This window comes from Vidua macroura, chromosome Z, assembly GCF_024509145.1.
Source record: "Vidua macroura isolate BioBank_ID:100142 chromosome Z, ASM2450914v1, whole genome shotgun sequence".
In the NCBI taxonomy this organism is placed as follows: domain Eukaryota; kingdom Metazoa; phylum Chordata; class Aves; order Passeriformes; family Viduidae; genus Vidua; species Vidua macroura.
This window is the reverse complement of record NC_071611.1, coordinates 27,792,473-27,931,315: the sequence shown is the minus strand read 5'-3', so window position 1 is coordinate 27,931,315 and position 138,843 is coordinate 27,792,473. Positions and strand designations below refer to the sequence as shown.

General features: G+C 37.4%; 2 protein-coding genes across 3 annotated transcripts in view; one reads left to right on the top strand and one right to left on the bottom strand.

The window, feature by feature from the left end:
- Nucleotides 1-28,887, bottom strand: part of TENT2 (terminal nucleotidyltransferase 2) — a 37,904-nt gene extending 9,017 nt beyond the window's left edge. The window contains exons 1-12 of one of the 2 annotated variants that reach the window (XM_054002949.1): nt 28,720-28,886; nt 26,988-27,179; nt 26,228-26,365; nt 24,729-24,984; nt 23,536-23,650; nt 23,322-23,413; nt 22,479-22,545; nt 17,117-17,186; nt 13,515-13,591; nt 10,836-10,964; nt 8,658-8,701; nt 2,618-2,754 (exon numbers count right to left, since the gene is read on the bottom strand). In XM_054002949.1, the coding sequence (XP_053858924.1) occupies nt 2,618-2,754; nt 8,658-8,701; nt 10,836-10,964; nt 13,515-13,591; nt 17,117-17,186; nt 22,479-22,545; nt 23,322-23,413; nt 23,536-23,650; nt 24,729-24,984; nt 26,228-26,365; nt 26,988-27,142 (1,280 nt within the window). In that variant the 5' untranslated portion in view covers nt 27,143-27,179; nt 28,720-28,886. Of the gene's footprint in view, nt 1-2,617; nt 2,755-4,462; nt 6,835-8,657; nt 8,702-10,835; nt 10,965-13,514; nt 13,592-17,116; nt 17,187-22,478; nt 22,546-23,321; nt 23,414-23,535; nt 23,651-24,728; nt 24,985-26,227; nt 26,366-26,987; nt 27,180-28,719 lie in introns of those variants that run through there. The other variant, XM_054002950.1, reaches the window with a different exon arrangement.
- Nucleotides 28,888-42,202: 13,315 nt separating this feature from the next.
- On the top strand, nt 42,203-131,156 carry HOMER1 (homer scaffold protein 1). The gene is made up of 9 exons (XM_054003557.1): nt 42,203-42,639; nt 66,413-66,569; nt 72,839-72,970; nt 77,435-77,527; nt 83,671-83,813; nt 107,330-107,486; nt 120,046-120,156; nt 121,822-121,902; nt 127,600-131,156. Exons 1-9 carry the CDS (start codon nt 42,635-42,637, stop codon nt 127,786-127,788), a joined length of 1,068 nt encoding a protein of 355 aa, XP_053859532.1. The 5' UTR covers nt 42,203-42,634; the 3' UTR covers nt 127,789-131,156.
- The last annotated feature ends 7,687 nt before the right edge of the window (nt 131,157-138,843 follow it).

The window sequence follows — 138,843 nt, the reverse complement described above, 5'->3', positions numbered from 1 at the left end:
GGCCTTGAGGAGAAGCTGTATGAGGAGTGGCTGTGGTCACTTGGTCTGCTCAGCCTGGAGAAAAGGAGACAGGGGAGACCTCATTGCAGTCTGCAACTTCCTCATGAGGGGAAGAGGAGGGGCAGACACTGATCTCTTCACTCTCATGACAGGACTTAAGGTCATGAAGCTGAGTCAGGGGAGGTTTAGTTTGGATATTAGGAAAGTATTTTTCACCCAGAGGATGGTTGGGCAGTGGAACGGGCTCCCCAGGGAAGTGGTCACAGCACCATCCTGACAGAGTTCAAGAAGTGTTTGGATAATGCTCTCAGGCAAAGGGTCTTAGGGAATGAATCTTAGGATGATCCTGTGCAGGGCCAGGAGCTGGATTTCAATTATCCTGATGGGGTCCCTTCCAGTCAGCATATTTGTTACTCTGTGATCCTGTGTATTTAATTTTTACCCTCATTCTCATTTGCACTGTTGTTTCCATCAGCAACTTCAAACCAAAGATAACAGATCCTGTGGCTAGCATGAGACTACTTTTACTTTTGCTGGCTGGCTATCATACACACAAAACCTTTTAAGCTCCATGTTCATGTTCCTCCCTATGGTGCACTAATTTGCCTTCTCCAGTGACTGAAACTACATGGAATTTTACTATCAATCCTATTCCTTTCAAAGAGGATTTAGAGTTGACAGTATAAATCCTGTCACTATACATATAGTGTACTCTTTATTGTACAGATAAAGAGTACACTTGACTAAATTTTATTTCCATAGCAGAAAGAGTTAAAAATAATACAGGCTGCTGCATTAAGTGCATAATTTCCTCAAATTACTTCTCAGCTATGTAGTAGCATTTTCAACACAGGAATTCTAATGGCTGTTTTTACTGGTTTTTTTTTTTTGTTTTTTTTTAATAAACAGAATATCACAAGTGGAATGTTTAAATACTTAACAGATACTGAACACTAGAAGAACACATCAGGTATTCTTTTTATTCAGCTGCTTTTTGAAACATTTTCTTCCTTTGACATCAGGACTATCCTATCTTCACTATCTACTTTTTCAAGTTTTCTTTTACCCAGAAGCTCCTCTGTGTGTCTATGAATAAATTTACACAGTATTTTTTCCTGATTTATAATCATCACAAAAATAGTATTTAGGGATTGCCATCAGCTCAAACATTGATACTGCAGAATTTTTGGTCTGCATATGTCTTAGCATATCCTTTCTAATAGCAGACAAAAATGAAGTCATTCTTGACCAGCCAACAACTTAGGCAGAAATCTGGTCTTGACTATGTTCACAAGCACCCAAACGCAGAAGAGTCAGACTAGGCATTTTCCCTGTAATTAGATGAGATCATCTCTGCTACTTCACACAGGCAAACCAGAAAATTCCTTAGTGGATACAATATCTACTTTTATATATAAGAAGATTAATAGCTTGTACAGTCAAGTAGTAAAAAATTAATGTAATATCCTACACAAATTAAGAATCTAAGGTTATCCTTCAGCACTGTCTTCTCATTTGCCTCTTCAGCAAACATGACCTTGTCAGCTGAAAGGGCAGGTACTCAGGAGAAATATTTAAGACAAAAGACCATTCTCTAATCTGCAGAGATCATTGAAAGAAAATAACTTACATGCAAATCTCTCTGTCAGGCTTAAGCATGCACAAAATGCAGTTGGATCATGCATTACTCCAGGCCATAGGGATTTAGCTTACATATTTCACATGTGATGCACACCCCAGAAATGCTTTAATGGTTTTATGGTCTTTCATTCTTATATTGAATAAATTATAAACACTTCCAAAATTATGAGTATCCAATTGTATGTTTTGTTCTCCTTCCAAGAAATGGAGATGATGCACATACACAGGACAGCAACATGCATGAAACAACTGCCTCAGAAGTGATTTAGAAGATCTTTAAGCTGATTGAGACACAACCATTTGATATTTTATAAGAATAAGCATTTTTTTCTAAGAAATTCAGAAATACACAAGTAACAATTTGGCAAAACAGTTGTAACTTAAGGCTTTCTCAGATGTCCTCGCAACTTAAGCTTCTCCTGTTATATAAGGAACTCCAGATGCCAAAATTAAATTCAGATTCTAGTAAATCAATAATGTGAGTGAAACAACTATACATGAGAGAATTCTTCACTAGGCGAGGCCTATACAGGAGTATATTCTGGTTGAAGTAAGGAGCCACCTGGCCAGTTACTCCCATTGACTCATTGTGACAAAAGACAAGCATAGCCCTTAAGGTCCAAATAATTAATATCACAGTTGAAACCATAAATGATAGCTAAGAACAGATCTCACACATGAATAGGCAGTTACAGAATAGTGTAATTGTATAACAAACCCCAGGAATTTTTAAAGGACAAAGCTCTCTAACTTTTGGAAACTATTTTACAAGAAAGAATGCCTAGCTAAGAAGAAACCAGACAATTTACTGACATTCCTGTTGTCATTTAGCCTTTCCACTCATTTCCTCTCTCTCAGTTACCACTCCTGCATTGCTGCTTTTCTTTCTTTCAAGGGTTATAAACTGTCGCTACATTGAATAGAAGGAATCAAAGTTTCATATCTTCTAAACCACTAAAATGAATTTATTACTTACTCAAATTCTGTGGCATAATATTTGAAGAAGCCTATTAGCAAATCTCCAAGGCTTGATCCATTTTTTGAGACGTAAGGAGGAATGGTACGTGGAGCTTGATGAACAAAATGCAACTGCATAGTAGGATCAAAACATTCCTGTCAAAATAAAATCAGAGTGTATATATATATATATACACACAGAGAGAGAGCCTTAACCCAGATGCATGTATTTTCCACAATAAGAAAGCTGCCTATTGCTTGCTTATTGTAAGTTCAAAGACAACTTACAAGCCAAGGACTTGTACTTCTCTTCTGCCCCACTGGATACTAGTTACTCCCCCTGAACTCAGGTAGAATCATCTTACACAGGAGCATACAAGACCATCTCTTAACTTCTGTTTAGTAAAGAATTTTAACATGGCAGAATCTTTGAACTAGATTTGCATTTAAAACCACAAGAGCAAAAGTTGAGTAAGGTAGCCTGCACTGAGCTGAATGCAGTTCAGCTGAGAAATATGTAGGTGAAGTTGCACCTATTGTCAATTTCCCATAGCTGAACCAAAGTACAGAATTAATCCAGAGGGAAGGCCTAACATTGCTTCCAAGCACCAAGTTAAAAACTGCATAGGAATGAACCTGCATCCACCCACAAAATAAGCAAAAAAGACTGCAGGTATGACTTCCTCTAGCCAAGAATGAAAGCCCCCCCCCCCCCAAAAAAAAAAACCAAAAAACAAAAAAACACCAAACCAAACCCAAAAAAAACCTCCAAAACCAACCAGCAGTGAAGTTATACAAAACATGTGAATACACAGAATGCTGAATTTCAGCTGAAGTATGCTTTTCTGTAGGGGGAAGAGGGTGAGTATGATCGAGTAAGAAAAAAATCAGGTTTGCTATGAAAAGAAGGCACTATTGCCAACCTAAAAAGGAATATATACAAGACTAAATACATATGGTTTTAGAACTGCCCTGCTGTTTCAGTGTCCATTGCATCCTTTAAGTTCTTCTGACAGACTGGGGTACATAGAAGTAAACATACCTTCTCTTGCTACAGAAACAATATTTATGACTCGCTAATACCTGGTTTTAACATCTTTTTACAGCAATTTTGTGTATTTTGCTGAAAATGAACTCAAGATACACAGAAGCAAACATTACATTCACATAAAGACACACTTTTATGTAAATTTAGGAACCTGTTCACTCATTACTGTATCTTCTTTCTCCTCCTCACCCATTCATTTTTTGTTTTTAAGAGTAGTATCAGGCGTGATTCAAACTTCATAGTACTAGAATAGCACTAGAAGCACTACATAGTGTAGTATTATTTTCATGTCCACAGCTGACACTGCTTTGTCTGAGAAAAGTACTGTTAAGTGACAAAACCAGTAGGACTGGAAAGTTTGAGGGTCCCATCTTCTTTCTGTCAGCTCCAGCAAAACTTCCTGGAACCTTGTGCAACACCTTTTGGGGAAAAAAAGCCATTCTTCTAGAGATCTAAAAATTTCAATGGTTGATCTCGTATGATATAATGCTATATATAAAACATTATTTTAGTTTGCAAAGCTCAGAATTTAACAGCTTATAGTTCATCAGAAGACACCAAAACAATGGAAACACAGACATAAAAAGCAGATATGCAGTACACAAAGATGTAGAAAGGAACAGTTATTCCAATGCCATATAGTAAATACAATTTTAACCCTAAAGTTGATCAGAAATGTACTATATTGAAAGTCACTTCTGACTCTTCCTTAGCTTTCTGTGGGGATGGACAAGAACAATTGAATTTAGAATTAGTAATACACCAGCTGATGAAGAAACATACAAGGGATGGGGGGGAAAGGAAGAAGAAAATGGGGCCACTGACCTACAAAAATACAAAACAAAAGTGCAATGGAATTACAACAGATGACTACTATGAATAGTAAGTGTTTGGAGGCAGTAGAAAAGGAAGACAAGATTAATTTTTTTACACTTTGAATATTTAATTGCCTGAGAACTTCTCAACTGCAAGAGAATTCTGCCATCACAGTGAGGTTGATATCCTCAGCAGCTAAAGAGTTAGGCTTTATTTTATTATTTTTCATATTAAAAAAAGCTATTTTTTTATTGGCAGACAATAAGATCTCAGACAAATCAAAAGTTTTCTTACTCAGAAAGGCTTTTGCTTTCAAGAAAATACACGCATATTATTCTAGACACATGCATTAGTAAAAACACAGGTTACAGGCTATAGCTTGTACAACCCCCAACCACCTAGTTTAAGAGACACATGTAAGTAATTCTCATTTCCACTTGGTTTACTGGTTATGTCACTAAAAAATTGCTCTTAAAAAGACAACTGAGTATTGCAAAATAGAAGGCATAACTTTTATTACTTTTCTGGAAGAAAATAAGACTTATTAACGGTAACTAAAGCAATATAGTAATTATTTTTGTGATACTGTTAATATATTTATTTTTTATGCACTGTGGGCAGTTGATTACCCCACAGAGAAGGCAAAACCAAGTGTTTAATCTTTCTGAAATACAAAAAATTTGTTATGTAAGAAGTTGCTATTACCATATTAGAAAGTTCTACACATAAAACCAAATTAATTGCCACTTAAAATTGGCAAGATTTAGTGAAGACTTCTGTCAAGATATACCAATATTCAGTAATTCAATTACCAATGTAATTTAAGGTCATTTCTTAACAAAAGAATCACTCAGTGTCCAGTGAACAAGACGTCAGACCAGCTAAGGGATACCTAGATACTTTTTTCTGCTTTGCCACAGGCAACCCATGATAATCCCCTAGCTTCAACTCATCTCCATTCACCTGTTGTAAAACAAGAATAACAGTATTTTCCTTTCCACTAGAGGGTCTCAGGGAGTAACTAGACAAACAAAACAAGGTACAGCTTACAGATTCTGCACATAGGTAAGGTTGCTAAAAGAACAGAATTACAAAGCACCCTTTGAAGTACGTTTTCTTTTCTTAACTTGCTCTAGAAGGCAAAAGATAAATTAGATTCAGGATCTGATTGAGCAACAAATATAAATGAGCTCTCCATAATTTTAAGATATCCCATAAAGAGATCTGAAAGTATTTTCTCCTTTTTTGCTGGATCTCTAATTTTTACCTTGATTGGCTGATTTCTCAAGAAACACCAGTATTCAGCAACATGCTTCATGTTCAAGCTACATAATGCTTTTAAGTATGCTCATTCCACCTTACACACTGGAAAGGAACACAAGTGTACATCAAAATAGAGTTTGTATTTGAGTATTTTGATGTATAGTGAGTTTAACTCTGAATGTACAAGATCCTTCATTCAAAATAATTTAGTAGTAACATCAGCATAATGTCTTGACACACCTAAAGTATCCTTTTCCCCAGTCCTGTAAATGAGTATTTACTCATGTTTATATTTTAAAAAAGTGCAACTCAGTGTGAAGCAAACTGTGTCTTTCCAAGGGCTGACTCCCATTGAAGACCATCCCACCTTCTGCCCCACCCTTTGCAAGACGTGACATGAAGCTGAGGCAGCAGAAACAAAGATGTGCTCATCGTAGAGTCCTTGAAGTTCACCATCCAGAGCACTCATGGAAACTCAATTTCATCTTGACTTCAGTTAAAACACCAGACTTCTTGAACAGTGGTGAGTCAGGCACAAGTTTCCTTCTGAGTGTCAATGACAGCAATGTTCACCGGCCACCATGGTTTAATCCACCACAGATTCTCTAGAGCTTATCTGTGAAGTCCTGACATGGAAGCACGTACTATATAGACTTCAATGATGAACTGATGAACACACTTGGTGGGCTATTGCCATCTACCTTACCTGGCTAGGAGGAAAGGGAAGCCCCAGAACACAACCCTGCATTTGATGTGATTTGTATTCCCTCTAAACTAGTGGCTGCAAAACACATCAGCTTGGTGCCAGCTGGAAACTCCCCCACCACAATAGAATGCAGAAGTGGGCTAATCTGGTGGCTTTCCAGGACTTCTCACCCTTCACATTTGTAGTAGGGATTCACTGAGATACAGAATCTGTCTTTCGTTTCCTCCTCAATGTAAGCGTGTCTCTCCTATATAGCACCAACAATTTCAGATAAGCAGTTTCCTCCAGATCATGGAAGTATTTTCAGGCTGCAGATTTGATTTTGAAAAACTGTGGGTAGGTGTATATAGAGAAGATGCAGTATGTTTGTAGAGTTTTTGTACAGAGACACAACTCTGACCACCTACAATCATAAGAAAAAGATATGGTTTCTTTTGATACTGAAATTTGCCTATGCTTTTTAATTATTACTGCAAGCCACAAGACTAAAATTGTTTTGCTGTATTTCCCATTTTAAATTCCTTTGAAATATTAGTATTCAGAACTTTCAAATTTCATAATTTTTAAACATTTAATTAAATTCTTAATGGAGACAATAGATCAAAAACATACTTGCAATTTGGTTTGTAGTAAGCATGCATAAAATATTCTTCAAATTTTGTCAGCAATTCTAGAATATTTTGTCCGTTCCCAAATATAAGAAAGAACGACAAAACAAAGTATAATCTATATCAGAACAGGGTAAAAATGCAGTTCTTACAGCAGTGCTCACCTGCAAGTGATCTACCATTTTCACACAACACATTTAGATTAATTAGATTTTTCAGCTTAAGGCACTGGATACTTTTACTTTAATGATTGAAGGCATTAATATTTTTATAGTATTCTGGACGTCTCTACAAAGTTTGAACACGACAAATATAAATGTCTGCATTATAAATACAGAAGAGTCAGAAGTTGTCAGTTCTAAACACTTTAAGTAACATGCTACACAAAACTTAGAACACTACAGCAGACAAGCTTTAAGGAAAAGTAATTAGCAAATCTAGCAATTCAAAAACCTATCAGATAAAGCTAAGTGTACAAGAAATGAAAGATAGTTTCAAAGGCTTTTCAGTGCTCCCAATGAAGAAACTAGAAGGTATAGAGTACCATAAAAAAAAAAATCAAAGGAAAAGATAAAGACCATAAAAATATAGCACAGGTATCCCTAAGCACATTTACAATATAAATAAAACTGCAGTGAATTATTGCTCAATGCTTTCTTCTGCATCTCAATTATCTTAATTAACCAAAATGGCTGACACCACAGTATTTTCTCCCTGATGCTGAGCACCGGTAAATATTCCCATTTCAGCATTATGGGAAATACAGGCAAAAGACAGAATGGCTTTCTGATACTAGCTTGGCACAATTGTCAGCAACCAATTAAAAACCTCCCATATGTAGACAGGAACACCAAATTATGTCAACTATGAATAAAGAAAAATTTCAAGTGACACATATGAGACAGGTAAAGAGGAAGGAACCAAGGAATTTTTGTAAATAAATTACAGCATAGAACTATTCTGCAATAGCACTTCTGTGCACAGACAAATATTTAGGAGGGCAGTTCTTACTTTTAGATATTTTTTCTTAGATTAAATCTCACTAAAAACACTCCTACTTCTGGAGGCACCAAAGCATACTGATTCTCCAGAAATGAACAGAGTATGATCTAACTACAATAACAAAGTTCCAAATAGGTGTTTACTTTTAGGACTGAAGTCAAGTTTTGTGAGGTCTCAAGTTTCCTTAGTAAAGCATGTATCATTCATTTTCTGCACATGGAAATATCAGGCAATTCAACAGGGAAGGTATGGAATTCTGAAGCACCAGAGCTGAATGAAAAAGCACTACTTAACACATTAAGATGCAAGAAAATTAGAGAAAGTTACAGCTGACACAGGGATATTTCCAGGCCAGCATAAAGAGAATTAGGTTAGTGGTTTTCATTAGCACTTTCTTCTAACTGTGTGTCAAATCTTCCCATACATAACAGAATTCTCATTAAAGAAATTATCAAAAGCAGCAAATAATATTTTTCACACTTAGGTCTAGCATATCAATGACGCGACTGACAGACTGTTAATTCAACTTAATCCATTAGAGATAGTTAAGAATTCATATATTTAGATAAGCAGGGTCAAACACAAATGACATAGTAAATCCATAAGAAACACTTACTGGGTAATTTTTTTGGAGGGATGGAAGGATGGGTTCAGGTAATGCTATAAAAAAAAAGTTCAAAGTTTCTGTGATTCATTTAATTCACAGGAAGCAATATCATATCAACTACATCAAAGACTTGCATTGAAATTCTATCTTAAAAACATTTATCAAGAACTTCACTTTCATGCATTTTGTAAAATAAGTTATTCAGCAAACATTTCTATTACTGTATTTTGTACTATACAGTACTATAGGAATTTTATTCAGCTAATGAAAGGTCTTGCCAAGATACTACTATATGTAAAAGGCATGAAAAATTCTATAGCAGCTGGGTACAGCTTTATGTCTGAAATTCATATTCAGAATTCATGGCTATATGAAAATCATCTAGATTACCTTAATGAAAAATTAGAGCTTCACTCATCTTTTTTTCCTTACATCTAATACAATTCTATGAAAGAGTCTACAGTTACTGCAAAAGAACACGTTTTTTCAGCTGCCAAGGATTACATACTGAGTCTCCAAATGTAACCTATTAAAAATACACTGAGTAGGCATTGCTAGCAAAATCCCCATAAAATACACAAATGCAGTCTACTAGTGTTAGCTGGTCTGCTAAGTGGCAAACACGTTATGAAGATCATGCAGTCATTAACAATACTAACAAACATAAAATTATCTAAATATTGGTCACTTTTATGGAAACCATGGATTGGGAGTGCATCTGTTGAACTGTATAAATTAGAGATGAAAAAAAAAAAATCACCCAGATTAGGTGGTCCTATAGATGGATCAAAATCCCTAAGTTTTTACATCCTACTTAAGCAGCTATAGAACTGTCAGAGTACTCCTCAAACTAAGGCTTTAACATCATGTCTTCAGCATGGTCAAAGAAATTGGTCTGCATCATTCACTAGGGAAAATAATAAATAAATTCAGTACATTGGTCTTGGACTCGGGACTTAATTCACTCTTCAATAAGGTCTTACAGGTGAAGAGATGTCATAGAATCCTTTTTCCATAGGAACTAAGAATCAGAACAGCAGAATTCTTAGACTGTGCTTGGAGTACCTTCAAAGAGTAGAATATACATTCAGGACTGCTAAGAAAATTACCACAGCTGCGTCAATAACATTTTTGTTTGTGGGTGTTCACATTTCTGCAACATCTGGAATACTTTCCAGTTCTCCACCACACTAACTTAAAAGGCAACAAAATCTGAGCAGCAAATCAAGGTTTTATCTGGGTGTGTATGCTTTAGTGAGCTTTACTAAGAGGATGGATGGGAGGGGAAAAATTACCACTTACCACTAGCATTTGCCCTATGAATTTCCCTTTCTTACTGTTCAAGTTATTTAGACCTATTATCTGGAAGAAAATTCACATACAAGATACTGATGTATCTACAAATGAACTCAAGCCAGACTAAACCTGGATCAAAAGACATCCACACTAGTATAAGAATATGGAAATAATATAAGTATACAAAAGAAATTTGCCTAGTGAAGGCAGGGACACTAGTGCAAAAGAAAGGTGTTTTTTTTTCCCTACACAGTATCAACAAAAACACTATTAGAAATTCTAGGACAGAGGCTATTTTCAGAAACATCACATGCATATAGCAGGGGAAAAAAGCATAAAATCTGAATGAATAAAACATCAGAAGCTAAATATCCGGTGCTTAGATAATGTACAGTGTACAGGGCCACACCTCACATGATTTTTTTTTCATGCCTTTTTTTTTTCCTCCACAGAAAAGGCTGAGGAAGCACAGGTAGATAGCTCCTCTTTGGTTTCTGGACTGCTGATCTTGCCAAGACAGCTGACTGATCACAGTTTTGCATGAAAAGGATTATTTGAACCCTCTTTTCCTCTTTCCTAGACAGCTGTGGCAGCTGCCAGAGATGACTACAGTAAATGTCCTTATACATTTCTATGAAGTAGTACGTAAGTTTATTTTATAGCTACACAGTGTCCTTCAGGTAATTTTTTTTTTCCCAAACCTTTTTAAAGGTGGTAACTCTGCCTCCAAAGAGCAGGTCCACTTGTTAAAGACAAATGCAACACTAAGGAAATGGAGCAAAACTCTCTTTAAATATTTCTGTGTAGGATATGACTACTGCTTAGTTAAAGATGAAAATTACACAAATATGAACTTAAAAGGGACAGTTTCAACATCTAAAAAATACTTACTCTGTAAATAGTGCAAAACCATCAACACAAGACTATAGCTGTTTAAAGTACCACGACTGGCATCATTTATCTCGTGAAAACTTGCCCACTTCTTAACAACAAGTACTAATGGACGAACTCGATTCTCAACTGCAAATAAAATAAACACATCTTTAAAAAGTACATTTAACTAGATAGCAATTAATCAACATTTGCTCTTACTTGATCAACGTAGTAGTTTTGTATTCTAAGGTTATCTTCTGCAGGTATTTTACAGAATTTACTTATAGAATTCTACAATTACTATCCATCCTATAAAAATCAAAATAAGGTACTTGCATTTGCAAACAGGCTTTTGAGTAGTAAAATCCACAGACACATTACAGAAGGTATACTAGGAAATTTGCAAAGCATCGTTCTACTTCTCAGGTCTCTCCAGTTAATTGTACTAATTTTCCATGAATAAACTTGCTGCCAGGACAGACCCTATGTTATTTTTTTATTTAGGCTATACAAACTTTGAAGGCAGGGAAAAGAATTATTGTGGCTGGAGGACACAGCTAATTCTAAAATTTACATCAGGATACATGACAGCAGTAATCCCTGCATACAAACATAAATTTTAAATTTGCCTTGTCCTCAATAGCTTTTTATGCAGGTGACATGTTAGATACAATATCTCATTAATACACATGCATTTCATGAGGAAAAACATAAATACAGCCATATGCCAGGTATGATCTTCACATAGCTATTTTGTGTCACAGTAGAAAAGATCTTTTTTTAGTTGACCTCATTTTGAGATATTAAATTCTGTCTGCTGGTGCCTGTAATTAGTATATAACAAAGTTAGTGTGCAATATGGCCAGTAAACTTTGTCTGATACTTTGAAACATGCATTTTCTCAAGAAAATGCCCAGTAATGTTATTTGCACAAAGCTAAAAAGTCCATCCTCCACTAACTGAAAAATATCTAGCAAAAACTGCTGATTAATCACAGACATGCCCCCCTCAACCAACCGCTGGTAACATAACAGCACAGATTTCGACTTCTAGCTCTGCCTAATCTACCTACTTTTTCTGTGGACATTTGTGTCAGCTTGCCTCATCATCCTCAATGTTTTCTAGAGCACTCATGCACCAACACAGAAGAGTTAACTTCAAAACAGAACAGCATCCACAGAAATCTTTTGAGTTTTAGCTTTTTTACCATGTTCACTAAGATAGATAGTACCTTGTTTGTCTAAGCATCTAATTTGTTCCAATGGAAAACAGACCAATACATCTTCCACATTAGAGGTAATTTGATAATTTTTTTCCCCCATGCAGGTTGAAGACCTTCAATTACACATTTAGGTGAGCAGGACAATACATATAAGGCTATCCACCCTTGTTCATATGACTTATAATAAGTATGGAGACAGTCTGATAAAAGCTTTCATTTAGTTTTGTGTGCCTTATATAACCTAAGTTTTCTGGTCCAAGGAAGACAAGACAGACAAGCTGTAAGCTATACGATACAGTTTTGACTATTTAGGAAGGTCCAGAACATTGAGAAGATGGTATTTTCTATCACAGGTCTCCCTTTGCTATTAACTCACTCCTTGACCTCAAGAAAATATTATTTAGCCTTCACCAGAAAACATGAAGTTAATTTTGCTGGCCTTATAATAGTGATCACCACAGCAGAACAGAAGAGAAGGTCTAGACAAGTCACATTTAGACTTGTCTGCCCTACAGTGATTTTCTGAGAAAAGAAAGAAGCTACAAACAAGTATATCAACATTAGACTATAGTGACTATTCAATGATTACTTCCTAATATTTTTAAACTTGGGAGCAAATCCTTTTCCAGTCATACACTTTCTTGAATGTATGAAGAAATCACAGTTAACCAACTGATCCAGGACAAGCTGTAGACTCTCCTAGTAACACAAATATGGAACACAAACTACTTTGACTGAAATATTAGTAAAAATTAACTAATGAAGGTAGTTTCTATTGGTAGCTGCCTAACATAATTAGAAAGAAATTCCTTTATGCAAGAACTGAAGAAGGGGATAAATGAATAAATGCAAATGCCCTAGAAGAAAAAGGCTGAGGCACACTCCTTTATGTACTTATCTGACAAATGACATTGCAATGCTAAGAAAGAAACCCTTAGTTTACCACTAAGAGTGTTATTACCTTCTTTTCACAAGGCTGTTTCACAATCTCTCTCTAAAATGCAAACTTCTGAGCAGACACAAACCAATTTTGATTTGGGATTAGTATAAATACATAAGTAGTATTTTGGATTTTCCAAGGAAAGACTCTGCAACAGCGTAAAGACATAGCTGGCTATCAGCCATCCATACTGTCATTGGCTGTAAGGAAATAAAATAAGCTGGAGACTATACCACTAGATAACCATCATTATATTACTATCTGCAGAATAGCTGAAGTAGCCCTTGTAGTATATATATGGACCTGAATATGAGGAATCTTTTTTATCTTCTGAATATTATAATATTCAATTAAAAACATACAGCTGTTTTCTCTGTGTATTTAAAATGAGCAACAAGAACTTAAAGCTACTTAATGTAGCTAAATAGGTAATTATATATATAGTAATCTATTAAATTTTCATAGCATATCAATACCAAAACACAAACTCTATAAGCAAAGTTTCAAGAAATAAGAAAATACAATAAAAACTTACTGAATGCATAGCTTCTCAGAAGGAATGTATTTCTTATACCTATCACATTGTTTACATTCAAGTCGAAATCCACATTGCTATTAGGGAGGAAAAAAAAATGAAGCATCATGGTATTTAATTTCTGAATGCTTACTACCTACTTTAAGACAGATACAGAAAAAGGTAATTTTAATATAAAGCCCTAGAAACTTTCTTCAGAGTTTTAAATGCCGTGATTTAGTTTTGTTTATAGCTCCTGAGCCATTTATAGACTTGGAATTCCTTTGTTATAAAAATGTAATTGTTGTGAAGAATACATGAAGATGCAAATTTAGACTTTAGGACAACTTAGGATATCTTTTTTAATTTTTACCAAATCTTTCTCCTAATTACACTTGCACTACATGATTTACTGCAGATAACTTTTGATACCAGGAATGATTCTCTGAGGTATTAGTTTAGGAAATTATGCCAATGAACTGAGAAAGAGAACTGGAAGAAGTCAGAAGGTAAGAGCCATTTCTGCAATGACAGTAAGAGAGAATCAGTATGCAGGAATAAAGCCAATTCTGAGTAAACACTACATGTTTTGCAATAAAACAGTTTTGATACTTTTCATTCTGTTAAGATTAAATAAGGCAAACAAGCACTAACTGCTGTATTCATAACACAACCTGCCCAAAGTTTCAATTTCCTACTGCACATAGAGCCTAACTACTCACAGAACTCAAGAAATGACATTGCATTCATGGTCAACTTGCAACAGGAAGAGCCTATTATTAGACAAAGAAGTAAGTGTATATGTGATATACAGCTCTTTCCATTTTACATGCACAAGTTTCATTCACATAGCATTTGTTCACCCAAACACTTTGGATTTTCTTGATTATATAAGGGGAACATGGACCTGAAATTCATTAAATTTGTAAAAGACAGTAATTTGAGGCTTACAAGAAATTTTTTATGTATTTTGAACATTTTACATTTTTTACATCTTTTATTTACTTTTTACAGCAAAACATTCTTTGCATCAAAACTACTGCATAATTTTTAACCTGAGTTAGTATCAAGCATAAACTTTTATATGTTTTAAGAATATAGTGCATAACAGTACAGGAAATAAACAAGCTTCAGCTACCACATCACAGTTGTAAATACAAGCATGAACACCCATAAGAACATTAACTGCATGTGCAAATATAATAAAAAATGTCAGATTGCATGTGTAATTCCAATTAATCCAAATTGACAACAAGACTATTTACCAGATGCTGATTGAAGCAAGTTCTATTGCATGTTTACTATGCATGTTTAATAGCTGTTGCAGTGGTGGCAAGTGAAAAAGGTTTTGTACCGCTTGGACTCAAGTTCTACTAAAAAGCACCAAAGGAGAGGAAAAGAGTCAACTGCACATCAACTGTAGCAGAAGAGGAAGATTTTTTGTATCTTCTGTAGTATAAAGATCTTGATAACTGATCAAAGGCTGTTGGGAAGCAGAACCAGCATTAGAATAATTTCCTGGGAAAGACTACCAAAAAAAAGATGGTAAGCCTTTAAGTGCAGTTGATCTTCTCTTATTTTTACAGCACTATAAACCCCCAAGTTTAAAGGTTATAAAAGAACAAATACAAACTGAATGCTTTCTCATTCACTGAATCAAAGTAAGGGAAAACAGCTATTTTCAGTTATATATGAAATATATATATATTTCAGTTATTTGTAACATATTAGAAGGTTCATCTCCAGATACAGAGATAACACCCACTGAATTCAACCACCTTCTCCCAGCAGCTGGGCATCAAAAAACTAGCTCTCACAGGAAGCTGGTAATGTTTAGTTTCAATTTTGGCAAATACAGGCTTAGTACCCTGGGTACAAGATATCCAATCCATTTTGCAAGACCTCTGGGAAAAAATGCATGCATATGCATTTTTTGTACATCTGAGTCTACAAAAGATACGAGGCCAGTAAGAGACTGGAAAGAGACAAATGCTTAAATAATAATACAAAACATGGAGGTGACAGGTTATGTAAAAGTAAGATAACTGTAAAGACAGAAAACAAAATAAAAACAAACTACAATAAAAAAAAATCCCAGCCCAAAATGATGACATTCACCACCACTCCTCTCTTCCACAAAAGCAATGTGGAAGATGGAAAACCAGATGGCGAACAACACTGCATTTTACTCTGCAAAAATATAATGTGCTGCTTCTATTCTTAGAAGATCATACTTTGATTTAGTGGGAAATAAAGAGTTCTTTAAATCCTATCTGTAAGGTATACAATTATCATGACTTATTTTTTGAAAGCGACTGTACTATGGACTATAAATGCTTACAAAAAGACTTCAATCTTCTCACACAATGACTTCCATCTGTTCCATACTAAAGGTCTCTTTTTAAAGTTTATTTTCTCGTTTTAAATTGGGGGAAGGATATTCTTGCTAGAATCCCATAATTCATTCAATATTTGCACCAGGAACGTATAATTTCATTTATATATGAAAAGATTAGCATTGCTATATGTAGCTAATCCAAATAACCCAAATTTTAGCTTGACAAGTACCATACTTTCAGGAAGCATGGAAGAAACAACCTTCTGTACTGTTAAAATAGAAAGTAAAAAACATCCCAATTTTTAAAAGAAGGTTGGCAATTATACTCAAGTAAATATGGGACTGGGTGTAAATGAAGAAAAAAGTGTAAAGCAAAAACCCCAACAAGTGTGTATATAATCTCAGATGAAACAAAAGGTTAAACTGATCATATAGATTAGTTCAAACTGTAGACGTGACAGATTTAGTTTTATCAGGGCAGGAACCTTGCCATGATAAAGGAATATCATGATAAAAACATGTTGTGATATGCTTTCATAGGGAGAGGCCAGAAAAGTATGCTTATTTTTTAAAAGACAGAGACAGAGTTTAAAAATGTTAGAACTGCATAGACAGGTTAAGAGAGCTACATTAAAGTTGTTCAAAGTCCAATTTACAAAGGATGAAACAATGTTACTACAGGAAACTGATACATATCAGTGTTACAAAACTAAGCCAATGAGCACAATGAACATTACTCAGACTGTCAACACATTTCAGTGTTTGTATGACTTTTTCCTATCAGATACTTTTCTCACACACAGTAAGAAAGACATCATTATCTCTCCTAGTGCATCCCTCTAAATTATTCTCATAATGAATATACAATGAATACAAGAAAATATCACCACAAACTAGCTTGTTTCACAGTTGCTTGTATAGCTCAACAGTCAGGTCTGCACAGCAAGCAAAATTATATTTTACAACAGTTTTCTTCCTACCACTGTTTTTCCATCAAACCATTTATTAACTTGGAGTCCACTATGTACAAATAACCCACAGAAATATGTGATGTACTGCTTCTAAATCGCATCACAGGAACCGAATAGCATCTCAATCACAAGAGGTGCTTCAGACCATCACGGCAATGAGCTGCCACTGCATGCTAACTCTACAAATTTGTGATACAACTACAGCACCACACAAATAAACACACAAAACAGTGGGACTACTCATAAGGGCAGTACACATATAGAATACTTTCCCATGACAAAGTCTAAAAGATTAGGCTGAACAGAATACTTGCCTGACTTTATCCCTGAATTTCACTATTGGCACTTTTGCTCTGATCAGCTGAGGTCGCTCAATGTAGCTTGCTGAAAGAGAGAAAGATATGCAATTAAGTTTCATGCAAGATGCAGATCTTAAAAAAGATCCAATATTAGAATCTAACAGAGTGATTTATAGCAAATAGCAGCTTATTAAATTTAGCAGGGTTGTGCTAAACTAAATAACCTTTAGCAACTGTAGCAAAAAAACAACCTACAAAAGCAGGTGGAAAACCCCCCACAACTAAACATTAAAGAAAAAGTAAGTAGAACATCAAGTAGAAGACTTTTCTGAGGGAAATATATTCCAGAAATTTTAACATAAGGACTACAATCCTTTCATGGAACAGTACTTGTATTACAAATCCTGATTAGTTATAATTAAGGTACAAAAATAAAGGAGCAAGAACATATCCAACCAGGATGGGGGAATAATAGGCTTAAAACTTGTTTTAAAAACTGTTCATTTGAATTATAATGTACATATAATATAGCATATAAATGCTACTGAAAACATGATAATGCTTTCTATCAAAAATAGGATAAGCTTTATTTGCCTTTTGTTTTAATAGTGATAGGACATGCAATAAACTGCATTGATGATGATTATCAGATGATTATCTACAGAGGATAGACAAACAGGCTCAATGCCAGACCATCCAAACTCACACATACTAAGTTCAGCCACTCACAGAGCTACCAAATGCACCCTCCACACTCAGCTCCCCAAAGCTGTTGCATCAGCCATATTGTTGTGAATTCCCTAGACTTCATACCTCAGCCTAGCTTCCCATAATCCTGAATGAATTGTGCCCAAGAAAGTAATAGAAAAGAAAGAAAAGTAGAGTCTGTAGGTTATGTGATATGAATTCGGACAAAAGGTGCGATTTTAGTAATTACTTCTTTTGCCAAATCTAGGACCACTTGAATTTGTCCATATCCAACATCATACATTTTCTCATTGTTTTTATAAATTAACCTCAGATTAGCATAAATAAGCATGCACAGTACATGTAATACAGACTAAAAACAACCTTGAATAAAATTATTTTTTCTTTCCCTCCAGAAAATGCAACAAGGTACTTCTATTAGCTGAACAGCCAGCTTGATTAAACAGCATAATCTCCATTGCTTTTGGATGACAAATTCAGATTTGATGGAACAAAATCTGTGCAATACTCAATTAAAACAAATTTTTTTGAGACTTTCTGAAACTGTTTTGTGGATATGCATATTCAGATAGATTGACTGAGGCAATCTTTTATCTGGATTTTAATGCATTGCAGAAGCCTAAGCAACACACAGATTGGCACTCAAAAAAAGACAGTCTTACTAATTTACTGATATTAAAGGGAGAATCTTAAATGAACAACTTCAATTCATGTTCACTCTCTGCTAAATTAACACAAGCATCCCCTCCTTCTAGTTGCACCTTCCGACACATCCAGGCCTCTCTCCTCCAATATCCCAGAATATTTTTAAAGTGAGAGTCTAAAGCATGCAGACCTCTCTACCTCCTCTCTATTCACTAACAAATTTAAGACAAAGATTCCCAATGCACTAACACATGGCAGGCAACAGTGGATCTCTATCTGTATGCCATAGCAATTCAATTTTCCTCACTATGACCCTTCCTAATGCTCTTCAGAGGTTAACTGAACTTATTCTAGTGACAATCCACTTCCAAACACATCCTTGTCTGTAAATGGCTCCCTAGCCTTGATGGATGCTTGTGTCAAATTAGCTGGTTAAGAAAAAAAGATACAGCCCAAAGCATAATCCCAATCTGTTTCACAGGATGGTAAAAAGCAAGGAAGAAGATAGAAGAGGTAAGAAGAAGTTAGAAGGCAGTAACTTCCTGCTGGTATCTTCTTTCATGGCTCAGACCAATGATGCTGTTAGCAGAATCTTTTTTATACCTTACATATACATACAGGGGAAGAAACAGTCACAAATATAGGGTGTGGAACTCTTGAGGTTTGAGTAAGTGCCTTAGTAAACTGACTACGTGACCATGAAAGCTATGACCAGAGAGGCTACACCAAAATACATGAAAAGAAATCTATACAGCTGCTCCACAGTTTCAGGCACATCTACAGAAAGGTCATGAAGACCACTTCAGCTTAGCAGAAAGCAGTATAAACGGCTTCAAAGATGACTAAGCACTGCTTCATATATAAATTATTCATGCAGAATTTCACACTGAAGAGCTTAATTCCTTCTCTTCTTTTACAGAATGAAAGATTAAGCAATTGTGCAGAATATTCATCCCAAACATGGTATATGCCAAAAAGATCCTTGACATCCTGGGCGCGTAGCCTGCTCTTCCTTATTGATTTGGTTATACTATAGAAGGAGAAACTGGACAACACAGAAGTCTGAATTCACATTCATGAAGAATCCAGGAAGGTACAACCCACCAGAGGATGAAATAACTGATTTTTTGGAATTCCTTCAATGATCTGCACAATCCTTCAAAGTCATTCAACTCAGTTCAACTTCTCTTCTGCTTGTCCCAGCTGTTACACATTTCCCACTAGATCATTACCATGCAGATACCACTCTGATACCCTAGTCTCAATGCTACTGCACCTTTTTGTAAATCTAAGGGAAAATGAGCTCTTTGCTATTTATGCAGACAGTAAATACCTGCCAACCTAATACTATCAAGGTGTTTTTAAAATGAATCCCACACAGATGATTCTGAAGTGAGGAATCAGTCTGACATTTACTCTCAGTGGTTTAGATATACATAAAAACAACTAATAAAATATCAGAAGCTTTTCCCCACCTTTCTCTGTTATTAGACTATTCAAAAACAGAATACATTTTCATTTCAGTTGGTATTCTAGATGCAGAATGACAACACAGAAAAGCCTCAGCTATAAGACTTAGAATCTGATGAACTAAAACTCCTTGCTCAGATTTGTTACCTTTTACAAACCTAAAACAAGCTAGAGTTTATACAAATTTTGAACCCACTTCCCAAACCTCCCAATCTAACAATCACATTCAACTCTATACGAAGGATAAAAGAGATGGCACTTAAAGTTCTGTAAACAAAACAAATTGTGAAAGGGACTGATCTAATTTGCCCTTGGAATGCTTCTTCATTTATCCATCATAGAATTAAGGCAAAATAAGCAGGGAATCACACTTTTACTGTCCTTATATTGGAATGCATAGGAACACTGCAGAGTGCAAGAACAAAGCCAGAGATGTTGTAAGAGGCACAGACAGAAAAAACTTCTCCCAGGTTTCTGAACCAAAGTGATATGGAAAAGAGTTAAAAAATCTCTAAAACTTTACCTATGCCACAAATATCCTCCTTATTTCTTTTTGTCCTTTTAACTCTCTCAAAAAAACAGAGCAAGAACTTATTTAAATAGCATCTTATATTTTCTCCCTGTTGTTGTTTCTCTTACATCTTGGCACACACTTTGGTAGCTTTCACGTTTGGCCCAAACTATGTTTATTTCCATTCTCTCCTGTGAAGTAACAGTAAGTTTTATGAGTGCTCACACACTTGTTAAGAGCATACTGCAATCTCTCTTCTACAGAAGAAAGAAATACTTAACTAATATTGTCAGAGAAGTATCACCTTAAAATTATAGGATACTATCATACATGCTAACAGGGCAGCACAAAACTTGAAAATAATTACCAGAAGCAGCTTCATACATTTCAGGTAGACAGGCTCTCCTTGATGTATAGTAAGCACTACTGAGAACAACTAAAACTTCAGTGTGTTACCAACATTATTCTCATATTAAATCCAAACCACAGCACTGTATCAGATACTAAGAAGAAAATTAACTATCTCACCTGAAACCGGGACACCTCCTGTTCCAGAAGTACTAAACCTTAGCATAACTGAGCTACAGCTAGTAAATTAGCTAAATCTATATGTAAAGACCCATGTGCCAAAGCCTTTTGGTTTTGAATATTTTTAACCAACTTCTGTCTGCTAGTTCTATTCACAAAATATCCACACACAAACACAGGACAATTGCTACAAATAGGAATTAATGCCACAGTGATGTTAAGATTCTGAAGAGATGATGTAAGAGGACTACATACCACAACAAAGGGAACCTGACAGGAGTGGTAATCTCAGCAGTGCTTTGTCCTGCCTTACCTTCCATAGAATGTTGTGATTAAACCAAGCTGACCACATGCACTTGCAAGATATCAGAGAATTACAAAATTAAAAATGGGCAAAGGCACAAATCACTTGCACATGACTATCATATCTTTCTGATACTGGTAAACAAACCTGATTTTGTCTAAGACTTTGTCACATAACAAGAGCTCTTGAAAAAAACTGCTAATTTAGAAGCTTCTTGAACCCTGGAAACACATCTGTGTTATCACTGTGCTATCAGAAAGCACTGAAGAGAGCTGTACCACAGACAAACCCATATTAATTTTCAGACTTATGCAAATGTCCATAATCAGTAGTAATAACCATTAAATATGAGATGCCTATTCAGCAATAGATGTATCAAGTGTTTCTTCCACATGAGCTGTTACAATCTGTGCATGCATACTTGCCAACAAAGAAATTTTGAAGTCTACATTTAAATTTATAGTTTGTTCCTTTTAGCACTGCAGGACTGTTCAGAACATCACTATAAGGAGTAGCATCAAAGAATCTACCACAAGTCTGGGAAGTAGGGTAATAAAGTCATTGATATCAGTAAATGTTAAGAGTATTTCATAATTCAAAGGAAGATACAAAAGCCTCTTTGAAGTACAAGGCTTTCACATTTAAGTCAAGAACTACACATGTGAATTCTTAATCTGAAGGGAGTCTAAACAATAAGCTGAAGAAACTATGAATGGACACGTTTTATCTGTATGTGCTAGTATGTGCTTGTCAACATTTATTACTTTCTTCATTAGGCACCTAAGTTAGTTACTTCTCAAAAGAAAAAAAATCAATTCTACACAGTCTACTGTGAGTGACATCTTATTTTACAAATACTTAAGAGTATTTTTCCCAGGAAGACACTGCAATCTAAGGTATTAGCAAGAGTTCACTAAAAGAGGTTTCCCAAAAAGAAAGCTACTCCCTTCTCATTGTGTTTCACAACTCAAAAGTCATCTGAGATATTACCCACTATTGAAGTCCCCTAGTTTTCAAGAAACACTGTTGTTTTTCTAATTATCATTCATCAGCATAAAGTAACATTACTAAATATTTATAGCTTTTCTTCAAAGAGTACTGTGATTAGAACCTAGACAAGACGCAATTACATCCATTAGTTGCAATTGAGCATCAACACTTCTTCCAGAACTGCCAATAATCCTACCACCTCACTTTAGATGGTAACTTACAAAGTTTAGTACTGAAGAGTTTTTGGACTAAGCTAAGTATACGTCTTGCTTCAGTCTTCTGATTCACCTGAAATGTGGAATTAAAATTCATTAAAAAAATTGGTATCTCTCATTTAAATACTCAAAGTAAGCACACTTTGCTTTTAAAATGAAATTAGTTCTCAGAACAATGCATAAACATGTACACCAACACATTCTACAGCCTACATACACATTTATCACAGTAAATGCCAGACAGAAAAATCCATACTTAATATTCAAAGTGATTATCTGACATTCAAAAATCAGATCTAGATGAAAACCTAGCCCCATTTATACAAAAATGCCCTCTTTTTCCCTTTAAATTATGCTTCAATTCTTTCAAGATTATAGTCTATTTAAATTTCTTTCAGATATCCTTTCTGTTTATCTAATTTCTACAGTAATATTTTTTCCTCACTAAAAATGTTTAAGATACTAAATACATTTTTATTCCTGATCACCAGAATTGGTAGCTATGCATCTAAATAATACAAAATTTTATTTATTAGAACTTGTTTCAGCATCTAAAAGAGTTCTCTAAACAGTTTTCTTCATCATTCTAGGCATCTGCTTCCCTTTTGCTGTATTTTTGCACTTATGAATTGAAGGTAAAGCTTTAAAAATAAGTTTTGTTAAGTTGATATGGTTGAATTCTTATCTGCACATTATTGGGCTCATAGTTTGTAGCTATTTTGAGTGCAAAACTATGTTATTAAATCAAAAAGACTTAAGAATTTTTTTATCATTTCAGGATCCAACCTTTTAACAGTACATACATAAAACCAGACTTTGTTTTAACTACATATGTTTTAAATTACTTACTGGTTCTTCTTTAACCACCAGGCACAAATCACCATCACTAGTACGAGTGCCAAATCCATTCAGTGAGGACCCAACCAAAAAAAGTCTGCTCTCTGTAAAAGAAGAGTAACAAAAAATAAACATGACATGACATATTACAGTTTGAGAGGAAGGATGAATCACAAACTTGGAAGAACATGCAAACTGATATTAAGTAATTAGATTCAAAACATACGTGGAAAAATCAGCTGAATTTCTCTCTGGAGTTCTGTTCTGCAAAGCTCTTTTCTGTCCAAATCAGAGACCTGTTGCCGACATGCTTGAAACCATTCCAAAACCTGTTTACTTAACTGGACACACACATACAAAAAGTAAAGACACAGCAAAGTGAACATTCTTTCTTGTATGGATGCAATTACATGAAACACAGAAGGCTGGGTTTTTTAAATGCAAAACCCAGCACCATTTCACATGACCTACTCCACTGTCTAGAGTTTTACTGCACTTAAAATTCACAATTAATAGTTCTTTAAAGAAATTTCTGCTAAGTTTTTAACTTTAAATTTGTTCCATTTGTTATAAAATGGCAAACCAGAGAAAATAATTTTTGCATCATCAATACATGCAGTATTTCAGGGAATAAGTAGTGAATGACCAGAGATATCTTCTGCTGACTTTACTGTCATCACTTTGCCTACCAGTAATAGGGAGAAAAATATCATTAAAAAAACTGATTTAAATTAGCTTTCTTTTTTATCCCACATAAACTAATTAAAAACTCAGATCTCTGTTGGAAGGAGGTATTGACTGTTTTCCTTTCCCAACACTGCAGGATAAACACATTCTATAATCAACAGGCATATTTACACTAAAAAACCCAAACCCCTTCTGTCATGTGGGTGCAGAATAAGAAACAGCTCTAAACTCCACGCCATTCTCTTCTATATTCCAGAACAGCTATGACAATAACTTTTATGCTGTCTTGAAAAGAGGTAGTGAACATCTTTACAGGCCAAATACTGCTTTTATTCAGAATGGGCTTAACTCATATTATTACAGTGGGTTTTTTTTAGTCAGGATTTTCCCCACCTCACATCATGTGAGAAATGGACTATTCTCCAAATTTTACTTCCTAGAGCAGACATGTAGGTTTCCTGACATTAGGATGTAAATTAACAACACAAGGAAACAATACCCTGAATTCCCTTGCCACCATAAAAATGCTTCAAACCCAAGCACAGACAAGGAGGTGATATAGAACCACATGGCAGCTACGGTTACTGATACTACTTCTAATGGCAGCTTACCAATAGATATCCCATGATACTGTCAAAAACCTTGGCAGAAATGTTTGTGGTCTCCTACAGTACCTCTACATTCTGCCTGCTCGGAAGACAGAAGTAAAGCACAGGCACAGAAAGCCATTACCTCATCCTTGGCAACAGGGAGCCTGGTTTCTGTAGGATCTGGAAACAAAGTATCTTGCAAAGGAGGGACACATCCAATTGAGGCTGGTGAGCCATGTGCATGCAACACTGGAGACAGAACTGAAACTGATGCTGGGAAGGAGCGTCTACTTTCTTCTGGCAAAGGCACTGCTTGGTTAACTACAGCTGTATCAGAATCATGTGAATGAATCCGCTGCCGTTTGGCATCATCTGGAACACTCTGTTGACTTTGTCTCCTAGAGAGAGACACTGTGTAATTCCTCCAGTTCACAAGCTCCAGTTTATGATAAAAGACAGTTTCTACAAAGTTCAAATACTAACACTTAATGACATAACTACTTCACTAAGCCCAAGTATGCTATAGAACAGGTGTGTCCATCCTAGGTACTATGTGAAACAAACCTGGAATGGGAAAAGAGAACATAAAATCGCAGAAATGAAGCTACTTGAGAACTGGATTGATGCAATTCTTCAAGGCAAGTGTCTGCACTTAACCAACTGAAATCCAAATGACAGATTTGTTTAAGCTGACTACAAATCTCCCAGCATAGCATAATTGTCATAGAACAGACTGCTCAAGAGGAAAAGATGCATGCAGCATGAAACCAGGAGCTTCCTTAGTCCATGGGATAATTACACACTCAGCTATAACTTAATAGCATGTATTTGATTGTGCTTATTTTTTCATGTTAGATTTGTTAGAGAAATAGCATTCAGGAGATAGTACTGAAGATATATAGAACCTCCTTCCAATCAGTTGATTCCCACAATTACTAGAAACATATATCAGCTAGTATATCTGAACTAATAAAGATAATGGGATTTTTTCTAAAGCATTAAAAGAAAATTAAACCCTACATTTACGCAAAATTTCCCTTTCTGTGGTAACTAAAATAACAAAGGTAGTAATGTAAATTCAAGTTAATTAAAAAAAAAAACCTACAAAAACTAGGTTTCCATAAAATCCTCTTTAAAAAAAAAAGAACTTACACATGCTTGAATTTAATATCTTGTATTTGAAAAATAATACATCACATAGTTAAGAAAATTAGGAAAAACACCTAATGTGTCATGAGGAAAACATGACAATTCCCAAAACATCTTGAGGCTCCACTCTTTATTTTTAACATGACAAATTAACAGGAAAAGAACATTCATTGACACAAACCAGCTTAAAGTAAAGCCCACACAGACCATAATTCACTGCAGTATTACAATACATCACTTAATCACTTCTGCAAGGCTACAGATGCCAGAAGAGAAAAACTAGGTACAGAAAGTCACTTCTGAGTACTAAGATTCTCAGACAGGTACAATGCTTTAAAGAGCCAATACATGGCTGTTTCCATCAAAAAGAAAAAAGTATTCAGTATTGCAATTTCTAACATAACTGAAATTGCATAAGAAATTGATATCAAAGGGTACATTACAATGGGTATATTACAACCAGTATTAGTCACACACATTCAATGAACTTACTTTCTTCCTTGAAATGATGTCAGGGCATCTGACGTAGACACTGGACTGACACTTCCATAATTCACTGGCTGCAGTGTAACAACCGGAGTAACAGCTGGAGTAGCTTCAATGTTGCCACTCAAAAGAGTTCTAGAAAGACTACAGTCCACAACAATCATTCATAAGACAACCAAGATACTTTTCATGGGTTGGTAGTTGTAGTTAACTGAATATTAAATTCTACAAGTCCTATAATTTGAGTTGTTTTTAGAAGGACTACATCTTTCTTTCAGTTTATATTTCATTTTATAATATGTATTTCATTAAAAACAGAAGATGCTAATTCTTGACAGCACATGTATAAGAAGGGGTTAGCAAACAAATTCACTTGAGGAACTTTTAAATTCAAAAGCCTAAACAATACTACAATGTCTTCAAATATAAAACCAAGAATAAACATTTCTTCCCCTTCTCATCTCCTCCCTGTTCTCCCCAGTAAACAAATACAATTGAAGATCTTTAAAACTGAGTTGTGGATTAACAGCTCTAATTAGTGCAATTAGATCTCATGCATTATTCATCGCAGGTGAGCATTTAGATTTGCAGGTCCGTAAGAGAAATGATATAGCTTTTTTTTATTTGCTCTTATTTATTTTATATGACATCTTCGCGTTTTGTAAGTTCAGTGCAGTTCAATGTTATAAACAATGAAAACCATCCCGCATAAAGAGAAATATTTCTTTCAGACCCAACCCCTACTACCAAATCTTACTCTACTTACAGTGCACTGCGAAAATGAAATGGAGGAACAACAATTTGCTGGTGAGAAAGAAGAGTAGGAGGTATATTTAGAGGAAGTTTAGTGAAGAAAGTACTCTGTTGTTGATATTTTGGAGGGAAGGGTGGACGACCCAAGTTGGAAGAATTTGGGAACATGCTCCTTTCTACTTGAAGTGAACATGTATCCTTTTATCTAAAAAAAAAAAAAAAAAAAAAAAAAAAAAAAAAAAAAAAAAAAAAAATTTGAAATCAGGCAAAAAGAAATACCGGTTACCTTTCAAGCTCTTGGTTTAAAAATTCAACTAAGATTTGATCACAGGACTTTCAGTATTAGACACTGAATAAAAATACTGCATACTCTGAAATTTCATAATTACTGCTTACTTTATTTATGTTTAAAAGTGAATTTTTATATGACCCACTCAATTTTAAGTTTAAAAAAAATTACATGTGACAAGATATAAGAGTTTTCATCTCAGGGAAAAGTACCATGTAACAGTGGAATTTGTTTCGTATTTGAAACATTCCACAATGAGGTTCACAATATATGGAAAGAAACCCTTGAGTACATCATAAGAGCACGAAGATGCAGCTAATCATGAACTACAAGTTATATCATGAAGTTAGTATTTTTTCACAACATGACATGTAAAAAAGCAGACAAATGACTACACCAATTGCAACTAATCTCATCATGCTTTATCATAAATATATAGCATTATTTTACTGAACAGACTCTGTCATAGAAAAATATAGGTTTAGTATCTTTTTGACTAAAAATTGATTTTAGTACAACTAGCCAGATAGCGCCAACTATCACTGCAGACAGCATTAGGACAGAGCATAAGAAAATTAATAATAAGGAGTTTATATGGTTTGGTTTGGCTTTGCTCCTTATTTCCTGTGATAACAATCCACACTAGTGAATAGCAAATAGGTGCACATTGCTGCACTAGCTCTAAGAGAAAGCTATTAGAGTTCTTAATTCTTTTTTTTTTCCCCATTTGATGAGGTAGGTGAGGGGAAGCATTATGCATTACTAAAGTTACTATTTGGATTTTCACTTTCAGTTCTGCCGAAGAAATGACATCATGTTGAATAACAAGTCACTTGACATTTAGTCTGGATGAGCATTTATGTGCTGTCCAAACTTTTCCATTTCTAGTAAACAGAACAACTGTTAACATGCCTCGTTCCCCTCTGAGCAGACCAGGCACTCTCCACAGCACACCGTACACATAAGCAGTTTATGGCTACACTTAGCTAATAACAGAACGATGAGTGAGAATTCAAGAGTTAGGCGCAGAAGAAACACATGCTCGGTTTAGACTTTGAAGCTGTAAACACCAAGAAGACAAGCAATGGAAGAGTTACCTTTCCCAACACAAAACAATGCAGCAACACTGTTGTCTCACAAGAGCAACAACGACCCTTTACCGTGACTTTCAGCACTGGTTACCTCGCCAGGAATTGCCAGAATCTCCTAAACAAGCTTCGTCACTTACAGTTCAGGTACCTTTGTCCCTTTGGGCACTATTTCCAAACAAGCAGTTATCTCCCACACAGCCACATGAGTGAACCGCGCAGATAAGCCCGTGCGCACGGAAGCTCGCCAGCCCCCCGCCCCCACGCTGGGAGAAGCGTCCGGGCCCACTGCCACCCCTGGGGCCAGAGCCCGGCCCCACGACGCCTCTCCCTGCCACGTCCACGCGGGACCCCCAGAGGACACTCACGCGGGGCCTGAGCGGAGGCAGGCGGGACGAGCCTGCGGGCAGCACTGCGCGGGGCGGGCAGCGGAGACCAGTTTCTGCAGCTGAGCCCTGCTCCGTCCCCCGGATGCAGAGACGCCGCAGGAAGAGGCCGGCATGCGGCAGGAAGCGGCCGGACCGCCGCAGGAAGCGCTCGTCCGTCAGCTCCTGCGCCAGTTCGCGGCCGCCTCCCGCCGCGCACGCCCCCTAGCGGCGCGGCGGGACGCATGGGCGGGACGCATGCGCGGGGCGGCTCCGGGCGCGGGGCGGGCGCTTTCGTGGCGTCCGTGGCTTTCGTGATTTCCGTGAGGGGCGGGTGCGAGGCGCCGGTGGGAGTTGCAGCGCTGCGCTGGCAGCCCGTCCTGGCAGGGCCCGAGAATGCAGCTGGTTTGCTTTCTATAATTACTGGCAGACTGTTATTGAGCTACTGTTCAGAAGTGTGTCCAAGTATTTGGCTAAATACTAGGATTTGGCCGACATGGATTATAGGCATGCTAGGATTAATCTGGGGTCACAAACATATTGAAATGTTTGCCCCTGAAGGATGTCAGAAGCAAAATCATAGAATCATAGAATCACCAATGTTGGAAGAGACTTTTAAGATACATGCAGTCAGTCCATCAACTGTCCATCCAGCAGTACCACTGTAGTCCCTAAACTACTAAACTATCACCCAGATCCAAACACCTCAAGGACATCTCAAGGTGACTCAATTACTTCCTTAGGCAATTTATTCCAATGCTTAACCACCCTAATAATAGAGAAAAAAAAAAATTAATGCGTAATCTGAATGTTCCCTGTCTCAAGGCTATTTCCTGTAGTACTGCAGGCACTGTAGGAGAGACCAGCTCCCACCTGGTGCCTTCCTTTCAGGGAGCTGTAAGAGTGATAAGGTGCCCCCTGAGCCTCCTCTTCTTGAGACTAAACCCAGCTCCCTTGTCTGTTCCTCATATGACATATTTTCTAGTGCTTTCACCAGCCTTGTTGCCCATCCCTTGACACACTCCATCACCTCAATGTCCTCTTTAATGTGATTCCTTCTTGAAGAGTACACTTACCATAAATGAGCTCTTGGCACGAGCAGGTACTGAAACAGTGAGTTTGTGTATGCATAGATACACTGTTGAAGCTCCCATGTTTGAGAGGAAGGGGGTAAGTTGAAAGCTTGCTCTGCTTCAAAATTCTTACCTGAGTGCTTGCTCAGCGGAGATCAAGCCACAGCTGGAGTTGTTGCGGTTTAAGGTTCTGGCTACTCAGAGATAGACTTAACAGATAAGAAAACGACAAAACACAAGGGCCTAGTGAAGTGGGACTGCAAATGGACTGGCAAGGGAAAATTTGGGCTGTGAAAGGACTTTATTGTCTTGGTTATGACATGGAATCTTCATATAAGGGTCTGTTTGTGGTTAGCATTACATTTATGAGAGAAAAATCCTAGTGGCATACTTGGAATGAATATGTAAAGCAAAGTTCAACCACATTTCCCATAAGAACTTTTTATTCTGGTGAGCAGACTGGGGCTGTTTGGGAGGTTGGGATGAGACACAGCTGGACAGTGATGGAAATTAACCAAAGGGATATTCCAGACCATGTGACATGATGACCAGGATATAAACTGGGAGGAAGGAGGAAGAACATGGGGCATTTGGAATTATACTGTTTGTTTTCCTGAGTAACCGTGACTTGTGATGGAGTCCAGCTCTCCTGGCTGAACACCTGCCTGTCCATGGGAAGCAGCAGATAAACTCCTTCCTTTGTTTTGCTTGCATGCACAGTTTTGCTTTTTCTATTAAACTGTCTGTATCTCAAGCTATGTTTTCTAACTTTTACCCTTCTGATTCTGTCACAGATCTTGATAGTGGAGAAGTGAGGAAGTGGCTGTGTAGCGCTGGTTGCAAGATAGGATTAAACAATGACAATCTCTCTGTGCTGTTTGTTTGGAATCAAGACTTAACTTTCTACCTCCTGCTAAAGACTGAAACTTTGGGTCTTAACTGTTAGAAGTCTGTGATACAACTCCTTATAGCTGCAGTGCCCCACCTGCTGCATCCAAATGGTGTTCTCCAGAACTTTTGACTGCTTTTCTCGGCATAATCTATCCATTAACCAAAACATGTGCTACTTCTAGGTTTCTCACATTAGCCATGGGGTCTATGATAAATCTAACCTAACAACATCAATATACTTGGCAGCAGGCAGTGTTTAGAGCAGGTTATTAAAAATCAACATCTTTTTATACAGCAAAAATGAAAAAAATAAAGGAAAGAAAAAAAATATTTAGAAATGCCTTTACTGATTGAACTAACTTGTGTTGCTATGTATTTTCCTGGTTTCCTTTCCTCTGCTCCTTGGCACAAGGCACCCTGATTTTGTGTTTGCATCAATCGAGATACTGAATAAATCTTTTTGTTTTGGCACAGACTGTTAACTCTTAAACATTTTTTCCTCATGTCTTGCCTGCATTCACTTGTCAACCTAGCTGTACATTTCAGTGAGGCACCTGAAATAACCTGACATTTTACAAATTGCCAACAGCCTTCTGAGACAAATCTCTGTGCTTTGATGTGCTGAGAGCTGTTCTATTTTTTCAATGTGTGCTGTCTTTCTTCCTGACCCTGACTGTGATCTCAGACAGTTTACAGATACTCTTCTGTTAGAAAAGACATACAAAACCTTACTTCTAGTTTTAGTGTAGGAATTGGACTGTTGGTCAACAGATACTCAATTGAACAACTATACAACAAAGAATTGGAGAACTTGCACTAGTGATTCCAACAGATTCCCCCAAACAGAATGGTGTTAGGAAAAGTCTTCTGTTTCTGCCTCAAAATATGCTTGCATTAGAATAAAAGTGGTATATTTGTTGTAAAATAACTATTTGTAAAACTAATTTATTTGAACAATCATGAAACTGAGTGATCAATGAAGGAAATTTATGATCTGTAATAGAGGCAGAGTCTAAAGTCAGCTCTATAAACTACAAACTATACTTAGTTCTGATATGCAGGAAAGAGAGTGGTTTCCAAAAGTAATTGACAAAGAGATCTTTGATGAGCCATCTGCAATCTCTCTCATAGAATGAAAACCATTATGCAACATAAAAGTCCCTATTTAGTGCTATTTGCAATTTTCTGAAGCTTTTGGAGCTAAAGTGCTCTAGCTAGTTAGTCTCTGAATGTAAATAGTGATGGAAAGTTTGCTCAAAGCATCTCAATTGTCAGTAGTTCAAGAAGGAACAAATTAAGAATAAAAGTCAATTCCTCCATGGAAACCTTTGTTTAATCTTTGAAAAGTCTACAGACTTTTCTTTGCCTCCTGGTACCATGGGAGGCCTATGGGAGTTCAGACAGGTATGTGGTTAGAATGTGCTTTACCATAGCAAACGGCCTTATTAAAGGACACCTGTACTACTGCACTCATTAAGAGTGATGAAAAACATGTATTTGTACACTCTGTCCCTACTCATTTATTTAACTTACTTGAATTTTTTTTTGTTTTGTTTTGGTTTGTTTTTGTTTTTGTTTTTGTTTTTGTTTTTGTTTTTGTTTTTGTTTTTTGTTTTTGTTTTTGTTTTTGTTTTTGTTTTTTGTTTCAAAACCACCTGTAATATATGATCATTTATGATGTTATTAGTCTCCGGGACCAGGTCTGAAATAATGAAACTTGTGTCAACACAGAGCTTCATTCTAAGTATCCCTTTTTCATATTTGGTACCGAGACCAAACATAGCACAAATATTAAAATACAAAATGTATCTACAATGAAATAAATGGTATAACAGGGATTAATTCTTTGCAGGATCCACTGTGCAGATTGAAGCTTCTTAGTCATGATACCCATATGAAATGCTTTGAATTTCATTTAGAAATCAGGATATTCTGGGATTGAAGCCAAACCAAAGACTTAGGTTTAAAATAAATTTGATGTACCTGGAAAAAAACAGCTTTCCACAGGAAAACAATACAAGTTTTTAATAATAATACAAAGAACATACATTAAATGTCCATTAGAAAACAATATTAAAAAGGTATAAAGGCATTAAAAGTAAGAGTCAAAGGTTTAGCAAGAAAATACTGAATGAAAAATTAATAATTAATGCACAAATGCAGTCTTTTTTCCCCACTGTGCAGCATTCTTGTACTGATGTTCAACCTTCAGCCAGATTCAGTGATGCTCATGTATGCCCTTATATGATTTCTTCAGTGCTTTTAAAGTATTTATTACATACACTACACTAATTTTATATGCATATAGATATCACATAATATACAGTACAGAATTTATTAAATGTAATTAATATCATAGGTCCTCAATAAAAATGTGATGTAACTCTGCAAACAGGTCAGTCAAATCTGTGAATTCCAACTTTAAATTTTAAAATCCAGATAAAATAGAGATTTAATAATTCTATAATAATTATTTATAGCAAAATATGTACTTACAGTTATCTTCATTTAGGATGTCTACGTATGGATTATCCCTGTATCTTCTTCAGATGAGTATTTTGTAGTGCACCATTAGATTACTGTTTAAAAGGTACTATATGCATTTGATGAGAGTTAATGGTTATACATGGTTAATGCTCTGCTCTGGTTAGATTAATGAGTAATTGCTAGTAATTTTATTACTTCAGTCTTTGTTTCTGTAAATTTAGTACTTACACTCCTTTAAATACAAGAGTTTTAAAGGAAGGTCTAAGTTTTCCTAAATTTTAATCTTTTCTCTCTTGCATGAGGAGAGACATGTCTTAAAACACAGGGTCATGAATTTTGATTGAAAACAGTGGATAAAGCAAATTTATTCTGCACAACTCTACAAATCTGGGTTTTTTTCCAGTTTTGTATTAGGACATTGTACCCTTATGATGATATTCATGTTCTTCATGCCCTAAACTAGTCAGTTAAGTTTTTGAAAGGCGTGCCTGATATGTCCGTTTCTGAGGGTTAAGATTTTAATAAGAATTTTATTGTTGCTACAAAGGTCTAGTAGATAATCCACTGTTGCCCAGTTTTTATAAGTAGTTGAGAGAAATTGATTTAAGGTTAATGGATCTGGAGGCAATATGCATCAACTTATCTTCATGCGTACAGTAACATCCCCAAACTGCCAGACAGACAGATACAATTTTTTTTTCTCTACTGAATTACGCATTTAATAAAGTCAATATTATCTATATTTTATATTTGTTTAAAAATTGATACGTTTAAGCATGCTCTGAGAATTTATGAGTTCTCAATGAGCATACTGGGATTTGAACAACTTGGGAAGGTCCTGCTGTGGATTAATAAATAAAATATAACTTCCTACTTGGGTTCTGTTTTCCTAAGATCTTCTGAATGTAATGCCAGAGGCTGAGTACGGTGAAAGAGCTATCTGTTGGTGGCCAACATAAATTCTCATGTATTATATTTCTTTACTGTGTCTTTTGGGTTTTTACCTCTGGTTTTGGTTGCTTACTTGTTTGTGGAAAATGCACCTGAATGCCCAGTTTTATTTGATTCATGAGCTTGTTCATGTTTAAGAACTAAATTTCATCATTTGGGTGTAAATGATGACAGCATTTTATAGGGAAAAAAAACCCTTACATAATGGCTTTGTTGTCAAAGATATGTACCTATCAACTAAGATATTCCTTAATTTTAATCTTACCCCCACGGAGCAGATTGTTAATGATATTTATATTTTGCGTATTACATGTTTACTTACACAAAAGCTATTCTAAAATTTGCCAAATGTCAAATACATTTGGCAGAATTACAGAATGGGTCAGGTTGGGAGGGACCACAGTGGGTCCACAGATGTCCAACCTCCCTGCTCCAGCCGGGCTGTCCCACAGCACATTTCACAGGATTGTGTCTGGACAGTTCTTGAATATCTCCAGTGAGGGAGACTCCACATCCTCTCTGGGCAATTTGTTCCAGTGCTCAGTCACTGCACAGTTAAGAAGTTCTTCCTCATATCCTAGTGGAACTTCCTGTGCATCAGTGTCTGCTCGTTGGCTCTTGTTCTATTGCTTAGCACCACTGAGAAAAGCCTGAATCAATGGTCTTGACATCCTTCAGATAATTATAGACATAGATGAATGAGTAACATTTTCCTGTACCATAAAAGCTTTGAAATAAAATGTACTTGTGTTTAGGAGTTTTACTCAAGAAATCAGAACATTTTTGTTAACAAGAACAAGGATTACCTTAAACTTTGCAATATGATGCAAATAGATGTTTTCTTCAAAAGTTTTCTATTAAGCCTTATAATAGGAATAACTGAAGACACAATTTTTAATAAGCATTTAAGTAAAGCATCCTATAAAGAGCTGGTCCTATGTACTTTGGCTCTGAAAACAAAGTGCCTATCTCTCAAGCCAATAGCATTTATGTTACTAGTAAGGCCTAAAAGTTGACACTCATGTCAAAATGCAGGTAGCCAAGAGATGGACACATATATCTATGCCATACACACATCCTGAAACAAGTTACAGAACTCTAAGCAAAAGTTCAAAATTGGAACAATTTTAAACAGTAATCCACACTCATATTCATTGCTCATATTCATTACCATCACCACCAATTTTTCCAGGCATACTTGCTAATGTTTTTTCATGATTTGTAATTAAAATAAAATATTTTTCTAATTTTATGTTTGCAGGCATATTCCTTCTCATCTTCAGTTTTAATATGGTGTTTTTCAGGCCAGATAGTTCTTCAGCCAGTGTCACAGAGGCAGTGAAACAGAGATCCAAAGGGGAGCTGCCAGCACCTTATAGCTGAAGAGGCTACCACATATCAATAATACATTACACAAGCTTAAGGCAAGTTCAGTCTTTGTTGTGCACTTTGTATTAGTGCAGTTTCTTCTGAATAATTTATAGTTGTTGCTGTGCAAACTGGGTTAGTATTAGGAGTCCTAGAAATGTCAGGTTTCAGAATAACCTTTCTATTGGTGAAAATATTCAGTATTAAATACTATATTAAAGGAAGAGTGAAGCTGAGCTTTTGAAATCACTAAAGACAGGCAATGCAGAGTTAAAGTTGCCATGGAAGCCTTAACTCTACACCTTTAGGTATGTAGTATACTATGGTTTTAATTACTTCCTCTTTATCCAACTCTATGTAAGTGTCTTTTTTAATGTGAATTCTAATTATATTGAGTGCTACTTACAATGCATATTAATGGCACTGGCTACTCAGCCAACATTAGAAATCAGATGTTAACTGTGGCTGACTCTTATCTGTCACTGTCAAAGTGACTGTATGATGTGTATCTAGAAAATAATATTATGGCTAACTTTTGGCCAAGGAATTAAAATGCACATATTCTGAGTTAGAATTGCACAGTATGGCCATCACATTTCAAAGTATTATCACATGAAGAGCAAAATCTCAGAAAACACAAGTAATCTATAAGAGGTAAACTGAAAACAATAACTTTAGTATAGTTCAATTTAACCAGTATAATGGTACACTTATTAAACAAGGTGTATAAATAAAATAAAAAAGTCTATGTTTTGCAAATGTCTCTTCTTCCCTGCAGCAGTTCACATTGTACTTCACAGGACAAAGCTCTTGCTTCTCCAGTTTCCTTCCCAATGATTTGGTGAGCAGTATCAAGCCTCTGCAAAGCTTGCATTGGGCTATAAGCCTGAATATTCTCTTGCCCAGTTCAGAATTCCTGCATCTGCCAGATAAAGGGGCAGATTTATGTGAAGTTGTGTCTTCTTTTAATTGGCTATTTTCAAATGATATGCAAGGAATGCAACAATGTTGAACATTAGGAACCTCAAGGCTTTCCCCCTAAAAGCACTTTCCCCCACTTCTCCCTCCTTTTCATACATACTCTCTCATTACTCACACATAAAAACCACAGTGATTATTTTACAATATTTTAATAATTTTCAGATGAAACTGCAAAAACAAAACTGAGTGATGTCTCTAGGTAAACTTGGTGTAATAAGACAGAAATGACAAGTTGACCTAATCAGTCTAGCGGCATAAACTCTGCTTTTTGTATGGTCAGAAAAAGCACTGGAGGAAATAACAGCCACTGATAAACCTAAGTAAGAAATAAAAGCATTAGTCAGGGATCAGTATATTTTAAAAATTCTAGTAGGGGTGTACTGCCACAGAGCTGTGTAGGAGATGTGCAATACATTTCTGGTGGCAAGACAATGAAATGTTGGAAGTGGGTGCTGGAAGATTAGCATTCACTGGCAACAGCACAGAGTTAGAAATATTGGACCATAAGGCATCTCAGGGAATTATGTCATACAGTTGCATTCAAAATCAAATCTAGTCTTAGTTTGAGAGTACCGTATTTACTTGAATATCAGGCAACACTTATGTTTCTTCATCTATTCCATGAGAAAAAACAGTGGCTGTAAAATTGGTCCAGAATCTCTCCAAGCCCACCTGATGTAACAGTGAAGTTTATTCTAGACTGATGAAAATGCAGACAAAAATCCTGGGCTCAGGGAAGAGGATGACATTTACTCCCCTCCCCTTTTTTCTCCACTTATATATTAAATGCAGATCCTGCAAGGAAAAATGATGGAGAAGTGATCCCACTCACTGAAAGTATCATGTGTGTGGTGAGAGAAATTTGTGATTAGACAGGAGAAAAGAGGACAAGAAGATATAAAGGAGTAGGAGAAGGAAAGAGACACTAAATAACAGCAATGGATGAGAAGTGAGGCAAGTGTGAGGTGCTGGCTCCCTCACCATCAACGGGAATAAACATCCTTGGTTTCCTTAGGGATTGTATAATTTAAACTCACCTGGTATTTTACAAACAGTACAAACAAACAGAAATAAATAGCTGATGTAAGGAGCAGTAATACCCCAGCCCTGAGCCAAGGAGAAAGTAGTACCTGCAGGCTGTGAGCTGCCGTAGCAAAGATGTCTGTGTCCTTAGTTACCTCTTCCTTTTCCGAGATGGAGTCAGAGATGGCTGCCATCTGTGATTACTTTTCAGTCATTGCTTCTTTTGCACCCAATCCTTGTTTAGGAAGGCTACTCCTGTTGCTCTTGAAGAGCAACAACCTTTGGCGTACCAGAAAAAAACATTTATAGAAGGCTTACACTTGTTAATTCTTTTGCTATTTAATAGCTCTTTTTGCTCCTTTGCTTGTATTAACCTCACTCAAAATATTTGGAGAACATAATAATATGTCATATTGGATTTTACTTTCATAAACCAAACAAGCCAATTTTTAGTTTTCTATTCTCACATAATTGCTCCAAGGTTCCCTAAACAACCCTTTAACAGTTTCTTTCTGGTTTTGCTGCCACTAGAATTCCTTTGTTTTGAGCGTGTCAACTAGACCTGAACAAACAATTGCAGTTCAAATATTTTCACTGCTTAATATCGTTTAATGGGATTTCCCTGTCTTTTCCATAAGAATGGTAGCTCCTAGCCAGTGTGCAATCAAGTGGTATAGATCTGGTTTTGCATGGAGAAAAAACAGGTACCATGCAAAGTTATGCAAAATGCAGACCTTCCTAGTGCTTCTTGATGTTCTGCTCTTCCAGGACTTTGAGCAGTGGCCATGCTGATACATAGCAAGCTTGAGATTCAGACAGCACAGCCATCTGGGTTTTTTTCCCTTCTACAGGTATCCCACTGAGAGACTCAAAGTAGCATTCCTTTCAGAAATACCAGTAACTGCTGCCAAGTTTACAGGTGTTGCCCCATCTGGTTGGCCATCCCAGGCAAGGGTGTCAGAACAGGGTTTGACAGCTCAATAGCTGGCTACAAATATACACGCCGGGAGTATGCTACTTCAACTCTGCAAAATAACACTCTTTCTCCTGCACCACCCTGTGCTTTGCCTTGCCTGAAGGCATCTGTCTCTTATTTGATTGTGGCATTACCTGGTATTTTTGTGAAGGAACAGCCACTGAGCTGCTGATGATTTCCAGGCATGCTCAAGACTGCCTCCATCAAAGTGCTCTAGACAAAGAAGTGTTCTAAAATACCAGGGGAAAAACCCCAAAGCAACTAACTTAGAGATAAAAGTCTTGTCTTCACTGTTAAAATTCTTTATTTTATATCACTTCAGTCTTCAAGATGAGGTGATTGTGTATTTCTCCTGTTAATATCTATGATTAATCACCCAGCTTGCTTACTTTGTATCTGTATGTACAGCTCTGCCTTAGCTGACATAGATCACCATGCTTTTATATCATATATTAATTTGGGGAATGGCAAGACAGAAAAGGGATTTCAGTAAGGTTGGCAAGTATAAAGAGAGGCTTTTTCTACAAGACGAATAATGTTAACTCGACAAAATCAACCTGAATCAAGATTGTAAAAGGGTGTAATTGAGACAAAGCTTAAATCTTAGAGAAACCTGTCAGAACTGGATGCAATATAACAATAAATATGGAAGAGAAGTAATCAATTAGGTGGACTTTCTGCACTTAAATGTAATAATAAATAAAAATTGTTTAAATGAAGAATTAAGAATGAAAAAAAATCAGATTTACTTGAAGTAAAGCTTTGTCTCTACAGTTCTGTTCCCCTACCCAAGATCTTATCCATCCCAGTACTCATATTTTATTACTTATAGAAGGGCATGAAATATACAGCCCATTTATTTCACAAGTCAATAACGACATTATTGATATTCCATGTTTCTTTGTCCACAATTCTGTTCACACCTCTGATTCTCAAGTGAACACACTATTCTTCACCCCAGGGTTCAGTGTGTATTTGTCTATTTTTATATTTTTCTCTTTTATCTTAATTCTTGGGGATTTCTGGGTTTGTACCCTTTTTGTAGAAAAGCATACTTCATGCACGAAAAATATGAGAACAAGTTGAAAGGCAGAGACAGATGGAATAATCTTTGTGATATCTAAACAAAATAAGCATTTGCATTAGTGTGTGAGCTTGAGCTGAAAGAACAAAACTGATGCAACAGCTACTCATATATGAAATTAAAGCCTTAGTTTCCTTGCTGTTGACCTGCCATTACTACATGCAGAGTATCATTTCAGACTTTTAAATGCTAATGAATATAGACTCCTAGCTACTTGACATCAGTGAATACATACATAAAAGCTATTTGTTGTTTATGCTTGCCTAGTTGGCATTAATTTTGATCTTTTTCACTCTAATCATATAGAAAAATGAATAGTTGAGGATCTACATCTTCCCCCACCCCAACAGCAGAGTACCTCCTTTTTATGATAGAAGCCTGCACACATAGTTTGATTTTTAGTGGAAAATACATAGAACTTCATATTTCAGAGCTAGTAGGTGAAGCCCAACCACAGCAATTGCAGTCCAGTGAAGTAACGCAGCCTTATCATAACTATGAAGGTTCTGAGCATTGCACACCAAACTTTAGACAGTTGTCACTCAGACTAAAGTTTTTTTAGCTCAATACCTTTACTGTAGCTTATGAGGTGGTGTGTGGGAAATGAGAAATGGGCAACTGAGGAAGCTGTTCTTTTCTGCCTCGTGAGGCAGTATGCCTTGATGCTACTCCCATAGTAATGATTCATGCTGGGTTTCCTATGATTGTTTGTGATTAGAGGAGGTTTGCTTTGATATTTACTTTATCATGCTTGCTTTTCTCCGCAGCTGATTACTTTTAGAGGTAAAAATGTTGAAATGAGTCTGTAAAACATGCATCTATAAATTAAAATAAGTTTTGGAAATGTGCACCCTGACTCTAGGAAGATTAGATTGTTAGGTGAATGCTTTAGCTGTCTTTTGTTCGATCCTCTTAATGGGATACACTTGGTCACAAGTAATAGAGGTTCTATGAGAGGACAAGTAACCCTTCATTAAAGCAACAGTTTTAACATGTTTGGTTTAATCATGCTTTACAATTCTGTAACACACACTGGTTATACTCTAGGCTTCTTCAATTTTTATGTGGAGATTAATATCTAATATAGTATCAATATCTTCCTTTTATGCTCATTGTAGTTTAATATGCCTCTGGTAGCTACAACCTCACTTAAGCAGAAAATACCATGAAAATACTGAAAGACAGCCTAGCAAGGAGCATGTTCCACCTGGGGCATCCCAAAGCCATTGGCAGTGTACTGAAGTAGTTAAATCTAATGTTTACAAATTGAGGGAGTTAATGGATGTATTTGCAGAACTTTAGATGAGGTATATCCCTGCAAGACAGTACATAGTGCTGGAACTTGGACAGCTGTGATGGATTAGAAGCTTGCTGTTTGCATGGCACAACTGAAGAACTCAGCCAAATATTGTAGGTCCTACCCAGCTTACAGTGCTGGCTCTTTCTTTTCGATAGTACTAGCGTGGATGTGCGGGAATGTACGTTTATCGGGAGGACAATTTTAAAACGGCTGCTGTGTTTCTTCCCCGTTCTTCCGGTAACGCTGTCTGTGTTAAGTGTCTGCAGAGCATGGGGACGCGGGCCTGTGTTTTGGCAAGGCGGAGGGCTGGGAAGTTGCAGTAGCCACGTTCCGGAGATGGCTCCGCTCCGCACCGCCTTCGCCCGTGACTCCGTGACACCAGCTCTCCCCGCCGAGCCGCTGGGCGCGGCGTTGCCGTGGAGACAGCGCTGCAGGGGCCGGGGGTGGGAGGAGGCGGCCCGAGTGCCGCCAGCACCCCGAACCCTCCCCGCTCCGCTCTCCCCCCTCCGCCGTTCCCTTTTATAGAAGAGCTTCCGGCGGCGTGGACCACTCTGACATCATCCTCCGCACCCCGATGACGTCAGCGCCGGGAGAGGAGCGTGACGTCGGTGCGTAGGGGAGCGCGGTGACGTGTTCTATTTAAAGCTCCCCGGGCGGAGGATGGAGGCAGAGCGGGCAGGTGCTGCCGCGGGCAGGAGCGCGCTGACTGCGTGCGGCGCGGGGCTGTAGGGCAGGGCGCGGCTCCACTCCGCTCTTCTCGTCCCTTCCTTTCCCTTCCCGTTCCCCGGGAAGAAGGAGCGGGTCGGAGGTGCGCGCTCCGCGCGGCGGCTGCGCCTGCCCGCCGCGAGGGGACGAGCGGGTGGTGGCGGAGGTGTGAGGCGGAGGCGGGGGATGCGAGCAGGCACAGGCAGCGGCACGGTGGCGCCGGAGCAGCTGGGCACCGCCTGAGGCGGCCATCTCTCCCTCCCTCCGTCCCACCGGCGGGGCTGAGCCCGCGGCCCCGCCGCAGAACAGCGCGGGCTCGACGGCGGCAGCCCCTCCCGCCGCCCGCTGTCAGTGACCGATCCGCCGCGCCCCAGGACGATGCCCGCCCGCTCGCTGCAGAAGAAGGCGTGACGGCGAGGAGCGGGCCCGCCGCCGCGGGAAGGAGGAGCGGTGCCCGCATCTCCGCAGCCGGGGGTGGGCGGGCAGGCAGATCGGGGGAACGCGGCGCCCCGGTGCCCGCGGGCGACGCGCGGCCGCAGCTCGTCGGTAGCGGCCTCTCGCCGGGAGTCCGATGCCAGCGCCGGTGCCACGGCTCGCTCTGCCTTCTCGGGAAAATGCATCCGTGCCCGCCACGCTGCTGGCGGCGGTGCTAGGGGGAGCGTCGGCGTGGGGCTCTGTGCGCACCGCGTGCCCCATCCCGCTCCGCCTCTAAGGCACACGGAGCCCTCCGCGGCCGCGCACGTCCCGGCGAGAAGCGCCGCAGCCGCCGCCAGTCCCTCGCGAAGAAGGCGAGCGCCTCTCCGTTCGCCTGCAGGAGGGGACTCGTCCGCCCCCGAAGCCATCGCTGCCGCCCGCCCGGGGGCCGGAGCCGCTGCCTGCGGGCGCCCGGCGGGGCCGGTGGCCATGGGAGCCCGGCCCGCGGGGGGCGCTCCCTAGGGCGCGGGCGGCCCCGCTCGGCCCCCGGCAGCTGCGGCGAGTTCAGAGCAGCGGCCTCGCTGCCACGGGGCTGCGGAGCTGCCAGCGCGGCGAGGAGCGCCCCGGGGACGCGGCACCACCGGTGCCAGGCGCTGCCGGCCGCCATGGGGTAAGGATGTCGCGGGGGCCGCCGGGCTGGTGCCGGGGCTGGGGGTGGGAGCGGCCGCCCGCGGAGCTGTGGGCGCTGCTGGATGCGCACGGAGTCGAGGGGTCTCACTGTCGGGGTGCGCCAGCAGCAGGAATCTTACTGCAGTCGGTGCCGTGCATCAGCCCGGTGAGGGGCGAGCCGTGCGATCCGTGAGGGGCGTACCTCGATCTGCAGAGGTTTGTCTCCGGCGTAGCCACATCGGAATTCTGGAAGAGCCGTCTCGGCTCCCAGTTCCTCACCGTGAGAACCTTTCCTGGGTTATTAGGCGGTGTTCAGTCCTGGAAACGAGTGCTTTAAACTCAGTGCGCTAGGGTGAAATTCCAGAGCAGGGAAGGCTGGCTTTCACTCTTCTGGAGTCTTCAGAGAATATCGAACTACGTGGGAATTTCTTAATAAATTGAAGGCTCTGAGGAAGTCGACTTCACAGCAGGTTCCCTAGTAAACTAGGGAATCCACTTGAGAGTTTAAGGAAATTAGAAGGAATAAAATCTATAAAATTAGTCAGATCTCATACAAATTGGTAGATAAAAATGTGACATAGATACCCATGAAAACTTTCCACAGTCATATCCTTAGGAATTTGTATAGTGATATTAAAAAATAATCCATACTACCAGGCTTGTCTGATAGTGGAATGGAAACTCATCCATGTTCCAAAGCAACAGAAACATGGTATGATCTGGCAAACTGCAAGGTGGAGGCAGTCTACAAAAGTTACAAATCATGTCCTTTGTATTTTGGTCACTTAAGAATTCAGATGTGAAATTGGCATATTACTATGGGAATTACAGATGTCTCTTCAAGCTGTTTAGGACATTTGAATTCTTCAACTTATTATCTTTCTTGCATGTGTGGTGATAACTGCATCCTTGTCTAAGTGCTATCACTGGGGGTCACAGGTCAAGATGTAGGAAGGAATGACTCCTTGCTCCTTAGGCTTGTTTTTATTTTTCTGTTGTCTTCCCTTCCATTAAAAAAATTCAAAGAGAATAAACCCAGACTTGCAGCTGTCTACATATCCAAGAAAGTGATGTTTCTGCCAAAAGTCTAAATGATACGTTAATTGTTTTGGAATATATACTTAAAATTGCTAATCGCACACAGGATTATATAAAATTAAAATAATGGAAACCTTCTAATTGATTTAAAATCAATACTAATGTTTGTAGATATTTGGGTGAAGCATATCATATTACAAATCCACTGAACTGTTGAAGAGGAGCAAACATTTTGTCTCCAGAACTCCAGCTCTCCTAGTTTCTTAATAAACACTACAAATCCCTATTTGTAGGGTGTTGAAAAATCTTAAAAAACACAGTTGTTGGTGCAATGACTTGAGTAGTATCTTGCACATTAAGGTCAAGAACACTAAATTTGCTAGCAAATATTTTAAAGACATTTTAGACAGTATGCTTTGGTGTATTGCAATATAGAATTCCTTTGCAGACCATCTTCTAACAAGGAGGACAAACCCTGAAATGTAGGAATGAGTTACTGATAAGCCCGTATCTCTCTAAATCTGAGTGAGCACACCCAGGCCAGGGCCAGCACCTACTTAGTGCAGTTATGGTTAAGTATCAGACATCTGTTACTGTTCAGAGCAGAGGTCTTGATTTGGTAGTTGTTTTGAATTAATTTCTAAATGCAAGTACCCATGGACTTCAGAGTATTTCTACACCAAGATGCACCGGGCTTTTAATTCAACAGTTGATACTCTATATTCTACTAAGGTCTAAAAATTGAGCGTTCTAGAAGCAAGTTGCAAAATCACTGGTAATTCAATGTACCTGGGTCACATGATGGTTTGTGTATTATATTCAGTATTTAATGACTACTGGTATGCTGTGTGAGCTTGTAAACTGATCTTGTAGTACCTGGCTGGTGGAGAGCTCACCTATTTCAATGGTTAGAACACAGAAAACTTGGGGGAGGGAAGTTGGCTTGCCAAACCAGCAGGGGCTTTCTTAGTCTAATTACATATAATGAAGAATTCACTGTTCTGCTGGTGTAGTTCAGACTGTTTGGCATGTGCAATACCATCAGGCAAGCCAGGTAATTTTGCTTTGGGTGTGTGGTGGAAACCAACCGGTGAGTGACTGGGCTTTGGGCCAGTGCTGCTATTAAACATTTTTTTTGGGAAACTTGAAACTAGAGAAATGTAAAGTAGTTCAGGACACTTTCTTATTGCTGTATCCTGTATGTCTGTGCATGTCTTTTGTCTCACAGAAGGTAAGTGTATCGAGCCCTGTGGATTATATAGGCCAGACAAACAGGATGTCCTTTCTTGTTTCTCTATCTGCCAGTCTGTCTCACTTCTCCCAATTCCCCATTCCTGTTGCATAAAACCAAATTCTTATCAATAAGAGTGATATAACCATTGTGGACAACCTTTTGTTGCATTGGCCACATACAATATAGTATTATTTAATAGAGAAACATGGATTTTGTGTTCTATCCTAGTTGATAACATGTATTCATATGTTCATTGCCGGTATTGCACAATCAGTCTTCTTTGAGCAGAAATCTGATTGCATTAAAAATTCTCAAATAGCAGCTCTGAAGCATAGTCAGGATTTATATTGGCAGCTTAGGCTGTTGTATGCATTGACCAGGTAAGTATTGTGTTTCAATTGGGAACCATTGCTATACTTTTCTTGTTATTGGTACTGCTTATACTTTGATCTGTGAGCCGGGGAAGTAGAGACAGTGATGGAGTTGTTGTTTAGGCTGGAATGAATACATTTCTTTACAGACCCAATGGGGAAGCTGCACAGCTGTGAATTCTGGTAGGGATGCAGAAATTGATGTCCTGTCAAACAGAATATCTAGTATTAATTCCTGATTTATTGATGCGTAGTCTCTCCATAACTACTTTACATGATGGCTGTGGACAAATATCTAAATTTGCTACTTGCTTTTCTCATCATTCGTGCTGAATTTTAAGGAATTACAAGGTAAAAGCTTCTGGAAGATGTTCTCATCTCTGTCATGTCATGTTAATCAAGGTGACTTTATAAAGGCTTCATCTTCCATTTTGTTGGACTATATTTAGTATGTTATCCTCATAAAGGTTGTTATGATATGTGTCAGTTTGAGATAGCAGAATTAGAATACTAGGGTTCTTAAATTTGCTGGAGAATATTGAGAAAGATTAGTATTTTAGGGTATACTTGTTAGTGCTGCACTTGCCTAGAAATAAGTATTTTAATTTTTGGTAGTCTGCAACTGACTGATCCACTCCTAGATCTTACACAATTTGAAGTACTTGCAGTTAGTAAAACACATTTCTTTAAACAGGACAAACTACAGTCTTCTCCTGAAATGTTTCAGTTTGCTTTCTGTATCTGGGTAACAAGACATGAACACTGTAAAGCTGTTGGGACCCAGAAGTAGTATTGATCACTGAATTTGTCCAGACTCAAATTCTTTAACCTGTTTTCCTCCCACAAGACTTAATGGTAGCTTTCCCCAGACTTTGTTTTAGCAACACTTGTATCAGCTGTGCTCCACAGAAATACTTCAGATAATAGAGCAGAAGGTGAGCTTCTTGGCAGTAGTTCAGTGGTACTGCAATTCTTGGCCATCTTGCTGTCTCAGGGGTAAAATGAGATGCTTATTGTGTGAAAGCAATGGCAGCAAAGTAGTTTATGCTGTCTTCTGTAGCAGAATGGAGAGTATAACAAGGTCTACAGATAACAAAACTTGATTAAGATTTAGTAACGTATAAATACCAAAACAGACTGCATGTAAGTCAGCCTGAAATGGTTAATAAACTACTTTTAAGAGAACAGTATGTGTAGACCTCTACCATGCTTGAATTATATTCTGTCACAGTCACTTTATGACTTCAAAACAAGCATGAGAAATCTGAACCAGATCTTCTGGCCTGGTAAAACATAAATGGGTGTCCTGAGCATCATGAGAGGATGATTGCTGCTCTAGTCAAGGTATTTGTAATGAATTAAGGTTGCAATTGATCTGTTTTGGTACTTCCATGCATTATTAAGATTTTATAGGCCACCCTTTTTGGAAAAATCCTACTTCTGCTGAAAATAAACATTTAAGTCCTTCTGATTCATCATGTTGAGATTATTTTTAGTCTCAGTATTAGTCTCATTTTTATTCTTAGTATTTATTTTCATTATTTTTACTCTCAAGGCAAGCATCAGATGTGTGTGTGTTATGTGTGTTCTTGTGATTCCTTTTTCCAAAACAGCATTTGCTCTACCACAGTTACCATTATCTTTGTAGGACTCAACTAGATGTTGAGCCAGTATCTAAGGAAATACACAGTCTTGGAGCCACAGAGATTGCAATGGCTTATAATTCTATAACAGGTCAGCACTTCTTATCAGGGAAGGCAATGACACTTAACTAGAACTGAGCAGAGTATTTTTGTCTGCTAGTTAGTAAAAGTTTTAAGTTGAATTTAGATATCACTTTTATGGGAATTTTTGTTGCAAAACATTCTTTATGATTGTGTCATAAAACTATAATTTGATTAAAGGCTCTTAGCTAATCACCCTTTAAATCATTGCCTTTCATATCTCTGTCTATGCACTGGTATACTTCAGAGAAGCGCATTGTCATATGATGTAACACTAATTAACTGGTAGCTTCTCATTAGTATAGGTGCCTCAGACATTGTTTTAGTCGAAGCTATGGTTTTCTAAGGTATTCCAAACCATATAAACAATGCAGATACTTCAACCAGACTACAACTTAGTTTTTCTTCTCCTTTAGATGTCTGTAATTTGGAAGCTGTCGAGGCCTAAAATAATTACCAAGGACCAAGGTCTCTGCTAGTCCAGAGGTTAAAAGTTAAGAGGTGCTTAGCAAGGAAACTAGTGTGGGTATGTTCATACCCAGGCAGGCTGTGACTAGGTCTGGAACAGACCTTGCATGAGTATTTGTATATGTGCCTGTGTTTTACCAATGTGCACTTCCCATCTGAGACAGTTTTGCACTGGAGAAGACTCTCAGGCTTCCCCATGTGTGTGGTTATAGTGTTAGTAACAGTTAACTTTGACAGTGAGCAAAGAAACTAAGTATTCTGTGCTATTTAAAGTGAAAAAACCCCAGAACCCACCTCTTCTTTTTTTTTTTTTTTTTCCTTCTATTTTAAAGATACCATGAAACATGTATTTAAATGCCCTATTTAAAAGTCCTACGTAGGTGAAAGCTTTCTATGAAAAAAAAAATTTCAAAGAGCATGCTTTCTAGTTTAGGGTTTTGTTCTGTTTGTCCTGCAAGGCTTTTTCAGATATATTCAGTCTTAAAGGTAAGGTGTAATGCATGCTGAAAGCATTGCGTTATGAAAGATCTCATTTTATATCCAGTTTTGATAGTAGACTTTTCTCCATTCTGTTTCAAATTTTTTATATTTCCCAAGGCTCAGCCGTGAGAGATCCACCAAAACTAATATTGTGTTCAGGACAGAAATACTAGGGGGGCGAAGAGGCTAGAGGGAGCTGTGAGTTGATTCTACCTGGTCCTTGCACTATGCAGTGTTGAGCTCTGTTTTATCTACAGAGTCCTGGTAGTGGCATTACTCCATTTGGTGAAGTAATGGAACTGTGTTTCAATACTATATTGATTTTCTGGAACTGCATCACAATCATGCTTCTGGCAACAAACTGCACTCTGATACACTTCTTTGGTGGCAACTAGTGATGAACGCCAGTCATCGTTAAAAAATTAGTCTAGGAAAATACTGTTTAAAGATGCAATAGATGATGCTGAATTGCCAGATACAATCTATCTCTGTCAATTAGATTGACATTTCCAGTAACTAGTCATAATTTATGTTTTTTTAGTTATGATTATCAAGTTAGGTAACTTTAGCAGACTGCATCACTCGTTTTCTGTAATGGGAGGGGAGAACTTGAAATACATAGCTCCTCTCAGGTTCTTCTTCTTCCTCCACATACATGCAAATGATTCACAGGCACTGTTTTGTTGATGTTTGTTGTTGTGCTCTTCTTGCCACCAAATGGTGGGAACGACAAAAAGGCAAGCACTGCTTCTTCCACTTGCCTGCTACAGCACCAATGTTTGTGCAGTGAGCTATGTCAGTACTGTAACCTAGCTGACTAGAAATACAGGTGTGTGCAGAAGGGAAGGGTGACTGCAGGTGGGATAGACCTACCTTTTACTACAGCAGTGTCTGTTTACTCTGGTGGGAAGAAAAGGTCTGAACTCAGACCTACCCCTGTTGAACTTTGCTCCTCAGTTTTGAAACTCAGGTCTGGAAATGTTTTTTGTGACTGTCCACTAGGTTGAATCTCAGCTTACTGAGAAATGCTATTTTTTTCTCCTTTGAATAGTGTATTTTGTAGTAAAACAAAACAACACCACAGCCAAACCCAAACAAACAAACTCAATAAGCCCAAACGATAATAGGTTATATTGCTGGGTATAGAATTTGGTTTTTTAAAGTGCTTTTAAATTACTAATTGTGTAAATAGTATGCTATAGTCTTGGATCCATGGTTAATCTTGAAGCTCTTCTTGTAATAGGGCATATGATGAGATCTTCCCTGAGTTTTGAAAACTGGAGAGTAGGCTTTAAATGGTCAACACTTTACAGTGAAGTGTTGATGAAACAAATCATCTTTGACATGTATTCTCACAATTCTTAGGCCTGTTCATTTCCAACAGACTGCTAGTCCTGGCTTGTCTGTACAAAATTCTGAAAGAATGTACTGTGTGATATTGGAGAAAACAGTGTTTTCTCCACTGTGACTTACATGTAAGTCCACATGGACTTACACAGCCATGGCAGGTATCTTAGGGTGCTTCTCATGCTAACAAAAATAAGCATATGCAATAATATGTGCTGTGTATCTCTGTTGTCAAATGGTTGTATGCAGTAAACTGCGGTCCTAAGCAGACATTCAGATAATTTGCTTTAACCCTTGCTTTTGCACTGCTTGGGTTTTTCACTGACTTGTGTGTGACTAAAAGAGTTAACCTGCAATTAGACAGGAGCACTTCTGTTGGATCTAACTTAATTTCAGCTTCTGGATACTGATCTCCAAGTGTTTGAGTGTAAGTCCCTTTTATACATCTAGACATGTGGAGGAACTGATTTTTACCAGGAAACAATTAGCAGTGCTTGGGAATAGATGTTGTCCTGCTGGTTGGAGTCCTAGGTTCTCAGAAGTACTGCAGAGTCTACATAGTATGTCTGGCTACGTATGATAGTAACACTCAAAGGATTTTTGGGAAGTTTTAATAAAAAACACTAGTGCTGAAATAAAGAATGGTCTATTTTGGCTGAAATGAGCACTGAACACTAGATCCCCTAAGATAACCTCATATCTGAATGTAAATGCTGCCCATGTCTCTTACAAAAGATCTTAATGGGCCACTCAATATCTGAAGTAGTTTTTACTGAGACTTATGTATTTGGTGAGCTTAAATGTGACATAGAAATTTAAAAAAAAAAAAAAACAACAAAACTTCCTCTTTTGTCCACATTAATTATAGTTTTTAAAATAAGACTGTAACAAAAGCTAGAGTAGTTCTTTTACTGGGATGGAATGATGACGAGTATTATAGTGTCCTTTTCAATATGGCACTTTTATTGTTAGCAGAACTGGAGAATTAATATTATTCTGGGGTGAAGTTCTTAGACAAAGAAAGACAATCTTCTTGTTCTCTAATTGTTCTTACAAAGAACAATTTTACATGGCATTAAAATATATTTAAGGAGTCCTTTTCTTCTCAGTAGCAACGGCAAATCCAGCATTCAAAGGATACTGCTGGTTTTGAGTGCTCAGAGATGGACATGGTACTCCTCAAATCACTTGCAGTAAGTCAGCATTTACAGATAGAATTCACATCTAAATTTTGCAAAGGTTACCTTCTGCTCCACCATCATGTTTGTCTTTTTGTCTTTGTACTTCTGCCACTGGCTAATGTTTTTGTAAAACCCAAGACTTTGCTTATTCAGGGAACCCTAGATTATTTTTTTTAATATCTATGCTGTTCGTCTTCCTGAAGAGCTGTTACTCCTCATTTGCTTGTAACACTGGAAAAATTCTTGCAATTAACTATGGTATGAGTACTTCCTGCTCATGGCATTCTATTTACTATATTAACCAGTCTCTTTGTAAACTCAAAACTTGTTAGTGAGTGGGAAATGGCAGTTTCTGCTACATGGACTAGTATTTGATGCTTCAGTTAAGCCTCTTTGGGATATAACCATGGGAGCACCTAAGTGCTCCAGTTTGGGAAGACTACACCATATTTAGCATACAGCTATAAAATATTTTTAAGTGCAGCTTTCTTTAAAACTGACTTTGCAATGCAAGCATTCTGTAAGTAGCTAATGAACTTGCTCGGTTTTGGCTAGTTTATTTCATGGGTACAGAAACACTGGGGCTTGGTTTCTTACATTTAATATCTGTTCTGATACTTACGCACAGGAGGGGGTGAGGGAGGCTTTTCTAGTTCTTGTTTCACACATAGGTTTTGAAGGCATGGAACCCTACCAGTTCATTCAGGTACCATGTAAGGAAAATTGTTCATTAAAAAAAAAAAGTCATGCTAAAATAACCAGCTCTTAACAAACACTGTTCTTGCTCTTTGATTAGATGCTTCTTAACTGTAGTGGCATGCATTTATTGCTGAATATTTTTATTGAGCTGGTAAATATAGGCCTCTAAAGTAGGCAATTGGAGCCAAAACTTTTACACTAACTGTATGGTATCTTTTTTTTTTTTTTTTTGCTCAGTTTGTCAAAATGCTAAGCAGTGTTCTGAGACATGATTTTTAAAAATTATTTTCATCTGAGTGAAGCCCTGACACCCACCTGCTATCTTGGGGTTAGAACTAAGGTCATCGTAAGTGCCTTTCAGAAGTATAAGCTAAATTTTGAAGTGTTGTTTGCAAAGTGGTTGCTAATCTAGTTCCAGTACAACACATAACACTTTGTCTTTACCAGCCTCCACCAGCACTATCAAAAAAAGTGCATGAGCTGTCAGTGAGAAAATGTTTCTTTACATTATTTCAGTAGCAATACCTGTGACTAGTACTGATGCCATTTTGTGTTTCCAGAACTGTCATCTTCACAGAATGACAGAATGGGTAAAAGAGGAAGAGACCACAGTGGGTCCACAGGTGTCCAACCTCCCTGCTGGAGCAGGGCACATTTCACAGGATTGTGTCTGGATAGTTCTTGAATATCTCCAGTGAGGGAGACTCCACATCCTCTCTGGGCAATCTGTTCCAGTGCTCAGTCACTGCACAGTAAAGTCCTTCCTCGTGTCCAGGTGGAATTTCCTGTGCATCAGTGTCTGCCCATTGCCTCTTGTTGAATTGCTTGGCATCTCTGAGAAGATGGTCTACCATTGGTCCGTCATCTTGACACCCTTCCTTCCAATACTTGTATACACTGATGAGATTGCCTCTCAGTTGTTTCTTGATGTTGAACAGCCCTAGCTCCCTCAGCCTTTCATCATAAGAGAGATGCTCCAGACCCCTCATCATCACTGTGGCCTCTGCTGAGCTCACCCCAGGAGCTCCATGTTTCTGTTGCCATGAGGAGCCCAGAACTGGACACAACACTCCAGGTGAGGCATCACCAAGGCTGAGTATAAGGGCAGGATTACCTTCCATGACCTGCTCTTCCACTGCATGGCAATTCTCTTCGTAATGCCCCCCAGGATACCATTGGCCTTCTCAGCCACCAGGACACGCTGCTGGCTCAAGGACAGCTTGTTTTCCACCAGGACCCCCAGGTCCTTCTCCACAGAGCTGCTTCCCAGCAGGTCAGCCCCAGGCTGTGCTGGTGCCTGGGGTTGTTCCTCCCCAAGTGCACTTGCCCTTGCTGAATTTCAGATGGTTCTTCTCTACCTGTCTTTCTGTCCTCTCAAGGTCCTTCTGAAGGGTTTCACAGAACTTGGAGGTGTCAGTCATTCCTCCCAGCATAGTATCTTAACTGAATTTGATGAGGAGAAATCTGCCCCTTTTTACAGGTCAAAGATGAACAAGTTAAACATTTGGGGCCTAGTATTGAACCTTGGGGAGCACCACTAGGGACAGGCCTCCAACTTTGCCACTGATTTTGACCCTCTGATATCTGCTATTCAGCCACTTTTCAATCAACCTCACTGTCCACTCATTCAGTCCACACTTCCTGATTTTGTGAATGAGGATGTTGTGAGCGATGATGTCAAAAGCCTTGCTCAAGTAGAGTAGATAGTATTGACAATATCTGAGCTGCTTATCAGTGGAATGACCAGCCTAGTCGACATGTGGCTGTCCTTCTTGGCCTGTTGGGGTTCATCCCCATGGTACAGTACTTGGCATAAGTGCTTCCTTGACTGATGCTTACTATGTAGACCTGTCTAACTTTTCCCTTGTCAGCTGCTCTAGTGGGCTGTGCACAGCACTCTTTGCTCCATGCAGAATGTGTGTTCATACTAGTATATTTAAAAATGGATTTTGCCCTTTATCATTGTTTTGCATCTCACTATAGTGGGAGGTTGCCTGACAGTGCGAAGCATGTCATTGGGAGAGACAGGATTTGAGGCCATCTTAGGAATATCAGTGATCCAGTGAGCAAACTGCATTACCTGTCAGGAATGATATTTGGGTGTCTCAGAATGTTTGGCATAAGTGTCCTGTGAACAATCAGGGAAACAAACCTGGGACTCCCAGTTACAGGTCAACACAGGTTCAACCACTGCATCCAAAATTCAATAGTGTTTACTTGGCTGTAAGTTATCAGAAGGGAGAAACTTGCTGGCATGGTAATAATATGCTCAAAGTGAATTAAAGAGTCTTTATAGTTCCTGTAGTGCTCAATGGGTGATTCAAATTGATTTGTTATTTATGAATATAAAATTATTTTGTTTACCTTTCTAGGAGTCTAATTTAGTTCCTTAATACAAATAAAATGATCCAGTTCTCATCTTTAATGTGGAACAGTGATTTTTCATTTTCCTTTGAAAATTAACATGCAGCTGTAGCACTCTGGTTGGGATTGCAAATTGTTTGAAGATCAGGTGCTGGTGATGTAATGCATGTCTATTCTGTCTATTCCCTTCTTATGTCAATTCTGATACTTCCACTGGTGCTGGTGGAAACATGAGTTCAGCTTTGAGGTGTCTGCACTCAGCATGCTAGTGGTTTACTTTAGGGTGTTCATTTCTGAGGGTTAAGTGAAGAAGCTCTTAAAACTGACCGTTAACTGACAAATTCTTAATGCCAAATATGTTGTTTGTGGGTTTTTAGCTGGAAATGAAAGGCATGACAAGTGCCAGGCCCACTTAAAGGAAAAGCTTTTTCACATGGAGAAAGCATGCCAAAATTAATAACCTAGAGATGTGGAAAAAGATGGAGTGGAAGTGGTTGATTGGGTGAGAAGTGGTGAGGAGTGTGATTGTTTCTGTATGAAGGTCTACAAGGAAGCAAAATGGAAGTTTGGAGCCAATAAGGAGATGAATTAAAGCTATTAAGAAGCAAAGAGAAGTTGGTAAAGACTGTGGTGCCAAATGAGGAAACCTCATTTTAGTACAGACATATCTTTGAGACAAATTCCAAATGTGGAGTAATAAACAAGAAGGATATGTATTCCTTCAGTTTTCTGCTGTTAACAAATTGCCAAGACATCTAGTCTTAATAATAACATAATTATGACTACTATTATTTTAGCGTTGTCTCTCAAAGTCAAAGATGATTAGAAAAACAGCAGTTAGACTAATTTTTAAATAGTATCACTGTTTACCATATAATTGCCATTTTTCTCAATGGAAACACATGATGACTTGATTCTATGATTTTGTATTTCTTCTATAATTTTCTAGGTTCCAGAATTCTCATCAGTCTATTGTCAAAAGCCCCAGCTTTGCCACTTTGCTCCATAGCTGTGAAATACAGCCATCAGAACAGAAATTCTTGTCTAGGCAATGATGAGACTTGATGGAGCATGCAAAATCACACTGAATGTCAAATCAGAAAATACTGTGTTTACATTCTTTATTGAACTCTGCTGTATTTTATGGAATCTAAGATAATACAGGATTGCCACTCTTATTATTTCAATGATTTACATAGCTTCATGTCCTAGTGCCATCAGTCTATTCTCAGTTCCTTCATACTGCACTACATGTGCATGATGACACTTGTCTGTGCTGCTGAAGGATTTTATTACAGCCACTAAATTGATCTAACCAAACTTTAGAACAGAGGGTGTTGATTTACAGACAGTCCTATGCTTTCATGTCAGGACAAAGCAAGGAGTTTCAGTCTGTCAATTTTCTGAATCTGCTGCTCTGGGTGGCATTTCTACCAGTGTTGTCATATGACCCTTAAATCCCACTGACCACTATGATTAACATCAAAGACCTTGAAAGGTGCTGTTTCTACCTATCGGTGCCTCAGCAAGAGCGCCTAAGTGGCGCTCCCCATGCAATTTGTCTTAATTCTCACCTTGTTTAGTCTAATTAGTTACTTGTGAGTGGCATAAACAGCCCTTATTACAAGCTGAAAATTGTTTTGCAAAGGAAACTACTGAACTTCAGATCCTCAAAAATCCATAAATTAATTTGAGGGTGTTTGTGGAATGTGAAAAGGAAAACATGCAGGTCATGAATAGACTTGCATTCTGGAGATTGCAGAGATTGAAAATGATGTCCCATCTGGAGCCTTCCTCCTCGTTTTCCTCATCCTTCTCCATGCCCCTGGAAAGGAGACTGCTGCTGTGCCTGCTTGTAAAACAGTACACAATCTCCTGCCTCACTAGCAATGTCTCTGGATCCCAAAGCAGCTTTGTGCTCTTGCTCCCTCTGCTTCTGTTATTTGGAGAGATGTGCTTGTGCTGCTGGTCTAAGGGGTTTCTTCATTTTTTTTCTCTTCTGTTTTTTCCCCTCCTTTAAATTGTAGCTCTTGTAATGGTTCTGAGGACTATAGATATTGTTCCTGAGGACCATGTATAGAAAATATCTATTCATTTAAACTCAAGAAAACTGGTGGTGCAGGAAGACAGGAAACTATAACTTAATTGTCACATGACTTTGTAATAAAGTACTGTATGAAATAACAGTAGAAATCCAAGCTAAGCTTGAATTAAACTACTTAATATTCTCCCTTAATATATTTACATAATATTTACATAAGTTCTTTAACAGTAGTCTGACTGTTAAAGAACTCCATTGCAGGGACCTTTTAGATAAAGACTGCAAAGGAAAAATTTTTTCTGTACAGAGTATCAAGGCACTAGGGGAACTAACTAGAAAGCCTGGTTATGGATTGCTTTCGGGCCTTTCTAAACCTATTTTACTAACAAGCATGAATAATGGTATTTCTTCCTTTCTGTTTTCTTCTCTTTTCTGCTTGTGTTGCAAGTGTAGCTAAGTTGGATTTCCTTGCTGTAGAATGGAGAAAAACAAATGTTTTTAGACCATTCTTATTCTAGATGCAGCATAGCTTAGCTTACTGCATATAACGGCTGTTGTAGGAATGCTAATATCTAGACTTCTTTCAGAAATATCTCATTACATTGTTATTTCAGGATTCTTTGTTCATAGTCTAGAACCTGACATTAAGTTGGTGGGATTTTTTTTTGTTTACTTCTGATAAATACTTTTAGTGACTAGATGTGGAAAATAGCTGTACATCTTAAAATGAATTGTCTAGTTCTAAAGAGAGAAGAACCCCTCTCTTGGCTTCCTGACAAGAATTTTCAAACAGAGCAAAATTTAAGAAGAAACTACAATTTTTTAGTGTCATAGATTTCTTATTATTTTCACTATAGATAAATATCTATCCTAAAATTCAACCTAACATAGTTTAGTTGCTCTTAAGTCATTAAAAGCTAATGGTTAGTTCTATCCAGTTTTGCAATTAAAACAAATTTAAGGTAAAGGTTTATTCAGAGAAACCTTTGTCTACTTACTTGCACAATTTAGAGGAATAATCACTTAGCAACCTAGAAAAATTCTGAAGATACCTATATTCCTGGAATAAGTTACTAAACTGAAGTGAGAGCTCTTGGAAAATAAAGCTGAGTACTTGATAATACACTTTTTGTTACCTCATTTGATTCCCCAAACTCTCGCTTGATTTGTGCTATGAAAATGAGTTTTTCAAGGTTGTGTGGAAGGACAAAAAAATGAAAACCTTAGAGAGATGGACCATCATTCAGCTGTGGGAGTAACTTTCACAGTCAGTGATAAATTATTGGTGTGAATGTTTCCTGCAACACTTCAGCTGGTTGCCTACCTGCTGAACTTGAGCAGCATGCTGTAACAGCATATGGGGGCAATTGGAGAACAGGCATTTAAAATAAATCCAGATGATTGCAGAAGTGAAAGCAAATCCAGTGTTTATTTTCCTTCTTTAAAAAAAAAAAACCAGTTTAACACTGCCCTATACATAACCTACAAGTAGCTTTATTAGTCTTTAGTGTAAACAGCTCCATGTTCACTGTCATTATACCAAAAATTTAAGAATTTTGTTGGGATTTTTCTTTGTTCTACTGTATAAGCCTTAATTTTAAGTACTGGACACTGATTTGTCCTCAGCTTTACAACTCTGCCACCTTCCATGCTGTTGATGTTACTAAATTTGCGAGACTGTAATGTTTGTGCTGTCCTACAGCTCAGTGTAAATCTGTGCTGTGGAAAAATCTCTTTACTCTTCTAAAGTTTACTAAGATTCTTTATGAGACCCTTTTGAATGGTAAGCTCAAATGGAAGAGGAATGAGGTTAGATAAACTTTCTTATTTATGTTTGTTCAATAGCAAGAGCTTTATTTCCCAGGATATAGTAATCCTAACTTTTGGGATTTCATGTGATGGCAATAAATTTTAAATGCTGTCAGTGGTTGTGTTACGCTGCCTGTTTGTATTAAACTCTCCTACCTCTTTTCTTTCCCTTCCTTCTCTGGAAGGTTCCATGTGTGGGCTTCCTGAGCATTTGGTTGAGATTCACACCTACAGTGTCATCCATTTGTTCCCCAGACTGTTTTATAGGATTGCATACCTGTGAATCGTAGAATTGTTAAGGTTGGAAAAGACCTGTAAGATTACCAAGTCAAACAATCAGCCTAGAACCAGCACCATGGTCACCACTAAAACATGTTCTCAAGAGCCATATCCACTTCCAGGAATGATGACTCCACCACTTCCCTGGGCACCCTGCTTGATAACCCTTACCATAAATATTTTTTTTTCTTAGTGCATACTCTAAACCTCCCCTGGTGCAAATTAAGGCTATTTCCTCTCATCCCATCACTTTTTACCTAGGAGAAGAGACTGACCCCCACCTGGCTACAACCTCCTTTGAGATAGTGCTAGACAGAGACAAGGTCTCCCCTCAGCCTCTTTTTTTTCTTCAGGCTATATCCCCCCATCTGCCGCAGCTGCTTCTCATATGACTTGTGCTCCAGTCCCTTCACCAGCTCTGTTACCCTTCTGAAGATGCCATCCACCTTAGTGGATGTGCCAAAATGTTACCAAAAGGAATTGATTTCAGAAATGTTTGAAGTTATGTGCTTTCCTGACTTGTCTGCTGTGTAATATAAAACTTATATTAATTGATGCAATAATTACAAGTGAACAGTTTTTCTGCTAATGGAAGTCCACAATTGCTGACTTAAGTAGAGTTCTGTCTGCTCATAGGCATCGAATTTAACCTGTATTTAGCTGTATACATACATGTTTTGTATATATTTCTTAGTCCACAGTAAAATGTTGCAAGGTTGTTGTTTGGGTTTTTTTCCTTTTTTTCCTTTTCCTTTTCCTTTTTTTCCATTCAAAAATGTGGGTATGCAAGTAGAGTGCAACTTTCCCTTCTGTTGTCCACATAGCTCATAGATTTTCAATAGTCTTTATAGAGGCAGTAACATTTCAAAGATAATAGATTTCTGGTAGTCACTAAATTATTTTCTACTGACTTCCTATACCTTATGTCTTTTAAAGTACTGTACAATATTCTACTTCAAGCTGAAACAAATTGGTTAAAACTTCAGGTCCTTGAAAATGTAATGTGTAGGAGTGAGAGTGGGTAGGACGGTCGGGACGGACGGGAGATCTCTGAAACCAGGTCTTGGAACTAGCAGTTAATTGTAGAGGACGTGGGTGCAGAGGCCCTGTTTGGAGCTGCCAGCCGCAGCTCTAAGCAGGCCCGAAAGAGAGAGCTGAAAAAGTAAGAGGGTAAGAGAGAGAACTTCCTGTTATAATCAAATAAATCTTCTTCAGTGTCGAATATTCTAATTTTTACTAACCAATCTGGTATAAGATACAAATCCTATAGCATTTATATACAGCCTATGAGAATCATTATATTACCATACTGTGTTACATTTTCAACCTTAAAAACTACTGTTTGGACCCCTTTTGCCAAGCTAGTAGGGTCTGCTCTGACCCTTGGACCTGTCTGCAAGCAGAGGGTACTGTTTAATCAAAAGGGGATTACCTTCAGCTGGCCATACTGTTGTTTTCTATTTGTTTAGTAACTAAAGCTTGGTATCCCAAAGTTCGCTTTTATTTCAATCTCACATATAGTTTCCATACTCTCAAAATCTTTTGCCAAGCAATCATATTTATAAGGCTTTCCTCTTTCATCTTCCCCAACAGTAATGGACAGTATATAATTATGTTTCTAGATAAGGTAGATGTATTTTTTACTTAACCTAACAGGTTTAGTGAAAGTCTCTACATAATTTTTCTCCCCTCAAATCCTGAAAAATGGCAGTTGTTACTTGTAATGTGATGCTAACTCCTAAGTGCTTAAAAATCTAATACTAAAGCTCTTAAATGGAAACAAAACAGCTTAGAAAATGCTTGAAGGCACTGCCTGTGCAGTATTACATAGCTACAGACCACATTCTGTAAAGCTTATATTTTGAACTTTATAGGTAAAAAAACGTGTATTAACTGATAACTGTATACAGAAAACAAGGTTTTTAGTAGCAACTTTCTAAACATTTGCTGACTTCAAATAAACCAAAATATAACAGCAAAAACAGGTCTAAGAATGTAGGTGTAGAACTACATAAACCATTGGTGGGATTGGAGAGATTTTGATTTGGCTACATGGTTGTAACTTCCACTTTTTTACTATCTCAAAGCTTGTTTTGAGATATGAAAGTTGTTAATGTTTATGTACATTGTACATGAAAGTTGTGTGTAAGACAAAAAGCAAAATCTGAAATCGTAGTCATTACACAAGTCCACTGAGTGTGTTTGTTCAACTTTGTAATTTTAACTTCAAGATGGTATTGTCAGTTATTTCCTGTCCAGAAAAAGATTACACTTCAGAACAGTTTCCATACTTTGGAAACCAGTGTTATGCAATACTTTTCCCCAAATGTATACAATTTTTATCAGACCTCAGAGCATTTTTATGAACATGGTTCTGTGGTTCTGTGGTTTCCTGTTGCTTTGAACGGTTTGCAGAGCTTGTTGTCTCAGACTCCTTAAACAACACCGACTGTGCTTGGAGGCTCTAGTTTATGAATTATTATTCTAGTTTTGACTAGAACTGCGCTTTTAATCACTCATTTCTTTTAAGGAATCTCTTCTCAAGCTGCTTAGAATAACAAAAGCTTGCTACAGCTTCAGAAAAAAGGGGAGAATATTTTTAAGACTAACAGGACACTGGGAAAAAGCTGTGGGATTAGTATGCTGACATTTGGAAAAAGCAAAAAGGTTTTATCCTGACCTAAATCTGAGGATAAATCAGCAAATGCCTGAAATACCATGTGCAGTGTTCATGTTGTCTGATGTGGGGAGAAATTTCCTTGGATGACAGCTATTATAGAGGCTCAGAGTTCAGTGTATGCAAAATAACCACCTGCAAACCATGCCTACTGTGAGGGTTTGCAGTCCTCAGGACTGCTAGAGACTGTATGCTGAGCATGCTGTCTGTCATGTGGCAGGGTCTGCTCTGCCCAGGGCTGTAATGGCATTAAGATAGCACACTTTTTGTCCAGTCTCCACCACTCCAATCAGCTTGGAGTGTGGTTGCACTCCCATTTTGAGCACAGGGGTATTGTCCTGTTATTGTCTGCATGTGACATCATCTTCCTCTGAAACTCTTTGTATGAAACCTGATGGATGAAATCTTGTGCTGTTTGCAACAAGAAAAAAAATCTCCAAGGCACATTTTGTTGGACTTGTTTTGAAAGCAGTCTTGTATGTGGACTCCGTGTGCACCAAAGACAGGAAGTCTGGATAATGCACTGGAGTTCGTAAGATCCATGTTGGAGAAATAGACATTGACATGATCTCATGGAATTTTCACTATCAAAACTGAGCTGAGTAAGAACACTCCATCACATATACTTATTCATTCCCTTTTTGTCTTTCTGTTTGGGGAAAATATCTCTGCTGAGAAATTTAAAACTTCCAGGTGGCAGACACTGCCTGTGGTGTTTCCTTTTCTTTTAAAACTCAGTTCCCCCATGGATCAGAGTCACTCAGTGTTAGCCTATTTTGGTGTCTGCTTCTGCCTGGGCAGCTCTTTGCTCCAGCTCTTGCTTAAGAGTCATCGCCCACGTCTCTTTTGTCTTTATCTGCAATCTTGGCCTGATCTTCTGTCCATACAGGGAAGTTCATTACCTCATTCTGGATAGTGCAGCAACTTCTCTGCCAAAACACTCTCAATTTAGCCCAGTATGGAGGAGGAAGGGAGGGTTGTATCTAATTTTTAACATGCTTTTTAGCATCATTAACACTCCATAAGGGGAGGCAAGTAGGACATCAAGTAATGTTGCAGAGGTTAATACTTTCTGTTCAGTGGCCTTATTGTTTTGAGAGGAACTAAGACAATGGAATCCCATTTCTTGAGAAATTATAGGTTTTATAGCATTCAAGGTAATTTTGGAGTCATGGTAAGCAATAGTGTGAGGGAAGAAATAAGCAAAAAGAGGTCTTCACTACTAGTGCTTTAGAAGTACTAGACATCAAAGGATAGTTTTTTTAAAAAATTAAGCATATATTAATTATGAATTAGCAAGGAAAGTACTTTCTAACCTTCTATACTAACTTAAGCTTCCTTAACACAATCTTTGATTAGTGTATATTGACATTGAAGTAGTCTGCATATTTTTTGTAAAGGCTGTGTTAAGATGTCAAAATGGAAAGGGTGGTTGGAAACTATTCATTCAACTGTTAGTAAACAGACTTATCTCCCAAGTTTAGTTTAGGATTGATCACGTATCAATGAATGAATTTCTGTATTGATTATGGAAAAGCCTGTTATGACTCTGCCTGCTAAAGTGATACTTCTTATGATTCTTTACTCATCACATTGCTTCTTGGGTCCAGGAGGACTTGGCACTTCCTTCTTGTTAGTCTTTGTCTGACCACCATAATGTTGCAGACTAAGGCAATTAAGAACAGCAGGATACAAGCCTTAATGTTTTTACCATGCCTGAGGAGACATTCCTAACAGTCAAACTGTGTCACTATGGCATTCTTGTTAGTTTGTTTTCTTTTTATTCAGCATCAGTATATTTCTGGAAAAATGAATTACTTTGCTTTGTAATTAGTGAGGAGTTCTTGTCTTAGCTCCTATTAATGTCTTTAATGAGTACTGAATACCTTCTGATAATGAAAGAAAAAGAAGAGAAAGCTGAAAGGGGAAGAGTAAGAAACTGTTAGGGTGGTTTAGTTTTTTTACAGGATTGATTTTTCTTTAAAGATGTTCTTCCTTTCTCAACTTCATATGGAGGGGATGGTGCTATGCAGGGCCAACAGTTGGACTTAATGATCCTTGGGGATCCCTTGTGACTCTGTGATCCTTTGAAAAATAGGAGACTAATTTTTTATATATAGAAATAGATATTATAATTTTTAAGAAAACATATGACATTTAAGAAAACATTTGACCACCTTGGAAGGCAAAGAGGAAGCTATCTTCCTTTTTAATTAATATTCCTAAAATTAGTATTATTTCAGCTGAATTGATTGAAACTTCCAGAGGAAAGGCATCGTGTCCTTATGTGGATAATGGAAGAGCAAAACTTTTATATGAAGGTGTATTGGCCGAAATTACAAATATTTTTATATGTTTTATACATTATGTGTTGCATGTTCACAGGTGTTTTAGGATATCTAAAATTTAAGTAGCTATATAATATGTTGCTACAGAAAAGTACAGATGATGTATTTGTATAGCAGCTTTGAAGGACTTCAGTGGTGCATCAGTGTCTGATTCTATTACACATTTAATCCTGTAGATATATAGTGCATAACTTCCATTAGCTTGCAGGAATAATCTTGATAAATGTTCATTGTTAAGTGTCAAAACAGTGGTCTAATTCTAGAGTCATCTGAAGTTTAGTGTCTTTGTCAGAAAAAAATCCTAATTACCCCAGTAATCTGGCAAAACAATGATTTATCCAACTTGTTTAACAAAAGGGAGCTATGCTTTTTCCACAGAGTGAAGACAGCTTGTCATTCAGTAAAGCTGTACTTTAAGCATGGAAAGAAAAGACTAATTCTAGTTTTATCAAAAGTGATTAAAGAAGTATAGGTAAGCTTCATTTATAGTGTTCCATACCTAACTGTGCTGTCTATGCCAGACCCACATTCTGCCCTGCAAAGTGCTCTGCTTTGTCTTGAGCAGCACTGTTGAGCAATCAGCAGGAACATGCAGGCCACCTGATCAAACAAATTGACGATGTTTTGGTGGGGCTGTGGAAGATTTTTGTGATGACAGTGCTGGAGAGCAGCATCTCAGGGCTGAACAGTTGACTTTCACTGACACTCACTTCAGCCATATAGTACTCACCTACCTTTTACATATTAAAATCCTAACCTGTGGTGTGTTAAATGTCCCAATTATGTGATATACTGTACTGGGAATGAATGAGCATCAGTGCTAGTCAGATGGATATTCATTAACCACACATCTATGTCTTGGATTCAGTTCTTCTTTGATCTTTCATTAACATGGTCAGAGCTTTTATAGTTTCCTTTCAATGTCAATATTCATCAAAACAGTTGGCAGGCTTCTGAGATAGTTTTCCATTTTTTAATGGGCTCTTTAATTTTCCAGGGTTAAAGAGCTGGTGCATTGTATTAATATGCATCCCTTGATATTGACATATGCTTAACTGGGAGGTAAATTATAAAATAGATCTAATATTGAAGACAACTAAAGTTTAAGTATGATTGAAGAAGTAATTGTAGATATACAAAAGAACAGAAAGAAGTAGTTTGTTCTATTAAACAAAAGGCCTATAAATGCCATTCATCTTTGCATAACATTTGTGTGCAAGAGATTTGGATCAGGAAAACAGCTATGCAAGCTATTACAGCTTGTTAATTTACAAGGAAAAGATGAATTGGTGCTGAGGGTACATTTCTGTGGAGAAGTACCATGTACATTGATCCCATTGGCCTCCCTTCATTCTTTATCTTTCACTGAAACTCTGTTTTACTGTCTCTGATTTGTTCACCATCCTTCTGTCATTTCATCCAGCATCCAGCATAGGAGAACACCACATCTGTCATCCGGTGAACTTCAAGGAATCTTGACTCCCAGCTGTGTAATGCAATTCTACTACTGAAAGCTGCTCTTCCTGCTGAGTAATAGAGATATTTCATAGAGTTCACATGTACCCCTTTGTAGTGAGGTCAAATTAAAACCCTTTAACTACAAGTACCCAAAATTCTGAGGGAATTTATTTTGGGGAAAAAAAAATGTTAAAAACATACCTCTGAAAATAAAATGAGGGCAGGTCAAAGGGTATGTTTTTTCACACCCTGAAAATAAGAGTCAAAATACTTAAAAAGTTAAATTAACCTAAATTCCTGGGACTTAATATCTTTGGAATTTGATGACAGCATTCCTTTAAAAATATAGCAATCAATTTGTCATTAAAATGTAGTTAAATTTAAACTGACAGCTACAGTATCATAGAATAGTTTGAATTGGAAGGGACATTAAAGATAATCTAATTCCAACCTGCCTACATGGGCAGGGACACCTTCCACTAGACCAGGATGCTCAGTGCCCAATCCAGCCTGGCCCCGAACACTTCCAGGGATGAAACAGCCACATCTTTTCTGGGCAACCTGTTCCAGTGTCTCACCATAGTCACAGCAGAAAAGTTCCTCCTAATGTCTTATCTAAACCTGCCCTCTTTCTGTCTGAAGCCATCACCCCATGTCCTATCACTACATGCTCTGGTAAAAAAAGACCCTCTTCCTCTGCTCTTGTAGCCCCACATTAGGTACTGAGAAACTGCTATAAGGTCTCCCCAGAGCCTCCTCTTCTCCAGGCTGACCAATTCCAACTTTCTCAGCCTTTCCTCATAGGAGAGGTGTTCTATCCCTCTGATCATCTCTGTGGCCTCCTCTGGACTCCCTCCAGCAGGTCCATGTCCTTCCTGTGCTGGGACCCCAGAGCTGATGCAGCACTGCAGGTGGGGTCTCAGCAGAGCAGAGCAGAGGGGCAGAATCCCCTCCCTGGCCCTGCTGCCCACACTGCTCTGGATGCAGCCCAGGACACGTGTGGCTTTCTGGGCTGTGAGTGCCCATGGCTGGGTCAGGTCCAGCCTCTCATCCCCCAGCACCCCCAAGTCCTTCTGGGCAGGGCTGCTGTGATCTGCCCATCCCCAGCCTGTGCTGGTACCAGGGTTGTTCTGACCCAGGTGTAGCACCTTGCACATGACCTTGTTAAACCTCATGAGATTCCCATGGGCCCTCTCCTAGAGCTTGTCCAGGTCCCTCTGGATGGCATGCCATCCTTCAGGTGCATCAGCTGTGCCACTCTGCTTGGGATCAGGTGTAAACTTGTGGAGGGTGAAATCGGTTCCATTCTCTGATGAACACCGGGACTCTGAGCCATTAGTCACTGCCCTCTAGATGCAACGGTCCAACCCATTCCTTATCCACCAAACTGTCCATCCATTGAATCCATCTCTTCCAGTCTAGAGAGAAGTATGTTGTAGGGCATGTGTCAAAGGCTTTACATAAGTGCAGATAACTGACATCCACAGCCATCCCCTTATCTACTGATACAGTCACTCTATTGTAGAAGGCCATCTTATCACCATCTTAGTGATATTAAAATGTGTTTAGATTAATGTGCAATGCTGTATGTCCTGCTAGTGGTCATGGGGAAAAATACTGAAAATTCTAAATTACAGTAAGGTTTCTTTTGCCTCATGTAATTTCATTTGCTAAGCAATTTACAATTTAAAATGTATTTTATACTTTATTTAATGTTGGCATAAGTACCTTCGGGTGTAAAGCTCCAAAGAATGAGGGATTCACAACATATGTTCCTGGCCTTAATTAATGTTAGTTTTAGAGTAATTGCAGTGAATCAACCAGTTCAGATCCAGATTGATGAGAATAATCAGAGTATTAGGAGATTTTGGAGAAGAAGTGGACTTGAAGTTATGCACATTCTGCAGTGTGAGTGTAATGAGAGAAGTTACACGTGCATTAATACCATTTAGTTGGTGGTGTCGGTGGGCAGTGAAGAGCCGAGAAGATGATGGGATAGTGCTGAATCTATAGTAGAAATGTCTGTTTTTATCTGACTCCACAACTGGATTTTTGCCTTAGAAGACTTGAGTTTTGCTTGCATATATGTATTAACAAACTTACCTGCTCTATGCAGCAACATATACAGAAGTTGTCAGGCAAAGTTTATTGTGCAGAGTAACTTGTGTACATCCAAATGAGCACACTGGCAGATAGCTTATGTGCAATGATAGTATGTACAGATTAAATTCATTACTTTTTCTCTCTCTCCTTCAGGGAACAACCCATCTTCAGCACCCGAGCTCATGTCTTCCAGATTGACCCAAACACTAAGAAGAACTGGGTTCCCACCAGCAAGCATGCTGTTACTGTGTCCTACTTCTATGACAGCACAAGAAATGTCTACAGGATAATCAGTTTGGATGGCTCAAAGGTAAACTAGAAAACCTAGTTGTCTGAAACATTTTTGCTACTATTTTCTAGTTTGATGTTCTTCATGTTTTTTCTCAGATGCTTGTATCATTATCTGATGAACAGATTACTGATGTTTTAAAATGGTAACATTGCCTCATCATATGTTTTAAGCGTTTATTTGTAAATTCTGTTTCCTGTGTAGTTGTGCTGACTTCAATAATTATTGCTGAATTGGAGTACTGACCTGTACCTTGGTTAATGCTATGAGAAGGCTAAAAAGACAAAAAATCATACAAAAAGTACTCATAGGGTTACAATAACTTGTTTTCATTTCTGTACTCAGTCATTTATCAATATAATTAGCTTCAGCGTTATGAAGGACATCTGTTCAGTGGCCATAATCACTTAGTAAATCCTTTGTTATGTAATCTTCCAATTTTTGCTGTAGAGAATACGAGGATTGCCTCCTAATAAAGCCTACCTAATAAATGGTAAGCTTTTATCTAGACTCAGTTGCTTTGGTTTTAGTAGGGTTTTTTTTGTGTTTTTTTTTTTTTTTTGTTTGTTTTTTTTTTTTGTTTTTTTTTTTTTTTTTTTGTTTTTTTTTGTTTGTTTTTTTTTTTGTTTTTTTTTTTTGTTTTTTTTTTTTTTGTTTGTTTGGTTTGGTTTGTTTTTTTCCTCTCTTTTAACTAGAAAAGATATTCTGCTGAGCTGCTCCTCTTGTAAAATATGTCTAAGAAATTAATTTGATGTGCAGAAAATCCTTGACTGTTTCTACCCACATAACTATAATAACAGTAACTTTACAAACACTGTAGCAGAAAACTCTACACTAAGGGCATTAAAGATATACAGACTGTAATCAAAAGTTGTGATCCTTTCCAGAGACTTTCATTTGAAACTTTTGGAAATGCATCAGTTCACAATGATTGGAAATTAAATACTCCATTAAAAGCATGGTGGTATCCACAGAGATCTTATGACTACTTATTGAAAGCTGAAAATTATTACCCTGCATTTTTTAAAATATCCAGATTATTGCTATTTTAAATGTAAAGGGAGATTTTCTATCACAAAGAAGTATATAGAAATTGATCTCATAGTCAAAAATCTCTGCTTGAAGTGGCTAAGACTGGTATCAGAGCCTACCAGATTTTTTCAGCTTTAAGTCTTACTTAGTTTTTTCCCTTCTCAACCTTCCTTCAAATGATCCAATTAGTTCTGTCAAAGAATTAAAATACCTTTTGAGTCAGTATTAATGATAAAGACACTGGGATTGGAACTAGATGAAGTATAAAATCAAGAGTACCAGTTATAAAATGTAGTGTTTTAACTGATCTGGAGAATATACAAAATCCTTATTCTGACATCCACTGGGGTTCCTCTGTCTTCATCCTGGTGCTGTAACTCCTGCTGAGTGCCTGCTGAATTAAATTGTCAAGTAGTTGTTCACCTATTTAGTTGTTCTTTTGTCTGCTACAACATTCCCTCTACATCCAGTACTAATAGCAAGGTACATTGATAATTCAGTTCAACACTTTTATTTACACTGTGAGTGCTGCAATCCTAATAATGTTTTCATCTAAGTCTTAGATGAAGATCTAGAATCCCAGTCATGGCAAAGAGTTCCATTCTTTCAAGCATTCACCACACTGCTCTGAAATATACACAGGTGAATAACAGAGGGACACATGGAAGAATTTTAAGTGGGTTTCCAGCATAATTTCCAGTGAGTTCGTTCATTTTTACTTAAAACTCCATCCTTTTTTTTAGCATGTCTCTTTATAGACAATATGGTATGGTATGTGCAAAGAGTTAAATGTAAATATAAAGGATTTTTAAGTTTGAGTGCACCCAGATAGAGTCTTTGCTGTATGGCATATAGCTGGGTGTCAGTAACACTGCTGACAATGCACATGTTACCAGTGGCTAAAACCACTTGTCAAACCCTACTGGTTTTGAAGCTGTCATGCCCCTTCCTCAGAGGAAATAGATCCAGCCAGGTTTATTGTACACCTGGGTGCTGGTGGGGTTTACAGCATCATTTGGGTTGAGAGGTAATCCTATTTCTGTCCCACACCCTTCTCTCTCTTCAGGTTGGTGCATTTCAAAAGTATTCCTGAATATAATTTAACTTCTCTACTGATTATCATCAGTCATCATCAGTCGTTAAAACTTTCTTCTTGAAAACAAAAGGACACTTCAAGACATGATTCACTCCCCTATTGTGCATTGCAGTTTCCAACCTGAATTTGCTTATGGGGTTAATTTTGCTTTGGTTAATTTTGAAAGAGAGGGTTTTTTTTTTCCTTATTTGAGCTAGGTTTAGCCAAGACAGGTCCTACAAACACAACTTCCTTACTTTTAATGCTTTTTGTATGATGTTTTCTGAAGCTACAGTCTCCTCTTGAATATCTTGCACCAGAAATGATGTATGTCCCTCTATCTTGACTACAAAAAGTGTTCTAGGACCATAAGGTGTTCAGTGTACAGGCTACCTATTTTATAATCATGCACAATATTTGAAGCCCTGTTGCCCATTGCAGAGAAAACTTGATGCAAGTACTCTGATAGAACTTGAATCTGGTTTCTCTGACCTCTTGAGTAAATATCTTTTATGTGACTTTTTTCTCCTACCAGTCCTGGAATCAAAAGAAAGCCTGAAAAATAATACTTCTTATGCAGTATGGCATGACAACATTGAGCAGTTGTTGCTAAGGCTTTCAGTTCTCATTAATTAACTACTCATTTCAGAGTTCCTTGGAAAAATGTGTTTAGTACTTCTTTCTCCTGGGTGATTGAACAAAGCTTCCGTTGTTTCTCCAGTAACAGTACAGGTAGACATTAAGATTATTCTGAGTCCCATTGTCTTTTGCATTTTGTCTCTCGCCATCTCTGAGAAAAGGAAGGAGACCAAGTATAGTGTGGTTCTTGCTATACTAGTTAACTCTCTGATAAATTTTTTCACAGATACAAGGTAGGAAAACAAATTTTATATTAATCTAGAACAAGAGAAGATTCTGGAAAAGAGTGGTTTCCCAGTCTGCAGGTTCCATGAACCTTGCATATATTATTACTCAGTCAAGTCTGTCATTGGTGTTACTGCAGATGATCTTGTTATTTTAATCACTGTCTCACTTTAAAGTGATAATTTTTAAAATGCTCAATAAATGTTTTAAGTAAGACCTGTACACACAAGTGTTCAGTGATTTTCCTTTGAAGAAGTTAGAAAGTTCTGTGTCTTAAATTATTATTGCCATTAGTTTAAGCACAAGATAGACCACTACTATATATCTTGCAGCTGTTAGGTTTGCAGCTCGTAAAATGAACAGCTCAGACACATGCCCTATTTTCTTATTGCTAAAATAATATGAAAGGGAAACATGAAAGTTATTTTATAATTGCAAAAGAGCCTGAAGATAACTAAATCAGTTTTCTTCAAAAGCTAAATGTCTTCCTGTCAGATTGACTCTGTTCTGTTTTTAAGATCTTCTTGTTCATTTATGGAAACAACATTCTTAACAGTTGATGAAATATTTGACATTTGTTATACTGATAACTCTGCAGTGAAATCTGCATTAGAGGAGAGCAGTTAAAGCAGAATGGCAAGCAATGGACAAGACAGGCTTAATTATAAATTCTGATTTTAAAAATAAATGTTTTTTAAAGCTAAATATACGAAGGCATGGTATCTAGTTTTTTCCAGAGGTAGCTGACACTGGACAGTATTTGTAGGATGCTCTAGCATTACACTTTTAAAAGCATAGTTTTGGATGTGAGAGACCTAGCATACCAAGGCTTTTAATTTAGAGAAGATGGAAATCCCTGATTTCCTTTTAAAATTGGTAAATTCGGTGAAAGGGCTTTTTTTTTTTTAAATCACTGGGATCTGAATGTAGTCTTCCCAGTCTTTGGAGTAATGCTGTCTACTGAAGTGAAGCCTCTTTACTTTTCTTTTTTGGAAAATAAGAGGAAGAATCACAGCAACTCTCTCTCCACACTATTATTTTTGAAGCTTTCTTCCTGCCTTTCTCTCTTGGAAGAAAGCAATTTGACAGTCAACATAACCCAGCCTAAATGCAGACTGCTGACAAAAAAGCTATCCCATTCTGGACCCAGTGGAGAACCCTATTCAGGTTCTCCATGGTGGATGGAGCCTGTCATGTGGTCAACAGAAAGCATTTCTCTCAGGTTTTGACTAGGGTTAAGCTGCTGCCAGCTATGCTGCTGTCACTGCCAGAAATGGCAGCTGTGAAGGCCTTAAACCTGTGTTTTGCTTGGAGGTCTTAGCTCTCTGGCATTGGAGTCCTTTTCTGAATTGAGGAAGTTATGTCCATGACATAATACTCACTCTCTCAAATATGTGATGCAAGTTACAATTAATCAAGCAATGGATGGGCCTGAGCTTATGCAGACTAGACAACATAGCTACAGCTTGAGCTGGGGAGAAGAGTCGGTCCTACACAGTCCCCAGGATATTTAATTTCAAGCATGTTACTGTTGACAGCTTCCACAGGAAGTGAGATTGAGCATTAAATGAGTTTGCACATCTCTGTTTCTGGGCTTCCATCTTGTTAGTTCAAATGTGGGCTTCCAACCACTAACAGTGCAAAAGAAGACAAGAAGCATATAAGTAAAAAAAGAGTTCCAGAGCACTTCTTTTATGAGAAGTCCTATCTCATGTGCTCTCTTTTGTCCTGTGTGCTATAGACAGCAGTTTTCTAGGTGGTCATTTGGAGGTGATGGTGCAAGTAGAAGTCTGATGGCTTTATGTGAGCTCTGAACCTTATGCCTAAACAAAGGAGAATAATGTTTTGTGTACCAGTGACTTCACTAAGCACCTTCTATTTGAAAATCTGAGGGGTGTCTTTCAGACAATGTTGGAGATAGTTCTCCATTTTCTGGTCACACAGTAAATCCTAACTTTGAACTGATGAGGGTCCTTGGCTCAAATGTAAGCTTTCAGGCATTCCAGAATTTTCAAGGAGTTGTTCATAGTGGTAGGCAAAATTTGTATTTAGAGACAAAGATTACCAGAAAGAATTGGCTATGTTCAGATTTGCTCATCTTCATTAATGTGAGAAGCTGCCAAAGTCACCAAGAAAAAGTTTTGTTAAATTTATCTATGCTGCAGTAGCTTTGCAGTAGCTTTTGCCTTTCTACATGTTGCAATACAATGTATTCTTTTGAACTTTCTTGCAATACTCCTCTCCACTACTTCATCTGAGAATCACTGTATGAACATGGGTGCTGTTTGTGAGCTTGGCTAGCCAGGCTTGGCCTGTAGAATTCATAGAAAATTTTAATTTAGTAGTAGCTGTGCTCCAGTGGTACCCAAATCTCTCAGCAAAAACAAAGGGTGCAAAGTAAACTCCTTTAAATAACTACTTATTTCAATACCCATCCAGAAGTCCATATCACTCAAGTAGTATAGATTGATTTTGACTTTAGAGGATCTTGGTCTTAGGAGAGCAGTACTTGGTCTCTGTGATGTTAAAGTTTCTCAGTCACCATCCTGAGAAAACAGTGTTACGTTCTTCACATCTGTACAGTCTGCACTTCACATATGTACTCTTTAATGTGATGGAAATACTGTTGAAATCCACAGTGAAACTTAGTTGCTTTTAGTAGAACCAGCATATCACCTAGTAATTTCATTTTGTGTTTGTATTATCAGAACTTACATGCTGGAAGATGATATTTTTTGCATCCTGTAGATGCAAGAACAAGAACTAGAGAAGAAAAATTGAAACAAGAGTAGCTCCACTTCTGTAATTGGTGTATGACCCTGCCATTGTTAGCCTTGCTTGTATGTGTGTAAAGGAAACAGATTCTTGTAAAACTGAGATTTAAAAAGAAAATGTGCTCCTTTGTATTACTGAGTGTTTTTCAGCGAGAATCTCATATGCTCATATGAGTGGGGGAAGAGCAGCAGTGGGGTTGACAGGCAACTTGAGAAGCACTGCTTTAAGGGATAAAGAAATACAGGTGTGAGACAAAAAAGGACTTTGATAGTCCTTATATGTAGAAACTTTAAAGGACTGCTTGCAATTGTGAATTGATGCCTACTCTCCTCCCCAGCTTTTTCCTCCTTACAATGTATGCAAAAATATGCCTTTGCAATTCTAGATGGCATTGAATTAGAAAACTGTTTCCTAGTTCCCAAAGTGTGTCTCATTCAGTGTATTCAGATAATTGCCTACAATATTGGAATTTTCAATTATGAGTTGTCTTTAGAAAAAAATAAAAACCATGAAGCCCATTTTTTACAGTTATTACCTTTTTCAGGCAATAATAAACAGCACCATCACCCCCAACATGACATTTACTAAAACATCCCAGAAGTTTGGCCAGTGGGCAGACAGCAGAGCGAATACAGTCTATGGCTTGGGATTTTCATCGGAACATCACCTTTCAAAAGTAAGTATGACCAGTGGGAGCTCTTCAGCCAGTGAAGCTACTTAAGTGTATTTTATTCCTGCTCACAATATCTTGGCTCAGTACTCACTACTGTTGTTATTTAAAAATAATTTACAAAAAATTGTTCTGTATAAGTCCTTATAATATGAAAGCACAAGAATAAGTGTGATATCTGCAAATTTTCTTTAAACTGATGAAGAAAAGGAGGGAGATTAAAGCCTATTACACTTTATGTTGCTAATGCTTTCTAATTACTAATTTGCTAGGTTTTTCTTTTTTAAAAATTGTTCTTCCATTACAGTTTTTCCATGATATAATTTAAAGAAGTAAACAATTTGGTGTTTCATGTGTATTTAGATCTCCTAGAAAAAAACTGTTTGTAGTCTTCAGATGCATTTTTATCTTTTAGGCTACATTCACTTTCACTTTTCTACTATGTAGTACATCAAATTACTGTTATTTCAAAGTTTGCAGCCTTAAAGTAAAGCTAGTGGGAAATATATTCAGTGTAAAAGAAAAATACATTTTCTGCTGGAATGCAAAAGTTGAAATGTTTGTTGAAGCAGTATGTGCCATACATGAGTTTCTTTTCTAGTCTACTTCTGCAACAAGGACATAGACTTCATTCCAAGGAAAGAAGAAATCCCTGTTTCTTAAACTGATGGCATAGGTCCTCTGAGCATCCTTTCTACATTACTTGTTTTTGCTACTGCCCTGGTAGATGAGTCCAAGAACCTGTACAAGTGTGGTTTTTCTTCAGATGAGGAATTTCAGTGCAGTTTAAGAGCTTGTGTTTATATTAAGCAGAAAATTTTCATATTTGAAATAAAAAAAAAGATTTGGACACCCAAGTGCAGTAAGAGAAATACATGTTCAGGAAGGAATAATGCTGGCTAGCTGTTTGAAGGAAGAGTAATCATAGCAGCCCTGTTGAGAAAGTATTTGTCACTATCCAAGGATATGCACAGCCTGCTAGAAAAATATTAAAACGAGACCCAGTATGGTTAGTTTATTTGGGCAAGCATCAAACTTGTAATATTTCTTCTTCCTTTCATAATCACTTGGTTTTCCTTTCCACAAAGCAGCACAACCCCAGGACATTCTGAGTGATTCTGGTATTGCATGTGCATTTGCACACCTATCATTGCTTCAATGAACTTGGAAACCTCGTCAGTTAATTTGGTGTGTATGTTCTAGAAGCACTTGCTTACCAACATGGTAATAACTTCTCTTAATATTTCAATGACTTTAGCACAAATGCCAATCTAGTTTACTACTTTTGTAGACTAGCTTGTTTTTATTATTCACAGATGATTCTTTTGAAGGCAAAGCACCATGCTGTAGTCGTGAACACTCTGTTTGCCTGACTTCAAGCTCTAGGTTATCCTTGCCAGTGAAAATACATTGGGTTTTTTTAATCTTTGCCCTCAACTCTTCTCTTGCCCTCAATCACCTTCTTAATTACAGTTCTTACAATCTCATTCTTTTCACTGCCACCAAACAGATGCCTAGGACTTTTAAATATTCCTTTGACATAAAGCTCTATATTGCTGTTGAAAATTTAATCTGAAAGACTACAGTAGACATTTTTTCTTAATTTCTTTATTTATGAGTAGTTACTCAGATTGCTGTTTTATGGACAATAAGCAAATTTATTAAGAAAAATACAGAGTCACAGACCTCTTATGAAGTTTATGGTGAATCGATGAGCCCTTTTCAGCATACTGTTCCTGTTGTATTATATCTGAACTATTAAACTGATATTCATATGAGTTGCAATTGCCAATTGTTGCTACTAGAATTCCTAAAGATTTAACTTTTTTGTTATTTAAAAAATTATAAACATATTGATGGGGGAAGAAAACTTTTCTTTAGATTAGAAGCTGTTCAGCCACTGGAGCTGGTAGGTGTTTGGTTGGGAATCAGAAGAGCTGGATTAGATCTGCCCTGTAACTTTAGAGAAATTGTGTCTATATTCTCTTTCTTGTTTTGTCTCTCCCTCAGATTACTTACCCTTGCTTCTGTACATCATAACCAGGTTCACCAGAGCACTTTGATACAGCTAGTGCTTTAGGATTGTAAGTGTTTCAAGTTCTAGAGAGCAAAAGGCAGCCTGCAACCACAAAAAAAATTGGTCTGGTCTGTGACCAATTTCCACAATTTAATGATGCAAAGAATTCCAGCAGATAAAGTAAACTGTTTATTCTCACATTACTGTCTGCATATCTTATAGTACATGTTTGACTTCTGTACTATTTGTTTTTTGTTCATGTGCCCCTGACCTTCTGAACTAATTGCTAGGGTAGAGTGCAACAATGGCAACCTCTTTTCTGTACAATTATTGTGAATAGAAATTAGTGGAGTGAGACTATTTGATGGAAAAGTAATGGCACTCTAATCAACTTCACATACAAATAGTATAGAGGAAAATTAATTAAATATTTATTTTTGTTCACTAGGCTGTTCTCAATGTTAGACCACAAATTCATCTCAAGACTGCTCCATCAGATGTCAGTGATACTTGAAAGATACCTATATTGAAGAATATTCACAGGACCACAATTTGTTAGCAGAGTCTTGCTGCTGCAGTAGGAGAAACAGAATGTCCTCTCATTTTCAGGAAAAATTGAGACTACTTTCTCATTAAGAATATGTCTATGCTTTTGACAGTATCCTGATGTATAAGAAATACTCCTTTTAGGGTACCCTGTCTTACCCTCTTGAGTTAGCTGACCTGATTTATTCCATAAAACTTAAAGAATATGCTAAATGGAAAGTGCCACCATGGATACTGGCAGCAGCTGTATGTAGTCTCCATGCACAATTTTTCGTCTTTTCATTAAAAATGTGATCTTCCAGAAAACTTCTCCTTTCCTACCATGAGGCTCATCTTTGTTATTCAGGAATTTTATCAAGAGATAGCTATTATTCATCACCTGGCTGTCTCAAAGAATTCTAGAAAATTTTTGAAAATCTCAACAAATTGGGCTTTTTGGCTCTTTCTTAGAATGCTGTCTAGTGATCTATGTTTTTTTTTTTAAAAAAAAACATTTTGGTGGCTGTCATATTTACTGCCTTTATCTTCAGCCATTTATTCCATACCTCAGAATCATATTTGCCATTTAATAATTCTCTGGTCTTAAGACTGATTTAACTAATAGGTTACCCATGAGACTTTGAGGTTTAGGCACAAGTCTTAAAAAGTATTATCTGGTTCTGGTGACCTGTTGCTGATTTCATCATGTGTTCTGAGACTTTTTTTGATGCTGGATTAAACTTTCAGGAAAAATAAGCTTTCAAATTAACATAACAAATGAAATACAGGATACAAGTGGAGAGAAATTAAAAGTCCTCAGATACTAGTAGCCTACCAGAAAAAGGTTTTTTTCACTTACTTGCGTAGTAAGTGAAGTTCTGATTGAAAGTAATGGGTGAGGTTGTGCCACACAGAAGGTAGCCTTTGTACCTTGTATATATACATTGAGTGCAAAATTTCTTCATACGCTGCTGCCAAAGAGATTTAGAAGCTGCTGGAGAAGCTTCTGATATTTTTGCAGAATCATTTCACTCTTAAGCTGATCATATTAAGATAACGGTCTGTATAAAAGCAATAGGACACAAAAACAAATTTGTGGCCACTCTAGCAATTAGTGTAGTGTCAAGATGAGAAATGTGAAGCCATTTTTTTTTCCAGCCAGAGAAACCAGGCCCTATCCTTAACAAATTATTTTAATCTTTCAGGTTTAAGAGGGCATATATTTCTAAATTGCTGCTTTAGCTATTTTCTGGAAGAGGTGCATGTAGCATAGAAATAAAGCCTCATATGGCAGTTCCATGTGCAATTTCATGATTTAGTGTTCAGTATAGGCAGTTCTAATTCAATGAATTTGTTCTTTAACTTGACTGATGTCAATGAACATTCTAGAGATGAACACAGTATTTCCACTGTTTCTTTTCTAATTAACTATTGAAATTATAAATGCAATTAACATTTGGGAAGATGTCAGTATGATTTCAGTCATGAAAGAAAAAAGTACATTGAAAGCTTTCCCAGCTCATGGTGACCACATTAGGCTTCAGAAGCAGATTATTTTTTGTTTGAGGAGGGTAAAACTGAATTTGAAAGCAGCTATGCAAGGCAGTTTGTCCCTATTATTAGCTGTCTCTGAGATGAGTTTCTTAGAACTACCAGCAACAGATCATGCTTCATTGCGTTTTCATTTTCCTGACATATAAAGAGTGTGTATTAAGATATGTATTAAGATTAAGTGCTTGAAAGGTATGTCACTGTGTAACTCATTTAAATGAATATCTAATAAGGAGAATTTTTTTTTAAATTACTGACAGAATTTGACATTGTGAAATGCAAAGTACAGCATTCTGTTCTGCATCTAATGTATTATTTCACGCCTACTCTTTCTCTCTCTTTTCTTTTTTTTATTCTATAAACGTATGTACCTTCAGTTTGCTGAAAAATTTCAGGAGTTCAAAGAAGCTGCGCGAATAGCAAAGGAAAAATCCCATGAAAAGATGGAGCTAACAAGTACACCCTCTCAAGTAAGTCTTATTGCCTGATTCAAACATCATACTTCTTGTCTGTGCTACTTACTGTTATTGTTCCTTACATACATAGGTATTAAAAATTAAGGGGCAATTTCTCAGTTACTGTGAATCCTCTCATTGGTCAGCAAGAGTGTCAAGAAGTCTTAAAAATACATTTAACATATACTGCAAGCAAGTCAATGGAACTTGCTCTAAAATAAAATTGTGTTGTTTTTAAATTCCTGTTCCTTTATTTCACATTTCCCAAGAAAATGAATAAACATATTTATGTAAATGAACTGTACTAAATACTTTTTGTATTATTTCCTATTGTATCCACAAAACTTCTGGTGGTGCACTGTAAATAACATTTATAAAACAATCATTGCACCAAAAATAAAGGTGGAAACAGCAAACCATTTTTACTTATTTCCTACTGTGTAGTTTTCTCTTGTGAGATGCATTGAAGGAAGATGATAGATTCACAGGCTGGTTTTGGTGTTTTATTACAGTTAGCTGTGATGTACAGTAAGAGTTTATAAAAGATATCTCAAAACACGAACTGAGGTAATCTAGGCACAATTGGAGAGTCACTTACTATACTCACATTTACATTAGTTATGGCTAAAATTAATTATGAATATTTAGAATCTGCATTGGAAAAAGAGAGTCCTTGAGGCTTTTATGCCCCATCACTCCTGTATCCCCCCTGCCCACGATTTTTGACTCAGTTAGCTATTTGCTTTGTTTTAAGCAGTAGTGAAGACAAATGCAATTCCTTCTCTCAGGGAATGCAACAACTTTAAAACTACAGCAGGGATTCCTGAGTTGAGTAGACTGAACCTTTTTTCTGGGGAGTCTTTTCATTGAATTAGTCTATCTTCAGTGCTTTTTACTGTAATAGGCTCCTGCTCTTTGATGGAGTAAGGATGGCAGGCAGTTTGCAGCATGGTGCACAAATTATTTTGTTGGTACCAGAAAGCTGCATCTGATGTCTTACCAAGACAAGTCAGTGGAAATCAGAACATACACAATGAACAAGTCTCATGTTGTTTTTCCAGTAAGCATTTTGCCCAAACACTAGGCTGGCTTTTGCTATTAATGGGAAACTGTTTACTCCACTGAAATTGAAAAAAAAATAAGGCAGGGAAAGTAAGTTTACTTTACTGTCTCTAAATTTTTGATAAATTCTACAGAGACAATGGAAGTATGTATTTCAATATTATACACTTGTCAGTAATACACACGACTTTAGAAAGAGTGAAGTGCTTCACCCAGGCCTCTAGTTACTTGATGTTATAGGCAAAAAAATTATTATGCTTCTCTTTGATACGTTGATTAATATTTTGGACTCAGAAGTTAAATCTGACACTGTCACGTGGAGTGACTTATTGCATGGTTTGGATGTAAATTTGAGCTATTCACTCAGAGACAAGATGCTTTTGTCTTGCAGCTCATCAGGGTTAAAGCTTTCTCTGAAACTGTGTGAGCTATTAATGTTGTTCATTTTCCTGTACAGAGGTCTTTTTACATTTGAAACCTAACATTTTATGCTGTAAGCAGTTACAGAAATGTTACTCTGAGTGATTCTATAATGCCAATTGAGGGCTGCAACTTCATTATGGCACACTTAAGAATAATTTTCTATTCAGGCCTTAATTTTCTTCTATTGGCTTTTCACTGTGTTGGTAAGCTAGTGTATTATTCTGAGTAATACAGTTAGTGGAAGTGCTGACACATGAGCATAGTAGTTTTCACATCCTAGTTCCCTAGAGGGAAGGGAATCAAAACAAGAACTTCAGAGTTTAGAACAGATTAGAAGCAATGGCATCATGACAAACTCCAGTAGTTCTGTGGTACTGGGCTCATTCAGTTGGATTTATGACTGGGAGGAGGATGGGTGCTTGGTACTAGGGAGGGAAGTTGGGACCATAGAGACATATGAAAGAGCACCTGCTCTCATTTTCATCATCTGCTAAAAGGTGGCTGCAAAACAAACAGTTCAATTGTTGTCTGTCTGAATAGTTTTATAGCTCTTCTTTCCTTTTGCATAATGATCTATTGCAGAGGGGGAGAGGGAAAGAGAAAGGATATTTTTAATGGTCAGTAAACGCCTTGCAGGAACCTGTCTTTTTCAGTAGAGCTTTGGTGGCATTGACAGAAAGAACATGGGGAGGTTTATGAACTCTGTAATGACAACTCAGTTATCTAAAAGGATCAGTCCCTCTGCAGTCTTGGACGTGCAGATATCTTTCCGTATTAAGTTAGTAATAAGTAGGAAAATATGCATATCAAAGCTGGAAAATATAAACATCAAACTTAATTTGAATGTTTTCTTTCTCTTGGTACAGCTTTAAAAAATGTCCTTATTATTTGCCAGTTAATTCAAGTACTAGATATGGTACATTTCCCACCCTCTCTACTACAGAATTCTAGAAGAGTAAAAGTACACATTTCTGCCTCAGTATGCCCTTACAGATTGAATCTTTATGAAATATCTCTACAACTAATGTAACAAAACACTGCACAAGACATTTGCTGTCCACAATTGTTTGATGCAAGCCTGAGTATACCTCTGCTACATGTGAGTTTCAACTCTGAATGCCATGCAATAACTTGGGAATCTGCAGAGAAATAGAAATCAAGAGATAACAGCAAAAATATCTCAGAAAATTGGTATGTATTTGTAGTTCAAATATTAAGCAGACTCTATCCATGTTAAAACTTCAGAGCAATTTTGCCTTAAGTCCACTGAAATAGGTTGATTGTGTCAGGTGTTATGTGCTTTAGTAAAGTGCTGCTCCTATAAAGCTCCTCAATAGCCAGGAAGTAGAAGTTCCGTGAGTTTTTTGATATTTTGTTTCATTTGATGGAATATATTCTTCGGATTTTTTTTTTTTTTTTTAGTGTGGGAAACACATGGCAGAAAGAAAACCATACATAGCCTAATTTGCAGTTACTTTATAGCAGGAGTGCCTTGTCCCCTAAGCAATGCTGCTGCTAATTTTAAACTCTTCATTCTCCCTGTTTCTTTAATACTCTCTGTTCTCCGCCTGCCTACCAGCAGGCTTTACTTTAATTTTCCACAATATTAGATAATAGATAAAATCACCATTTACCTTAACTATAAAGAGAACTTAACTTGCTCAGAGAAAGACAGTGGCCTAGACCACCAAATTAGAAGAGAGATGCTGGTTTTTTTTATGTAAGTCCCATTGAGTGCCCTGGGCTTTCTCGAGATGAAGAGTAACATACTGTTTCTGTGTCAGAGAACCTGTACTTTAAAGCCATCTGTATGAAGACAGATTCATATAATAGTACACAATTTATCTATATCTGGTATGTCTGGAGGCTTTGGTCTAAAAAGAAGTTTTCTATTTTGGGACTTCTAAGACCACCTATGCACATAGCTGTACCATCTAGTGTCCATTTATCTGAGCCTTAGGTAATAAAAACTTGCAGTCCTCTTACTATGTTTACATAAAACTGAAATACTGGATCGCCTGCTTTGCCACCTATTTCCCAAATCCATCTTGTAATATAGAAAATCATTTTACTTTTGTCATAAAACTCATGGATCTTGCAGTGGCAAACCACCCATTTCTCAGTTACTAGCTTCACCATGCAGTTACACTTAGATCTGGAATTCACTGAGCTGCATGAAGCAATAGCCTGACAATTGTGTCCACCTACCTGCACCCCTTTCTTTTAATTTAAAGTAACCTTAATTAGGTTTAAGTGCAGAACCAAATAGAGCAGTTTGTACAGTTTGCAGTTGCACCCCCTCTGTCTTGAGAGATCTCACCCCAATCAGTTGGCATCTGAACCTCAGTTCTTTTTTTCTAAAGATGATTGTGCTCTGATAGTTATTTTTTTGACCCTGGCCATTTCAGATTAAGACCTTTTTTGGTTTCTGAAATTGTGGGTGGGTAAATTATTTAAAATAGTCTTGTCTGTGATTCTGAGCCTTTCCTATGCAAGCTATTAGGAATAACTATTGCCTGAAAAATTTTCCAATCACACGATTTTTAGTGAAAGAAATGGTTTGTTTTGGCAAAATTATCCTGGTTTATAATTTTTTTGTCTTTTTCTCTGTAGAAGTACAAAATTCACTTAAAGCTTGTGAAAAAGGTCACTTTCTGGGATGTTATATGAATTTTTGCGACAAATACTGCAACAAATGTTTCATACATGTTAGGGTGGCAGTAGCCAGCAGACTTATGCCACTGCCAGGCAGTGCAGGGAAGCACTATGAAGAATAGCTGTGCCAGGGAGGTGTATGGAATTCTTACTGAGACAACAGTATAATACTCAATATCTAAACATACTGGATTTTTTTTGTTTGTTTGTTCATTATTTTAGAACCACTAACTTCTATTTTTCTGCTCCTTATTGTTATCACTAAAAAGTGGTTTGATACGTGCTGTAATGTCTACTTGTTTTACTTTAAGGACTCTTCTGTAAGTGCATGTGGGGTTTTTTTTAAGATGTTGAAATATAAGATGTCTTTTGATGAATACCCCACTATTATGTTTAGTTTAAATAGTAAATATCACAATGTCATGCCCAATTTTGTAAAATCTGGAGTGGATATGTGAAGTTATAATGGAATGCAATTAAAACTTAATTACAGATGCACAACTCACAAAATGTTTCTAAAATACTTTTACTCTTCTAATTAATGTAAAATGGGAACATATTATTTGTAAACATTTGTGAAAAATCTTTTCACTGTAAGTGGCTTTTTCTATTATATTTGGTGCTTTGTTTGTAGTCAGGTCCATTAAAGTTGTCTGCAAATAAATTACTTATCAGGCAGCGATAGTTGTGAATATGTGAAAGCACTGATTAACCTGTACTTTTTGTGGAGGAGAAACACATTAAAAACTGATATTTCTTTTGTTCGTGAATTTGCAGGCCAGAATCATTTACCTATTACATAGAATGGGATGTGTTTCTGCCTTAATTTTTGTTACTTGAATTTCATTCGTATTAGAAATCTGTGTAAGTACTTTAATGAAAAAATAGGCCTAGATGGAACTTGTAATTTTTTTTTCCTTCTATTGAAATAATTCTTTTGCATTCACATTTAAAACATTTTAATAAGTAGACTCTGATTTTATGTATCTAGTAGTAGTGTTGCAGGAAATTTTACCTTAAAGATACAAACTATACAGATTTTTTAGACTGTGGTGTGTACTTTTCTTATTATACATAATGTAGTTTGAGAAAAAGAAAAAACAGAAGAAAATCTTTTAGATCCAGAAAGTTTCACTTATTTTCAATAGAAACTGTCTATCCTGTTGGATGATGATAATAAAAACAATAATAATAGTAGTAGTAGTAGTAGTAGAAGACAAATCCATGCCATTTGTATAGAATAATTTATTTGCCTCTTTATATTATCTACTCTCTTCTTTTTCATACATAAATGTACACACAAACGTACATGCTGGTGTTATGAAAGGTAATGAAAAGCACAGCAGTGCCTTCTTCTCAGAGGCAACCATGAAGTCCTTGAGGTGTCCAATTGCGTAGCCATAGCTATGTGTACACCTGACTGTAGTTGGAGTATTCTCCTTCCCAGGTAATACCATGACCAGCAAGAGCTAGGCCAGGTTAACATGCCTATGAAAATTTTTTGCCTGTACTTTGCTGAACAAGTGTTCTTTACAGATAGCTCATAGGTGAAACTGGGAACACACCACAAATGCCCCTCCCACTTTCACTTTGGTTAATAAACAGCACAAAAGCTAGATTTTGAAACAAATACCAGAATTGTTTGTTCCACTGCATTAGAATGTAAAGTATGAGACAAGAATTCCAAGTGTCAAGAGTCACCCGCTGTGTATCAGAATGAGGGTGGAATGTAATTCAATGTAAGAGAGAGGTCTGTAATAAGTGGAAGGTTGGATCTTGCAAAGAATTCATAGGCCACTTGTGTTTTGTGTAAGATAAAGTGAACCTTTTGGTAATATACTTCTCTATTAAATACACATGATGAAATGTGACCATGAGAGATGCTGGAAATCTGAACACTATATTAATACTAACTAAAATTTGTGTATTGTTTAAGAATGAATGTTAGTGCTTTTTTGTACATAACCTTTCTGTGCAGGTCAGTTTCTAATTTCAATATGTTGTTTGTTTCATTTAAGGAATCAGCTGGAGGGGATATTCAGTCTCCTTTAACTCCGGAGAGCATTAACGGGACAGATGACGAGCGAGCGATGCCAGAAGTGACGCAGAACTCAGAACCAAGGGCTGAACCAACACAGAACGCATTGCCATTTACCCATAGGTACAGATTCCATTCCCACATCCTGATTAAGTGATACCTATCTCCTTCCTTGTTAAAGGGACCTTCTCCCATCTTGTTTGGGGAAACAAAGCAAACCCACCTCTCACCCCAAAAATGGACTCACTTTTGGATTTGTAATATTTTTTCTAATTAAAAAAAATACGAGAAAATGTCTTGGAATAAGATTTGGGGGAACATTATAGTTTAATCAGCCCTTGAACACTGGTTAGTGTAGGTGTCCCTTTAACAGGAATCTATATTTCAATTCTGAGCTCAATTCTGAGTAGTAAAATTACCTGCTTCATATATTCCAATTAAATTATTTTTGTACACATTCTTTAAATGGCTGATGGAACTGGATGTCAACTTTTCATTGGCAAGTTCTTGGAAGAAAAAGGACTCTTACAGCATTTTTGGATTATGAAGTTTAAAGCAGGCTTTAATTGCACAGTTCTCTGACAGTTGTAAAATTTTTCAACTTTTTTTCAAAATACAAGAGAAGTGCAGCTCTGCTTCAGACTGAATTCTTGGTTTTTGCATTAGGAATGCTGTGCTCTGTTCTTTGAGAAAGGTAGGACTTTTTATTTAATTATACAAGTGACAAGTTACAATGGATATGTCTTGCCTATTAGAAGTAATTGTAAAGGAGTCGCTCTCAATAAAATACATACTTTATTGGGAGCATGGAGAGTAAGTGAAACATTTAATAAAGTTAGAACACATCTAGAAATACTAGATTTAATTTTAAGCATTGTGTAATTCAGCCTAAGTAGAGTTTAAGAGCTCTTAATCAAAGTTTGGGGAATATTAACACTTCAGATATGTAATGCAATTCAAAGCAAGCACAAGTGAAGCCAAAATTGTGCAGAACATCTCAGTTTTTGTAAGAGTATAATTTAAGCATCTGTAAAAAATTATATGCATTTTTCAAATGAGAAAAACCCTCTTACCCTATTTTTTTTAACAGAGTGATTCTGTTTATTTTTATACTGTCACCAGTGCATGTATTATATGTTTCAGAAGAAATGGTGCATTGTGAGAATGTTATGTGCATGGTGAAGGAGTATTACAAATGTTGCAGATCTATCAGTGCTCTGTAACAAGTTTGTTTAAACTGTTTGAGTATCAAAATTTTCTATCAATATTTTTGTGAAAGGGAGTTGTGATAAAGCCCGCACATGAATAGTGTGGTTTGTTCTTTTAAAAAAATGATAGTCTGAAGATGTCCCCTCTGGTTCTGCATATGTAAATATGTTTTCTGGTATGCCAATGTAGTAAATAAGTTTGCTCTCCATTGAGCATTACTGAAGACACTTTTGAAACCCTGTTGTCATTTTTAATGATATAGAGTAGAGTTTACATAACTTTTACATGCATTGCATTTTTCTATCTACTTAATGTATGCAGTGTGAGTGCCTAGTTTTAGGTTTTTGTCCTGTTGATATCAGTAGCTGGAATTAATCTTCCAACAGTAACTCTGCATTTTGAGATTTACTTCTTGTTCATTCTCAAAAGACCAGTGTTTTGTCTTGCTAATGGTAGCTTAAAGTTTGTTAGTGAACTATTACTGAACAAAACCCAAGTTTATATACCTCTTTGAAATAAATTCAATTTTTTAAATACGTAAGGATTTTATTATAAATAAATAAGTTTATTTATTTATTATAAACAAATAAATATGCATGAAGCATATGCACAAAGGAGATGGAAAGTGAAGCCTCCAGGACTGTGTTAATCCTGGTTAAATGGGCATGTTTTTGTAGAGGGCTTTTATAATAATAAATTGGCAACTCTTTACACACACCTAACCGCTTGTGCTGTCTAAAAGGGTGCTCTCTGCAGGCAGTCTTCTTGCCCTGACTTACAAGGAAAAAAAATTAAAACCTTACGTCCCAATTATTGAAGACTCCCTGGGCTTCTCATGTGTCAGGAGTACAGGAAAGAACTGTGCTTTCCCTTGTTTCTTGCCTTTCTGATGATGTGTTGTGTATGTGGCACTCCATGTGTGATGGAGAAGAGTTGCTGAACTGAGCCCTTTCCTTGTGCACCCTGGTAACTTCTGCTGATCCTGGGCCTTTTCCTTCTGCATTCTACATTTCTGCAAAGGTAAAGTTTAGTCAGCACTTCTGGGTGAGGAAGGTAATGTTGCAAGGGCATTTGAGTGTTGTCTTTTGTGGCATTTCTTTTCACTGATTTGCCTTTAGTCCAGAAACTCCTGATCAATCTCTAGGTGCTTTTCAGAAGAAAAGGCATTGTGGATTTCCCTGCAGTGAGTTTAGTTGTAGAGCACATGAGAGTCACCCAGGCTGGTTAGCACTGCACTGAAATAACACTACCATAGGAAGTTCGTTTATTCGATAAATGGGAAAGCTCCATTATGTTCTGGCATTAATACTAGATACTTACTGTGTGTAGAATGAAAAGGTGTGGTCCTCACTGTGTGTTGGAGCACACAGAAGCAGGTGTGGGGCAGAGTAGAAGGAGCCCGTGCAGTCATGGGGCAAGTGTTGTAGCTTCATGGGCAGCTAAGATGAGGTGAGCAGCTCTGTGTGGCAGTGGTGGCTGTCTGGGTGAGAACTGTGGCAACCAAGGTTGTCAAGCACAGCAAAACCAGGTGTCTCTGTGGCAGAGGAGAGAGGGGAGTAAAGGTTTGAAGGGGGCTGCTGTCAAAACAGTGATTCAAGTAAGGGGTTTCATATCCTTATATGAATTGGAAGTCTGACAGGAGTGGAAAAGGTCAGCAATTACAGGTGTGAAGGTTGTGCTTTAGTTTATATCTTACTTCTTGTCATTTTCAATTTGCACACCCGAAAAATGTTCAGTTGGATTTTATTATAACATGTCTTTTCTGGCCAGATATATTTTCTTCTGCCCTTTAGGCCTTAGCGTAAGTAGCTTGAGAGCTTTTATTTCGGCTGTATAAGTGTAGACTACTTTGGTATTTATAGTTACTTTCTGACCCGAAAAATAAGCAGTGCTCGAGTCACCAGAGTTTTACTAGAACTCTTAATAATAATATATAAATAAATAATGTCTTATTATTTCAGTAAATAGTTATAAGAATTGAAATTAACATTCTCCAGAATATGTCTAAAATTCCATTAATACCCCTTGAGCATTAGAGTGTTGAAGTCCAGTTGCTTCAATTTAATTCTCATCTGGAAAGTCCTAATGCTCTTCACAAGCAGTGTAATTCAGATCAACTGCTTGAGAGATAAGTGTACTAAACATTTACAAGTCTTGCACCAAAGATAAACTCTTGTAATTAAATATCTTGCCTTTTTGTAAGCTATGTATGATGGTTAATGTTGAACAATGAAATAGTATTACTGTGAACTCCCACATGCTATACACTGAGCACTGCTGTCATGGGTAAATATTGCCAGAACAAATGAAGTAAAATGTAACCTAAGGAATGACATTAGAATTTTTTAAAGTCTTGTCCATGACATTGATCAGTCCTTTTCTGAACAATAGCTAGTCCAAGAAGACTTTTTTCTAGCAGAATCTAGGTAATCAAATCTAACATTTAAATTAAGACTAAAAAACATACATATTTTTGTTCTATATACATATTTCTCTTCTTAAGTAAAATTTAGTTTCCTCAGATATATTTCCTGTTTAAAAATATTTTGCACATTCTTAAAGTTTTCACATGACCAGGAATTGTCTACTATGCACCATGGGAATTAAAACTTTTATTAAACCTATTCAGTTTTAATATTTTAATTATATTTTAAGGCTGAATAGTCTATTTGGTGAACTTTGCAAGTGCTGCTTTTTTTATAACTGTTGAACTTGCTCTTTCACTCTTGAAGAGAATACATTTGCTTATAAAAGGTTTATTCTATTTTTGACACCTTAAGAAGCTGATAAAACACATTTTCAGAAAGGAAATATAAGAGGATTCTTCTGGGACAAACTCTGAAAGTCTTCAATTTCCTGTGAACCATGACTTGTACCTGTTACCTCATTTTATTTTGTAATGCATAAACTTGGATATTGCATATTGAATAATGTTTGGATCAGATAATATATAATGTGTGTGTTTGTGCTTGTTAGTTAAAACTCATATTTTTGTATTCAAGTTTTTAATAGGGAATTTTGACTCATTGCCTTAGTGAAAATGGACTTAATTTGAATGATGCTTATATCTTAGATATGTTATTGTCTAGATAGGTTACCATTTAATAATGCTGCATGTAAATCCAATGCTGTACAACAAAGAAAAGAAAAACCAAAAAGTCTTGCTGCTAGGTCATTTCTGAGTTTTTCATTAAAAGTTGTATATAGAAATCTCTTCGGTAGATTTTTTCTCTGTGTGTATTGAAAGTACTCACTTCTACAAGTGTAAATATTATAGTTGTGTTATAGTACAGGTACTTAGTGAATCAGGCAGAACTGTTAACTTGGCTTTAAGGAAAATCTTTGAGTTAATAATTATTGGGGTATTTTGTAATTTGAATTTAAACTCAAATCCTAGTATTTAGATGTTTAGTATAGATTATGCTTCCTTATCAGGTAGTCCTGGGGCGAATGTTGCTTTTTTAAAAATACTTGGGTTTGAATGTTATTTAACCTTATCAGAGGATTATTTATTGTTATGAGGATGCTTACAAGCTCTCTAATGAAAGCTCCTGCTCAAAGAGCAGCTATGAGATGAGATCAAACTGCTCTAAACTTTATCCACTTGGGTTTTGAAAGCTTTCTGGAATGGAAAAGGGTAAAATTGGGCATTTTTGAAAGGTTTCTGTATAACATAAAAGGCAGCAACTTTTTCACATTGCACAGTACTATAGTGAACTGTGACATTTTAGGGCACACTAGAAAAATTCTGCAAAATTCAATTGCTCATTTGAACAAGATTATTATTTCTTGTATCACATTCAGAGAAGAAACTCAGAGATTATATGTACAAGCTGTCAGTGTATGCAATGAACTGGTTAATATAGAAACTTAGACCTAGATCTGACTTGCCCTCAGCCAGCATTTTCTGATGTTGTGAAGCCAGCTGTACTGTTCTTCCAGCCTCTTGTGCTACACTGGCATGAGCCTGGTGCTTTCCCCTCCTTTCCTGACCCAAATCCTGCTGCTTCCCAAACTCGTGCACTTCTGCCTAAGCTGCTGGAATCTAGCTCATGGAGGGTCTCCTTCAAAATAAAAGCTCCTTCTAGGAAATTAGTAATTTGAAAGGAAGGTCTCACATTGTGTTTGTGTAATTATTCTTTTTATGTCTGACTTGCCTGATTTTGTCAATTTCTGATGATTCTTTAAGATACCTTTGAAATACATAGTAAACCATTTTAATAAGGTATCTCTAGTAATGGAAGGAGAGGTAGAGAGGAAGAATGTCCATGTTGTATGTGTTGTTTAACTCTTCAAAATTAAGAAACTCTGGAACTAATAGAGCTAATTTTAACAGCTAGGGAAATGGGTGAAAGCAAAAAACTAAAAATGATCTAATGCTTAAGAGAGTAATTTCACCATCTCCCTTTGTGGATATAGGCATGTGAAATGCTTACCTCCTGAGGTTTACTTAGTGAGAATTCCAAGAGAATGATGTAAATTATATGAGTTGGGTGTCTGAAATTAGATTATATAAATACCATCCTCAGGGACAACAAAGCACACTTGAAACATACCTGTCAAGTACATTCTTAGAGAAGGAATATAATCCTTATGCAATTTATATTTAAAAAAAACCAAAACAACAAAACAAGCCAAAATCAACTTTTGCTATGTGATTTTCCTCCCTTTAATCATGTACATACGAAAGAAGAAAAAAACAACAAAAATCAGTTAAAACCAAAAGAAAATTATCTTGCTTAAAGAATAAAATTCTAATTTTGAAGTAAATGCACTGGGTCCAAACTGTTCAAAGTATGGATGACATTAAAAACTGTTGGTACTTCCGCAATTGTAAACATTGGCTTTGTGAATTGGGATATGTGATGCTTAACACTAAATCTGATTCAGTAGGACGAGTGACTTGGGTTGGATTTTTGTGTTGCACCCATTATTTAACAATCATTACTTTTGTTAATATTCTCACAAATGCAATTTTTGAACTGCATTAATTCATTTTAGGAGTCTACTCTTAAGCATGAAGTCACCTGTTTTTGTGATTTTTAGGCAGTAGTGGAGGAGCTACTTCTTTATTCTAGGTTTTCCAAGTAACTTACTTGAATAACAAGCTTTTTCTATTGTGCATTTTGATACCAGAGTGAATAATTGTTAAAATTTGTAAGTGGGGTTTGTACATGTATTTGTACATATATTATTTAAAATTTGATGGATTTTGAGTTGTAAGCTTAAGCATGCCATCATCTTTTCAAAAAACATTATTCAGACTGTAGTTTTAAAAGATCTTATGTAGACTGTTGATACCTCATGTCTTCTTTACTCCTCCTTCCATCATTGTTTTTGATACTGTTTTCGTGTCATTATAGGAAACCTTTCAACCAGTAGGAAGGGATTAGGTGTATGAGGATTAGGATTAAGGGGACTGGAGTACCTTCTCTGTGAAGACACACTGAGAAAGTTGTGGCTGTTGAACCTGGAGAAGAGAAGGTTGAGTGGAGACCTCATAACAACCTTCCAGTATCTGAAGGAGCCTACAGGGAAGTCAGAGAGGGGCTCTTTATCAGGAACTGTAGTGCTAGGACAGTAATGTAACAAAGGTGTAATGGGTACAAATGGAAAGACATGAAATTTGGTTAGATATTAGGAAAAAAATTACTTCCTTTGAACCTGGTAAGGTACTGGAGCTCAGGTTGCCCAGAGAGGTTGATGTCCCAACCTTGGCTGTGTTCAAAATCAGGTTGGACAAGGCCTTAAGCAACCTGGTTTAATGGGAGTTATCCCTGCCCCTGGCATGGGGGGTTGCGACTAGATGATCTTTAAGGTTCCCTCCAATTCTTAGCATTCTGTGATTTTATGATTCTGTAAACTGCAAACTGAACTTTCCTGAGGCACCATGAAGTAGACTAAAGTCCTGTCCATAATATATTAGAGATCTCTTTCATATGTATTTTAAAAAATTTTTTTCAAGACTGAAAATTGTTGTTAATATCAAAGATAACAGATACACCAAAGAAATGCTGCAGGTCTCAACACACTATTCTCCAAGAAAACAAGCAAGCAAACAAAAAGCTTTGAGAGGAAATAGTCACTTTGTAGAATTGCTTTTCATTTGAAACTCATCTGTGGACCGACTTAGCACTTTGAAAGCATGAAATGTCATGCTTTCTTTGCATTGGAAACTTCACTGCATACTTAGAATTTTTCAGCCTCCCATTAAAGGAACAAAACCAGAAAGCCAATAATACCTGAAGTTGCCAAGGAAGAAAAAGCCACAACAATCACATAGCTATTGATCTCTTGAGTTTCAATGGGTTTTCCAAAAGTCTTGACCTTGAGAAGAGAAACCCTTTTTAAAAAGAAAGACAGAGGGTATGTTTTGCAGGACAAACACATTTTTCCCTAAGTCTGATCACTCAAACATCACAGTCTCCTCCTCATTGGCTAAGAAAGGAGTTACATAGAAGTATTTCAATGTAACAGAAACCACCCGTGCCTGTAAATTCAGCCTAGGATTAATTCTTGATAAGAAAGCTGGGGGCTTTCTTTAGAACCTGAAATTTGGACTGTTTGTTATGAGACTTAGGGCAGTCTGTTCTGCAGGTAAGAGTATCACACAGTTTGCACCTGTCTACACATACACATGCTGTGCTTTGTCAAAGAGACCTCTTCAGTGCCCTGTCTTATGCCCCAGAAGCCACTCAGAAGTGTATGTTAGAAATAAAGTCTCCTAGTAGCTGGTGTGTAGCTGCTTCATTTCAAGTGCAAGTCCCCTTACCTTTGCCACACAAAATGCAACACTTATGCAACTATCTATATGGGTAGGCAAATGCTAGAGAAACATTTCCAGACTTGTGAATTTACTATTTTCTGTCTCTAAACTGACTCTGCCATTATGGTATGTCTCTGTGAAACGCAAGAATAATCTGGTCTTGGGTTTCAGGGTACATGTTCCCATCCACATGGAAATTTACTGAAAAGGTTATACAGTTTTAGAGAAAAAGATATTGAAGAGAATTAAAATTTGTGCAGATCAATCTCCATCACTATCATATTTCAATTCATATTTTCAATTCATATTTTACTCATCCCAAGGTTCACTTCATGTTAACTTTGATTTTTTTAGTAAAATCAGATGCACTTGTGCAACTTACTGTCAGTAGTCATGAAAGTCTGTCATGCACCTTAGTGAAGGAAATTCAAGTGTTGCTTAAGAGTTTTGATTTCAAAGTCTACAAACTCAAAACATGTTTAAAAAAACTTCTGCAAGAGAAAACTTGGCTTTTTGTCAGTTTTTTATATTAAAATATGTTCCAACTCGTAGTGACAATGTAGTTTCAAAATACAGCTTTAAAGCTTACTCCTTTAAAGTCTACATAAACCTGCCTCCCCCAGCCATACTTTCTTGAATATTTATGAAGAGTATGTTTTAATGAGGAAACATCTCTAGTTGTTCAGTTGATCAAGTACTTGAATATCTTCACCCAGGTACTTTAAAATGAGGGTGATGATGCACTGGAACAGGCTGTCGGGAGAAGTCATGGATGCCCCATCCCTGAAAGTGTTAAAGGACAGGTTGGATGGGGGTCTGAGCAACTTGGTTTAGTGGAAGATAACCCTGCCTATGGTAGGCAGGTTGGAGCTAGGTGATCATTAAGGTCTCTTCCAAACCAAACCATACCATTCTGTGATTCTATGATAAAACAAGTAAAACAAGCCTGAATCTTTCAGTTAGAGGCTCTTTTCAACTGTAGGGTCTTTACATTTCCAAGTAACTTGGCCCCTCTACCCTGCACCAGGTATTGTGTCTGTTTTGCCTGCTCCTGTGTTCTTCTGAAACTTCCCTGTGTTGCTGTTCCTTATCGGCCTTATTTATTCTAAGAGAAAGGGCAAACTTTACACTTTTTGGGCAGTGGGTCCAAACCCAGTAGAATACTTGAAGAAAGTATTTTTTAAAAGAGGGAGAGGATAAGAAAAAAGCCTGTAACTGAATACACTTTTTAGCAAAAGCGAAGCTCCATTGAATGGATATATTAGTTTAGATCTTTTTTACTGATACCAACAAGTTACTCTGCCTCCTGTGTTATTTGAGGTGTAGTGGTGGATCATGAGATATGTGTGCATCTCCTATGAGAAGCTGCACATAGATATCTGCTTCTGAAGTTTTATGTATACTGTGTGATTATGGTTTCACTGCCATCTAGTAGACATGATGATAAACAAACAACTATAATGACAATGTTAAAGAAAGACTAATTAATTCCTATTCTTGAAACAGTGTAGAATTCATTTTTCTCAAACTTCCAGTCAGAAAGTAAATAAATGGAACTTCATTCTTTAACACCTCATGCTAAAGATGAAGTCACCAATTTAGTCTATGGATTTTTATATTCTTTTTAGAATTTGCTCTATTACTCCCTTCCTATCTGCTCTCTCTCCTTGGACGAGAAATACATTCTGAAAACAGAAAGGGGATGGGTAGCACCATCTTCTGCAAGTATTTAAGCTTAAGAGCCAGTCTTTCATTTATTCGTTATTATTAGTTTATAAGAATAGTCTTAAATATATGATATATGATAGGGGATATATTAGATATATGATAGGGCAATTTGCATCTGAGTGTAAAATGTACACTGCACCAGAGTTATAAGATGCCAAGCATCTTCAGTCATGAAGCATTTCCACTTTGAATCTTGGTGAAATGTTAGCTGTGGATTCCCCTGAAGCACACGACATGGATTCTTTCATCCATGGGCTTTGCCATTTATAAAGTGCTTAGATGGTGTTAATGAAGCCCATATGGACGTCCAATGGGCTAATTTTAGTCAATTAGATACCTCAATACTAGAGGATTAGCATGAAAGTCAAATGCAATGAGAGCTGGCTTCAGTTATTAATTTATTCTTGTGGAAAATGTGAGGTAGAAGTGCTGCTATACCTCTTGGGTTAAGAGGAGGCAGAAATAGTCTGTGAATTCAGGAGGTGTGAATGTAACTCCTGTTCCTTTGCTACCTTTCTGATGCCAGAGTAAATCTTCAGAATTGACAACTGTACCTTGAGCTTGTACAGGCTCCTCCAGCGGTTGCATAGAACAGGGAGGGTAGGATAGAGCTGCAAGAACACTTCCGTCCCTGGAATATTTTTCATTCACAGACACATATGTCTTAGGAACTAACTTTGTTGTGCCTTTTGACTTCACCAGTTCAGAGCCAACATCCAGTTGTCTGTGTGGTGCAAAGAGATCATGCTGATGAAGCCACTTGCTGGTTTTAGATATTTATTGATTGGATTCAATCAAATGGATTACCTCTGCCTGCTTCATGAAAGAATGTATATATAAAAGCTGAAGTTCAACAAAAAAGATAATAGCAGTTTAGAAAATTCTCTATATTAAAAGAGTACTAATGTAGTGTATTTTTAAAAGGAATATTTCATGCTTAAATGAATCACTTATACAAAAAATAGCTTTCAATTAAGTTGTTTTTTCTAGAATTTATCTGGAATTCATAAAATCTTTATGTGTGTGTATGTATGTATGCATGTAAGATATGTATATTCTTTGAGGGATCATTTTACATCCCTGCAGGACCAAGGACCAGAAGCTCTTAATTTTTACATGAAGTTAAAAGCTTAGTTTCAAGTCCAAGGCAAAAGATCCATGCTGTTTTACTTGTATGATACTTTATAAGTGTCTTGGTTTTGTAAAATGAATTAAGATTGCTAAAGATTTTCCTCTTTTTTAGTGATAGGTCAAAGTAGTAATTCCCGTGGAGAACATAATGGCCTGGGTTCTCTGGTGGAGATCCAGCAAATTCTCCCACATCCATATGACAATGATGTCCAAAAATAACACCTGAAGGGCTTCTGTAGTGCCTGATGCTTTTCCTGCTAGATAGGCACCTAAGACTGGGTGGATGAAGTGCCATGTTGGGATACTTAACCTCTCTTAGCTTTTAAACATCTAAACCTGCTGAAGACAGGTCTCATTCACTAAACCCTCTTTCCCAGATACAGCCTTTATTTGTACTTCCTGACAGTGTTGCAATCCACAGTTTTGCTTTCTGTGTTCTATGGAGGCAACACAGTGTGATGTTCCCTGGGATTGCAGTCACCCTGCCATGGCTCCCTGGTGGACTGTTTCAATTACTCTCCCTATCCTCTAGGTCAAGGTTCCTGTCCAGATAGTGTAAGCCTCAAGAAGACTAGAATAAAATCTTGTTGATCAAGTAAACAGCCAAAGCTGCTTTCTTCTAAGCAGGATGTGTCTAAATGTGCAAACAGCATTTAGTCTGCACCTGAACAAGTAGTTTGATTAAACGTAATTGTGTTATGTTGATTTTCTGTCACATTGTAGTAGGTAGACCCCTCGAAGTGGGACATCAATAGTGTCTTGTTCTAGCAGACATGGGTAGAGGTTAGGGGCAGGCACACATAAACACAACTATTTTGTCTGTCAAAAATGTGTACTTAATATCTTTTTAATACTTAATATCTTTTTTAATATCTTTTTGAGTTTAAGAGTATTTCACAATAACACCAAACAGCCATCAAGTTTTTCTGTAATGAATTGAGTTGGCACAAATCAGCAATGAACTAGAACTAGTTTTTAAATCAGCTCTTAAGCCATTTGGCAAATGAAGCTAGAGCTGTGTGAACATGCTGAAATAAAATGTCTGCAATGTCCAGAACTCTGGTTTCTCAAGTACACAATAATAAAGCATTTTCATGAGTGGTCCACATCTTGTGATCAGCTTTGATTGTACAGTTGTTGCCTTTGCTGATTTTACTCCATGGCACTGTGATGTAATGATTCTATCCTTCTGATACGAAATGCAGAGGGTTTGGTTTCTAAATTAAAGTTAGAGTAGTGGAAACCATTCTTCTGGGAGACTGCAATCCCACAGGTAATTAAGAAGTAATTTTCTTCAAATAATGTGGTTCACACAAAAAAACCAAAACCAAACTAAAACCCTGAAAGCTAATTGACTGAATTCTACTCAGTTATTCAGCTCTAGCAGTTTGCCAGAGGAAGAAAAATAAAAGAGATTTTTCCTTTCACTATAATGCAAATAGATATTAAAATACAGTTTTGTTGTCTGAAGCCAAATGCATGTAGGTAATACATTCAGATTAATTTGACCCCATTTTAAGAAAATAGCCAAAATAATTTCCTGTGTGTGTGAAGTGTATTCTAACTGATCACTGTGTATGACTGCAAGTTACCTGCACTTTATTTATTAAAGGAAATACTTTGGAATGTAAACCTAATGTAATTACATGACAACACCAATCGTGTAGCACCTTCCTTCTGTACTCTCCAGAGGTTTTAGTATTTTGGTTTAATTATTCTTTGGCACTTTAGGAATTATTTGTGTTGGGCTTACGATCAGCATCAGCATCAGCATCTCACGATCAGTGAGAGGCTGAAGAAAGCTGGCTTTCAAATATCTTCACATCATTGTATTTGTCCTACCCTTTCTCTTGTCTAGAGGCCTTATCAGGGAAAGTGAAACAGAGCTTGCAAAACTAGAAAACAAACATGCTGAAATGTGGCACACAGGCATAGCCTCATAAAAGGATGAAAGTTCGGTCTCTGCTCTGCTGTTGGTGAACTCACAACTAGAAAAACTCATGTGCAACTTCATTCTTTCCCTGTTGGGTTGTGATGAGTTAAGTAAGATGAGATAGGAGATAAGAGGGGAGCCAAGCTTTATATTTTTCTTGGAAACTGCTACATCAATTAAGTGTTGAATTGGAAAGAATGGATCTATAAATTATTATATTTTACCTTCCAGCTGAATTCTTGAGCCTAATCATCTTCATTATTCCAAAAAGAAGATGAAGGAAATCTAAAATCACTTACTCTAGACTGAGTAAATAAGAGCTATTAACTACCAGTTAGTTAAGAAAGGTGCCATGTTCGTTTTTTTCTTTATAAATGGGATTTTTTTTACAATTAGGGAGAGAAACTTACATAGGGACTGCTTCCTCTGAGTGTTAAACTGTAGTTAATGGGAAAAGTATGAGTATCAGAGACTTCCCGTGTATTAAATTGAATCTCTTGATTCATCAATTTAATTTAATCTTAGTAAATTTGGCTTTAGGATCAACATAGTGCAAGTAGTCTCTTCTCAGATTCAAATTTGCTTTAAACAAGGCAAATGTAATACTTCCATTCTCTTAAAGAACTGGAATGGAAAAAATACAACTTGCAGTATCTGCATGTGTTACAACTCACTTGTGATTTGTTTTGTTCAAACATACACAGTCAATAAATATTTTACTCTGATCATATCATGCGACTTACTGCTTTTTCTTCGAAGTACTTCTGAGAGTTCCATAGATGGTTTAGTTTGGACTTAATATTTAGGCTATTGACTCTTAAGTAATTGCATGGCTGCCATAAATTAAACTTAATTAAAATATCAGTGCTTCTGTGTAGCTTCAGTTCCCTTGATGGAATAAGTTTATTTTGTTGTCAGCATGCAAACGAGAGTCCATCTCTGGCACTACCTGTGCAATTAATACATGTCCTTGTATTTACTGAGATAAGCAAATTGGCAATTGTAATGCAAAAATGAATTGCACCAGTAGTTACTCTTTGATATCGTAAAAGAACTTAATGTACTATCTGGGTAGAGGCCCAGTAGTCATAAATCAGAATCTTTATGCAAATTATATAGAACCATTTCTGTAGGTCATTCTATAAAAATGCCTTTCTGTTGCTGGTAGTGAAGTTGACGCCCTGCAGCTGTATTGAGTCTTCTACTGAGGTCAGTGTTTGCTATGAAAATAAGATGGGAATCAGCGTTAAGGGGTCTTATAGGCTGGGCTGTCCTGTTATGTCAGTAAAAGAAGGTTCAGCTAAGAATTAAACCAGGCATTTTTAAGTCTTTCACATTGAACCACTTGTTAACAGCTTCTCCATCTTCAGCAGAGACACAACACACTCCAGTTACAGCTGTGACAGCACCTATAAATGCAAGCAGAGGCTTGTGCTGAGGATCTCCACTACTTGTGTGAGGTTTATGTCAGGCTTACAGGGTTGGGAAAAGTCTCTCTAGCCAGCTCCCTGCTCTGCGTGTGACTATGGTTGCCCAGAGGGTAGCTCTTACTGTCTTCACTCTGTTGTTGCAGAGCTGAAAACCTGTGCCGAGTCCTGTAGAATAGACCTGTAGCTGCCAAACCCTTCTGAGCCACATCTAGACTGCTAAATAAAATGTGCCTTGGCACTGAGGTCTGTGGGCTGAATTGTTTCCTCCTATTTCCTCCTCCACAGAAGAGGTTCTGTGAGGGAGGCCCCTTCAGTGTCCTTATGGTTGTAGGGCACAGTTACTGTGTTCTGTGTGGCATTTTTTTCCACTCCAACATACCTGCAGTGATCAGAGGGCCTCGTTGCCACCCACTTGAGTGGTATTCTCCTTGCACAAAAACACAGATTAACACTGCATGCCCAGGAATGTTTCCCAGATGGGAATGGAAGGGTTACAGATCCCATAAGGCCTCAGAAGACTGCGAAGATGAAAGGATTCTAAACGTGACTATGGGCAAACTGTATTTAGAATCTCCTTGGCCAGGTATCACTGGGCAGGGCAGTTTGCAGAGAGTGCAAACTCCCCAGTCCACACAACCTTTGGAGGCTCAGGGCTTTTGGCCTTATTTTACTAAGTGGAGAAGGTGGTCACTGTAGAAGAAGTTGTTCCTTGTCCTTAATACCACAGCATTTTTGTGACAGAAAAACTCACTGAGGTGTAATAGAGAAGTAGCAGTTCAGTGAAATTGTTAAAATCTGAATATCACTCAATAAAAGACAGCGCAGATAATAGGTGTGTAGTGAAGTCAAATACTCTGTTCTGTTACATTGCTGATAGAGTGCAAATTGATTCAGTGCACACACAAATTATTGTTATTAGTAGGATTTTTGAAAGAAACTTGGGATTTTGCCTAGCCATGGGCCTAGCAGAATTAATCCATACTAATTCAGAGTGTAAATTTGCAGTTAAACTGCTTTACATTCTTGTGTGTACAGATGAGTTCCACAATGAAGATCATTTTAGTGTCAGGGTTACCATGTCCTAGTATCTGACTTGCTGATAACCATATCATCTAATTGATTTCTTAAAGTGATTAAGTGCCATTGATGCCAGAGTCAATTTTAGTTTCTTTGTAGTCAAATAACTACTCATTTCAGAAAATAGGATGCAAGTTCCTAAAAAAACTTTGGTTTATTTTAAAAATGTAATTTTATTGGAATATTTGAAGTATTCAGCACCATAGCAACAGCAAGGAATTATGCTTAATGTTCAGTGCACTAAAACAACTTACTGGATATCAGTTACACACTACAGATCTGAGAGTAAACTATTTCCAACAATACCAATATGCTATTTCAATACGGGAACAAGACAATTTCTTCTTTTACTTTTTCATAATATGTGATAATTGTTAGATCAATAAGATTTTAATGATTACTGCAAAAAACCTAGAAATTAATTAGCCATGCTTGTGCTTTGAAAGAGATTACAGTTATAAGAAAGAGTTACTGTTCTTTGTTTATACTCAGTGGCCTTCATAAAGAGATAACAAATTCTATTTACTTTATAAAATTTAATTACTAATAAAAATGAGGTCTTTTAAAAGGTGTAAAATTAGAAGTTGAGCCTCTTCAGAGAGATCAGGGAGTTTGTTCAGGTTAAAAACAGGGTTTTTGCTTTGTGATATAGTGTACAAAATAATGCTTAATTCTGTGCTTAACAGCATAATTTAAATAAGAATCCAAGTTTAAATGTTATCTGTGTAAAAACATCCAGGGTGCAATAGCATGCAGTATAGTAAACTTAGTAATATTGTTTTGTCTTTGCTTTGTTCCTTCCTTTAGCTTGGGTCAGGACTGGGAAACAAATCCCACATGGCTAGAGATCATTGCTGAAGCATTAATTTTGTCTTAATATTCCATGAAGTGTCTTTCAAGAGCTTCTCTCTTCTATTAACTATTTCTATTAACTATTTCTATTAACTCTTAGTATTTTCATAAGCAGTGAACACATACTTAGCTATTTTTAACTCTGGCTTTGTTGCCTTTTGCAGGCATACAATACTGGGTTACTGGATGTGGTATTTAGGTGAAAATTCTCATTCTTAAAAATTTGAATTTCATATCAAGTCTATTCCTCCGTGATAAAGCAGTCTGTGTTATGGTGGTTTCTATAGCCCTGTGATTAATAAAGGCATTACAACATAAAGAGCATGACTTTATTTAAGTGGTGGATCTAAATAGGATATGGCCACCCATTTTCATTGCATAGTGGTCTGCTCTATACAGTCTCTGTGGAAGGAGACTGTATAATTACTCAACTACTTTTGTCATTTTCACCCATTAAGTCCACAAAGATATTGATCCTTCCTCAGTGAGCTGATAAGGCATAGTACAAGAACTGCCTAAGAGCAGTACCGCCTGTAACAGAACTGGAAAGGCAAGTCTTCTGTCCATGGACTGCATGGGTACTCTGGATGATTGAGAGTCCATTCAAAAGGATGGCCAAGCCGATAGGCTAAATGAAAGTGAAAGCTCATATGTGAAACACCTCAAGGAAGAAATCTCTTCTATCTCCATATATTGTAGGTGCCCAAATTTGCATAAAAAGCTTCTGCATTTGCTTTCTACATTGACATAGAAATTGGGAGTTCAAGCATATTGTAGCTCCAAGTTGAACAAAGGTGTGTGCAAAACAAAATAACATGTCCTGGAGTGGGATGAACCTTCAATATTTGTACAGAATGATAGACTCCCAGACACATAATTCCCTCATCTGCTGATTCTTCATTTCATCCACTCAGCTCCCTTTCTTCCTTTCCAGCAGGGTGGCTTTGATATTAGGCACCTCACTTAAAGTACAATGTGCTTCAAGGGCCTCCTTCATCTCTTTTGCTATGAGCTGATTCACAACCATGTTTCTCTGGTTTTGTGCTGATGTAACTCCACTGAGATTATGTAGATATTCCTTATCCCAAAAGGAAGAACAAATCTTTCATGCTCTGTTAATATTCTCCCTTCTCTCCCCAGGGGACCTATCCTCCTTTGCTAAAAATTATTTTGAATACTCTAATTAAGGATAAAGATCTCTTTGAATATTAATTAGTTTTTCATTGGCACTCAAAATATTTAACTCAAAGCGATTTCTTGGTAATTATCTCTGGATTATAACTTTGAGAAGATTTACTTTTTTAAAAATAAATTCTAGTTTATCAAGTAAGACTTCCTTTTGTATGTGTACAGTTAATCACAGCTGCAGGTAAGACAGTGAGCAGTGGCTGTGAAGAGGCAATTGTTTTGTGTCTTAAGTTTTCCTCTTGCAAAATCTGTTGTTCTTACTGTAGCTTTCCCTCTTTTGTTGTTTTTTAATTATTTAACTGGACTCTGTCCCACATGTACGCAAATTCAGAGTTAGGCCCCTACAAGCAGACAGCTCTGTAGGAAGACAAAAATGGCAGACCAACTCACACCCTTTCTTTCTTGCCTCTTCCTTGAGTGGTGAGATAAGACCTGGTCCACTCCATGGCTCTTTCTTCAACTTCTAGCTCATTATAGGTCTCCTCCTCCTCCATAATTTAATTGAAGACAAAACTCCCTTCTCTTCCCTATTGCTCTGAATATTCAAGAGAGAGGGAGAAATTTCCATATCATTACTGAGAGCTTATGGTGCTTTGGAGTAGCAAGAGCACAAACTCCCAAAACCCATCAGGTTTAAATCCTTTCCATCACAAAGTTGTTTTATACATTTAATAGATGGCCATAGTAGATGCTTTTTGAAATCTCCAAAATGGGATGTAATTCCCAAATTGCTTGTTTAAAAATTCTTCTACATCAGGGCGTAAGCTGAGGAGCTTGAGTCTCATGCTCAGCATGAATGAGAAGATGTTTCTTGTGAGGTTTTAGGAATGCCTTGAGGGATGCTGCAACCCCTTGCTGCACCAGCAGAGTCAACATCGCCATCAAATCAAGTCACCTCATTTCAGTGTAGGCAATAGCAAGCATAGTTTATTGAAAAGATCTTGCCCTTACAGCCTTCAGTATTAACTGAAGCTTATTTGATATGGGGGATTTCATAAAGACCTTTTGTAGGATTTCTTTCCAAATGCACCTAGGAATTTTACATAAACGCAAACACTTGCCTTATACTTCCAAGTAGAAGAAGCGATGCTTTGTGTTCACTGGATCTCTTGGATGCTACTGCAACAGAACCAAATGGTTCACAATGCCCCTTGTGCTTTGTTGAGCATGAAGAGCTGCTCTGTAAGGCTTACCAGCTTGGCTGTCAGAAGGGGTCATGCCTTGCTGCCAGCACAGTTAATGCATTGTTACCAGCTGGTTGACATACCACTCCCTCTGCTTGATAATGCTCACTCCACCAGACTCTTGGGCTGCTTCCAACACATGCCACTATTTATGATCTGGGCAGCTGCTACCAGGACCGTGCTCTGTTCGTATTTGTCAAGTCTCATGGATTTAGTTATTATACCAGAATTCACATTTTATGTTGAAAGTACTCCATTCTTGGCTAAATTCCTCTTCACATCTGCTGTCCCAAGACAGGATTGCTGACCCCGCACCTGTAGAGCAGATCTCAGTGACACCTGAAGAAAATAATTTACTTGATCTTGAATAACAGTAATTTCTTGAAACCTATGCTATAGAATAAATTTTAAACTAATCAATTTTATGCATTGAATGCATTATTAAGACCCTAAATATTAATAAAGTGGCATTATTTTCACATTTTATTGATATAAATCTGAAATAAACACAGTGTTGGTACTGCATTCAACTAAGTGAACAGCAAATAAGCAATAATGATTCAAAAAGCAGAAACATAATTTGAAGTGCTTTTGTCTCTTTGTTTCATGAAAGCGTTTCTCAAAATAACTTCATTCTGAATGGAACTCATCAATGTGTGCTTATTCCCCCCTTCCCTTTGCAAGCCTTCTCCAACTGGCTAAATGTGGTGACTGGAGCTTTTCGGATTAATTTTCCTTAAGTGACCTACTTTGCAGAGAAAGATAATCATGCATTTATAGCCTCTGGCACACTATTGAGGTCACAGATGGACAGATACCAAAGTAATTCCTCAGTGACTTACTGGGCTTGTAACTAATCCCCAGTGAGAAAGGAGATTGGCCTGATGTTAATTGGCCAGAATGCCTAAATGTATGGAAGGAAGATCATTGACTCCTACTTCAATTTTCAGAGGGTATCACAGTTAGGCAGAGTGGTACCAGTCAGACATTTTTTAGGAGTGTTTTGTGAAAGTGTTTTGTGAAAGTGATTGAATTACAAGATGTTAAAAATCTTATTTTGAATAATTTGCCTTGACAGTGGGGCACCACAGTTCTGACTGTGGACACGTCTGATGTTACACATATACCAGATATTGTGGCCAAAACCAAGGACAGGAGATTCAGGAGAGTTTTGACCTTTTACTCACTCAAGGGCACTTGAAATCTCATGAAGAGCTGTCATTGTCAGACCCAAACCTCTGCTATGAAAGATTGGTTGGTTGGTTGTTTTTTTTTTTTTGTGTTTTTTTTTTTTTTTTTTTTTTTTTTTTTTTTGTTTTGTTTTGTTTTTTTTGTTTGTTTTTTTTTGTTTTGTTTTTTTTATTTAGCATGGCAGTGGAGTAAATAAAACTCATAGTTTGCTATTATTCTTTAGAGGGTCCCTTTCTCTCTCTTGTATTTGGCACCAATGAGATGCATGCAAAACAGCTTGTCCTTGTGTTTTCAGATGTTCTGAAGTTTCACATGGGAAATGACCAGGCTTTATTCTCTATTAGGGTATTTTTAAAACTTTTGTGTAGCTTTTCATGCTGAAAAACAGGCAACAAGCCAGAGTGTTAAGAACGTTTCTTTTTTTGAAGGACTGTCTTGAAACTTTGGGCTTGTCAGTCAGTCAGTGATGTTAATTCTGACAGGTTTCAAGAAATGACTGTTAAAATTGTGACACTGTAAGCAAAGGGATGGATGGCTTTCAGAAAAAAACAAAGCATGTATGCAGGTTGAATTCTTGCCATAGAGGACTGCATGTGGGTATGACTGTGTGTCCCTCAGTGTCTATATACAGCTTTCTACCACAGTGCAGAGCTGGAAAGTGCTCTGGTAGATATTACTGTTTGGATCAATGTGATCGCTGAGTAAGTGTACCTATTTTAAGTGCTTTGTAGAGCACATAGTCTCAGAACACATGAGGGATGATTCAGATTAGGTTTAGGTATTTACAACTGTTAAGACAACCTGTGTATGTATTTTCTATGACAGAATCTAATGCAGTGAGGGCAAAATCAATTCCTTTTAGCAGCGAGCCTTTCAGACAGGAATTAAGGAAAAGGTTTTAGAGAGAAGGAGTATATACAGCTCTCCTGTACCTATCCCAAGGGACTGTAGTGCACCTGTTCCACCATCAAAATTCCAGCTACATGCTTGAGCAGTTTCTGGGACCCCTTTGGACATTCCATGTGTCCATCATCTTCTTGATCTGTGTGTTCGCTTTCACAGGGGTTAGTCTCAGCATCTCCTCCTCCAAAGGACTATTTCATTGTGTATGAATCATATGCTTCCCAGTGTTTTCTCTGGAAGGGTTGGTAAATTTGAACCAGTAATAGCTCTACAGATACAGGCTTCAATGCAGATATTCTCAGTCTAACCTAAGTACAGCCTGGTGTAAGTCTGCTTTTATCTGGTTCTAAAGTAATTAGTATAAATCCAGTTTTAACCAAACTAATCCACATAACATAATTTCATTATCTTCTTTGTTGTTTTTATTTTTCCTTTTTTTTTTTTTTTTTTTTTTTTTTTTGGATCTCAAGAAAGTATTTGAGAAAAGAAAGTCAGAACTGCCAGGACTGGTTATGGGCTATTTTAATCAAATTATTATTTTATGAAACAAAAAAAATCCACACCCTTGGGACTGTGTTTCCCAGTATGATATCCATTAAGAAGAATTAGGGTAAATCTAAACTAATTTAAGTAATGTGTTTCCGTTTTATGGCACCAAAGTAGGATCTGTAGAAGATACAGTAACAATTATTCATAGCAAAAGCCCCCAGTATATGCTACAAGCAAGTCAAACCTGTAGTACAACAGGAACGTTCCTGCCGACTATGTTAAGTCTCTTAGGGAAAAAGAGTACAGTTGAGAAATAATACAGATGCATTCCTATTGAGAGTAACCAATTGAAGAATAACCAGATCTAAAGAAACATTACAGTTTTTGAACTAAGGTAACCGTAGCAGTAATGGAAAATACATGCTTCATATTTCATACTGACATTCCATTATACAAAGAATAACTTAAAAGCTCCTGGCTATTTTCTTGGCAGACACTGTAGTAGGGGCACCAGGCAAAGGTGAAAGTGATACATACCACAAATCACCCTCACATTATTGCTCCTGAGAGTCTGACTTCCAGGTTCATCATGGATTAGAAGGGTATCATTGTAGGTATATGCATTAATAGATTGAAAAAAATCCTTCCAGTTCTTTGGAATGGGTGTCACATATAAACAATTTCCTAGAAGCTAGTAGTAGCCAATAGTCCTGCAGGACTGCTAAATGGAACTCACTTGCATGAAACTACTGGATTGGATATTTGTCGGATCAGAACATCAGGAGAGAATTATGAATATACTAATGAACTAGATATTTTGAGCATTCTTTTAAGACAGTTTGTTGATCTTCTGGGCTACTGTGAGTGAAACTTAAATCTGATTAGAGGAACAGAAGAGTGAACATGTTACAGAAATTCATGCTTATCTTCTTGAATATGTGAGTCTGTGTCCCCTGAGGAAGTAGGATCATCAATACTTTAATTTAGTCCTTTAAGATCTAAAATTTCCAGTGGTGAACTTTTAATGAGTTGTATCATTAAATGCTACAGCATATTCCTCTTCTGGAGGAATTGGTATTCCTGTTCAAGGGGACAAAGTACTATTTGGAAGGAAATGCTGTACCATGGAAGAATCAGATCTAATATTTTAGTGAAACATGTGGTCTAAATAGGTAATGAATGTTGCCCAGTATCTGGTTAATTTTGAACACCTAAGGAGCATTTATAGGAGTCATAATGTTTTTGAAATATGCTTTGATGGGATGGACTTTGCATGTGCAGGAAGTGGAAGAAAGAAACTAAGTGGACAAAATGATGGAAAAATATTTCATTATACATGTGTACAAAGTTCAAATAAATCTATAAACTTACATTCAAAATAGTAATTATTTTAATAATATTAAGAGATATGTTTAAAATATATAATTATATAATAATAATTCTTCATAGAATATCATTTTGGTCAGAGATACCGATTTTTTCTTTTCACTGATGCCTTTAATAGTGAGCTAATGAAACAAAATTAATTATTTTCTGCATGTACTGTCCATGTAGGTGTGCAACTCACATGCTGTTAGCATTATACGAGTATACATTAATGAGCTATTTGCATATAATGCATATAATGCATTCACCTGATGTGTCTGAGATACTTTTCCCTTGCATACTGAGTGTAAAGATATGGTCTGCAGATGATGGCAAACTACCTACCTGTGAAAATTAAAGCCCTGTATTTGCTAAGAGAACAACTAAATTGTAAGCATTAATTTTCCTCTATAGGCTGCTTCAGTAAACCTCAACATCAGCTTCTACTTTGAAGTGAAGCAGTAGTATATCCATCCTACTTGATCTCTACTCTCTTTGCTTATATTAGTAAGGAAAAACATATTAATAGTATTATGAAATTCAAAGTCTTTGAATTTGCAGGTACAAATTAAATATGGTATTTAATAAAGTATATTTCAGGAATGGAACTTACATTAAGACAACAAAGATGCATTTCCAAAGCACGTGATTAGCTCTCTTTAATCAATGCAATGACAAATATTTTCCTACAACACATTTAATAAAGTAGTCTATTAAAAAAGCACTTCCATTCAATGTGTGTATATTAAAAGAGTGACTAATCATATACATATTCTCGAATTGCATGCTGTTGCTTTTGGGAAATTTATGTGGATTTCATGATCTTTAACATTTTATTTATAAATACACCCTGTTGAATGGGAAAGGTAGATTCTTTTTTTTCCAATAATGGTATTACCTATACTTTCTTAATTTATAGTTTTGATGATTTGAGCAGTTGGATTCTCATTTGGGTGTTCTATTTGGTATATAATTATATAATTATATACCAAATTATCCAACTGCTCAAATCATATATTATATATAATTATATAATTATATACCAAATAGATACCATATTTGGTTATTGTTAGTTACATAATTTTTTGTGTAATTTTCTTTTTGCTGGATATTAAAAGAAAAATTGTAAGACATGTAAGAAGCATATAGGAAGATATTTGGGAGTTCTGACCATTCTAATTCTGTCTGTGCAGTTCGACAATCAGCAAGCATTGGGAGGCAGAACTGGCCACGCTCAAGGGTAATAACGCTAAGCTCACAGCAGCCCTGCTGGAGTCCACTGCCAATGTGAAACAATGGAAACAGCAACTTGCTGCATATCAGGAGGAAGCAGAGCGTCTTCATAAGCGGGTAAGTTAAGGCAAATGGCCAGGATCCTTGAGGTAGAAGTACTAGTGACTGTATTCATTTGTTTTCAAGTAAAACAAGTTTACTGTTGCAGCTTCAGGTTAATCTTTGAGACAGAAATGAATAATTTTCTGAAAAGCATTTCCTCCAGTTGGGAACTATTTGCTTTGCAGGACTTCTTTTTCTGCAAAGGTTATTGCTGCAAGAAGTTATCAAACCTTATGACTTATTTGGCAGCTTTAACTCTTTATTTGATGCCATCACATCTGTTTCGTTACATTCTCCATAGCACTGAAGTCCAGTCCCTTCTGCATTTAAACCCTCAGAAGCTTGACATCAAATCTCTAAGTTCAAGAAACCTTATTGTAATGCTGTCATATAACAAAGATGAAGAGCTTACCCTCCTCCTTGCACACAAAGGACTCTGAACAACACAAGATCACTATATGCAAGAAGAGATCTGCACCTTCTTTCATACAGAAGGGTCTGGGTCCTGTTGCCTTCATGATAAATTTTGCAGAGGTCATTTGGCAAACCAGAAGTTAGTTCACAGTGGGGGAAGGAAGGACAATGTTTGAGGAAGGAATATAGCATGCAAGGTTGAAGTCTAAGTTACAAAAACAAGTATTCAATATCTAATTTTGCTTCTCTTTTCACATATAACTCTCTGTATTGTATAGTCTATCAACCTTTACCCATATGAATTCATCATAGCTTAGGGCATATTTCTCTCCAAAGTAGGCATGAGTAACTTGTGTGAAGGAAGGATGTCTTTGATGAAGCTTTATCACTTTTGTTAATAAAGGTTAGCTTAGAATAATCAAGGAGGTCTACTTAACACTGGAGTGGTACCATTTAGAAGGGCATGTATTATAGGACAAGGGAAAATGGCTTCAAACTGAAAGGTGGTAGTTTTAGATTTGACATTAGGAAGGTATTCTTTACTGTGAGGGTGGTGAGGTACAGGAACAGATTGCTCTGAGAAGTTGTGGATACCCCATCTCTGCAAGTGTCCAAGGCCAGGTTGGATGGGGCTTTGAACAACCTAGTCTAGTGGAAGGTGTCCCTGCCCAACAGGGAAGGTTGGAATGAGATAATCTTTAAGGTCCATTACAACCCAGGCCACTCTATGATTCTGTGATATTTATTTAAGAAAAAAATGTAAAAAACCCAAACTAAACCATTGCAGTTTTATGCATGAAAACAGGTGTCATAAATATGTTGAAAAAGAAGGGTGAATATTGCAGACCTCTCAGTTTGGTTTTATATGCTGTAATCACTTTCAAAAAAGACTGGTGATTTTTGCAAAGTGCCTTCAGTTCAAGAAATATCAGTTGCTGACAAAACTTTGCTTCAGAAATGTTCCAGTCAAGCAGAAGCTTGTAATGTGTGTTTGTACAGAGAGACACTGCCACTTTGTCTGTCATCTCATTTAAGCTTCTCATTTGGAAAAGTGAGAGCTGTAGCCTGTGCTCCAGGTTTGTGAATAGATGATAACAACCACTGTCAATAAAATGATTTAAATTACAACCTTGTATTAAAGTGACTACAGTGCAAATGTTCAGGTGAATTTGAACACTAGATAGGCTTTACAGTGAAGAACTCATTGCTAAAATATGGACATAATAAAGTAGGATTCTCCCTAAAAAAGTGTACAGTTTATGTTGCAAAGCTGAGACAATAAAATCCTTATCTAAGAAAGAAAAGTAATGCACAACAACAGCAGCTGTGTTTGCCTTGGGAGACTCAACCAGACAAGACAGGCAAAGATCCCTTTATTTTTTTGTTACTCCCACTCTTGGTCAAGTGTTTTTTAAAATCTGATATTGGAAAATTAAATTAATAAAAATAATGAATAGAGGAGTTTTTAGCATTTCATTTTGATTTTATTTGATATTACATTTAACAGTATTAATCAAGTCTTTGAGGCTACATTCATTAATAGCTGATGATTTTTCTTAACTTTTTCTCAACAAATTTCCTGCAGTTATTTGTATTTCTGAGGAAACGCAAAATCCATAGTAGGGTATTGTCTACACTATGCTCTTTAGATCATTGCTTACATGCCTTTATTAGGTCATTCTGTAACCTGTGACAGGACTTGTTGATATCTCACAAAGAATATAGAAACACTCTGTTCCTACCTCTCTTTGGGAATGCCAGTAAATTGCAACACTGGGAATGCTGCCCTCTGTTGGAATTGCTTTCAGAAAAATGTAGACTTGGCTAACCCAATGAATTGAGTTCTCTAAGCAAAAAAATGTATATAGTGTTAAAAAAAAATCGATCTCCATCTGTTACCATACAGTGCAGTGCAACACAAAAACTCTTCTAAACTGCATGCTGGAGACTGATCTTTCAAACTGAATTAGTGCCTCACTTCAAAAAGAAACTGCAAGTCAGATGCTTCTTTCTTATACGGATAAAAATGTGCTGTTGAAATGGCAGATCTGGAGACTTGGTTACAGTACATGTGGCAGCAAGCAGTGTTCAGTCCCTGTCTTGTGCTATCTTCCTGTGCAGTTTATCTGTTCTGTATAAGCATGTAGCTGCAGTTGATCCAAAATATGTTCCCCAAACTGGAATCAATCTCACCTGAGATTATGTATAAATTATATATCAAGTCTATATTACATCCTGCCCTAGAAGGCAAGGGTAACCCATGTTCTTGTTAATAAATCTCTTGGGACAGATTAGAGTGAAACAACACTGTATAGTCAGTGTCTGTAAATATATATATATATATATATATATATATATATAGTAGTCATATTAACAACTTATTATCTGCAGTAACATAGCAATATAAAAGAATAAAAATAACACTTAGAAATATGTAAGGAAAAAAAAGAGAACAAAAGGGCAAATATGGAAAGATTTATAGCCAACCCCCCTTGTTGACTCCAGAAATGAGACTTGGTATAATTTTGATGTCTGTTGCTTGAAGTGAAGATGTTGGTCCATCGAGGGTGGGGAAAGTCCACAAAACTAAAAAGATTTAATGAGTTTTATATGCTCTGGTTCAGTGTTGTTACAGCTGCCTATTATGCCAGTGGAGTTTAGCCCAATATGGCTTGTAAGCAGGGATAAGCCCCTTCAGGCTCATGTGAATGTCCCTGATACTGCCCAGGCAGCCCTCTGCACTTGGGTGGGTACTTTGCACATCAGCAATTGCCCCCTGAATTTTTGAGACTTTAGCATTCCAGTCTCTTTTCCAGTATTACTGCTGGATACATTCTTCTCCCCAGACCTGAGATGGTTGGACAATAGCACCCCCTTTATCTTATCTCAAGTTCCAGTCACAATCTAAATTCCAGTTAGTAGGTGTAGTTAGGGAGGGGTGGGCTTTGGTGGTTATAGATGAGCAGCTGCTTCTTTGCAGTTTGCTGTAGTGGGCAAAAGCCCTCCAGTGATTTTAGCAATGTTTACCCATTAACAATTTCAGTCTCTCACAGTCTTAGATAGTAATCTTTTTTTCTAGTAATTCTTGTAGAGACAAAAGCATGAAGAGGTAAGAGTCTCACTCTTAAGGAAACTGTCTAAGATTGTGTCTCTTTCTTTGATTTTGGTTGCATTTTTAAAATAATTCCACTTTTCTTTTTTGGACTTCTCTGAGTAAGTATAAGGTTTACTCATCTATCAGTTCAATTTTTTGTGTTAACCTACATTTGTTTGCTTTCACTGAGGCCTTTATCTTCCTTCTTCCATTTGTTCTCTGTCTTAATAATACCTAGAGCTGAGATAAAACAGAATACAGATTCAGTGTGGCTGAGTGAAATATTCTCAATAAATTAAAGTTTTGTGCTCTCTCCTGATACATTCTAAGCTTAATTCAGAAACACTATATTTTGATATTTTGTCAGGCAATTTATTTTTGAGAAGTTTGCTAAATGGGTGTATGGATTTTTCCCTCTCAAATACAGAGATAATTCTAAGAAAATATGATGCCCACAAGTCACAAGCTTAACTTGGAGCTCTCAGCCTAATCTGCTCAGAAATGACAAAAGATTTCCCTTAAATAGGGCTGGTGAGCACTCCTACACACCTTGCATAGCTCTTTGACATCAAAAGGGATTCATGAGTTTAGAAAAGCTCAGTAACAGAAAGAAAAACCCTGAAGCTACTTCAGACAAATAGAATAGCATGGGCCCTAACATTAATCCTGCTACCACAAAGAGGAAAGGATTGAATGATGGTATAAATTACAGAAAGTAACCCAAAGTTCTGTCTTTGTCATGTTTAAAAAGAAAATTATTAATTTTTTTCATGCACGTTATCTGCTAAAGTAAATCATCCTATGACACTGGGCAATAGCACAAAGTAATAACACCAGTGCATAATAATAAGAGCTGCAGTCCTTGAACATCATTCATCTTCAGGAAAAGAAGCCTAAGATAAAAAGAGATGAAGGGAAGTGATCAAGCTTCTGGATATTCATGAAAGAACAGAGAGGTAAACTCTTGAATTCCAGGTTGTTATTGTATAAAAATTTCCCAAAAAATAAGATAAAAATTAGGCTATTATGTTCTTTCATTCAATGAATGAAATAAGTGTGAGGTATCTTATGTAGTTATTAAAATCACCTGACACATAATGGACCATGATTTTCCTCCTGTTAAAAGAAATTTTTTAATGGATATTAAAAAATTGCATAAGCATACCAAAATATAATGATGGTAATTTTATTGGACTGTTTCCATGTCACTTAAAGAGAACAACATTCTGTAAAAGAATTGTGAAAGTTCACAAGAAGTATGGAGTGATATATAAACCATAGGTTCAGATGATCTATAGAAAATCTTTGCAGACCCTTTAGAAGTCACCCCCACATTTCCATCAGCTGCATTAACACTTGAATAGCCAAAACTAACTTTTGAATATGCAAATATGATGTGATGAATTTGTCTTCTGGATTGGAGCCCATACCATGGACTTCATATTTGCTGACAAGTCTTGTTAGCAGCCCGGTGACTACGGTAGAAAACTGGTTTTATATGCCCAAGGAAGAACATTATCTAAGAGTGGAAATATGAAGGAATGTGACAGAAAGCATGCTAACAAGAAATTTATGAATGGAATTCTGATCCAAAAAATTCTTGGTAATTCACCTTATTTGATGTCTATCTCTTGTCATTCTCCCTTTAAGACTGCGCCCCACCTACTGAACAATTCAAATTTAGCTTTGAACAAATGTTGAATAAATTAGGTCTGATTGATTAAGGAAAAAAAGTTAATGAAGTATAATCTTCTCCTTAAGATACTGTAATTAGCATGTGGTTAGATAGCAGCTTTGTACTTTTTGATTACAATGAAAATAGATGACCACTTTTTTGCATGGCATTAGGGGATACCAAAGGAAAAAAATACAAGCATTTTATTTCAGACAATATGTTGGGAATTTTTTCTCAGAAGTACATTTTAGTTCCTAGAATATCCATTTCAGCCATCATAAGTGCTTCATTATTTTTGAAATGGTATGTGTTGTCAGCCTTTAGGCTATCAGAGCATTTCTTAGGAGAAGAATTGTGAAACCCAGCACATATTTTAATCTCCCTTTGTGTCCGTGCTTCCTAATACAGATAATCCACCTAGCATTTACAAAGATTCAACCCTTGTTTGATAATTAGACTTTACAAGAAAGACGATCTCTTTTCAGACAGAGCAGCTGTATCAGGTTATGTTCCTTGAATCAAAATATTAAATTTTTTTTAAATTTATGGTGGATTGAAGTCTTTTTGGTCTTCTTCAGTTTGCCTTTTTTTTTTTAAGAGAATATTTGCATTTAGGACCCAAGATTGTTTTGCTAGGGTTCTTTTTTTTTTTTCTTTTTTCTTTTTTTTTTTTTTTTTTTTCTTCTGGGAATTAACTTTCACTGAATGTGCCATATACAAGATAATAATTTGAAAAAAAAAAACAAAAAACAAACAACAAACCATCAATTAAGCTACTCTGATTCTGGCTAATAAAATACTTTTTCACAGAAGTGCTCTCTCATCCCCATCTTCTTATTTCTAGAAAATCCTAAGAAAAGTGTTAAGATACATTTATCTACAAGTTATAAAACACATGCTTTGTGGAGGCATGCGACAAGATGTTTGCATAGTTAAAGCTTGTAGAATTAAATACATCCTATAATTCCAAAACTCTGCAGGAGAATAAGAAAATGACTGGATTTAGATCCTCAGGACTGAAGGATGATCTCTGTACAGTGTTTGCATTGCATGTGTTTCATGAACTTGCCAGGTGACTGGAAAAAGTATTTGCTAGTTAGATTGTAGGGAAAGGGATGAATTTAGTATTGAATTTAGTATTACCTTATCAACTGTGAATAATAAGGCATGGCTGAAGGTCAAATCATCAATTCTGGTAAACTTGTTATATTTTCAAAGATTCCTACTACAGTTTCATTGCTCATTGCTTTTTTCACAAAAATCAAGCAGATGATAGGTTATTCCTATTTAATCTACTATGGAAAACATTTTTAATCTACTGTGGAAAGCCATTCCATGGCTTATGGCATCAACTGCCCAAAGACAGAAATATGTCCTTTTTCAGCAAAATCTTCTAACTGTTTTCTCTGTTGAAAAAAGTAATAAATTGCTGGTAGTGCACAACACTACCTCCAGGTTATTACTTTATCTGCGGGTAAATCTTGGAAAACTACAATAATTAATTTCCTGTCAGAAGTGATTTATATGAATAGTACTATTGTGTGCTTTTTGTTCCTTCAGAATCACCCTTAAAAAATCAATTTTCCGTGTTTTCTGCATTTTTCACATTTCTTAATGCCAAAAATCTTACCAGAATTTTTTATTCTTGAAAGCTACACTGGAATAATTTTTGTGATTAGCTTGTTGCATGCTGTTGTGCTTCTTAGTACTATCTGCCATTAAGAAGTGAGACATTTTCTGTGCATAAATTATGTGAAACTTTATGCAGTTATCCACAGTTTTGCTGACCCATGAAATAGTGTTTGTCTTTTCCTCGTGGAAAGCAAAGGGCTCTTTTTTCTTTGTGGGAAGTTAATCTTCAATTATTGATGGAACAATACTGTCACAGTCATAGTTACAATCATTTTAGGGATGTAACTTAATCAGTTAAAAATACATAATTGATACTTCAATTCAGTCTAGCATTAGCACTCTGTGTAACTTCAGAGCACTCTATGTGTTCTGCACTGTAGCTTGGACAAGTAGATCTTGAATATTGCATCTACAGTAAGTAAAAGGGAGAAAAATACATTATAGAAACAACAAGTTAGTAGTGTCAGGTGCAGAAAATAGGCTACAGCCACACTGAATATATGATGCTAATATGGGTAAAAAACTGTTTGGATGGGCAGGCCCAGAGAGTGGTGGTGAGCAGAGTTACATCCAGCTGGTGTTCAGTCACCAGTGCTGGGGCCAGTCCTGTTTAATATCTTCACCAATGATCTCATGGAGTGCACCCTCATGCAGTTCACAGATGACACCAAGCTGGGTGGGAGTGCTGATCTGCTGGAGGGCAGGAAGGCTCTGCAGAGGGATCTGGGCAGGCTGGATCATGGGCTGAGGCCAATGGTGTGAGGTTCAACAAGGCCCAGTGCTGGGTCCTGCCCCTGGGTCACAACAACCCCAGGCAGCTCCACAGGCTGGGGCAGAGTGGCTGCAAAGGACCTGGGAGTGCTGGTGACAGCAGCTGAACATGAGCCAGGGTGGGCCCAGGTGGCCAAGAAGGCCAATGGCAGCCTGGCCTGGATCAGCAATGGTGTGGCCAGCAGGACCAGGACAGTCATTGTCCCCCTGCACTGGGCACTGGTGAGGCCACACCTTAAATCCTGTGTCCAGCCCTGGGCCTCTCAGTTCAGGAAGCTCATTTTGGTCCTGGAATGAGTCCAGAGAAGGGCAAACAGCTGGTGAAGGGTCTGGAGCAGAAGTCCTATGAGGAGCAACTGAGGGAGCTGGGGGTGTTTAGCCTGGAGAAAAGGAGACTCAGAGGAGACTTAAATCATTCTCTACAGCTGCCTGAAAGGAGGCTGTAGGTGGGGGTTGGTCTCCTCACCTGAGTAACAAGCAAGAGGACCAGAGGAAATGGCCTTGGGTTGTGCCAGTTTAGTTAGAAGGAAAAATTTCTTCACAGAAGGGGCTGTCAAGCACTGGAACAGGCTGTCCAGGGAAGTGGTGTAGTCACTATCCTTGGAGGTATTTGAGAGTCATGTAGATGTTGTACTTGGAGATGTGGCTTAGTGGTGGAGTTGGCAGTGCTGGGTTAACTGTTGGACTCAATGATCTTAAGGGTCTTCTCCAACTGAATTATTCTACAGTTGTGCAACAAATTCTGTATTCTAGATTGATTCTGTGTTCTAATATGTCTTGTTTTGCCTTTCTGTAGAAGTTGGAATAATTTCTGTGTGTAGGTAAGAAGGAATTGCATGATCTGTTGGTACTGAATTGTACAATTAATCTCAAGAAAGTGGTTTGAAAAAAATAATCCAGCTGGAACAAACACAGCACAGAATCATTTAGGCAATAATTGCTTGGGGCAGGTCACTACTCAAGATATTTGTGCCATTCCACTTCTTTTCTTCTGTATACCTGAAGTCTTCACTTGCAAAGTAATTTTCTGTGGTCATGATTTTTTTGAGAGTATTTTCAGTTTTCTGAAGCTTTGGGCAGTCACTGTCTAAAGCTCACACCAAGGTTGTTAACTCCTTGTTGTGTTATGTTGCCTGGAGCCTCACTCCTCGTCTTCCCAGCAGCCTGGTGTGCTTGCTCTCTGCTGCAATGAAAACCTCTTCCTGGAATCCTCCTGCATTTATAGGTTGTTGAACCTAAACTAAATTTTCCAGAAAACTCTATAGTGGCCACTGCTAGGAGAGTCTAGGGTCTACCAGAAGAAGTTGTCTTGCTGTCCTACTTCAGCTGATGTAGACAGTTGAGTCCATCTTCAGCTGATGTATTTCACACTGAAGTAGGCAGTTGAGTCCATCCACATGCTGGAAGAGTTTGCACACTAAATAGTCACTAAAATGCCTTTTCAGAATATTTCCTTACATGCAATCCTTACCTGGATAATAAATGCAAAATAAAGAAACAGAGGCTAGTAACAGTACCTTTTTTTCTTTTTTAGTCTCAAATACGAAGCCAGAGTTATCAATGTTTTCAGATATGCAAGTTAGTGCAGTCTTATGGTAGCACAATAGTAGGACTTTGTTTAGCCAGTTACTGTAAAGACTGTTCTTTCAGTCTGAATTCTGTACTCAAAATGAGGTGTAATCACAGGTACATTGCTTGATACTGCTGTGCAAGGGTTTGAATGATTGATTGAGCCTTGCTTTTAAACCTGAAACACTGAATGAGGAGGTGTCCTTAATAATAGCTTGTGGGAGGGTCAGGTTAAAGCACTTTAACTTCTTTCCACTTTATGCCTCCTTCTGTGCATAATGCATAAACAGTTACTTGTAATGATTTTTGGACCACTAGTCATGAGAAAATTATATGCAACTTGAAACAAGAAACAGGACAAGTAAGTGCTATGCAGATTTTTGCCTAGCGCTTTATCTTTTGTTACTTCTGTTTTCAATTGTATATTCTTTATATCACATCATTTTCCAGCCCATCTTACTCTACAGATCTTTTTGAAAGGGTCACAATATGTTTTTCTTCTTTATAGGTACATTCAAGAAGATAAAAACATGAAAATATCTGACATCTTTTCAGATCTCTGTAGAACCTGGCATTTAAATAAGACTGATTAAAATAACCCAGTTTTTAATTGTGTTTGTTCTTTTTCTTCCCAACTTACTGAGTTTTCAATCAACAGTAAGCAAAACAGTTGAACAATATTTTCTTGCATAATCAGTAACAGATGGATGTTTGCCCAGAGAAAAGCTGGGCTAGAGTAAGACATCACAGCCCTTATAGTGCTGGCAATTAATTGTCCTTCTGAGAGCAGTTGCTTCTGTTGGCAAGAAGGTTTGTGGGATTATTCTGCTTAAGAATAATCATCTGTGTTTGCTTAAGCAATTTCAATAGGTGTGTTGAGTTATCATGGACCAGAGTGTACCTGGGAGTATTCACATGAGCTGTGCACCTGGCAGGGCTGCTGCAAAAGATGTGTTTAACCAGCAATAATAGATGCAAGCTAAAACAGTAACATTTCATCAAATAGTTCAATTCATCAGCCCCTTGGATTCCAAACTTGCAGCAATACATTCATTCTCTCTATGTGTACCAGCAAGAGGAAATCATATGGAGAACAGTGGGAGTTCAGGTGCTTCCTTAGTCACAGGATGAAAGACCTCTGCAGGCATGCTTCAAGGCATGAAGTTCTAGGACAGAGGTAGTTTGGGGATTGGGCTTACTTTTGTCTCTCCAGCTGAGGTTTTGTGTAAGTGAGCATTCTGTGCTGGTGCTTGCTGAGGGCCAATGGGTCTTGCTGAGTGCAATGGCTTTTAAAGAGAGATTGTCTTCTTGGAAGTTACTATTCAACATCTCAGCAGGAAAGCTTGGAAATGTTTGAGAAGTTAAATATCAGAAGGGCTGAAGGTGAAAGGGGTGAATGAGTTTGATAGTTCCAACAAAACTTAGGAACGAGCTAGAGCTCTTAACGAACTTGCAATGTCAAAACTGTTGCAGTTCTGGTTGATAGTGGAGGGTTCTTGACTGGGCAAGACCCTGAGCAAGCAAATATGACCTCAAAATTTGCCCTATTTTGATGAGGAGGCCTTGACCAGAGCCTTTCTAGCCTAAATTGCTCTGTGCCTTTCTGATACTTGCTCCATCTAGATGCTAGGTCAGACACTGTGCAGACATAGGTTTGTCGTCATCTATGTGTTCCAATTCTTGTTCATGTAATTGCAGTGGTGAACACTGTAGCACTGTAGCAGTATTATAAGAATGTAAATACAGATAGATATGTGTAATTGAGAAAATCATCTTAGACTTCAGTTGTAATGCTCAGTGGCATATAAAATGAAGCAAATAATTTTTTTTTTTTTTTTTTTTTTTTTTTTTTTTTTTTTTTTTTTTTTGGTCATGATCACTGATATTCCTTTTGGGACAATACTAGCAAATAAGAAAGTTTTTGGGTTAGACAGGGCATGTTGCATTACCAAGCTATATCCTACTCCATCATTCCCTTTACCCCCCTGCCAAGAATGTGTTCCAATCTCAGTTCTCTCCATTACAAACCTCATGTGCAAAAATGTCTAACCAATAGCTTTCCAGCAGAAGAGCCTAGATTCATCATGGCTGTTGCAGAGGAGAGGTTTGTGGCCTGTGATTCAGACAGAAGTTATTTTAATTTCCTTGTTTCATCTTGACTTCCCTTGGATTTGATTCAGTAATCTACCTTTTGAGCCTACAAATAGTTCAGAATCTGAAATTACTGGTATTACAGTAGCTTTATTAGCTAGGGGACATTGGTGCTGGAGAGCACTGATTCCCTGAGATATTATTTTACCTAAGAAATAAAATGGTTCTGGAAAATGTTTGCCCTCTGTCTAATGGCTACCTCTCCAAGAATGTAAAATTGAGTGTTAAGGGTTTTTGTTGCAGAATTAACTAGCACTTTATTCAAAGGAGTTTTGTGGCCAGATTTGTAGGTATGCGGTGCAGCTCTGTTGAAAACTATATTATTAGGACTGACAGGCTGATAACTTCTGGGGAGAAATTCATTATTAGGTTTTAGTTTAAAACAAAATTTAAAATTTTTAAAACAAAAATGTTTTAGTGCACACATCCAGGCAGACATGTGGTGTAAAAGTTCTCTAATATTCTGACCTCTAATGTGTGAGGTACATGAACAGAGACTTTTTTTTGCATAGACTCTAGCTGCATGGATTTTGTTTCTTTGATGCAGAAGCTGTTTTTTGAAACTGCTTATGAGTGGCATAAATTAGCATCCTTTTGATTATTAAATAAAACAAAAGTGCATACCACTGCCAGGTATCTTAACTTAATCAAGGGCAAATGGAGCATGCTTGCTGTCTGCTAATAAAAGGGGAACTGAGCAAATCCAAATTGTGACATTAGCTGTTGCCTTTGTGACTGAGAGAAGAGCTCCATTACTAGGGAAAGTTAGAATCTGGCAGCTGTACTTCAGTGGCTGAGTGTCTGTTATTACACTGTTGACCGAGTGATGCTGTGAAATGTTAATTGGCTTTCTAGGAAGTGTGTGAACATTGTGGCTTAGTAAGGTGGTAGAACATTAAGAAGTGTCAGATGGAGAGGTTAGTTAGACAGACAGATCTGTGTTTAGTCATCAAGGCATTACTTTGTTTGAAGTGGTAATTCAGAACTTTCTTAAAACTTTTGCTAATTAGTATAAGTTTTAATTAGTGTCCTTTTCAGCATATAACAAATGATTTTTTTTTGTTTCCAGGAATTCATAGCAACGACTTACATAACAATATATTATTGAAGATTATGCTAACTTTGTAAGAACACCTTCACCATCTCAATCAACAGAAGTCATCCAGAAGTTAGGGTGTATTTCAAAGGTGTATTGATGCAAAGAAGTAATAGTACCTTGAATATATTGAAATAAATTCTTTATGTGTTTCTTCTACTTATTTCAATAGGTGACTGAACTGGAGTGTGTGAGCAGTCAAGCCAATGCAGTCCACACTCATAAAACAGAATTAAACCAGACAATACAGGAATTAGAGTCTACACTGAAGAAAAAAGAAGAGGTATCTGCTAACATTTATTTTTGGTTTTTCTATTACATAATTTCTAAAACCTTTCAATATTTATCTTGTGATGGCTGCTAGATACTGAATTATTTACTATAAATGTTACAAAGTAAATTCTTTTTCAACTTCTTTGAAATTGTTAGTATTTTTCATTTATATAATTACATCAGCCCAGTGTAGAGTTGAGTATCTGGATAGCAACAAAAAGTACCGTATTTTCCTGTTTACTTTTACCAAACATCTCTGTTTGCAAAAGTAAGTCATAAGTGGTTTCCACAGGGCAGTCATCATCACACTGATGCAGTTCAGATTCCCTAAGAAAGGAAGCTTTTGTAGGCATGCTTTCTGTTTTTCTGGAGAATAGGGTTTGAAACAATGCCTTTGTCCAGACAGTCCCTTTTCAGGCTCTGTTCATAGAGCTAACCTTTCTGGTCCATAAGATCAATTCCATAAGATCAATTTCCTTAAACACATGCCAAGCCCCCAGCCTGAAACTTGGTATTTATTGTGCCATGTATCTTGGCCTGGACCAGCAGGAAGTAAATAAAAAGGAAATGGAGTAGCACCTGCATTGGCATATGTCCTAGAGGAAAGACTATCTATGCCACAGAAGGATCAAGAATCACCCCTTTATGACTGGAAAAAGGAGATGGAAGCAGCTGCATAGGAAGAATTATTTGCCCCATGTAAGAGCCTGTGGGCACTGGTGTGTGTGCTTGGAGGGGCAGTGTGTCTTGCCAAGCCTTCCTGCAGTGCTGTGAGGTGTTTCCAAGGAGGATGCAGGAGAGGCATAGTCATTACGGAATATCCTCTCAAAATGGAACGAAGCCTTTTCCAAACTCTCTCCTACTTAATAGATTAGGCTCAGCTTGGTAATGTTTCCCATTTTGTTGCCCATTTGCTTTTGAATTATGCTGAGCTGGTGACTGCAAAGCAATCTTGCCAAAAGGAGTTCTAGGAGGTGAATATGTCTGTCTGGATAAGAGTTTTAAGTTTGATACCTTTTACTTTCATTAACTATTTCTATTCTTGTCTCTGGAAGTAAGCTAAGAACAGGTTTGTCTTCTGTTTATTATTTAATCTATGTTTCTTATTTTTATACCTTATTATTTTCTAATTACTAAATTAAGGATGCTATTTCTTTTAGATTCTCTTTTTAGAGAAATCATTCAAAACAGGAGGTTTTTTTGATGTTCAGCCCTGCTGGTGGTGACATAATAAACAGTTTACATTTGAAAATCAGTTTTTTTTCCTTGAAAAAATAGAAAAGAGTAGATTCTAATAGAATTTAAAGTATAAATTTGTTCTTTTAATTACATTTTTTAAATTAATTAATTTTATTTATTTTAAAATTTGTTTTCTTAATTTTTGGGTAAAAATTATTTCATATCTCTTCAGGGGGAAAAGAAAACTTGAACTTTTACAAAAGAAAATGTTTATGTCTATTGTTTTTCATTCACAATGGAGTTGCTGTTTTGGGACTGTGATTCAGAAGTACTGGGAGCAGGGCTTACACTTTATGTTCTCTGATGGGCAGTAGCCAACTGCCAGTTTTGGTATTGTTGCAATGACTTTCTCAGAAGAAGAAGCAGGAGCCAGATTACCAGCACCGAGGCCAAGCCAGGTAACGCATTGCTAGCAAGGTTGTTTCTTCTCCCTTAGGAAATAGAAGGATTGAAACAAGAAATTGAAAATGCCAGAGAGCTCCAGGCACAGAGGGATTCTCTGACCCAGAAGTTACAGGTGAGCTGTAGTGCATCATCTCAATTTAGAGAAAAGGGAAAAAATATCAGCAAGTGAGCAGTTCACATGTACGACTTGTGCTATATTCACTGAACGTGACAGATGAATGTGTAAATTAGACTGCCCTGAAAGAGCTGGGTTGGGATGACCCTTAGGAATTTGTATCAAAATTTCTACCTGCTGTAAATTGCTATTTTTTTCTGAGGAAACACATCCACATTGCTTTTACAAGTCCACAGAGTACTCTCAGGTTAGCAAACATCTTTCACTGATACATGTCCTGGACAGTTCTGGTCTCATTTTCACAGCAGTATCTTCTTATAGTTTTTGCATGCCACTGAAATGGTCTATGTATCGTCAGTCTCAGGTGAGTTTGTGCTCAACTTTTAAACATGCCCTGAGAAAGGGTTTAAGTGCTCTTGTGTAGTACGGGCTTTAAAACCACACTTTCTATATTTTCTTGGAATTATTTAGAAACATTGTGCTTTTATTGTTTTTTTAACAGTTGTTTTTTACTGTGTGTAATGCCAGATACCTGAGGCTGCTGGAATTGATGTTCTCTCATTATATCCTCCTGTGCTCCATCTGAGCTCTTTCCTGTCTGTTGCTGCGCTGACCAGCCAGCACATAGTCACATTCCTTGTCACACCTGCCTCTGGAATGACCAAAAGCTTACGTGGATTACACTCTGGGTTCAGCCTTCAGGGTTTTGAAAGAACTGGAAACTCGGGCATTAAATAGCTTCAATCCTAAATTTAGGGTGCTGAAAGGGGATTCTCTTGGTTCTATAGCTTAGCATGCTGAAAGCAAGCCCCATCAGATCACTGCCATAACTTAAAAATCATTAGGCACGTATTCTTTGAAATGTGTGACATGAATTGGAACCTCTATGAATCAAATTTTAACCTACAGAATAAAACACTAAAGATCAAAATGAATTTATTAATTTTCCCCGTTCTTATGTCAACTTGTTTGCACAAAGTATGTTATTACTTTGAACAGTGTTTAAAGAGTGTTTTGAGTACACCTGGCCTTGCCTGTTCCAAAAATTGTTGCTGGCTTTAGGCTAAATATACAAGTTTTCATCTGAAAAGGCATTTATGTGAGAGACTAAAAAGAGACATTGTACTAAGAGTTGGAAATTGTTCTAGCAATACCAAATGCAGTAATTTCATTGTAAGATCATATGAAAAGTAGCAATGAGCCAGACTTACCCTTAGCAAGCAGAATTAAGAGACCAGTAAGAGATGAAATATTAGAAAATGGTAAATTTTAATCACAATTTGAAAATGGTAAATTTTCAAATTTTAAATTTGAAAATGAAAATTTAGAAAATGGTAAATTTTTATTAAAATTCTACCTTATAAAGTCAGTAGTTTCATTTTGGTATATTTATGTATAAGTGATTGATGAATCACAATCAGTAAGTGATTGATCTTCTCCCTGCAGAGAAGGACTTGGGGATGATGGTAGATGAAAAATTCAACACTGACCAGCAGTGTGTGCTCACAGCCCAAAATGCCAAATGTGCCCTGGGCTGCATCCAGAGCAGTGTGGGCAGCAGAGCCAGGGAGGCGATTCTGCCCCTCTGCTCTGCTCTGCTGAGACCCCACCTGCAGTGCTGCATCAGCTCTGGGGTCCCAGCACAGGAAGGACATGGACCTGCTGGAGGGAGTCCAGAGGAGGCTACAAAGATGATCAGAGCAACTCCCCTATGAAGAGAGGCTGAGAAAATTTTGGCTGTTCAGCCTGGAGAAGAGAAGGTTGCATGGAGACCTCCTAGCAACCATACAGTATCGGAAAGTGGCCTACAGGGGAGCCAGGGAGGGGACTCTTCATCAGGAACTACAGGGATAGGACAAAGAGTAATGTCTTCAAACTGAAAGAATGTAGGTTCAGATTAGATACTAGGATGAAATTCTGCGTGGTGATGATGATGAGGCACTGCTTCAGGTTACCTGAAAAAGTTATGAATGCCCCATCCTTGGAAATGTCCAAGGCTAGGTTGGATGGTGCTTTGAGCAACCTTATCTAGAGGAGAGGGTTCCTGCCCATTACAAAGTGTTGAAACCCTTTGTTGGGTTGTTTTAAGTTCCCTTCTAACCTAATCCATTTTATGATTCTGTGATTGTATAATCACAAAATTGATATATTTTTTATATAAGTCCATGTGTCACATTGTAAGTGATCTGTTTCTGGAAATGGCTCTGTATGGTTTTATTCAAGTAAATTTAAAAGATCACTTAGGATCTGAGTTAAAAGGTGCCTTTATTAAGCTTAAACTTAATTACTGCCCTGATCCTGCCCAGGAAAAAGATCTTGAGTCTGTGCTTTGCTGTAATTGTCCTGCTTTGATTATACTGGTGTTCTCTGAGCCACTAACCCTATATCTGTCTCATATATGTTCACACTGTCTCATATATGTTCACTTACCTGACTCATCATTTATTTTCAGATTGTTTCTCTCCAGGGTTTGTATCTGTTTCTTTCACTCTTTGTTCTTGTGCTTTATTTTCCCTCTTGTGCTTTGCAAGTAGATTACATAACTTTAAAATATTTTGGTAAAAATCCTCTATGAAAAATGCTATAAAAAGAAATTAGTATTTCAAGGTATATTGCATTTCTGACACACGGATATCAGGAATTTATTAGATATCAATCATTAGAAAACTCTAGTGAAGAACAATATGTTATCATGAAGATTAAGTACCAGGGTCCTAATTCCATTCGTAACGTAGAGGAGTCGTATCAGTGAGTCATGATCAGTGTGACTCTCACAGTAGGTCAGAATATCTTTATTAATACGGTTGACTCCTAAATATAGCTGTTGTGTATGGTTTGACTGTTTTATTCCAAGCCTTGCACTGAATTCTGCAAAAGATTGTTACAGTGCAAACCACAAACATAACTAGTAATGGTTTAATTATTTTGTAAGAGAAAACAATATGAGAAATTATTACATCTGATGAAAGAAGAGCTTGAAAAAAGCAAAGGTAAAAAAAACCAGTGCAAAATAGATTGTGAAAAGGTCCTGAATGTATCAAAGAGTCAATTTACTGTTGGATGAGATCAGCTGCCAGTAAAGGGAAATGGCACAGCTAGGGGAATAGACTACATTACATTACATGTAATCCACCTCTTCCAATCAAGAAGCAAGTTTTGAAGCTGACTGATTTGAAACAGGAAACTGCACTTGAGCTAGACATGAACTTACAATGCAATAACATTGCAGAAAGCATTAATACTAATTCAGGGTAAATATGCATAAGGGTCAAACGTAAATTTAAGAAGTAGCATTTTCCAGAAATTAAAAGCAACATCTTGTGGCATATTTCATTAAAAATACATGAGAAGGGCCTGAAAGGTGTTCTTCAGTGCTAGATACAGGCCAACAGAATGCTCTAGTCAAGCCCAGATATCACAATGTAGAGCCATATAAGTATCTATATATTTGTTCCAAAGTGGTCTATTTCATTACTGGCTTGCCTGCTTACAGGAATTAATTATCTCTGAGGTAAGATCAGTGGCAAGAAGACTTCCTAGAGCACACAAATTTGGTGACTAGGAGAGAAGTAATGACAGGATGGGCAACTACTGAAAAACAGCTATCAGTTTTCTGTGAGCTAAAGAAAGGTCTGTGTCACTCTGGCAAAGCTGAGAGGACCTTGGATTTTGCTTTTGTGTCCTATACTGTAATCACTTGGCCCTCAGAGGGTCTTGGACCTGTGCAATCACTACATGAGGTAGTACTTGTAAGTGTTTGGCTTGGAAGACAGGAGTAGACCCAATGAAGAAGAGCCTTTACATTGTGTGACTGGGTTATAACCAGTTGTCTTCATTTGTAGAAGCAGTGGGGTAGGTATTCACTATATAAGCATGTGTGCATTATATAATTTCTACAAGTGCACTATCCAGTTAGCTTCTTTTAGCACTTTGGCAACTAAATTATTCAGTGATAAACAAATTAATTCTTCTCTTGAACCTGGCAATAAGGGGTAATTCCTGCTCTCAGGTGTGCTGGCTTTTCAAGACTGGTGCCCAAAACTCCATAGTTTTTCACTTGCTCCTTTGCAAATGAGTAAGGGAGGCCTTCAGTTTGGCTGGGAGGTAACCTGTGGCTCCACAAGCAGCCACAGCTATGAGGCAGTGAATGTCCTGCAGCACTGCTGGGGGGCCCAGAACTCTCCGCTGTTACAGAGGCTGGGAGCTGAAACTGAGCCCTGGCCATGTCACCCCATCCCTTCTCTGGCCAGGGATGCAGCACCCAATTGATGCTGCTGTGAGACCCCTCACAAGTGGATACCTTTCTCAGGCTTTGACACAGGGCTGCCATTACATACCTGTTGCTCTTGAATGACCCAATATATTTTCTGTGTAGGTCAGGTTGTTTTCTATGGTTAGCTGAGATCTCTCCAATGTAAACATGAATATATTTCTTAGTCTTGAGGGAGGCAGAAGAATCACACCAAAACCAGTGAGAGAGTTGGAGGGCTGAAAGAGGAGTTGCTCACGCTGCGATCATTGACTGTTGCCAGATCTCCCTTCCTATTTGTAAAACTAGCTGTAGTAAAATCTCAGGCCTGTTAAAGCTTTGTGACACAAAACCACTGTAAAGGGAGGAGGTGTTGAAAAACATGTTACCATTCACATAAATATGAATTCACTATGCACTTTTCCAGAGATGGCTGTACAGAGTGTATGGTGTGTATACTAAACACACTGTCTCTGTGCTGCCTTTGAAAGTGATTTTTGTAACTGAGATTACAAAACTTACCATGAATTTATGAGGTGTGCAATGAATGAAACAAAGGAAAATATGCTATTCCAGACCCAGGTGACTGATTCATTTGTGATTTAATTGGAGAGAGGGCAGCTGTCTTGTACACGGCAGAGCAGTCGGCACCATCACCCATCAGGTGCAAGCTGGAGCTGCGAGGAGCCCCAGGATTGAATGCCAAGGGCTTCTCCTTGTGAGTGAGACCCAGGGTCAGACCCCCTGGGCTTTGTCCAACATGCTGCTGCTTCATCTTTCCCCCACTGCATGGGAATGGTACGTCTGTACAGCAGTGGTGGCTCTCTCATTGTCCCTGCTCCACAAGTGGGTGCTGTGCAGTGAGGCATGATGTGCAGCTTGCACCTCCTGGTTTACATTTCTTACAGTCACCTTGACATCCACTTGGGCTGGGTTATGTTCCTGTCTTAATTTTCAGAGTGCAAAGCCTGTATACAGGATGGGAATCAGGTGGTGCTCCTCTGTCTCTAAAGCAGTGTTCTGGATGGGTTTTTGCATGAGAATTTTTGATGGAGAACTATGTCCTTGAGCAAATAATATAGTCTGAATCATGGTATACTTCAACATAAGTAAACTCTGAGAAGATGTTTTCATTAGGCAGTACCTTTCTGAATGATAGAAGTGATAACATACCTGAATAAGTGTATCATTTGTTCACTGACTAAAGTTTGTTCCTCTCCAAAAGTTTCAGTCCTTCAGATAATTATGGAAAAATGGAGGAAGTGGCAGTACATATGCAAATGTAGTAACAATTCAGGTTCTGGTTTTGACTTAGTGAAAACTGTAAAGGGTTACAAATTATTTTAAAAAGCAGTTGACAAACATAGCACATGAGTACCAAGAGGACATTAGACTGCTTTCTGTTTGCAGACAACATATTAACATGTTGTGTATTTTCTCTGAAGGAAGTAGAAATTCGAAACAAAGACCTGGAAGGACAGCTGTCTGATCTAGAGCAACGTCTGGAGAAAAGTCAGAATGAGCAAGAAGCTTTTCGCAATAACTTGAAGACACTTTTAGAAATTCTTGATGGAAAAATATTTGAGCTAACAGAATTACGAGATAACTTGGCCAAGCTAATAGAGTGTAGTTAAAGAAAATGGGATTTCAGTGCCAATCAGCTTAAAGATGCACTGTCTCTCTTCATAGGACTGTGTTGGGCTCTGCATCAAAGTTGCACAAAATTAGAAAATGCTCCTCTGAGAGGGATTGTTTTAAATTTGACTTGTAATTCAATGTAAAATTTAGAACTTAGCTTGTAGCCAGTTTAAGAAAAAAAAACAAACAACCAAACAAACAAAAAAACTTGAATTACAAATTACCTCCTTTTACATTATTGGCCACAGATAACTTGAAAGATATTAACAATAATTGAAAGCAATTCTTTTCTAAGTATCAGTGATGGAAGAATTAGCAGTGTCCCAGGACACACCCCATTTTGTGACAAATAAAATATAGGTTATTGGCTGTTTTATTTAATATATTTAAATGCTGTGTTTTGTGCAAGAACTTAGTGATGACAGACTTGTATTTTGTTCTTAATAATTTCTCAGGATATGTTGCACTGTGGAGAAGCAGTGCCGGAACAAATTTATTCTTGCCGGGAATGAGAGAGAGTTGCATCTTTAATTGAAACAAATTTACTATAATTGCTTGTATGAACTTCTTCCTTTTTCTTTTTTTGGGGTTGGTTGGCTGGTTGGTTTTTTGGTTTTTTTATAGCTATACATATATACTGGAAGATACCGTATTTCTTTATGGAGCTTACTTTGGTGTTCTACAATATTGTCCAATGTAAGGTTTAGTTTTTCATATGAATTTCATGTACTTACAGTGAGATAGTATCTTCCACTTAACTAAATTTTGAAGCCAACCAGTGATAGAAGGTGAGTCCCACAGGAAAAATAAAATGCCCAAACCCCCCAGAGAATTTTAAATGTAAACTTAAAATTTTAAATTTGACCTGCACATATTACAAGGAATGGCCAGTTTTTTGTTATCTGGCCTTGATACATATATTGAATGTTCAATTTGCTGTTAATCTGTTCTACAAGAGACTTTTTCAGAATGTGACATGAAATAGAGGTTCTGTGAATAATAGACTATGGGGAGCACTGTTCTGTTACAGATTCATTAAGAGCACAGAGGTACCACAAGGGATTGTTCGTACACTGAACGTGTCTAGCCAAAAAGGCTAGAAGTTTTTTTTGAAGTTTTATTGTCATAGCAAATTGAACTGAAGACATGTTTACTCTTTTATGGGTCTTCATATCACATCTTTATCCAAACTAGACCAGGCAATATTCTGAACTGTTAAGTAAGTGTTTAAAAACAGGACATTGCATTGAATTATCCTCAGTAAGCAGGTTTTAAAGTTGTTTTGATGTAATTTTAACAGACTTTTGGCAAACACATATTTCTTTATATAATAGATTTATTTTAAAAAATCCAACTCTTTGAAAGGTAAGCCAATTGTCATATGTCTTGCATCACAGTGCATTCTTGCCATAAATTGCTTGTAATGCTGAAGAGGGCTTTTTTAAAATGTATGAATGAATGTCAGACCTCAGAGTTGAAAGATGCACGAACCTTTGTTTGCTCCCCAAATTAATTTGAATGTTAAACATGAAATCTAGCTGCTTATTCAATTTGTAGAACACAGTTTAATTCACTTAGAGACTGATATTTAAAGCTAGAAAAGATGAGTTTGTTTTAATGTATGTACTGTGTGTATGTACCATATAATACACACAGGTTGTCATTTATATTGGAAAGACATGCTTTATTTCTAAAATACCTTTTTCTTTTCCCTTAACTGGTGATTATCAGGTCTCCCCTGACTAGTCAGGGAAGTGGCTTAAGTTAAATGCTAAAACTGTCATGTATTATATGGTATGTAATATACACAATGTTTACGCTTTCTCCATATTTTTTAGGGTATTTTCTCACATTTATTAAAGGGGTGGGGGGAGCTTGTTTCATTGTGCTACTGGTTGAAAACTTTGTGGTGAGCTACATGTTAATCATTCAGGGGATTTTAGACATTAGTGTGTATATCTTCATCAGGTCCATATGAGCAGATACAGCCAGTTTTTAATTTTCCTGGGGATATTTGGGCCTGATTCTCCTGTCACTTGTGCTGCTGTAAACCAGATGTGTCCTTGATGTGATGTCAGCAACATTCTGTTGGCATAACATCCGTGGAAGTGCAAGGAGAATTTGGCCTGTTAATGCTCAGTGGACATAATAAGGATGAAGAAAGAATAAAAAAACATAATGATGGAATAAATGTAATATTATTTTTAATGATATTATTATTGACATTTTTAAAGATATGATGTCATATGTGTGGGGAAAATAGTGGACAGAAATATTTCCACTTAAATTTTGTGAATATGTGTGGTACATGAGCATTTCTATGTATAAGTACACACACATATGTATATACAGAACATGGAAAAATTTAGATGTGCACATTTTTAATATTTTCCTATTGAAATTAAATTTAAAATTGGAAATTGATATTTGAGAATTTCTTTTTCTCATAGAATAGATAAGCTTCATTTCTTTTTTTTTTAAATAATACAATTATTGAGGGCTGCACCTTTGAATTCCCAAATAGTTGCCAAACATAAATATGGGATGAGGTGGACATACGTGCACATATAAATAAAATCCTATGTCTAAGACTATTTTTAATGCTTATGTACAGTAGGCAAGTGTTTAGAAATTGTGATCTAAAGTTCATACTTAGGTGGCTATACCTACTGTAGCCTCTTCACTTCTGTTTTAAAGTAAAGGTTTTGCCATTTGAAACATTACTGTCCCAGAGACAAGTACTGTACATTGTATCTATCTTTAATGAAACTATGGGAATATGTATACAAGAAAACGTTGTTCAGTACTATATGGTTGGCTGGTTGGTACTATAAGTACTATAGCCTGAAAGCATGATCGTGAACTTGCACTGGAGGGGAGAGCAGTTACTTTGTGTATAAATTTACTTGGCAACTACAGTCTTGGGGAAAAAAAAAAAAAAAGCCAACAAAAGAATTACCATAAGCCTCACAGAAATACAAAAATAGAACCAAAAAAAAAAAAAAAAAAAAAAAAAAAAGAGAAAATAAATTAAACCCACAGTTTTTTATTTTGAAATACACTTGCTATTCTCTGAAGAATGTATTATTCTTTTTTTTTTTTCCTTAAATCTTTTTCAAGTATGTGCAAGTGATAGCAGCAGCTACCTTAATCTTTCAGGTGCTACTGGATTTTGCATTAGTGTGTTATGTTGTGAAATCCTGACTTTGACATAAAAAATTTTTGTAAGTATATCCCCGTCTGGATAGCTAGTTTTGGAGTGTGTTGTTCATAATCCATATGCCTCAATGATCCAGAAATTGCATTTTTCTATGTGGACAAAGTAAAAGATGTGAATTAAACTGTCCATTATAGATGAGTGGAAGTTCCTTTTCCTGGCCAATATATCCAGGGAAGAGGAGAACAAAATGAACTGCTAATGCAGAAATGTGGTTATAACATCTCTAAGAAAATACATTTTCAGGTAAAATACAAATAAATAAATAAATAAAGGGCTAAACCAGTTGTTACACAAATAAGTATCATTTAACGTTATCGGTGGCATTCCCAAGATAATTCCTTTAAAGAAAACCCTAGAATTAACAATGCATCAATTAAAGATTAATATTTTGGGATATATCTTTTCAGTTGTCAGTTGTGAAAGGGTTCTGATTTCTGCTCATTTTTCTACCAGTTGGGGATTAACTTCAGGTTTGCCTTCAATAAGAGGCTAAACCTCATTTCATTCTGTCATCTTATATATTCTGTACTGAAGTGGCTGCTGAACAGCACTCTTTGAACACTGCATTCAAAAGTCAAAATCAAAGCCATTTTTCAGAAATACTGCATGGAGAGATGAATGGAAAACTGTTGCAGACAATTCTCTGCAGAGCTGCAGATATCAGTAAAAGCACTTAACTTGGTTAGTTGCAAAAACCTTAAGGCCAAAGATAGATCTAATTAGAGATTAGATCTGGATGTCAGAAGACAATTAAAAAATACCATCAAGAAACTCCATCCCAATGTGCATAGTTCAGTCTCAGCAACTGAACATGCCAGTTAAGTGCACACCTATACACTGGGGTTTCTTTTTCAGAAAGTGGACCTGACTCTGCTAAGCAATGTTCAAACTGTCTTGTTTACATTTTCTTAGTAATGCTGCATTTGTGCACTACCTCTGAACAGTGCTAAGCAGAGACCATATCATGGAATAACACATATTATTTGAAATCTATGGTTTTGCTTAGCAGCCTTAGTTCCTCATTTTACTCCACTTACTTCAGACAAGATGGATGAATTTTCCCCGTTTTTTAAAACGTTTTGGAACAATGAACAGAGTTTTGTGTTAGATCCCAGAGTCAGTTCAGCTCGTGTCCATTCTTCTGGCCATGCCTAGCCAGAAAGCAGGTGTGAGTCTAAATGTCACAATACCTCTAGATACTATAGACATAAGGAGGTTTTCACACCATAAGGGGTCTCATAGCTTGCCCACCACAACCTCTCAGGGACCTGTAGTGGCCAGTTCTGCTTCTGCACTGCTGGCAGCTCATCATAGGACCAAAGAAACACAATATACGTACTTTCCCCCTTATTGCTGGGTCTTGCATAAGCAGAGCTCAGATGCAACGACATATCTGGCAATCCTTAGTATTTTCAGATAAATGTATTGGAAGGAAAGTAACTATCAAAGGTGTTGTAAATTTGGAGTGGGTGAGGGAAACCGATTTCAAAAAGATTCCCTAGTGTGAAACCCTTGTGTAGTGTCGCTGTAAAATAGGCAAGAATGATTTGCATAGGGAATGACAAACCACCTGAAAGGATCTTATCTTCCTTAGGTGCTCACATCATGCTGACATTGGGCAGACATGGCTTGCCCCGAAACTCCACTCTTGATTGCTAGAGGCTTCCCAACATCAGCACTGGGGGTGTGTTTCATGAACACAGCTGAAGTCTGCAAACCCCATGTCCTTTCTGTCTTTTACCTTCACAACTCTAGAGGTTTGATACCAGTATTAGCCATTAGTGCTCCCTGTTTTCTGCTGCCATCAGTTCCTATGATGTTTATGTCATGGAATTCTGAGCTGAGTTTGGGGTTTTTTCTTTCTTTTAACTTGGAAGTAGTTTCCAACCTTGTTCCCTGCTTTGGGAATTCTCATCTGCTCTCATCCAAGCCTCACCTTACTGCATGGATCCAGCAGTGTGTCAGCTGCTTTTGCTTCCATTAGATTGAGAATAGCAACATAGACATTTTCTTGGAAGAGAACTTGCATTTCTGTGACTGTGGTAATTCTTGAAGAAGGATTTTTTCCCAGTAGATCAAGAAGGAGGGCAGAACTAAGGACCTTCACAAACAATGCCATGCATCCAGGTGCTAAGGGGAGAGGAAGAGCTACACTTGACAAGGTATGTGTAAATATAATCTGTGTGTATGGATTTCCTCTTGTTGAATTAAATATGGTCATGCAGATACTTGCAGAAAGAGAACAAGGCCTTTGAAATTCTCTGAGTCTGGCTTGTATTTTGTTAAATGTTCAGTGGAATTGTCTCTAAACAAAACAAAAGAAATGTGAAGCAAACTGACCTTGCATTTGCCTGCAGGAGAAAGATCATAGCCCTTACCTATGGATGGAAATTTTAACATTAAATCTACTTCTTTCTTCACATCTGAATATATATGGTTATTTTTATAATTCCAGCAGTTTTGTTTCTCAGGAACCCACAGCAATGAGAACCAGAAATCTATCTCAGTAAGGTACAGCTCTCTTTGACTTTCACTTAGTGAGAGGAGCCAGGGTAGAAGTATGTAGCTGAGTGCCTCAAGTAGTGTTTCATGTGAGCATCCTGCATCTAGTCCCTGCTACACCCAGCCAGCTGCACTTGCTGTCTGTCCCAGAAGCAACCCAGGAGGGCTTGCTGTCCTTTGTTCAGAAGCTGCTGCTTCAAAACTGTAGCTCTGTCATTACCAGTCTGGTACCCTTTTGCTCCAGAGCATTTTGCACATTCAGTTTTGCTTGCAGGGGGAGAAAAGGGGAAATTTAATTTTGTATATTTTAAAGAAGCAGAGTAATACGTAGATTTGATATAAGCTGCTTTCCCCTACCTCTTCGAAAAGAAATTATGAAAGCTTTTTTTGAGGTGGTTATTGTTACTATTTGAACCTACCAGTCAAAACTTTCATTATCCTCTATTTCTTGCATTTTCCTTTTGTTCTGTGTTATTTTCTCTTGCATAACATAGAACAACAAACATGTTTATAGTCAGTATAAGTCTTAAACTGCTTATGGAATGAGAAACATAAATATTCAGTGTCAAGCTCACCCAGCAAGGACATCAGTAACCCAAAAAAACCCAAACCCCACCCACACAAAAGATACTTGTGGGAATGAAGTGCCGACTGTTGTGCATGAATATCTCAGCCTCAGTGAGGAAGCATTGGGGATCTTCTAAACAAGCATTACTGAGGCATGCTACTAAGAAAGTACCTTGAAACACAGCTGTCTAAAAGACAGCAATGTATTTTCAGAAGATATGAGTTTTCATGCTCTCCACCATTGATGATAACTGTGTTGCACAAATAGAAAATACCTATAAGGCGCACGTAACTCCTCAAGTCAAAATGGAAAAATGTGTTAGGATTGGCAGCAAAACTTCCCATCAAGCTAGAGGATTTCTGTCATCAGCTAGGATAGGTGACAAGTCTTTAGCAAATGAATTATAGCTACATTGGAAATCTCCATGAGAGAACAAGTACAAAGATGACAGCAGTTCTCTGTACCTGAGTCAGGCTGGGAAATCCAGCTATGGGACTTAGTCTTGACTAACAGGTTGGGCAGGTGGCAAACACTGCTGTTGTTTCAGAGGGGTTTAAAGGAATTTTAACACTTGGGCCAAATTGCAGTGTTGAATCTGTGACAAGGACATTTAAAGTCCAGAAGGGAAGTAAGACCTCACAGAGCCACAGCACTGGTGGTGCTCTGTGACTGAGCAAGCAACTGCACTGGAACTGCTGGTGTGCCCAAACATGGAATTGTCTCTCTGAACCTGGCAATGAGGATGGTTCACTTGCAAGATAAGAACAAACAGGTTCACCAGCCTTGAGGCCAATGTTATAGCTCAGCAATAGTTGCTAGGTGGCTGTGGAATTTGCCATAACATTTCAAGTCTCTCTTTTGACAGGCTGCACCAGAAGAGGGGGCCACTACTAGAGGCAGTTGTAAGGTGACCTCCACAGCTCCCACAAGCATATTGCTGGGTCTTACACGGCATAAATGCTGGCATGCAGTTACTTGGAAAAGAGTTAGCTGGTGACAGTGGTGTGTCAAGGGATCAGGCCTTCATCAGCTGGAAGGTCTTGACAAATTTAAGTGAAGAAATTCTGATTTACAGTATTTCAGGGTATGCTTTTTTTTTACTGAAACTTCACAGCTTGCTATTGCAACAACACATTGATGGGTTAACAGAAGACACTGTAGTGTCCTCTTGGGGAACAGCTAGGCTTCTTCCACTGGGAAGGGAGCAGAAGCTAAAGTTTGCATTCAATCACTTAGCCAGGCTGGTACTGCTGACAGTACCAAGCACTTCCTTATTCAGAAGCATCCCTGCAACCTTGAGCATCCACCAAGGACTGCAGCAAATTCATTCATCTGGGCCTCAAAAAGCAGGGATTCTGTAGTTATCTCAGGCAGCTAATGCCTGGGAGCAGAACCCAGGTTTATCCCAGATGGCTGACAGTGCAGTCTCAACAAATGCTGTTTGGGACACAAAGTTTCTGTTCAAAGTTTCTTACTGCAAACAGAAATTAAAAACTGAATACTTGAAGGGTTGGAGTTTTCTGCAGAATGGGACATACCACTAACTTGGAAATGTAACTGCTTTTGAGTATTTAAATATAATGCATGTTATTTTGTACACCAATTAAGCAAAGCATACCATCGTAGGCAATGTGTGGCTCATGGCTTCCCTGAATACATAGCCCATACAGACTTTTTTTTTAAGAGTGACAGACCTGATCTCCTAAACAGAGATTTGCTTTAAATAATGCAACCTTTGACTGAGTTGTCACTTCTGCATTCCTCTAAATGGAATGGCTAAATGAAGAGTAGGCATCCTCCAAGTATCACTTGGGTTTTTTTGACCCTGTCTACTGGCCACAAGCAGCACTGATGGAATGGCCTATGAATAGACAGACCTCGCAAAAGCCGACAGCCTGACTCACTGAGCACAGTTGGCTTAGAGCTGAGTGACAGAGCAAAGTATGGGTGTGTCAGGGGACACATAAAACAGTGGTGTTGGGCAGGAGAAGAATGAACCTTATGTTTCAACTTACTTTGCTATTAAGAGAAGACTCTTCAGCAGCAGAAATCTTTAGGAAACCATGACAAAAATACATGTATGCCATCAACAGAAGTATAGGATGTGTGCTTTTTTAAAAATTTTTGATACTATAAATATTATTTTATAATGCAAATTTAATACTTTTTTTTTTTTTTTTTTTTTTTTAACATGTCATTGGAAACCAAGAGCAGTGTGCAGTGGTTTCTCTGTCAAATTGTTTCCACAGGACTTTATCCACTTCAACAGTCATTTTACTCACAGCAAGTGCATGGGGGGGGGGGGGGGGAGAAATGGCCATCTTTATGGTGCTTCAAAATAAGTTGATTCATAAATGTCTGTTACTGGTGTTTAAATTGTGCTTTTAACATGCATGGCAGTTTGAGCATGCACTGATGATTTTGTATGCTAAGAACTCAGTTACGCTTTTACTGAAATTGAATGGGATTAAAATAAAGTACTGAGAAAGAAAAAGCATAGTTAATATAAGTGCTTTGTATGAATTGCATGATTCTTCAATCTTCCTATTCCTGACTTTTAAACAGTAATGTACAGAGGGAATGTGATGCTAATTAGACAAGTTGTTAAGATGAAAGAATGAAGTAAACAGTGACTTACATATGAAAGACTGTGAATGTGCTTAGTCTTATGTAAGCAATGTGGGGTATAGTAAGACGTCTCAGAGAAGTCAAGAAGGCTGCTGTATTCTATGGTGATGAAAGAGTGACAAGAAAGCAATACAGATGATTTGCCTGTAGCACAAGTATCTCCAACATCCCACAAACAGCACAAAACTACAGTAGGAATAAAGGGGTAAGATAGCAGATACAGTGTGAATGTAAATATAACTTTTGTTTTGGTTTAGGTTCTTTTTTTCCCAAAGTTTTGGTTGATTAATGATAAGTGAACCCCAGCAACAACACAGGCAGCAGCTTTAACAGCACAGAGAGTAATCTTTGCCTCTTTTTATCCACCAGCCCTTCCTGTGGAGGCAACAGTTCAAGGGGTGCTGGTTTTGAGCTGATGAAAATCTGAACACTGAGCATGACTGTGGTGAAGATTTGCATTAAGTTTAGAGAAAGTAGTAAGAGACTGAGACTCTTAATGCAAAGGGAGAAAGGGCAGAAAGGTTTCTTGGTGGGACCAGTTCTGCAGGATGGAGATTTGGACAGAGACTTGCAGCACTTCTGTGACCAAGGTAGGTTACATGGTGATGATCCTGTAGCTTCTTGGGACCTCTGGGATGGTTTTCTGCTGAAGGGCAGTTTGTGTAAGCAAAGTGATGCCTGTAACAGTTAAACATCTAAAGTTTAAGACAACATTTTATCCATTTTAACAGACATTATAAGCTTCCTTTACAAATGGTAAAAACACAGTGGCACAACTCTGTAATGGTATATTTAGACAGTGATCTATGACTTGAGCATAAAGCCCCAGCTGTGGTGGTGGTAGTGACATGCTGATGGCTTGCTGATCCCAAGATTCAGAGATACTGTGGCAGTTCAGGATTCCTCTTAAGCTCCCTCCAATTGCAGGAAGAATGAAGCCTATAAATGGGGCTTCTCCTTATGATGGGAAGCAGCAGTAAGAACTGCTGAGGAAAGGAACAGTTCATAGGTTTTGGAAAACAACATCTGCCAAACACACCTTCCATTTTTACTTCTTTCCCTTCTACCTACTGCCTCTGTTGAGCATCAAGAGGTGGAACAGAGGCAAACCCTGCATGCATCAGTAGTACCCCTATTTCAGAGGCACTGTGGCCCACTTAGTATTTATTTACAATGTACCTTTGATTTATATCTGACATGTAATAAGCAGGAAAAAAAAAAGATGAAAGCTTTCATCTTTTGTGTTGTACAAACAAGAAGCCTTATTCTGCATGGCATACCACTACCTTTCAAGTCTGCCTACAGGTAATATTCACTCATCTCCAATCCTGATGCAAACACTAAATTCACTTCCAATCTGTATGGATACCGTAGAGATTTAGAAAAAACAATCTACTTATCTACTAAAGCCAATGCCAAGCAGAACCAGCTGACAGAGCATCAGTTTGTCCTGCAGAGCAAAACCTGTGCAGGCACCCACATCAAGGTCACACACAGCCGAGCTTTAGGAACAGACCTCGGACACAAATGTAACTCTCTTCTCTCAAGTCAGCAACAAACTGATTATTTCAAAACACATTTCCTACTTGTTCTACATGTTCTGCCATAACCCAAAATTAAGAGTGATTATTACCTGGCATGAAAAACGCCACTAGGAAACCAAAGCCAGACAGCTCTGAATTTTGTGTGACATGTTGCAATGCAGATTTGCAATGCAAATACAAAGTTGGTTTCATGTTGCTTTTTGAAATGTCCTTTTTCTTATTTTCTCAGGATTATAATGGCATTTAAAAGTTCCTGTTCCAGAAATACACTGGTTTTTTGTTTCCTCATGTTAAGGAACCAGCTAGAAATACGATAGAAACCTGCATTGCACCAAAAACACAGAAGCAAAAGGGAAAAGAGATACAATATAAAGATACCTCTTTTGCAAGATTTAGGTCTACATAAATAATAACACAAAATGGCTAAAGCAATAAAAGGAAGAACTTATCCACAGACACCTAGGAACTCTAGTTAGGGACATGGTAGTTGTAATAAGGGTGCTAAGCTCTTAGCATTTCTGTATTTAAACTTTCACCCTTTTTCACAGAGTGTTTCTGTCTTTTGATCAAGAGATGGAAAGGGTATGAT

Bases quoted from the DNA above. Each gene is read 5' to 3' on its own strand.
- HOMER1 (XM_054003557.1), top strand. The intron at 66,570-72,838 runs GTAAACTAGAAA...TACCTTTTTCAG, and splicing joins TCAGTTTGGATGGCTCAAAG to GCAATAATAAACAGCACCAT. The intron at 120,157-121,821 runs GTATCTGCTAAC...CTTCTCCCTTAG, and splicing joins CACTGAAGAAAAAAGAAGAG to GAAATAGAAGGATTGAAACA.